This window comes from Mirounga leonina, unplaced genomic scaffold (assembly GCF_011800145.1).
Source record: "Mirounga leonina isolate KUSES-001 unplaced genomic scaffold, KU_Mleo_1.0 Mir_104, whole genome shotgun sequence".
NCBI classification, from domain to species: Eukaryota; Metazoa; Chordata; class Mammalia; order Carnivora; family Phocidae; genus Mirounga; species Mirounga leonina.
The window spans coordinates 22,493,395-22,637,573 of NW_023270231.1; the positions used below are offsets into that span (position 1 = coordinate 22,493,395).

Here is a 144,179-nt window from a genome sequence, read left to right on the forward strand (position 1 = left end):
AACAACCAAAATGTCTATAAACTGAGAAATAAACTATAGTAGATTCATATAAAGGAATATTAATTAGCAATAAAGAATTGTGTGATATACACAAAAACATGGATGAATCTCAAGACACTATGTTCAGTGAAAGAAACCAGACACAAAGTAAACACTGTATGATTCTACATATATATGAATTCCAAGAATAGGCAACACTACTCTATGGTTAAAGAATCAAAACAGTAGTTGTTTCTAAGATCTGTGTGTGGAAGAAAGGGGAACAGACTACAAAGGAACAAGAGGTAGCATTCTGGGTGACAGAAATGTTCTGTATCTTGTTTTAATAGTTTCATGAATATATACAATTGTCAAAATTGAACTGAGCATTTAATATCTGTGTATTTACATATATGTAAATTAAATTCCAAGAAGAAAACTTAGAAAAGGGCTATCAGACATTGCCAAAAGCCCTGGTAGCACTTTCCATAAATCAAGGACCCTGAAGTTTTAATTGCCTTCTTGAAAGCTGAGAAGATTGTAGCTAAACAATCAGTTTCTGACTGGCTACAGTTTTTCTCCTCTGGAAGTAGTGAGGTGCACCAGAAAAGTAGGTGAGTTAGGAAGTCAGTTTCCAAATAATTCCATACACCTAAGTGTGCTGGGCTCTGAAGGAAATCAAAACCAGTGATTAATGAGACGTACCCTCTATTAATTAGCTAGGTTGTTTTTCTGATATACTTCCAAAACAGGTCTAGAGGGCAGTTGGGTGGAACTTTTCACAGCTATTCCTATCAAGGTACCAGATCAGTGAGAAGATTCTCCAGTTGATAAGAAAAAATGAATAGGTCACCTTTTTTTAAATTTGTATAAGTACAGATCAATCCCCAAGATGGAGAAAAGGAGCTTTCCAGTAACTAATTAATCCCAGCCAGGACACCCCAGAATTTATGGGATGTACAAAAATACTCTTATTCAATATTAATGACACTGTACCAGTTTCCTTAAGTAGAATAAGCTTTGGAGACAAAAAGACTGTCTAACCACCAACTAGAGTGATCTTGGCCAAACTTCCTCAAATGACTTCACTTCTCAGAGGTAAAGGGAAAATTAAGTAAGACAATTTATTTGGGATAGTCAAGGGATGTCAACAGGTGTAAATCCTGAGATGAAATTCTCTCTCAAATTTTCTCTCAGCAATCTGCATGCCCAACACATAAGCGGAAAAACGATTTTGATTTCCTTTTGAAGAAAACACTTTCCCAGACACGTAACTGAGTCTTCAGTAAGCTATTCCACCATTCTATCAGGCTACTTGCTTCTATGGTATCATAATTACTACGGAAAATATCAAAATCTTTGTAAGCATTAGGGAAGAGAGGCAATCATTTGGATGATTCTTAATTACTTAGATTTTTTTTTTCCTTTTCCTTTAACTTTAGAACTCTATGACTCTTGATTGAAAGGCAGTGTTGATATATGGCCCTTTTGAAGCATGGAAGGGGACAAGTGTAGGGTTGGAGTGGAGAGGGGTGGGGTTGCTTACCTAGTGTGTCCTTGGTACTACAGCAAGGGCAGAGAAATATTAGGTGACTGTCAGAGAAGAAAATGGAACATGTTAGCAGACTTGAGACACCGTTAAAATGATAGATTCCTAGACTGAATTATCTACCAGCTCCTGTCTGGGCTTTTATCCATGTAAGAGCTTGAGGTCTCTGAATATGATCCTCCACTGATATCAAAGCCATGCACATTAGGTATGCATCACTCTGGATGAGTTAAATAGCTAAAGAAATGCTCATGGGCTACTGCATTTACACCCAGACAGAAACTCCCCTGGGCTTAATCTATTTTGGCTAATTAGTATGCTGGGCATTTTATCCAGACAACATATGTCAACTTTGATTAGTTTCACAACTCAAGAGCAATGATTCTCAGAATGGATAAAGATGGAAGTATCTACGTCACTAATCAAGGACTTGTGAGTATTACTAAAAAGCATCCAGGGCAGAGGAAGCTTTCAATAATCAAATGGACAAGAAGACACACTCTGTGGATGTCAGTCAACCTCCCTCCTCAGTCACACTGCTGCTTCTTTAAAAGTGCCTCATGTAGAAAAGGGTCATGGTAGGCTATCTGTCTACTGTTACTGCTGAGTGCTTTGCTTGTGCACAGCAGAGACTACTGCTGAGCCTCCATATACCAGCTAGACACCTGGTGACAGACTGATTACACTGGACCTCTTCTATCATAGGGGGGACAGCATTTTGTCCTCCGAAGGGCAGACTCATATTCTGGATATATATTTGTGTTCCTTGTCTTTAATACTTCTGCCAGCATCACCATGTATGAACTTACGGAGCACCTTACTCACCACCATGGTATTCTCATAATATTACTGTGGATCAAGAAACTCATGTCATGGCAAACAAAGTACATTAATGGGCTTATGCTTATGGAATTCACTGGTCTTACGTGACCCTGAAACTACAAACAAAAAAACAAAACAAAAACTACAGAAAAAAAAGGACCTTGAAACTAGACTTGATAGATTGGTAGAATAGCTTACTGAAGTCTCAATTGTGATGCTAATTGAGAAACAATATCCTGAAAGACTGGGTATTATCTTACAGAAGGCAGTATATGCTTTGATTCAACAACCAATACATGGTACTGTTTCTCCCATAACCAGAATGTCTGAATCTGAAAATTAAGTGGTAGAAGTGAGTGTGACTAATCTATCACATTTAATAACTCTTTCTCAGAGTTCCTGCTTCCCTTCCCCTCTAGTTTGAGCAGTTCTTGTTTGGAAGTCTTGGTTCCTAAAGGAGGAATAATACCTTCACCAGAGAACAAATAAAAGGTTCCATGGACTTGGAAGTTGAGACTCTACTTATTTTTTAGGCTCCTTGTGCCACTGAACAAATAGACAAAAGGAGAGAAAGAAGATGCTCTATTATCTGGGTCATTTCTCCTGATTATCACAGGGAAACTGTGTTGCTATTTCCCTGGGGGTGGGAAGACTGGGATTCTCTCCAGTGCCCTGTCAGACTTCACTGGTAAGAGGTTGCAAAAGGGAGACTGCAAAGCTAGTGTGGGAAGACATTCCTTTTCTTGTTTGCTTCCTGTTCTAGCCAGCAGCCCCCTAGCTGCACTTAATCTAGACCAGTAATTCATTCTATAAGCAATGTTTGGTTCTTATTTGCATATTTTCCAGACTAGGACCTCATAGCATTCAATCAGAGGCACCAGCAACAATTGGCCAATGCTGCCAAGCTGATGTGAGATGTGGTCCTACCTCAGTGTGGCACCTCCTCCAAGTTCCTGAGGCACAAGTACTAGCCAGGCAGCACCACTGTCCTCAGAGTTCTGAATTCCAGATCCATGGGGCAATGGCAGGTTGGGATACTGGACAGGATGCTTGCCTCTCTTCTCTGCTTCTTGGGATAGTGTGTTTTTTTCCTTTTACTTTCATAATTTCTTCTGGGCTTATATTCATTTAAATAAATATTGATGTCAAAGTTTAGTATGGAGGCCCATTTGGAGAAAGGAAGAAAATGAGGTGAAGGAGAAGGCACTGCTTCTGGAGTGAGCCTAACACCCTGGCAGGCCTAATGAAAGCTCCAGGATCCTTGCAGCTTTGCAATGAGGGGTCTGATTTGGTGATTCACTTTCCTCTCTCTTTCATTCAATTCAATTACCTGGAGTAGATAATCACTGAGGAGGTACTCAAGCCATCTTACCCATCAATACTGGGAATTCATAGATGAGTAACAGCCCAGCTCTGTCTGTCCCCACATGACCTGGCAGGGACATGCTTCTCACATGCAAGACTGCAGGAGACAGGATGTGTGCAAGGAACCAACTATGCAGTGTTTTTTAATGTCTGTCACACATTGGCAGACAGAAAGTGCTGATATATTCAGGACACTCATGTATAATGACAGGTCCACTTAAAGCTGGAGGCGACCTGCCTAGGAGCATTCCAGATCTCAACACATACCTGGAGACCATTTGCTGAATCACCAGTGGGTCCTGGCACACACCAACTGAAAAGCTATGCATTATTTTACATGAAAACAAACACATATATTATGAAGTGTAAAAAATGCAGTTTCCAAAAAGGTAGGCCAAATTATTTCAAACCTATGATCCCCAGGACACAGATTTATTCTTAACCATGAGGGTGTTTCAGCAGAACACCATCTAAGAATGGGAGTCAAACAAAACCCCTCAGACATATAGCACAGGGAGATGCCCAAGAGACATGCAATCCCACACGGATGATGAAAAAGGGCTTTGATGTGGATGTGGCATTTTCCAAGAGTGGACACTGCATTTTTTTAAACCCTCACTTCAAAGCTAAAAAGACTCCGGAGCTTCCATCAGGCTGCTGTCAGGTGAGGCTTATTCTAGAAGCAATGTTTTCTCCTTTTATACTGGAGACTGGCAGAGAGGGCATCAAGAACATGGGAATAGGAAAGCCACGGGCAGAGTTGGAAAATTTCAAGTAAGCAGTGTAGTGCCTAAAAATTAGCACATGTTCAGGAAAGGAATAGGTTGAGTATGGTTGTACTGTGGAATGCAAAGGAATAGGCCCAGTATTGTGTTGCATTCTGGACTTGCATGGCAGAATGGGGCAGTACTCAATCCACTGGCAACCAAGGGACTGGAATGTGGACGAGACAGAGCCAGGGATTACAGATATACTTAAACCCAAGCGGTGAGGAGGAGGACCTCTCAAACTGCTATCTTTTTCTCCAGTCTCTTCCTCTTCCTGCTTTCCTGATACCCCTTCACTTCCTCACTTTAGATACACCTTGCAAATGGTCAAAGAGGTTATAGTTAAGGAGATTAGGTATGAAATGGTTTAAAGCCACTACCACTCATTTCTGTATAATACAAACCCTTGACTCGGGAGATTAAAGCCTCAAATTTGAGAAAAGTCTGGAGTACAGACATTTTACAGGACTCTTACTGGCAATTCAGTTTTCCATAGCCAATAACTTTCTGGTCACTGATCAGGTGCCAAACGATACCGGTTTGGTTGCTATAATAAGTTTAATGAGAAAAAACACAAAGTACTCCACATTCTATGTTATTTACATTTGATTTCTTCAGGATTCACTTAAAAATGCAGCATTAATTGTTCCCAGAAAGTGATGTGACATGTTTTCTCTCCTTAAAATATGGTATTTCCTTTTCTGTCACTTCTTTAATGGAAAGTAAAATTTATAAATATGCCTTCACTTTTAAAAGTAAATGTTTTTTCTGAATGTAGATATTTTCATGTAGATGATATCTAGAGGTAGCTTTTAATTTAATACAAACCCTTGAAAATATTCTAAGCCTTCCCTAACACCTTTTTTCTAATATTGGGTCACTCAACATTTCTGGATGAGAGAGAGAGATATAACTAGCTGTGCTTGCCATCAGTTGATTGAAACATCCTTTGAATCCTTAACTTTCACAGGGTGTTGCTACTGACAGATGAGGTGTTGAAAAGGACTCATCAGCACTTTGCCCTCATCCTGAACTAGATCTTCCTCATGCTGAATGAACATGGACTCCAGGAATCAGCAGAGGGCACTCTGATCCAACCATGGTTGTGGCAATGCTATCATGGGTATTATGGCATGTGTCCAAACTCATCAAGATAGATATACTACATGTGTGCAATTACACCTTAATAAAGCTTTAAAAAACTCCAAATATCCAAGTAGCTACTATGCTCATACTGACTTAATCAGCTGAGTGAGGACCTGAGGGGAACAGGGCAGGTGAGAGCAATGAGACCATGTGGTACCAGCCCTTAAAATGGAGAAAGCATGCAATTTAGGAGGCTATTAAAAAGCAAGTTTATAGGGGCAGCTGGGTGGTTCAGCTGGTTAAGCATCTGACTTTTGATCTCAGCTCAGGTCTTGATCTCAGGGTCATGACTTCAAGCCTGCCGTTGGGCTCCATGCTGGGCATGGAGCCTACTTAAAAAAAAAAAGCAAATTTATGTAAGATAGCAGGGTAACATTCATAGTAGATTTTGTCACAAATGTCATCTATAACTTTAACCTTCTAGGTTATTTTCTAAGAGCCATACTGCAACCAATTCAAGAAGTATTGTATTCATCCATCATAGCTACTCAGCCAGGCTCATAAGGCAGAAAAAGTTGGACTATTTGGACAATTTTAATTCCTTAACATCCATGCACTTTCATGCTAAAATATTTGACCACTGTTAAATTACACACAAAAACAAATTTATTTTGTTTAAATCATATTTAACCCATAACTCAATAAAAATAATCTCTAGTAAACAATGAATAGTGTAAGAGGGTATTTTGATATTATGAACCAAAAGACAGTGTCCACTGCCAAGGTAACAGCAATGTCTGCCATTTCTTTCCTTCTAACAGCATTCCAGTTTTATGTTTAGATAGTGTCCACTGCTCTCTTTCCCTAGCCCTAGGGGATAAACCATGTCTGGTCTAAGTTAATCATTCCTCTTTATCAGTGACTAGCCAAATGGTAGCAATGTGAGCGAGGTACTTGGCTGGTAGTTGGGGGGTTTTCCAGTTAAAAAAACAAAGCTTCATATGGAGAAATAATTTTGCCTCTCTCCATTTTTTCCTGCTTCGGAAGGTCTGATGAGGTCTGATGTCTACAGTTGTTGGTAGCCATCTTGAGACCACAAACTAAGACATGAGGAACTTTCTTTCATTTCATATTTTTATAAAATTTCATAAAAATGAAATAGAGAAAGCAGGGAAAAACCCTATGTCCTTTACAATATTACTTAATAATTCTTGATGTATAAAAAAGATAAGGCCCCCCATCTGTTAAAATCATGGTTAATTGGGATTTTCTGTTACTTAATCCTGAAATCGTTTTTAACTGATAGAGAATTGTTTCTCCTTTTAGGGGAGAGGGTAAGTGTGCTTTTATGTGGATGAAGGTTAATAGTGTATTATTGTTGCTACTGTTATTGTTGCTGGGAATTTAATGTATGGAATAAGGGTATGTGTTGGACAGCCAAGCAGAAGACTATGGGAAGACCTACTTTTGACACCAAATACACTGTAAACACTCTTTCTATGTTTGGAGAATTTCCCACTTAAAATCCCTGCATCCCCAACATAGAACCCAGAACCTTGCTCTCTTGGCTTCCTTTGTGACTTGGGTACAGGCATGAGCCTTAGATAGTTCCCAACTGGATGTACCCTCGTGATAATATGAATTATAAGTCGTTGCTATGGAGGAGGTGCTGTGTGTAATTGGTCCCAGTGAAAGACCCCCAGCCTTCAGAGGCACCAGGAACACCCAGCATCCAGGGCCAGTGTTGGCCACACAAGTGATTTGGGATGATCTGGACATCATTCTCAAGCACAAAGGCCACAAAAAATTTGGAAAGATTCTTAATGTTCTTCAATATATCTTCTGCTGAAAATAGCTAAAAATAGCTGAAACTGATTCTAAACACCCAGAGTGATACATTTCATTATATTAACAATTTAAACATTCTTGATTTATCATTTCATTGTCTTAGCCCAAAGTTGGCCATCTGTTTAGTACTAACTGAAATCAACAGACCACTGATCCCAACTAACCTGCAGTTGAATCTGATCCCAAAACCTGAGAGCTGCCCTGGCCCCACTGGCCCTCTCAGAGGATCTGACAGTAACACTGATTCATATTCCATATCTTGGAACATCAGGTTTTAAGGCATTCTCAGAGATGGGCATTGGGTATTGCATATCTTATACTATATATAGGCACCTCTTGGTGAAGTTATGTGTTTTGTTTACCTATCAATTAAGGCAGTAATTCTCAATATTTTTGGTCTTGGCACTCCACTCTTAAAAATTACTAAGGACTTCACCAAGCTTTGGTTATACAGATTATATCTATTGATATTTCCTGTATTTGAAATACCGAGATCAAAGAGTCAAATAATTTCTTAGTCTTACTATGAAATGATTTTTCATAATACTTTGCTAATCCTCTGAAAGGATTTTGGGAACCCCCAGAGAACACTGGCTCACTCTATGAAAATCATGGAATTAGGTATTTATTGAACACCTGCTGTTTGCCCAACATTGAAACGGACTCTGTAGCAAATCTGGAAGTTCATCCGAGGGCACAAGCAAAGGAAGAGCCATCAGAATGTGACTGCCATATCGGCAGAAGAGGAGGAAACTAGCCACTTTGAAGATGAGGAAAAAATAGTGAGAGATACTTTGCTATATGATCTAAATTTATCCTAAGTGCCACCAGGCAGTGCTATTTGTCTAGAGGTTTTGCTATATAAGAACTATTTAAAAAAAAAAAGACTTTTGTTTCAAAAAAAAGAGTAACTTTTCTTACAAATTAGTATTTTTTTAAAGATGAAATTGGTTTCAAGTGATACAAGGTGTGGTATATTTGTTGAGTGATTGTCATTTCCCAGCAGGAAGGGGAATGGTAATTTCCTTCTTTGAGCTCTGGTAAAGGGTAAAGAGATAAGCTAATGTCTCTCTTTGACATTTAGTTCATCTGGAATCAAGTGGATTATTTGTTTATTGCTGAAGGAGAGTGAAGCTCTCCACCCCAATATTCCTCATGCTTTCTGGGAAACCCCATGCCATTTAGGTAAGGATCTCTTCTGCCAAGAGCTGCCCTTCCCACCACTTCCTGGAGGAGCTCCAGGCTCAGCCAAGCACCAGATGAGTCAGTGCCACTTCCTTGGGTCTCCTAACTCCAGCTAACGTCAGCCACGTGAGAGAAGACAGGACCTGGAGACCATCAAAAAGCCAATGCCAGGGACTCAAGTAAGTGTGATCAGGTCAAGTGGTACCTGGAGGTTTGTGAGAAGGTGAAACTTTGTTTAGGCAGCCAAACATAATTGTAGTTTCCAGAGGTCACTTTCCGGAAGGAAGTGAAATTCTGGCCAGCTACATAGGATATATGTACATAATAGTATGTATGCATGTATGGATGGAAGGGTAGTAAGATCTATGTAAATTTTATTTGAAAAATTAAATGAAGAGTAAAAAAAGAGTAAAAAAAAAAACTACTAAAGAGCACTGAAATGTATACATAACAAAACCCAGAATCAACAGTTGTTAACATTTTATCCTGTTTTGCTTAATTTTAAATAAAACACACAATACAATGAAAAAAGTACAAGGGCCAATGGCTTCCACACATCCCCAAAGGTAATAGCTAGCATGCATTTAGCCACCCTGATTTTCCTCTACCTTTTTCATTTCCCCGTGGTCTCTGAATTTTGTCTCTCTCTGTGCACCTGCCACTCACCTTTCTTTCAAGATCCATGGCAGTTGTCCTCTCCTCCATGCAACCTTCCCTGGCTCCAGAAAGGCAGATGTTGGGCAGCCTTTCCTCCTGTATGGCTCATCTCCTGGAGTTGGGGGTCAGGCACCTTGTCTGATTTGCATTGGTATCTCCAACATCTTGTTGATCTCCACACAGAATTACTGAATGAACCAGTGAGGAGACGGAATGAGATGGTTTGAGAGAGAGACACATACGTCTATTTCCTCACCCCTTACAGTCCCGGCTTGTCCCAGTGCCCTTTACCTTACTTACCCCATCTCCTTGTCACTGTAGCAATAGGCATGAACAACTCATTCTGTCCCCTGCCCCCACATTCCCATCGGGTCAGACTGTGTCCAGTTTGCCAAGGGAAAATACTGGCATTCAGCCCCTTGGCGAACTGCCCTCGGATCCATGAGCTGTGGCTAACAAGCAGCACAAGCCTGATTTCTCGCCTTCGTTTCCCTGAATCTGGCCAACTAGTACCAACCAGTTTCCTCCACAATAAATTGGTGATGTCTTCCAAGAAAAAAGGTAAGCTTTTTTTCTTCCTATTTTATCTCTTCATATGCATTGTTATAAATCCTTTAAAACGAGAACGACGGCAAAAAGCATGCAGGCGTTCTCTCATACCGTCCTTCCCCCACCGCCACGCACGTAAGCGTACGTGGACATTCAGAAGCTACTCGGGAGCTTCTGTCCGCATGCGCCCTCACGCACGGGCGCACGCACGCACGCGCACGCACGCGCACGCACGCGCACGCACGCGCACGCACGTTCCTTATTTGAAACAGAAACTCATGGCAGCGCGTTTTACTGTGTGATGGTTTGGAAACAGTTTCTCTTTCATCTTTGTTCTAAAAGAGAGCGAAGGCAAAAGGGGCAGGCGAAATCATGTAAACAAATGATGAGCTAAAATAAAGGACCAGAGTCCTTGTATGTTTTCTTTTTAAGCATTTCAAGAGCATAATACAGCACCTGAGCTGGAGTATGGGCTAAGTAGCTGATGAGACAGAACGAATGAATGAAGGAAGGAAGGAGCGCAGCACCGTTCTTGATGGGGAAGCCGTCACCTTTTGGTATAATATACCTTTTAAGGCGAATCCAGGCTGGGCAACCACTGATTTGCCACTCATTCGCCCACTGGGCTTGCACAATATTTGCGCTGGAGAGCAGGGTGTGACCAGGAGTGAGGAATCATGCGCCAAAGTTCTAAGGCAAGATGTGAGACTTGGGAAGTTCACATGGGGACGAAGAGCCAAAATAAATGAGTTGTAAAGACTGGAACTGAGTCAGAGATAGTGGGAAAAACTTAAATGGTAGCAAAAAAAACTAGCCAACCAAAAGCAACCCTGATTTGAAATACCCTTTCCTGGCCGTAATGGCAAATAAATGATATTCCTAAAAATTATTTGTCTAGTATTTATACTACTTATTTTTTTCCCCAGTGAACATTAAGTCATTGTTATCTACATATCTTGTGGTCCAAATAAATCACTTTTTAAAAAATGGAGGTGAAAACTAAATATTGAATATTTTATGTACCACTTCACGGCATTTAGTAGAATTCAGTTGGATAATTGGAATTGGGAAATTGAGCATACAGTACAGACACTGAAAAAAATCCCCATAATTTTTTACATAATATTAAATATCATCCATAAACTCTCATACCCTGGACTTGGAGTGGCGGGAGGGGTACAAAATCAGCAAGTAAGTCTCTGTCCCACATTAACTTAGGCTTTTCTGAACAGTGGTATTTTATGTTCAAATATTATTTGTTTCCTCTTAGTGCTCCAACCCACTCCCTTCTCCTTTCCAAGGTGGCATGTGGGTAAAGGGAAAGCCATCTGTGTTGCCAGATCCTCCCCTCCCCTTCTCTCCTCCCACCATCTTCACCCTACTTAGCCTGTGCCCTCAATCTCAGCCAGTCTTCCAACTGGGCCCTGAACTAGGATGGTGCTGCTACACTCTGCTATGGGGTCACAGCTCACTCTGTCACAGTGGCTCTACAGTGAGCCATTTGGCACCATACTCTCAACTCTGTGCCTCATTTCCCCTCAGGAAGCAGATGGAAACTTCCAGACCCTCCAGATGTCACCCAGTCATGGAAACCTGTGTGAGCTTTCACAGGTCTCTCCCTCTGCCTATGTCACTATACAGTCACCCCTTGACTATGGTTCAAAGTTTAAGTAGGCTATTTCAGGGTTCATATAATCACTTTTTAATTAGTTTAAGGGGAAAACATGTTTCAGAGCTGTATTACCTCTAAGTTTTGATCACTTACATTCCTAGCACAAATAAAATTCTAGCACATAGTAGATCCTCAATAAGTATCTGATGAGTTCGGAATGAGTAGAGATCTTGACTATACAGTTGGCCAATAATGACAGCAAAATAGAGATCTAGAGAGACTGACCAATTCTTGAGAAATCTGTGGATATAGGAGTAGGTAAAGCCAATATTATCCCTGGACTTTGTAGACACTCATGTAGGAGTTGGATTTCTGTCATTTGCAACCAAACGATTAATAAAAAAGCATAACCCTAACATAACTTACACTAATAAATCTTAAAATATAGATTGAAGTCATGATTTGTAAGGAAAATATAATTTACCAATATTGGCTTGAGACAGAAAATCTAATTCAGTAACCATAGGAAAAAACTAAATAGGAAAAAATCTCAATAAAGACTTTGTGCAAGACTTTTTTCTCCCTTCGATTAAGAAAGTTTTTAAAAAAATATCAAGGATAGAGGCACCTGGCTGGCTCAGTCAGTAGAGCATGCGACTCAATCTCGGGGTCATGAGTTTGAGCCTGATGGGTATAAAGACTAAAAAAATATATATATATATCAAGGATAGATAACTCTATGAAACAGAAAAAAATGCAGTTTCATCTTACTTATAAACAGTTCTATCCCAAGAATAAAAATGACTTAATATTACAAATCTTTGAATAAAATTCACTAAATTATACCAATTAAAGCAGATACTGATCCTCTAATATATGCTGAAAAATAACCTAATAAAATTTCATACTTACTAGTTTAATTTTTTTAAGTATCTTTTTTTTTAAGATTTTATTTTTCAGAGAAAGAGAGAGCACAGCAGGGGAAGCAGTAGGCAGAGAAAGAAGCAGGCTTCCTGCTTAGCAAGGAGCCCAATGTGGGACCCAACCCCAGGACCCTGGGATCATGACCTGAGGTGAAGGCAAACGCTTAACTGACTGAGCCACCCAGGTGCCCCTCTAGTTTAATTTTTTTAAGTAGAAAATTAGTAAGATAGAATTTAACAAAGGATATCTACCAGAAATTCAGAGCATATGTTATCCTTAAAGGTGGAACATTAAAAGCATTTTCACTGAAGTCTGTAGCAAAGCAAATACTTGTTACACATTGCTAGTATTCAACATTCTGTGCCAGACCATAGCTAAAGCAATCCTAAACAATTAAATAAAACATGAATATTGTATAGGAAATAAAGTCTCACCAACTGCCAAAGATGGGCTTCTTTTGGATTTTTTAAGTAATATGTTAACAAACTTTTAAGTGTTCTACAGCATAACACATTAGCATATAAAAACCAAATTGCTTTTACCATGACAGCAATGACCAATTATAAAATACATTAGAAAAAAGGTGTATTTCACTGTATCAACAAAAATTAAATGCCCAGAAATAAGTGTCAAAAAATGTATGATGATATAAAGAAATCTTATGAAACCAAGCCCACAAAAGCTCTGGTTTAATGAAGACATATATTGTTCTTGAAGAGAAATACCATTGTAAATCTCTCCAAATCCTATGAATTTAGCACAACCAAAAACATAACTTCAAGATATGTTCACCAATAGTCAAGAAATTTGGGGGGAAAACAGGAAGGCGTTACTTCCACCAAATCTGACAACACACCAGAAAACTAGAGTCAAAGCAATATATTGTTTATTTGGGATATCAAATACCTCAATTAAAGAATTTATCACATAATAAAACAGCATTTCAAATCAGTGAGAAAAGAGTGGACTTCAATAAATGGTTTTTGAACTTTTCAATAAAAGTAGCTCTAGGGGCGCCTGGGTGGCTCAATTGGTTAAGCGACTGCCTTCGACTCAGATCATGATCCTGGAGTCCCGGGATCGAGTCCCACATCGGGCTCCCTGCTCAGCGGGGAGCCTGCTTCTCCCTCTGACCCTCCTCCCTCTCATGCTCTCTGTCTCATTCTCTCTCTCGCAAATAAATAAAATCTTAAAAAAAAAAAAAGTAGCTCTATACCTTACTCTTCACAAAAATCAATTCTCAATGAAGATCTGGCTGGATGCATACATGATAAATGTCTTAGAATAAGGAATATACTTCATATTTTGAAATGAGTCATAAAAATTTACCAACTTGAATACAGAAATATAAAATATTAAAAAAAAGACACCGTATGTCAAATTAAATACAAGTGACTGAGTAAACATTGGTAACAGACATAGAAGATTAATATCTATATGAAAAACTCCTAACAAAAATGAAATAGACAAATCATTCAACAGAAAAATGAGCCATTGGGAAAAGGCAATTCACACAAATATAAAAACGGTCTAAAATAAACATATGAAAAGATGCCCATTGTTACTAGTGCCAGAGTTTTTAATTAAAACAAAATAACATTTTTTCATTCATTAAAAAATCTAGTATCAAATGTCCTTAATGTTATGGGGAATGGGTACTCATTCATCACTGAGAAACTGTAAGTTGATAATAGCCATTTTGGAAGCCAACTGAACTATCTTTTTAAAACTGCCTAACTCTGGTCCAACAATTCAAAACCTAAGTATATACAACAGAGAAGTCCTTATATGCACATAAAGAGTCATACAGGATGATATTTTTTCAGCATTGTTTGTAATTGGGGGAAAAAAGGAAACTCCCTTAAGAGTCCATTTTACAGTAAATGTTTAGATTATGGAATGATTTGTTTTGTTTTTTACAAAAGTAAAGAGATTAGGTGTAATTATACTGAAATAAGCCAAGTAGAAAAGTTGAGGAATGATATGCATACATTTATGTAAAAATTAGAACTATACATTTTATTTCCTGTGCTTATATATAATATGTATATATAGGGCGCCTGGGTGGCTCAGTTGGTTAAGCGACTGCCTTCGGCTCAGGTCATGATCTCAGGGTCCTGGGATCGAGTCCCGCATCGGGCTTCCTGCTCCTTGGGAGCCTGCTTCTCCCTCTGCCTCTCTCTCTCTGTCTCTGTCTCTCATGAATAAATAAATAAAATCTTTAAAAAAAAAAATAATAGTATGTATACATATTCATGGACAAAGGTCTAGGTAGAAAGTTAACAATTGGTACTTATAGGGAGGGTATTAGGATTGAAGGTGATTGCCAAAAATAGGTTTATCTCTGATGTTTTTACAAGTAAAATGTAGTCATATACTAAATTTGTAATTTCAAATGTAAAGAAAAAGCAGTATGCAGAAAATGATACATTTTAAGAAAAACATACACACAAAATTATTCTTTGTATTTCTTTTTTTCTTCCTTCTGTGATGTAAACATACAGGAGAGGCTCTGGAAAATTACCTGCCAAAATGATGCGAATACTATACAGGTATCTCCAATAGAAACAGTACATTCAACTCCTATATTCTCATTTGAGAGAGGAAAATTCAAGATTTATAAAAACAATACAGCATCAGTTTAGAGCTCTTATTATTTTGTTTAGTTATTTATTAACATTCACATGGTACATGATTAGATACTGAAATTTTGCCATATCTTTAGAATGTAGTATTTGGGGCAGAGGGGAATACAATTTTTAAAGTTAGACTTAAAGTCATTAGCATTTCAGTCAATAGTTAAATTTATACACACTTCTAAAAGAAGACAAAACCAGATTGGCTATTTCTTTAGTAGTTTACTAATTCTACCTTACACCACTAAACAAAAATGCTTATTTAAAGTTATCTGACAACTGTTCTTTCTGGAGATTATTCTGTAAAACCTTAATTCTAATGAGAATGATATTGGCATTCATACACAACCAGCTACATTTTATGAATAACACTACTTTTGAATGTATAAACTAAAAATTGTTTTTAGAGGACTGTGCTCTTAGAATTTTTTTTAACGTAGATTAAACTCTACAAATATTACCACACCCATTATCAATATGGCTTCCAATTATTAAATAAATTGCCTGTACCAATACGGTTTTTCACACCTCTACAGAGTAAAGAGAACACCAAAGCAGTCATATCACATTGTATCCTAAAGACCTATCACGTAAGTGACAATTATCCCCTTTTTTCTGCTCCTACTTAGGAAGGTATTTGCATCTGAGATAGCAGTAATCCCACCATAAAGTCCTCTATCGACCTCTCATATTGAGGGTTCTTCAGTTAACGGATACAAAGACTGGAAGTTCATTCACTCATTTGTGACCTTAGCTACACCCTTGAAAGACTTTTTTTAGTAGCAAGGAAAGAGGACACAAACAGGAGGCAAAGTAGCTTCCATGATGACCTCCCAGCACTTTTCCAGGTAGCGGAATTGCTTACTTTTAATTCATGTATTGCTGAAGTCCCAAATCATGAAAACAATAAGAGAAACTGCCAGAGCTATCTGGTTTCACAGTGGTTAGGAGAGAAAAGTTTATAGGCAGTAGTTTCTTCCAAATAAAAAGGTCATCAGTAAGGAAGAAACACTTTGAAGGATATCTTCAGTGGAATTTGGAATTTCCCTCCCCTATCCTAGGTACCTACTCAACTGTCTTCTATAGCAATTTGGCTTGTGAAAGTGCCTCTCACCTTCCTTATAAAAGAACAAGTTCCTTTAGAAAGGCTCCAATGGAGAGAACACTAGGGTGGTGTTATAAACCTAATCTGTCACTGAGATCCCAAAATGACCTTAGCAACTTCCTCTTCTGCATTACAAGAGGGCTGCACTAATGTCTGAGTCAATGATCTAAGCTCTAAGAGTCAATGATCCATGTTTTCATCAGAGGCCACCAAGGAAGGAAACATACCTTTTTACTTCATATCATGAAGGCACTTTTATAACTCTATCACACATCAGTTTTGTCTTCAATTCAGCAATATTTTACATGAAACACCTAACATCTCTTACGTTTACAGGTATTCAAAAAATAGGAGCTGATGACAACAGTTCAATCATATACAAGTAACTGATGTGAAGAGACTCAGAAAATAAGTCATTTGAGTAGATTCTATAAATCTTTAAAACAAAAAGCAGGTATAATTTTATTTCAAGAAAATATTTAGCATTTAAAGTGAAGTATGACTACTAATTAGTAGCGCTGGCATTTATTTTCTTTTCACAGTGAAACTTGGAAAACAAGGTATGAGTTAAACTGAACCCATTTAATATAAAAGTCTTTAGTCACTTAAATTTATTTTTATAACAAAGCACTTTTTATATAATTTAAAATACATATGCTTTGATTGAAGAGTGACTGTAAATGGATCCAGTTTTCTTCCACCTGTGATGACAACTTCGTCATTTCTTCTAGAAGTACTGGCTCTGAAGGAAGCATTTTAAGGTGTAACTGAAAAGAAAAAATTATAATATTTAAGAAAATTAAAATTTTGTTTATTCTAGATTCAACCTTACCAAGGAACATCATAAGATACTATTCTGAATATTTTTTCCTTAGATGCTGGTTTATTACCAGTTCCCATTTCCCTCTTCTCTATCAAACTTTCTTATGAGTTCCTTTATGGTACTGTCTGTCTCTCCCTTAGTAGAACTGAAGTTGTCATCACTCTCCTCCACCTCAGGATATCCCTGATACAAGTCTCGAAACAAGGTCCTAGTTCTAACACTAACTCCATATTTCTGTGCTTTAGGTTTCTCCTTTCACTGGAACCCACTGGTAATGAATGACTGATGGCTCTCTGCTTTAACTCCTAGGATTAAAGTAAATTTATATTCAGGAACTATAGTTGGTAAATTTGGGAAAGGATACAGAAAAAATTTGTAGCATTTCTATTTTTTTCATCCTACATGCTACCATCTAAATATCTACTTATAAAATAATTTTAAATAATTAGATCAAGTAAAAACTCATTGTATATATTAATGGGCTAGAGGAAGTATCCTATCTGTTAACACTAAAGTCAGCATCATCTACTTCCTTCAATATAATATAATACTGAAATAAACATGAATTCTCCATTATGTTAGTCATAAAAAGAACTGTTCTTGCTAAATCACTAGAAACACCTTCAGCCAGAATAGAAGTATTTTGATTCCAGCAGCAGAAAAAAACAAAAGCAAAAAATAAACATGAAACCTAAGTTTCTCTTCATGATCACTGCCAAAATATAATGACTTAAAAAAGTTAATAGTTTAGTATACTGAATCAAATGGATGATGCAGAAAAGTCAGGGGGATGAGTCAAAATTGTGCTGAGTAAAGGAAAAGACTACAAAGCTGTAGTGTTCAACTGTCCAATACAATAATCACTAGGTAAAGAAGGCTATTTAAATTTAAATTAATTAAATTTCTGTAAAATAAGAAATCCAGTTTCTCAATCACATTAGCCACATTTCTCAGTGCTCAGTAGCCAAATGTGTCAAGTGGCTGCCACATTAGACCGTGCAGATAGAACACTGCCATCTTTGCAAAAATTCTATCAGACAACACTACCCTAGGGGAAGGCAAGCTGAGAAGTATCATCTTACATTAGACTTACCTTTAGAAACAATGCAAGATATGCCTGGGCTAACTCAAAATCACGCTTCCTGTCCAACATCATCTCGATCATTTTTAAGAAGCTCTGCATAACTTCTACAGATCCACCACAATCAGGAGACAGGCTTTGCAGCTCTGTTTCAATTCCTGATGGGCCTAATTCTTTCAGAAGGTTAAGAGCAGCTTCATCTGCATTAAGTTTTAAGAAGAACCCAGTCATTACCTACAATCACTTCACTTAGGAAACTATAGTTTCATTTCATACCCAAGCAACATACATTTAAATTACACAGGAAATTCTTCCTGTGGCTTTATTTTTTCCTGTTAAGTAGTAAAATGAACCCCAAATTAAGTAACAATCAGTACAAATTATGACAGCAATACAATAAAAAGTACTAAGAGCACTAAAATTTTTGCATTTAAGTTTTTTTTTCCCTGCTGCTCAAGCTGTTAAAATCTAATGCCTAGTGACAGACACTTCAAGATGGTCTTACATCAATCAGAACAAATCCAAATATAAGAAGGCTGTAAGGTACATAAATTATTAAGAGTAGTTGCATTGAGAACAGGATGAGGTGGAGGAATTTATTTTCCTTTCCTTTTTATTATAAAAATTTTTAAACTACCATATGATTATTAAGAAACACTAACAATACAGAAACATATAAGAAGGGGAAAGATTCCACCTTATTCTTACCCATCCCAAATTTACTCCTTTTCTCTAGAAATAAGCATTTTTGTTTTATATGCATCCTACGAATACATATTCTATACAATTACAGCTATTCTATAACAAGTATTTGATATTACAGTGGTAATGACTATGCTTTTAGCTTTTAGAAAAGAAATAACACCAATGACAAAACTCTAATAAATTTTATTCTTTGTCCTTTAGTCTATACCAAATAAGAGTGCTTTTCTTCTTTGTCCCTCCAGAAATATAACAAGTTACTCCTTTATGATCTTGCTATTCTTTAGTCATCTACAATGGCCCGTCAGTACCATTATTTGACTTTTGCCAAGGTGGACTCAAGTGATGGCAGTATAAAAACAAAAGCATTTGGATCCAAAAAACAAGAGGATAAATCAAACAGGAGAGTGACTGTGATTTTATTAATTGCTTTTAGCTCTTATTGTTTATCATTATTAGCTGTAGACTGTAGCTTTCAAAATTTTAATCTATTAACAATAAATACATTTTAAAATTGCTTAATGGGTAACTTGGGAATATCTAAAAATCACCAAAGACAAAAGTCTCTGCTCTATTATAAACTGTATATGTAAATAAAAACAAAAGAAAGGGATGGGGGGGGCAGGACACACACTAATTTTCCATATAGAAAATGTGAAATGTTCTCAAAAGGTTATTATAATATTAATACTCATCCAAGTTTAGTGTCACTCGTTTAACATAATACAAAAGCTAAAATTATTTCACATTAAAATCAAAATTTAATCCTAAAAGTTTTCTATCTTCTTTCAGCTACTGAAAAATCTGCTAATATTTCGTTCAATTTATCTTCATATAAAGTACAATATATTGATGATACTTGGTAAAAGATTTTATAATTTAACTTACACTTATTATTTACCAGTCCTTCTTCAAGTTTCAAGCAGAAATCTGATTTTTGAGCCAAAATTCCAAGATTTACCACTTTAGACTTAAACAAAAACAAATATACATTATTCTAAGAATACAAGTGTAACAAAAAAATCATAGCTTATAATTAAGAGCTGTCATTAATTTACTCTGTATCTGTAAAACTAGGTCTTGACAAAGAACTACAAATGCAGAACACAAAACACACCCTATATACTTAGAATGCTCCAATTTGATTTTTACCTGATGGGGATCATTATTTTGCTCAGGTGCAGCATATCTGGGTACAAGGCCAGGAACCGTTGGAATAAAAAATGGTGCTGATTTGGGTACTTTGGGTGGTTCCTTTGGTTTATTCTTTTTCTGATTAAGAGAAAATGAGAAAGGGAAAAAGACTAATGAGTAATTACCTTGCCAATAGTTTCTAATATTTAATTCCAAATCAATTTTAAAACAAAGTGCAAAAAGTAAAAAGGAACAAAACTCTCAAATTTGAATGCCAAAATAAAATGCCAACTGACGAATATTACAGGTATCTTTAAACTGGGCTTCTCAAGGCAAACCTCCAGTACGCTTGCTAATAAGGTAGAATAAAAATGACAAGGGTTCAGGAGAAGCTCTAAGAGCTGTCATTTTCCTCAAACATGATTTACATAATATTTAGGTAAAGAAGTAGCAAGTAATTTTGAACTTTACAACCTTTTTCGCAAAATGGGCTAGAAAACAAAACTTATATAAATGCTCAACAGTTTCTTACATTTTTTTTTCCTCCAAAAAAATTTGGAGCCAGAGGTAGACTTTGCCATTAGAAATAATTTGGTGAAATTTTCTTGTGAAGAATAGCCCTGATTCTTCTATTTCGTTGGAATTTCTATTGATTTTTCCTTAGTACTTTTTGTCTTTAAAGAGCAAGAGAACACTATTGCTCATTTATAAAATATTTCAAGGGTTAGTAAAATTCTATCAGGAAAACCTCCATTGGAATTCCTACTGACAGAATTTAGTTTTGGTGACCACACGCTACACATCACTACCTCAGGAGCATCTGATGAAAGAGCCTTTCTATGGTAAACTGCCTAATAAAGGAGTCTTACAATTTTACCTTACACTATTCCTCTTCCATTCTTTAGGAGCTATCCTACAAGAGAGATTCGTTTTTTGAAAGAAAACCAAGGATACTTGTGGCCTTGTGGAGGCACAGCAAAAAAGAAAGTTAGTACATGAAAGCAGGACAAGGTACTGCCAACTGCAGCGTAAGCACTGCCCTTCTTGGGGAAGGGTGGACTGCAGTAAGAGTCACAGTTACCCTTCTAACTCACTGTTCTTGAGTTAGAAGGGAGAGAGTCACTGAGTTGTAGATAAGAACAAAAGGCTTTTTGCAGGTGCTCCACAGGGCTCTGGAAATGGTCTAATCTATTACACAAGGAAAACCAAAAGGAGAAAAGTTATCCACAGGACAAATATAGAAATTCTAACTTCTTTAAGTAAGAAATAAAAATATTGGAGATGTTGGCATATTTCTTCCATAAAGATCATTCACTCAGGTTTCTAAATAAGTTTTCATGCAGGAGAAAACTGTAACTAAGCAAGGAATAGAGCAGTCCAAAACCTTAGCTCAATTAATTGGGCATTATTCTGACTGCTCCCTTCACACTGATCTATTTGGCCTTTTTAATGCATTGCTTTTAAAGCTATCCCATAAAGTATTGCCTTTATAGCTGACATACTGGACAACGTGATAGAGAGATTTCACAACTGTGTTCCTACACAACATACATTAAAGCTAACGTCTAATCTCTCAAAAAATGAGCAAGTAAAAAGAAGCATATTTAACTTTTGAGAAGAAAATTAACATGTGAAAACTCTTTCCTTACCCAAGACACACATATCTTTTCTGGTGCTAAGGAATCAGTTACAAAAACACCACATCTTGTCATAGTTATTTATGTCAATTCTTACACATTTTATGCCTGGCCTAGAATGTGACTTAGTACGCAAATAACCTTTAGTGAATGTGAATATACATATATCTAACCAATCAAGTTTCATAAAACAACACTTACCCTTATTATCAGAGGATAATCTTTGAAGTTTTCTACTCTATTCCTTTCAATTACTTTTGTACTCACAAATGGGGGTCATAAAATATGCTTTGAAAAACACTAATTTATGCCATAATTATCCATTTTTCATGTAAAATTGTAAATTCCTCAAGGACAAAGGAGCTAGTTTTTTTTTTCCGCTGCTGTTGTCCTTGGGACATTACCTAGTACTTAGTTCATATTAATTTATGTGCCTGGACTCAGCACAGCAAGCGATAAAAATCTTCTTGGAGTTGACAAGAGTAAGGTATGGAATGGTAAAGGGTAGCTGAAGCTTAATTAAAAGACCAGAGAAAAGTCTTCTGGTCCCCAAATGCCTACCAATAGAAATATCAAACATCATGGCAGCAATTTTTTTTCCCTCATTTTGTAAGTTAAAAAAAGTTTATTAGGTTAGATTTAAAACATCCAATTTTTAATGGTTCTGTAGTTGCAGGCTGTACTGCTCAGTGCTCTCAAAGTCAATTTCTATAAAGAATATTGTGATAATCACACTGGATCAAACAGCCTTCAACTAATTGGTATTTTCTCCTCCCTTGGCATCAACTGTTCCTTCTGAAACCCTCCAAGTAGAGGAAGCTACCTCTACTAAAGAAAATTCTTCTGGAATGTGTCTTTAGGGACTAATATTAAGTGACTACAGCATTACCTTAATAACATCAAGATTAAGAAGGTTTTTCCACCGTGATTCAGGGAGGAGTGATAGAGTCACCAATTGCTCATTCAACTGTTCTGGGGAATCATACTCTATCATTTCATCACTTGGTTCTATGGTTTCTTCTGATAATTCCACATCTTAAAACAAAAAATTTTCAGGTAAAACATATTAATGCAGAATGATATTTTTATCATATAAAAAGGAACTTACTTTATTCCAAATCCATTAGTATTTTATAACATGTCCACTGAGTATTATAAATTCTATTGACTTTATTTCCTCATCTTCTCATATTGTCTACAACTCCCATCACCAGACCCAAAACATTTCTCCACTGGTATACTATTTAATTCCTTATCAATACAATATCAATTATATTTTTGCATTAATTCATGAAGTCATTCAAAATATTTCCTATCAGTTAGAAAAATACTTTGATTGAATGCATTAAACTTTGCTTTCAGTAGTAATATCCCTCATGTTAGCTTTATGATATTATACTTCAAAACTACTATTTTATGCTTACCTTGGGTTTGACAAGTACCAGGAAGCATCACTACTGAAGGAATATAATCTGTGGGAAGTGGCCGTAGTGAAACAACTGAATACAGGGAAATATTGGACCTGAGAAGTAAACATACAAACAATATTTTAAAACTTATAAAAACAGATTTTTTTCAGAGAAACAATTACTGGTAATAATCACTACTATCTTGCACTTGGCTTCAGATTTCAGTCACTTATAAAAGTTAAAAAAAAATCTCAAAGACAGTATTAATTTGAAAATGCCTTGATTCATGTCAGGTGTCATCACAAGGAAGTTGTGCATAAACATTATAAATGGAGTCTTTATTTTTAATGTAATACAAAAAAGTATTCATTTGAGAGATCAGTAGTGGATAATACTTTTTTTTTTTTTTTAAAGATTTTATTTATTTATTTGAGAGAGAGAGAATGAGAGACAGAGAGCATGAGAGGGAGGAGGGTCAGAGGGAGAAGCAGGCTCCCCGCTGAGCAGGGAGCCCGATGCGGGACTCGATCCCGGGACTCCAGGATCATGACCTGAGCCGAAGGCAGTCGCTTAACCAACTGAGCCACCCAGGCGCCCCATGGATAATACTTTTATAAGATAACATAACCTCCATATATTTATATCATTTTGACAAATGGTAACCTCCATTTAGGGAAATCATAACTGAAGGGAAGATGGACTCAGAGAGTTAAGTCAGAGAGAGAATATGCTGATTAGATCCTTTGGGTTGCTGAGGTTATGGACTTTCCCTTCTCTAGAAGGGTCCTCTAAAGTAGTTATGTTTCTGCTACTTGATCCTGTACCATGGCCTTGGATGACTCAACAAGATGTAGATACCTCTCCCAAAGTGGGTTAATCAGATTCTCTTTCACATATATTATAAATCAGGAATGTAAAATAATAATTGGGAATATCTGGTTCTGAGTTATAGTAATAGTGGCACTATATGATACTCCTTCTGAGGTTCCACAGGTACTCTACTATTCTTCTCTCGTCTGGATTGTTCAAGCTTCTTAAATTCCACGAGATACTCCATTTTGCATATTAAGGTGGCCAGAGTCTATTTCTATTATATATTTAATTTGTTTTCCTATCCTAAAAATCTAATTATAAAATTTTAAAGGAATCAATTTTTTTCTCCTTAATAATAAGAGTTAAAGGAATTACACATGTGAACTCAGAAAATAGGTAAAATTTTTCTAGACCAAGATGATGGACCATTTATTTCGAACTCTTACATGTTCATCACCATCACCATTAAGATCTTTACGTGGTTATGAAGAGTTATGTAACTAGAATGAATCTTAGAAAGCATTTTGCCCATACTTATAGCTTATTTTGTAGATAGAGTAGGCTGAGTTGAAAAGTTGGCCAAAAGCATAAAGTGGTCCTGGAGCTGTGGCAGGAAGGCCAGGGCCTAGGTGGGGACTCCTCTTCCCTAACATTTCACAATTCAGTTAACCTTTCTGCAAATAAAAGCCAAATATGATAGGGGCGCCTGGGTAGCTCAGGTGGTTAAGCGTCCAGCTTTTGACTTTGACTCAAGTCATGATCTTGGGGTTCCTGGGATTAAGCTCTGCATCCAGATCTGTGCTCATCAGGCAGTCGGCATGAGAATTCTCTCACTACTCCTCCCCCTGCTTGCATTCTCTCTAAAATAAATAAATTAATTAAAAAAAAAGCCAAATATGATAAATAAAAATCAGTCATGTGGTTTAGAATTTCACACTTGAGCAAAGATACCTAAATTATTAAGCAGATGCTGAATCAGTCATAAACTTATGGTGAATTAACTAACTATGGGAAATTGCTATTTTATAAATTTAAAAACAAAACAAAACAAAAACAACTAAATGGCAATGTTAGCAACTATAATTTTCTGACAATATCATTGTCCTCCTCCTTACCCAGAACAGAAATGTATGCAATAACTTACCAAAGATAAATTCCAAGGTGGTCCACATGGGAAGTGGCTAGAAAGTCTCCAGTAGGGGACATAGTAACATTGAGAGGAGCAGAGTCCAACAAAAAGCTGTCTATAAGGCTATAAAATGAATTATAATGTTAAAGTATTTAAACTCGACCAAAAAAGGACATAACTCACAAATATATTTTTGCTAAAAGAACAAGGGATGAAAGATGAAGAAAATACTCATTTTTGATTTTCACAAATCAACACGAGAAAGCCATCACTAACAAAGAGCTTTGTCAAGTAAGTTAATGTGTAAAAATAAGCTCTCTTAATGAGAAAGACCGAGAACACTAAATACTCCAATTAACTGAAGAAAGAGTTTCAACAGTAGGGAAAATACTAGAGGAAATGCTCTATTTTTCTGGAATGCCATTTTGGTAGACTGACTTGGGGACAAATTCTGAAGATGTAATACAGTTAAAATAAATTTGATTACCAGTACTCTCCTGTATTTTTGTTATTCCAGTGAAATTTTAAATAAGGCTTAGGCGACAGAAGTAATAAAATACAATGACTGTAAATAAGAGTAAGAAAATAATGGAAAACAATTTTGAGCACTTGTACCTATTTTTCAAGTAGGTAACCATGCTATATGTGAAACATGAAAATTCAGTCTGTAGAGCATACCACAAAAAGCTTCTGGAAACCAGTCTCACAACTTTAAAATGCTGGAGGAGTTGAAAAGTTGGGGAGGAAGGGGGAGGGATCACACCCAGGTAGGAGACACAAAAGAGAATTCTCAGAGAACAAAGTGATTGAGATAAGCCTTACAAAAGAACAGAATCTCAATGGATGTTGTTGGTAGAGAAAGTACTTCCTGGCTAAGGGAAATGTGGAGGGTAAAGTGAGGGGAAATGCGACTCCGTACAAGTGAGAAGTGGTTTGGTACATAAACAGGTGCATACGCAAGGTTGCATACAGCACCTTGAATACCAAACATTTGAGTTTGTTTTTATCTTTCAATCAGTAGAAAAGTCACTAAAGACTTCTGAGCAGATAGTAGTGTAATCTTCACTTTCATAAGGAAATCTGCCATCAGAATGTAGAATATATGTGAACAGTAGGTATAGTGAGATTATGGTAGTAGTCATCTAACCCAGCAATAAAGATCTGAACTAGAATGGTGGCGGCAGGAAGTGAAACAAGGTGGATTTAAAGAGCAAAAGAAAGGTCTAACCCATTGGCATCTTGCAGAGGAGGCTTCTGACACTGGCTGAGTGAGGATACTTTGTATACTTTAAGAGAGGCATACTGGTTTTAATCACAGCAAACTAGGTTATTCGCCGAAGCCAATACATTATCCATAGGAAAGCACGGGAAAATGACTGAAGTTTAAAATCCACATTAAGGGGCACCTGGGTGGTTAAGCATCTGACTCTTGATTTGGCTCAGGTCATGATCTCAGGGTCGTGAGATGGAGTTCCGTGACAGGCTCCATGCTGATTCTCTCTCTCTCTCTCTCCCTCTGCCCCTCCCTCTGCTCTCCTTCTCTCAAATCTCTCTTAAAAAAAAAAAAAATCCACATTAAATAAATTATTTCAAGAAAATAAAATAATAGCAGTTAACACTTTTTAGTGCTCCATGCTAGGAAGTACCCTGAGTACTTGAGTCTACTTAATTTAATCCTCGCAACCCTCTGAGGCAGATCTGTCCTTACTACACAGATCAGAAAAATGAGGTCCAGAAGATTTAAAAACTTGCTCAAGGTAAAAAGCAACATTGTCACCCAATCAGTCTGAACTCTTAATCACTATACTTTTAGCAAAACCACTGCTGAAACTAAAGATACAATAAACAGCTCAATAGCGTATACAGACCCAGAAGATGCCTACACTGGTGATTCATGGAATACACTCTAAGCAGCTCAAATGTAAATGAAGACTGTCCAGTGGCAACATTAAGTGACTTGTTCATGATAAATCTCTTTCTCAATTTGTTCAGAGTGATTAAAAATGTAACCTTTAAATAATGAATGCAAGATAAGAAAACAAGACTAAAATTAGAAGCACTGAAGAGACACAGTAAAGTGTGCTCGGAACAGTGACTGCTGTTTAATTCTTAGTTACAGGGAAACAAAGATGAATAATAACCTGTATGATTTCTGCTCAACTTTGGAAGCTCACAAAAATGGCTTCTCTTAGGGATCAAGGGGATTTGAGAGGAAAGGAAACACTTGCCAAACACTTACTATATATCAAAGACAGTTAAATTATGTTAATTCACTTAATCCCATCAACCCAGAGCAGAAACATTATCTCAGCGTATACAGATGAAGATTAAACCTAAACACAACAATTTTAGATTTTACCATTTCTTGTGTCTTGATCAATATTCATTAAAAGTTATGTGAGGGTTGAAACTTCCTAACACATTTAGAATCTGTTAAAAAGAGAATCTAATGCCTGAGCAAATTTTTTTTACTTGATACTACAATTATTTTGTCAAATTCATTGTGCAACTTTATTTCCACAGCTGTTGTGTGTGGGCGGATTGGCTGTCCATTATGTAAAAGCATCAGAGAAAGGTGGTTTCCACATTCACACTGTATTTTACACTGCCACATTAGTTCATAAAGTGTAAGTGTACAGGCTTACTTCCAGACCTATAACTACCACATAGTCTTCTGCTAATCCCACAAAATGAAAAGTCCTAGGTAAATTATATATTTTTTGAGAGAACATTAATAAAATTCCCATTCTACGGGATCAGATTTTCAAGCACAGAGAACTGCATATACAGGTAACATTAAGTAATTCCTTTTTCTTTTTTTTAAAAAGATTTTTATTTATTTATTTGTCAGAGAAGAGAGAGCACAAAGCAGGGGTAGCAGCAGGCAGAGAGGGAGAAGCAGACTCCCCGCTGAGCAGGGAGCCCAACGCAGGACTCGATCCCAGGACACTGGGATTGTGACCTGAGCCGAAGGCAGCCGCTTAACTGACTGAGCCACCCAGGCATCCCTCTTTTTCTTTTTAAAGATTTATTTTTAGAGAGAGAAAGAGAGCATGCACCCACGAGTACAGTGGGGGAGAGACAGAAGGTGAGAGATTCTTTTTTTTCTTTTTTTTTAAAAGATTTATTTATTTATTTATCTGAGAGAGAGAGAATGAGAGAGAGAGAGAGCACATGAGAGAGGGGAGGGTCAGAGGGAGAAGCAGGCTCCTTGCCGAGCAGGGAGCCCGATGCGGGACTCGATCCTGGGACTCCAGGATCATGACCTGAGCCGAAGGCAGTTGCTTAACCAACTGAGCCATCCAGGCGCCCCATGGTGAGAGATTCTTAAGCAGACTCTGCACTGCTCAATCTCATGACCCTGAGATTACAACCTGAGCCAAAACCAAGAGTCAGACGCTTAACTGAATGCACCACCCAGGTACCCCTTAGTAATTTCTGACTATATTCTCAACAAATGCAGTGTCTAGATGTTCAATTTCGAAAGTGATAGAATTACCTTACATAGGTATCTTTAATGAATAGAACAAAAGAGATGGCTTTGCCTCAGTGAGAAAGTCCAAAACAAAGTCCAATTCCAACTATTTTCATGTAATGCTCCACAGAAAGCAGGGGTCAGAGGGTGAGAAAGAACAAAATGCAAAGTTCTACTAAACTATTTACTTTTCTATTTTTCTCACCCCAAAGGGGTTTAATTTGAACTTCTAATAGATTAAAAACAACCAGAAATAAGAGGTGGTAGTGGTAGGGGATGCCAGATAATTTCAGAGATAAAAATTTCAACTCTTGCTTCTCAGAGAATCCCACAAACACAAGAATATTTTCAGCACTTCAAAACACTTTACAGAAAACAGTTCAGAATCTACGCGATTTGTTTTAGATAAGTACTACAATAGATAGATACACCTGTATGTTGCCACACTCAAAGGTTTGCTCAAAGATAGTTTCACTTTTCAGACTATGTAATAAGTAAATTCACTCTAAATATTTAACATGTTATGTAAATGATGAAACTGCTTACTGAAGAAAGAACTAGTAGTATCCAAAGATTGCCCCAGTAATTATGTTTTTAAAAAGAGAGGGAATCAAAAAACCCAACAGTTACCTATGGTCATATGATGAAATACTGATCCTCACGTCCTTATTATCCTCTACATCAACAAAATCAATTCATCTTTAGAACGTGACGTAACCAAGCAAAGTTGATTATTGCAACTATTGGGAAATCTGTTTCTTTCTCCTATGCTTATTACAGCAAAATTTCACTTACAAACTAAGCCACCTTGGGTAAATCGCTTCTCTCTGAGCCTCCATTTCCTCATTTGTAAAATAGGACTAGTAATAGTTCTAGTAACTACAGCTATTAGGATATGAAGGAAGATGAAAATAAAAGCATGTAAAGTGCCTAGCACTCATGGTAAATGTAAGCTTAGTTGCAATTAGGCAGCAGCAGTTGTGTGATACTGCTTCTCAAGCTTTCTCATTCGCTCTGCCTCATGGCTGAACCAAATAAGCACTTATTTTCTTTATTAAAATATATTTTGGTTCAATCAATTGGTGTGGAAATTATTAATTTTCTTTTAACAATCCCTACATGTCTCCCAGCATCCTTCTGTATTCACTTAATACTGTCTCAGTGCTCATCTAAAAATAAGATATTGGAGTAGAAAACCTGTCAGATTTAAATCTGTTCAACTTTTTATTGAAGTAAAAAATTTAGCAAAAAAGCTAAGGTTGAGTCAAAGACTGGTGGGCTTTGAATGCTACTTTCAGATCCTAATTCTTCCGTTCCAAAGATAAGCTTACCACTTTTAAAAAATATTTTACCAATTTAGTACTACTGAACATTAACTCCTCTCTCCTATCTAATGTGAACTGAAACTAAAAAGGTAAGTGAAAAAGGCATTATGCCAACTGTTACTTGTACAACTTCCCTACTGTAAAGAAATTCAATTATAATATTCATTTTTAGAATATAGTGAAAGTTCAAGAAGCAACAGACTACCAATATTTTCATGTAGCCTTCAAAAAAGGTTTTTTTTTTTTAATTAAGGAAATACAAACTTTATGTGAACTTTTTAAAGCCAGAAGACACAGCCAACTAATTAGATTTTGTTTTACTATATTTTAAGTGAAAAAGAGATACACCTGTGGACAAAGGTCCCTAGTTATTAGAGCTGGACCCATTAGAAACTGTTGCTGCACATATTCCAAATCTTGCATGTATGCTGGATAGATAGCTGTGCCTCATTCCTATATGAAACTTAAAGGGAAATGAGTACATCAGGGTTTTTCCTTTCTAAAGGTCAAATTGCTTTCAGGTATGAACTTATCAATTCCTGAGAAAAGAGGAAGTACAATTGGACAGAGCTTAATTTAGGAATATTTCAGAGGCTTAAAAAGTGCCATCTTCCTTCTCATTTTCCCCACCTTTCTTTACAGTATGTACCTGTTAAAATGGACACTTCACTGTTCCCATTACTACTTTCATACCCATCTAAGAAATTCCGTTAAGTGATATGATTTTAAACTGTGTCTATTCCTACATAATTTTTAACAACACAGCTAGCTCCCTTGCTCTCTCTCTGTAGGTCTCCACTGTTCAAATTATTTAACAGAAGTAGATAATTTTTCTCTCTAAGTGCTGTTTTTATAACAAGTTCCACTATGAAACAGATTACTGAACACTGCTGAGTTTTACCCAAATCTTAAGAAACACATTTTCATTACTTTAAGGTATCTAAAACATCTTCTTTCAAGAATTATGTTAGAGACAGAAAATACATAATATACACAAATGAAAGTTAGAGTTTTCAGCCTTTTAACTAAATTCATATGAACAACAAAAAGACACTCAACAGAAGTCTGCAGTTCTAAAGTCTGAACTATTTTGTAGTATCAAAAACGTCAAATGAGCTTTCTTAAAGTTTATGCAACTCACTTCTTTATCTCAATTTTGCAGGAACAGAAAACCTAAGAGAGACTGCATTTTCCTTACTACTACCTTTTATAGCATGACTCCCTGCTGTTTAAGAGATCAGAAACACTCCAAGGACAAAATATAGTAAGGTCAGAAAAATCCCCAAATACATGCATATTCACAAGGCACACAACCATTAACTAACTGTAGATATAAGTTACAAGTAAAAACAATGACTGACAAATCTTCTGACAGAGGTTAGGGATTTAAAAATAAACTCACCACCCAGATGGAAGGTCCCAAGTTCTAACAGAACAATCCATTGAAGCAGTTATTAACCAACGACCATCAGGACTAAAAGCCTTCAAATTAAAAAGAAAAAAAAAAAAAAGAATACATATATCATGTGTGTGTGCTTATTTACCTATATATGCTTGTGTCTGTATATTTAACAGCTTAAAGAATTTAAGAAATGAAAATAAGATGCAAGCTTCATGAAAAATAAGTCTGAGTAAAATTTAGACTACCTTATGTTATAAAAAAGAAGGTATCACTTCTTACATACCACTGCTTGGATATAGATAAGAATTAAGTTTTTATACGAATTATAAAAAGCTCGAAAAGTTAACAGTATCATCCAATTTTCCATAGGAAAAGATTACTCCACAATCTTCTACACTTAAAGAGATAGTTAACAAACTGTTTGACCATAAAACATTTTTAGCATAAAACTGCTACTCTGAGAACATTCCATTAGAAATATTTTGTTAGTCTAATTTCATTTATAAAGTTCTGTGAAAGAAACAAGTTATGTTTCACTGAAGAGTCTATATATTAAACTGACTTTCTAAGAATCCAAAATGATGTAAAGAAGAATGTAAATTCTCTTAAAATATTAAAGTTACTAAAGAATAACTTCTACTTTTACTTGTAGCTTCAGTTAAAAAAACTTTTATAATGATGTTTTATTTCCAAAGTATAACTTAAAACTACAATAATCAGAATTTCAAAATAAATTTAAATAATAAACTACTATGCCACCTTAAAGAAGCTATATTTGTTGTCTTGATACAAATAGCTCTCACTTTCCTGTAGCACGTAAGTATTAGAGGCTTAGATCAGATCATATGTGAAAGAAGACCCAAAACAAAAAAATTTTAATTTTTATAATGGTAGATTATTTAGCCAGGAGTCTAAACACACCACAGGGATTATGACCATCCATATTAACAGACGATAATGGGATAAGTAGATTCCAATCTGTTCAATGGGTTGCAGTGATACAGGGGAAACTCAAATCTTATAGAGTGAATTCAATTTACAGAATAGTGCACAACTTTAACAAAGGATGGGGAAAAATGACTCTGATAGGTAAAGTCATGTTATAAATGCTCTAACTTTACTAAATAGGAGATATTCCAGACACACAAGGTCAAAGTCAGGTTTGAAAAGGAAAGAAATACAAAGAGCAAGCTCACATTGCTTTCAAGAATGCATCAAAAATTTCACCAAAACTACTCCACTCCTGCCCTCATTTCTATAGATGCTATCACAACAAATTCTGTTAATGGGTAGTTTTGTTAATCTCCTATCTGCAGAACAACACAATTTCCTGATCTTTTCCCATTTTTAAGGAAATGGGTAACCACTGCAAATTCTGATTTTTGGTATAAGAACAGATAAATAAATGTAGCTGTTGGAATTGCCAGTGAATAGCCCAGATTTTAATTTTTTCCTGTTTTCAAGTAAATCAAGGTTCTGTAATTGATGAAAAATAACAATATATACTTAATATAGTCCTCAATATACACTTTCCAAATGATCATATCCCACTATATCATATCACATATCCCATTATAATAACACAATATTGTATTACACATCATATCACATATCCCACTATAAGAACATAATAGTAAGCTAAAATACATTTTTATTGATTAAACTCATTTAGAATTAAGAAATACAAACTACAAATAACACTAAACTAGAATAAACCAGATACCAGATATACATGCAGAAAATCAGAAATGAGTTCTCTCAGCCTAGTTTAATATTAAGTTAAAAATGATACACTTATGTTTCAATAGGTCATTCATTCTCCAAAGTATACTTTAGACTTATTTGGAGTTTAAGAGAAAAAGATGAACTCTGGGATTTATACTTTAACCTGATGGCAATAACTTCCTGAGAAATATGAAACTTCTTTAACTTCTAAATTTTCTTTAAAAATCTATTCTTTGAAAATTAGTTTCCAAATTATTTGAGTATCTCATATGATAAATTTAATGCTACTAAAAGATAACAGTTTTTTTAACCTAAAATAGAAACAGAAATTAGTCAAGTATTATTTACACATCAAAAGTTCATTTTACCAGGTCATTTATTTGGCCTTGGTGTCCAGAAAACTCTCTGACAATCTTCCTAGTTTCAATGTCCAGAACACTAATGGTGAAGTCATCCAAGGCAAGTCCCAGAATGCCACTAGTAAGATAAATACACCAGTTTTAATAAACCAACAAACCTTTAACTAAAATCTGAGTCATTTTAATTTTGCTAATAATCAAGTATATCTGTGGGGAATTAAGCAAATTTCTGTTCTTTTACATTAAATATCTGATTTTCTCACTTGGTAAATTATGTACTCACATTAAGACTTTTACCAAAATCATCAAGAAGAAAATCCATAATCATTAAAGGAAAAACTTTACCTGTCTCTATGTAGCAGCATCATATTTGGAGGTGAATCAAGGCTCATAGAATGGATTAAAATTTTGTTTTTAAAGTTCCAAAACTTGAGTAATCCTTCACTACCAGTTGTAATCGTCAACTGGTTTAATCCATCCACTGCAACACCTCTAACAGATCCTTTATGAGCTTTGAAGCATATGTTAAAAGAAAAAAGAAATAAGAATTGGCACTGCCTCTTTGAACGCTACACAGAGTGATTCCTTTATTTAAGTATCTAAGTTCCCACTCTTTAGTTCCCCTAAAATCTTGAAATTAAGCTGGATTCCTATATTGCTCTAGTTAAAAAAAACCCATCAGGTTGATGCCACAAAGGTTAAAATTTTGTTTAATGCAAGGGGAAGAAAACAAAAATTTTATTTGTATAATATCTACTTTTGCCTAATCTATCAGTAATTTCATTCTCTTTAAGTATTTCAACATGGTGTTTATAGTAGTTGTAATGGCAGTAACTGCCAGATAGGGTTGACAATAACCCACCTACAACCTTAGCAAAAGGCCTGGCACTCAAGAATTTAATAAATGCCAGAGACAGTTATTAGCCTTGTATCTTTCTATATTATTATTTTTTAAGAAAAAGGAAAAAAAATTCAATACCTTGATCCTCGCCAAAACTTCCTCGATGTATCCCAGACTGCATGTTATATACATCTACAGTTCCTGATGAGAGACCAATTACAGCAAAGTTTCCACAAGAAGTTATATCTACTGCCTTAGAAAAAAAAAATTAAAACACAATGATACAGAAAATAACAAGATTTTTACTGTACTTTAATGGTTTCCAAATACCTTTTATCTACTAATTATCTCATTAAAAATAAGAAGCATGCTAAATGAATTGCCTCGTTAATTTTCTTAAACACAATGTAATTATACTTGGGCGTATAAGAACTATCTGCTTGATTCTATTTCCATTCTCTAAGAAGTATAAAGAAATATTATCCAAGAAAATAAAACATAACCAAAGTTAACTCAGTTGAAATGCACAAAGTGAGAAGAACTGTATCTCATCTGGCCTTCAATTTTTTAATTTATTCATAACAGTGCTGAAGTCAAAGTATTCCACTGCCTAATTTCTTTACCTTACCTTATATAATTGCTTCTACAGCTGGTATAAAACCAAAAACATATGCATGTCCAAAGAAAAAGCCCAAAATATCTTGATTATACGTACTAGGAAGGGAATACATAAGATATTGCATAGAAAACATTTAGTCTGAAGGAGTTTCTGTAAAATAAACTCATATTTTAATATTAAAGTGTCAGTATTTTATTTTTTATTTATTTTTTTATTTATTTGAGAGAGAGAGAATGAGAGACAGAGAGCATGAGAGGGAGGAGAGTCAGAGGGAGAAGCAGACTCCCCGCCGAGCAGGGAGCCTGATGCGGGACTCGATCCCGGGACTCCAGGATCATGACCCAAGCCGAAGGCAGTCGCCCAACCAACTGAGCCACCCAGGTGCCCCAAGTGTCAGTATTTTATTAAGATGTCTTTTTTCCTATGTTAAAAAGATGAGACTGGCTATGTACTGGGTGATGGCCAGAGAAATCCCTCACTGCAACTGTGTGTCAATCAGATGTCATTCCCTCAGATAATAGAAAAGCCAGGTGAATTTATGCCTAAAGAAACAGATAACTTCTAACACTTGTAAGAAAATATTTAATAGAAGCTATTCAACTGTGCAAAGCAGCATACAACTGATACACCAAGTCAAGAGATATTAACATAGCATTCTCAGAAGTATGTTCCATCACATATATATTTTTCTTTTTTCAATTTTTTTTTTAATTTTTATTTTTTAAAGATTTTATTTCTTTGAGAGAGAGAGAATGAGAGACAGAGAGCATGAGAGAAAGGAGGGTCAGAGGGAGAAGCAGACTCCCTGCTCAGCAGGAAGCCCGATGTGGGACTCGATCCCGGGACTCCAGGATCATGACCTGAGCCGAAGGCAGTCGCTTAACCAACTGAGCCACCCAGGCGCCCCCACATATATTTTTTTCTAAGTAATTATAGCATATTCCTTAAAAAATAAAATATTTTAGGTAGGAAATTATGGACTAATCTTAAAAAGCATCTTATCTTCCTAAGTAGAACACATACACAATCTTACCTATTTTGAATAACTTATAAATATTTATGCTATGTTATGTAGCTATGCTCTCAGGAACTAATGGAGATACTTGGCTGTACCCTTCAAAAAATAAAGGCCCCAAGAATTTGCATTTAATGGGCCTGCTTCTGGCTCCTTTTCTAATTTACTCATTATCTATTATCAAAGATAGCTATTACCAAAAATGAATAAGCTGAGATAATTACCTTGGAGTAACAAACTGTACTTTAATGCACAGATCTCCGATAAATACTTTTGTTTATTACTTATTGGTTACTGGCTTTGTTCCTAGTAGCTTCTGTTTGCCAAACGATTCGGCACCAGTTAAGTATCACTGTATATGCATACACTAGATGTTACATGAGTGATCACTATAAGCTGTGAGTTGTGTCCTAGAATGAGTGGTCGCAGGTTCAATTCCAGCTCTTCCATTTACTAGCGTTACTGACCTTAGGCATGTTCTCATTATTACATTAAGCCTCAATTTTATTGTCGATAAAAAGAGGCTAACAGACAATATCATAGGATTGTTGCAAGGATAATATAAAATAATACATGTTAGGCACAGAGCCTGGGAGAGAGTAAGCACACAAAATATGTTAGTTGTAATTATCATTACCACTAATATAACAGCTACTTAAAACTGTGCAGGTAAACTTAAGAAGCTTAAGATAAAATCTCTTACAGTTTTGAAAATAGTATAAATGCTTAAAACTGGATTTTTGTACTGTGGAGAATAGAGCATACATACTTACAAAAAACTGTGTAAAAAACAGGATCAAATGTGGAATTATACTTTTAATAATGAGTTAACAGAGGTATTCACTAAGTAAGTATTAAAACTAGTAAGTTCAGCAAAGTTACATGATACAAGATAGGTCTACAAAAATCAATTCTATTTCAATACGCTAGCAACGAACAATCCAAAACAAAACTAAGGAAAGAACTCCATTTATAATAGCATTAAAAAGAGTAAGATACCAGGAAAAACTTAACCAAAGAAGTATGAGACTTGTACACTGACAACTATAAAGTATTGCTGACAGAAATTAAAGCTCTAAATAAATGGAAAAACATCACATGTTCACTGACCAGAAGTAACATAAAGATGGTATCACTCCTCAAATTGATCTACAGAATCAACAAAATCTGTATCAAAATCCTAGCTGCTTTCATTTCAGAAATTGACAAGCAGATCCTAAAATTCTCATGGAAATGCAAGAGACCAGAATACTTAAAACAAGCTTGAAAAAAGAACAAACTTGGGAGGATTCAATCTTTGATTTCAAAATTTAATACAAAGGTTCCATAGTCAAGAATCAATGAACATGTGATGTTTTTCCAATTTTGCACATTGTAGTCACCTAGGTTAAGGAAATGGGAGAGGGGAATTGAGAGGATGGGGTTTCTTTTTGAGGTGGTAAGAATGTTTTAAAATTAGACTGATTGGATTTTAGTGTTGACTGCACAATCGTACGAATATATTAAAAATCACTCTACATTTTAAATGAGAGAATTTTATAGTATGTGAATTATATCAATAAAACTGTGTTTAAAACAGGAGGAACAATTCTGCAAGCCAATTTTGACATTGCTACTTTACATCTTAAATCTGAACCCAACAGAAGTAGACTTACATATTTACAAAAGCAAACAAAAACAAAATTTCTTAACAAGTAAACTTTTAAGTAAATACTGGCATTTAAAAGCTGTATTTAAGAAAGGCTTAGAATTCAATCAGAATTTCTCTATAAGGCACTTCTCAAGAGACAAACATAAGAAAAGAAATAAAGGCTTTAAATAACTTCTAGAACATCTATAACTCATTAAAGAGTTAGCTAAATCTTATTCTGTAACAAAAGAAATCAAGAAAGAAAAAAAAAAAGAAACCTTAAGATTCACATTCATTGAGTATAGTACTGTATACTCAACATAATTAAGGTAAGAAAGTTCATTGATACATGCTGAACTCATCTTCAAAGGGTATTATTCTGAGTAATCCTATATTAATTTGAAAACTAAAATAATATATACTACATCTGATTAAGCAAAGCTTAACTTATGCCTAAATTAATTCTCTACAGTTGCAAAACTTAACACTATTAGGGAATAATTTCAAAATGTTAAGTTATTTTCTTTCAACCAATATTATCATTAATAAACCTGAGTATAACAAGATTACCATAGGACAGTTTTACAGAAGAAAATGCTCTTATCAACAAACTCAAGCTCACTTACTGTTGCAGTTATGTCATCCTTCTTCAGCTCTTTTGGCTTGAGAAAGTAAGAACCTATTGTAGATCTCTGATAGTTCCAGGTCGAACAAGATAATTTACCTTGATGGCAAGCAATGATACCATCCCAGTCACTTTCACGAGCTTCCTCTAAAATGTAATAAAAATCATGTATCAAATTATTTTTCATTCCTTCCTTCCTTCATTCATTCACCTATTATTTATTAAGCATATAATATTCATGTTTTCATTAAGCACTAGAGACATGACGGTTTACAAGTAATTCTGGATAGCACTGAGCTTCCAATCTAACAAGAGATTTTAATTAGAAAAAACTAAATAAAGAATACAGTGTCTTATAAAAGCAGTCAGGAAGAGTTTACTAAGAGATTTGAGGACAGAAATAACTGGCTCCCTGAAAGAAGCAGTAAAACAAATAGCAATTAATGGGGGGAGTAGGGAACAGGGGCATAAACAGGTCCAAGAGTAACTTGAACAAAATGAAGCACAGCAAGTATTTTCCCAAGAAAGTTGGGAAGCAGGCAAGGCATCTGGGGCCATATAGCATAAAGGATCTTGAAAGCTATGTTAAGGAGAGGAGATTGCATCCTGTAAGTAATAAGGAGCCTCTGAAAGATTTTTAAGCAGGTGAGTGACATGATTCAGATGTTTTAGGAAGATCACTCAGCTCTAAGACAAAAAATAGACAGGAGGGTAGTCAAAATTAAAGTTAAAAAAAAGGGGAAAAAAACATCATCTGGTTGATATAATAACCTTGAAATGGAAATGGTGCCTTATTTCTATGATAGCTTTCACTCAACAATCCCATCTACATTTTTCTTAAAATCACTTCTTTGAATCAAATACCACTCAAATGATGTAGCATACTAAGACCTCAGTGCATTTTGATTTTGATTAAATCCATTCTTACCCTTTTAACATTAGTGACTTTCATCATACCAGACATATACTAGAATAAGAAGGGTTACAAAATGAAATACCAAATACTGTTTATTAATAGGTCTTATAAAGACCAAACCCTGAAATTAAAAGGTAACAATTTCAAATTATAAGTAACTCTTTTTTAGTCTTCAATGAGATTTGCATGCACTTGGAGTTACTTCCAAATGCTTATTAATATTTGCAAAAACATTTTTTAAAATGAAAAAAAAATTTAAAAATAGATATAGGAAAAATAAAAAACAAAGCAGAACTTCTCAAAACATGTATTAAGTTACTTACCAGCTGCAAACTTTGTGATGGGTGGAAGTCTTACTGACATGGCATTCTGAAGTCCTTTACGTTTGACTCTTTTTTTATTTATTAATCCTGGGGATGAGGGAGAGGGGAATACAGCTATGAACCTTTCTTAATAAAAAATGGACATAACAGAAAAGCTACTCCTCGTCACGTAACTATAAAGTTCAAGATATTCCTATTTAAGTCAGGAGCCAAATAAAGATGTTATTATCACTATTATTTGATCATTTATGAAACTTAATCTATATAATTACATAAAAAAACAAATAACTGAAAAATGAAGGTAAAAATAATCATTTTTTACAGATGATATGATGGTCATACAGTCATTTCAATCAAGAAAAACAATCAAATCATTATTCAAATAATCATTTATTGAACCAAATACAGAAACAAAAAAAAACCCGTGAGTTCCGATGATGCAGTAATATCTAATATTATAATTATTTTGTAATTACAATATATTATGTATTCTTATATACTAATTATTAAATATTAAATATTGCAGAGTGGATATATAATGAACAAAGATCACATCCATAATACTAACAAAAAAATATTAGCAAATTATATTAAAATACATAAAATTCCACTGAATAATCTCAAATATGTAGGACCAACAGGAGGAAAGCTAAAAAAAACTTCACTAAGGAACATAAAACACAACTTGAATGAGGAATATAGTACCCCTAGATGTGAAGATAATCTTGAAGATACCAAATCTCTCCAACGAATTTCAAGTATCACTTTGGATGGTGATTAAAAAATGATCCAAAAAGGGGAACCTGGATGGCTCAGTCGAAGCCTTTGGCTGGGGTCATGATCCCACAGTCCTGGGATCAAGCCCCATGTCGGGCTCCCTGCTCAGTGGGGAGCCTGCTTCTCCCTCTCCATCATGCTCTCTCTCTCTCTCAAATAAATAAAAATTAAAAAGATCCTAAAACTCATCTGGAAGTGTGTATATATATATATATATATATATATATATATATATATATATGCATGATTAGCCAGGAGAGTAGCTAAAAAGAAGGGTAATTATAAATAAAACTGAAAAACATTTTTGCTTAATATACAAAATCTTTCAAATGCTGGAAATGCTGGGCAAGGATAGAGAATAAAGCAAGCCCTTTTTCCAAAAAGATGGGACACTGCTAACTTTGATGCTTTCTCTAAGGTCCCTTCCATGTTTAAAATCCTGCACTCTATACATGGCTCAAGTGAAATCATCAGTGTCTCCTGGGTGACAGCAGTATGTTTTTACCACCCAAGATATCTAATTCTTTTCAATAACCTTATAGCAACACCTTATTCACTTCCATAGCAACACTGATCTTAAGAATCTTACTACACTCTACCATACAAGGGTTTTTTAATTTCATCCAAGAGGAAATTTATCAACAAAACTTCCTCTGGTTGTCTCACACTATCTTGAAATGTTTCTTTTGTGACCAGCAGCTTTATTTTCACCTTGCAAGTGACCTACCGTGTCCCAAACTCTTGTTAAATTTTTCATGTATTGTGGAAAATGATTGAAGAGTTCCATCTTGACCTGTTGATATAGATAGAAAATACTCAAACTTCATCACAACAGTGGAACATATGAATGACAGATCTTACAAAATTAAATTCTTAAAACCTGAAGTTACAATTTGGGACACTTTCAAAGGAGAGCTGAGGGGCACCTGGGTGGCTCAGTTGGTTAAGCAGCTGCCTTCGGTTCTGGTCATCATTGAGCCCCACATCGGGCTCCTTGCTCAGCGGGGAGCCTGCTTCTCCCTCTGCCTGCCGCTCCCCCTGCTTGTGCTGGCTCTCTCCCCCCACCCTCTATGTCAAATAAATAAATAAAATCTTTTAAAAAAAATTTAAAAAATAAAAAATAAATAAAAGGAGAGCTGGATTACAACTACTTCATTACCATATTCACCTGCGCATAGATTGTCATTTAGTAAGAGCAAAGGATAAAATGAGGTACTAATAATCTTCAGCAGATTATTAGACTAGCCAAGGGCCACAATTTCAGAATCTGACCATCTGTCTCTGAGAATTAGTAAATAAAATAACACTCTAAATGAAAATAATATCATCTACAATGCTTCCTAAAGTATTCAAAAAGAATCCCCTCATTTCCCCAGATTTCCAAATCACTCTAAGGGGTGTCTGAATTCGAAAATTCATAAATACCAAACCTAATAAATATTAAACACCCTGCTCTCAATACTTGCTTGAATAAACAAAAAGTACAAAGCAGAAACTCACTTGCACTAATAATTTGCTGTCCATTTTGTCCATAATATCTGATTTTGGTAAGAGGAGCGCTATGTCCCATTCTGAATCTCAAAAGCCGACCTTCACCTGTGGGACCATCAAATATCCATATCTGCCAAGAAATAAAAAGATAAGGTTCTTTTGCAATGTGTTAAGTGATCTGCAAGCAGTCAGACCATCTTCTACATATATCAGGTGGCACCAGGTCGTGCTTGCCAGGCTGCGGACCCTAGAGAGGGGGCCGGGGGAGAGAGGAACTGTAACTTTCTCACTTCACTGCAATCATGTAACTTGCTGTGTTCTTTGCGTCATCTATACATTTACCTTATCCCATTTTTCCTTTCATCTTCTAGGTTCCAGGCTCATACATTAAAACAGGCTTGTAATAAACCCAAAGACAGAAGCCAGGAAAATGGTAACAACAATAATCATAATACCCTCAGAGCATTGTCAGCACCATTTGTGACAAGAAGTGGCTCTCTATGGAGAAACGTCAGCCCGGCAATTGCTGTAGAATGTGCATTTCTCATTTGATTGATTAATTTTTTGTCTTCTAGATCCCAGAGTCCAATATGGCCACATGGGCTTCCAGCTGCCATTATTGGATGACCATCTGTTATCAAAAATAAAATACACTTAAGAAAAACATGCACCATAAAACAACCAAACTTAACAATTCTTCTCTCTACCCTTTTAACCCATAAACATAAAGGTAGAAAAGACTATCCACCAATAATCTATTCATAATCCTTTGGCTATTTGCAATGCAGTATTTCACTCATTTTATTAACTACATTAAATTGTAAGAAAATATCCATTTGGAAAATTTCTGAGCTTCAGAGTAATGCATTTTAAATGTTCTTAACACTTTTCAATAAGTAAGTTAAAAGTTACCTGTGCGAAATGAAATCGAAGTAATAGGTCCCCAGTCTTGATGAAATTTCATTAATGTTTCATCAAATTTAATGTTGTGAATGATAACCTGACCTGACATAAGACCAACAGCAACAACATCCACAGCTGGTGCCTGAAAATTAAATTATTCAGCTTTTTATTTTCTTAATCAAAATAGCTTTAATAATCCTGATGTTATGCATCATTAGTTATGTGTTATCAAAAAAATGGACTATCTTCCTGAGGATGGAAAAAAAACAGTAAGTATTTCCATTCTAGCATACTTTAATTGCTATTTCACGTGTAAGTATTTAGGAATGATGTTTTCATGTTACTTCCCAGCTTCAAATGTGGTAGCCACCATCAACCTCCTCATCCCTAAAACATAGCTGACACGGTAAGAAAACAGCCATAAAAGGAAAGGAATCTGATATGTGAAGTCACTACAGATCACTGACTGGAAGGAAACAGAAAAGAGAGACAACTCTCAGAAAACGTAACATATGGGGGTGCCTGGGTGGCTCAGTCGTTAAGCGTCTGGCTTCCGCTCAGGTCATGATCCCAGGGTCCTGGGATCGAGCCCCGCATCGGGCTCCCTGCTCCACGGGAAGCCTGCTTCTCCCTCTCCCACTCCCCCTGCTTGTGCTCCCTCTCTCGCTGGGTCTCTCTCTGTCAAAATAAAATAAAATAAAATCTTAAAAAAAAAAAAAGAAAACATAACATATGAAGGCTTGCCATATGCATGGCAACATAAAAGGCCAACTACAAAGGAAGTGAAGAATTACTTAAACACGGAAAACAGGAAAAGCCTATAAAACATATTAAAAGGCGAAAAAGTTTTACAATTAGTCTGTTCCAGCTCTAATAATCTATGAATATAATCTTCATTTTATACAATGGTCTTACATATAGGCTCCATAATAAGTTTCTCTATTTTAGAACAGATCAATGTCCTATACCATTACAGAATGGAATCAGGCTAAACATTTTATTAATTTATCAAGTGACTATTATGCATCAGACCCTGGGGAAACTAAAACAAGTATGATTCCTTGTCCTCAAGGGACCTAATCAGATACTAAGCATAGCAAAGTTAATGGTAGTGAGAGAGAATTAAAGACCGAATATAAATTGGGCAGGTATAAGCAATATTTAGAAGGACAAGGGTACACTGGAAGTATATGTGTCCAATATATGCATAAGATTCTCCGCAGACATACATTCATTCATTCATACCTGTTCTGCAGACTCATAAAAACAAAAGCAGGTATTTATGGAAGAGGCTAGTTAATGAAATATTAGGATTTGGGTCCCAATTATTCCAAGCTACAACTCTCAACATTCTGACAAATTTCTCTGTATGACCTGCAATCTCCTTTACTAACAACTAACTCATTTCCATCATCCCCACTCTGTACAAAGCACTGGGCTACATGCTTGCAAATGATTGGTAAACATAATCCCATATTAACTAGATGTTTAGAGCCTACTTCCAGACAAAAAGATTTCCACAAATGTTTATAGGCAAAGGCATTATTATTTGTTTTCAGTTACATTTCCAAAACACTATTTTTTAGGGTAATATTTATAAAAATAAATTAGTTCTATATATTATTGTCTTCAGGCCTAAAAATATGGGTGACCCCTGAAACTGAAAGGTCACACTAACTTCATTTCTTCTTTGACTTAATAGAAAAATACTAACCTGCTGAAGAGCTGTTACTCCCATTTTCCATCCCTGAAATGTATATAGTAGTTTACTAGAAGAAGAAAAATAGTTGAAAGGTTTTATTTTTTAGGAAAACAAAATCAACTACATATTAAAAAGTGAAATAGTAACAGAAGACATTTAGGTTATAACTCTGCCCCACACTATTCTAAGTACATCTATTAACTTATTTAATACTCAAAACAATCCCATGAGGTAGATATTATCACCATTTTTCAGAACCCAAAACTAAGAAACTTAATTACGTGAAATAATTAAGCTAAGGTTATATGGCTAATAATTCAGAGCCCAGACAGACCAATTCTAGATCCTATGCCCGATGCTGCTGGTAATTATTCTACTATGCCAACTCTTTAAGAAATTTAAAAAAAAAAAATACATGACTAAAAACCATTTTATATTACAGACTATAACAAAAAACCATCATAGAATGTAGGCAGATCTCTAGAAAAATATTACAGAAGGGAATATAACTATGATACTAATGTTATAGAACTATTGCATGACAATAGTGATGCTGCTCTAAATTTCAGAATCAAGCCCCAAATGATAAATAAAAAGTCCTTGAAGAAACAGAGATTCTGAAATTGTTACAACGATATTCAATAAAATATTAAATCACATAGTAAATTCAGTAAGTGGGCACACTTATCATTTACTCAATGATTATCCAAGGGATACTTAATGTACAATAGTGTAAACATCACATAAAGAGCCTCAATAGATAACCTTAGGGGCAGAGAAAATAGCTCTCAGTCATTATGCCTGAGCTGAGCACAGAGTGGAGAGTCAATGATATTTAAATTTATATTCTAAATAAAATGCTTACTTGGATTTTACATTCCACAACTGTAGGCTTCCTTGTTCACTGCCGAGAAGTATTTTATTCAAGTAGGTACTTGGGTGCAAAATTGCAGAAATTTTAAATACTGATTTATCAAAAGTCAATTGCAGGTATTCCTCTACAAAAGTCAAAGTTATAAATAACATGTATTTATTTTTCATATACCCATATATTTATCCCTTTAAGGAAGTCTACCATATCAAAAATTTATGTCCTAATATAAACCAAAGACTTATATACTAACCTATACACATTCCTTGAAAAATTAAACAAAAGTGATGAGGGGCAACTTGTAAATAAAATTTAGACTGCCAAAATTTTCTAAAAGTTCTAATATCAATACTATTAAAAATTTCACTCATTGCTGAGCTGGTTTACAGGAATAAAAAATAAGGATTAAAAAAAAAGTGTCTCTAGGGATCAGCCTTAGTATTTTTATAATTTGACCAAGAGGCAGAGTGAATATTCCAAGTGAAGTGCTTGTACTGAGCTCTCAAATACCTACAGAGATTGATAGACCACTCAAAGATGTAAAAAGTTAAGAGGCAAACCTTGGTGAAACTACGAATGGTGCTTCTCACACATTTCCACAGAACCTCTACTAGAGGAGAGAAAAAGAACTTACAGCCTTGTGGAGTAGAGAATAGCAAATCCAGCCATTTTTTTGAAATCTTTCCTATATTTAAAATTCTTGTGTGTAAATTTTCTTTCTACTTCACGGTTCATGCATGATGAAAACAATTTTTCACTAAATTTTCCCCAAAATTTGAGTATCAAAGAAGGTAAACTTCACTTAATTTTTAGTCTCACATACTATGTGATACACTGCTACACATTCCCAGAGATATGTGTACCCACTTTAAAAAGCTAGAAAAAGGTGAAGATCATAAAAATCTTAAATCCTACTTTAAAATATCCTTGCCTCTATTTGTACCTAGAAATTTTTTTTTTTTAAAGATTTTATTTATTTATTTGAGAGAGAGAGAATGAGAGCACATGAGAGGGGGGAGGGTCAGAGGGAGAAGCAGACCCCCTGCTGAGCAGGGAGCCCGATGCAGGACTCGATCCAGGGACTCCAGGATCATAACCTGAGCCGAAGGCAGCCGCTCAACCAACTGAGCCACCCAGGTGCCCTGTACCTAGAAATCTTAATTATGAGCAACCTAAACAGCTCCCTGAAGACACTGGTTCAATGTGCTACTATAACAATAATAAAAAGCTGGCACCAGCAACAAGAGAAAGCCTGCTGAATTGTAAGAATCAGATTCTCTAACTTTATTAAAGCCTTTTAACACCCATCTGCACGAGGACTACTTGAGGAATTCTGTTCCCTTTACTTGGGCAAAGACAGAACAAAGAAGGTCTAACTTGAACAAGAATATGGATTAACTCCCAGGAGGGCAATTTTTACTAAAAACAAACATACTCATAGAACAATGAGTTAATCAAGAGGTAATATAAGCTAAAAAATGTAAACAGATTTAAAAAACATAAATGCTAGGGCGCCTGGGTGGCTCAGTTGGTTAAGCGACTGCCTTCGGCTCAGGTCACGATCCTGGAGTCCCGGGATTTGAGTCCCACATCGGGCTCCCTGCTCAGCGGGGGGTCTGCTTCCCCCTCTGCCCTCTTCCCTCTCATGCTCTCTGTCTCTCATTCTCTCTCTCTCAAATAAATAAATAAAATCTTTAAAAATATATATATATAAAAAACATAAATGCTTGAATTCATGGGAGATCCACAGTCTTTTATTGAGGAAAGCTGGGGATATTCTGGGGATAAATTCCCAACCTTTGGATAACATAGTCATGGAGACATAGTTCAGTGCTACTGTATAAAAGTACCACAGTTAAAGGACACTGACTCATATTCTTAGAAACAGGATGGATACTTTCCTTCACATTATAGGATCTTAGTTTACTACTATAATCTCCTTTACTGAAAGTTGAAAATACAAACCAAGAACATATACCAAAATTCACTCCACAAAGAAAATAATTAACATGTCACTAAACTTAGAGAACTGCAATGGAAAATATCATTAGCTAATAGAAACACATTAAATAGGTTATAAATAGATCAGCTAGCTGATTAAAATTGCTTATCCATATCTTACTTAAAACCTTTTGCCTCATGCATGTTAAATGGTCTAAAATTTTTTCTGATTACATGTGAAACCTCTGATATGAAAGTTGTGTTTATATAGATTTTTAATTTTAGCTACATATATACTACCCCCCAAGATAATGCAATAAATTGGTTCTTACCTTCCAAATATATGTGCCAAATAATAAGAACGCTGTCAGTATCAACAGAAATAATGTGATCCCCAAAGGGTTGCAAAAGATGGATTTCTGCCTTATGACCCTTAAAGGTGTGTACTACCTACAATGTCAAAGTTCAAAAGAATTTCGTATCATTACTCATTCACCATATAATATTCATATTAACCAATAACATGCTAATCATAAAGATGCTCATGTTGAGAAATGAGGTCCAGCTTTTGATTATACAAGGTTAGATTAACAATTATCAAGGAACCAGGCATTTTCACTTGCTCCCTCAGCCAGTCCAATAAGGAAACATGGACTAGAAACACAGAAATAAGACCTCTGGGACTCAGCCCCACAACTGAGCTCAGGGAGGACACATACACACAGCTGGGTCCTTCATCCAATCCAACCAGCACAACTCCATGCATCCAAAAAAAAGTGGTTATGTTCTAGAAGGCTGACCTCTACAGACTCCATCACCAGCTAGCTTCCAGATGAGATGGGGGAGATAGAGCACTTCTTCCTCATAGTTTTCTGTTTTGACAGACACCCTTATCCTTACAGTACTACATCCCTCAAGAACTACAGCCCCTTCCCCATGGTTTCAGTTCTCACCAGGCTCCAGAAACACTATTTCTTTTCTTTGGCCTTTTGACCCTAGATTCCTACAGTTAAGTCTCTGATGCCTTGCCACCCTTACTTTCTCTATATATGTATCTTCCAGGGAAAACTATAAACTCAAGTATTTTGCAAAAAAAAAAAAAAAAGGACATTTTTCCTGACTCTAAAAATCCAAACAAGTCCCATTAAAGAACTCCAGAGGTAAACTGCCTTCCTCTGCCACAGAGAGTAATGACAGAGGACTCTGGGAACAAATGTCAGTCGAAGGCAGGCCTTCACAAGTACAGTGATTCAATTACTTGGCTATCCAGGCAGCCCCACTGCCACTTTCTTTTTCATTCTGGACCACTAGAGCCAGGTCATCTCCCAAATTAGTTGTTCCACAACAAATTTAGAAACCAAATGATAGATTAAGAAAAGACCCTTCCTTAGCAGTGTAGAAAAGAAAGAATCTAGTTTTCTCTATATAGAAAACATGCACTTGGTTCTTAAAAAAAGGAGTCACGGGCTGAGTTGTTCATAGTGAAAAAGGGATCCACATAAAGGAGTGGTATAAATATGAATCTCCCAGGAAAGCATTTTCAAAGGCATTTTCTAAATCCTGCCCCAACCCAATATACAAAGTAGAGAGCTTAGGAGATGGGGCCCAACTGAGCAAGAAAATTTTGACCAGCTGCCCAAATAATTCTGATGTTAATCCATGACAAAGAAAACTGAAGTACCAGTTTTAACTAATTTTGAGAATTTGATGAAATCAATTTTTCCTCCTCCAGAAAACCACATGTTTACAATAAAAAAGGTACATATCCAGAGCGTCCCAGATGAAGAATGGCAACAATAAAGTTCCCTCCACTTTTGTGACAATCAACTACTGACTATGAAAGACAAATTAAAATAGTTCAGTGATACAAACCTCCTTATTACGGGCAAATGCAGAGAAAACATTCCCATAAGCAGCAAAGACTAGCCTCCCATCAGCTGCCATACAGCAGATATCCTGTGGAAGAGAGTTACCTAGGTAAAAGGAAATATAAAATTTTAAGATCTTGGCACAGATAGAAACCTCAACATACATGTAACATTTTCATGGCTATAATTTAAAAATATGTAGATATGTGTGTATATACATAAATAAAAGCTGAAAATCAGTATAAATTTAACTTCAATGTTATTTTATACATCTAATACTATCAGACTGAAACTATGAAATCACTTTGACCTTCCCTAAGAGAATTGATGTCTAGTATTTACAGCCATAAAAACATAATCCTAAAGAAATGAAACGCTTTTTGAGGTTATCTGGAAAAAATCCTCACTTAATATAAAAAACTGGCAGATAGTCATCCACCCTTCATGTAAATGCCTTCAGGAATATCAAGGTCACTAACAACTCTAGCACAATTTTTAAAGTTAATCAAAACCTAGAACCCTTTTTAACTCTATCCTTTGGAAAAACCTCAGAAAAACTCCACATGATACTCTACATTCTGACCGCTACAATGAAAAATATGGTATCTATTCAGTCTCTGAGGTAAATGTGCCTATCATCTCTAGCCATTTCTCATGTGATATGATTTCTTCACTCCTCTCTATCATGGTCACACTGGCATTTTCTTTTTATTCCATCTTGGGGGCAGGAAATTTAGAAGATAGAGGATTGTTTTAAGTATTTTTCATGCTACATATTCCATTTTAAGATTTCACTTTCCAAATACTATTTTTATAGGTTTATCATTCACTTTGTATTCAACTTACATTATAGTGCCCTTCTCTTGCCTTCTATAATCTTTAAAAAATTTTTTTATCAGACTAATGAAGTCCTCTGTTTCTGTTGCAATGATCATATCTGATGGTAAAATTAGAATCTCTCAGCCCTGGCAAGCCCTTTATTCTGTTAAACAGTTCCCCCCAAAAATAAATATTCCTTCCATTGGAAAAAAAATATCAAAATGGAGGAAAGGGAAAACTCTTCCTTATAGTAGAAGGAATGATGGAATCAGAAAATCACTATTTGGTAATCATTCTAATAAATGGTTCAGGCAAGAATCATCACTAAATGATAAAAACAACAGGTAAAACTTTGAAGAGTAATAGAATATTGACATAGTCTCAATGGATCTTACCACAAGATCTTACTAATTATAACAGGTAAAACTTTAAAATGGAGCCTCCTGACAAATGTCGCCTTAATAAAATGATCAAAGTTATCACTGCCAGGAACAGAACTAACCAACGGCATGTGCCTGCTAATATGATTCACTGAGAATTCTGCATTATTTCTTTGTTATTCTTGCCACAGGGCATAACCTGAATTTAATCATGAGGAAACATCAGAAAAAGTCCAATTGAAGGACATTCTATAAAAGAACTAGCCTATACTCTTCAAAAGTGTCAATGCTGTGAAACACAAATTTAAAAAGACTCAAGAGACAGGACAACTAAATGTAACATAGGATCCTAACCTAGACTCTTTTTTTAACTATGTAAGTTTATCAGAACTACACACTGGATTTCTTATATACTCTGTAGGTCTTAAATTAATGTTAGAATTTTTAAGATTTTTAAAAGACACTAAACATGCATAGATACAGAATAAAGTTTACACTTACTTACTGCAACCAGACTAAGTTTCTGAACCTGTTTTAAAAAAGAAAAAAAAAATGGTTAGATTGTAATTGCTTTTGTTAATGAAAATTTAACACCTGAAAATTAAAATGTAGTCTCATACGTAAGTTTGCTATGCCATCTTTCCTTAAGAAGACACTTACTGATACTAATTTTTCATTATTAGGAAAGCTTATATTTTCAACTATTTCATCAGGAGTAGTGATGGAAGGGGTAGACAAACGTTTTCTATAATGAGTCATATAGTAAATATTTTAGGGCTTTATAGGCTATGTGGTCTTTGCTGAACTGCTAATAAAACATGAAAACAACCACATATAATACCTAAACAAATGTGTATGGCTCTATTCCAATAAATACGATTTATGGATACAGAAATTTGATTTTCATGTAATTTTCATATGCCATGACCTATTATCATTCTTTTGATTTTTTTTCCTCAACCATTTAAAAATGTCAAAACCACCCACCTCTAAAGCACAGAGCTCAGAAGTATAAGTGGAAATTCAAATCCCAGAGATGCTAGAATCCTAAGATTGAAGGGCCCTTGGAGATCAAATTAAATATCCTATTTCTTTTTTTTTTTTTAAGATTTTATTTATTTATTTGACAGAGAGAGACACAGCGAGAGAGGGAACACAAGCAGGGGGAGTGGCAGAGGGAGAAGCCCCCCCCCCCCAGAACCCTGGGATCATGACCTGAGCCAAAGGCAGACGCTTAACGATTGAGCCACCCAGGCGCCCCTAAATATCCTATTTCTTAAATAGAAGTAGACACAGGTCTCCATCACATGCCAAAATTTAATTATATTGCATCCTACCACTGTGCAAAATTTACTTGGGAGGCTGTTATATTAGAATAAACACACACATAGCTGTAAAATAAATAAATAAAAATGTTACGAGTATACAAAAACAAATGGTGAGCAGGATTGGCTTGCAGGCTGTAGTTAGTTGACCCCAATCCATGGTTACTGATCCAGTCCCCGGATCGAGTCCCGCATCGGGCTCCCTGCTCAGCGGGGAGTCTGCTTCTCCCTCTGACCCTCCCCTCTCTCATGCTCTCTCGCTCTCATTCTCTCTCTCAAATAAATAAATAAAATCTTCGAAAAAAATAAAATAAAATAGGTCCTGCTTAATGGGATCATTATGAGTATTCAATATGTAAAATTTGTGTGTAAAACAGAACAGAACCAGTCACAGTTAATGCTCAATAAATGTTAGCTGCCATCACCACCACCATCTCCACCTTGAGAATGGCCCTCACTTTCCCAGTCCCACTAACTCAACCAGCTACCAACAACTACCTCTTCTTGTTAATAACCCGTTTGATTTCCACAATCCCTCAAAGAATACAACTTTACAGCTCGGTTTCCAGAAAAAGTAATTAACAGTGGCTATTATAATCCTCCTCATCAAGAAAAGGTCCCTGCTTTCACAGAGCATACATTAATTTTGGAGATAAAGGAAAAAAGTAAACAGCAACGAAAGACTATTAACAATGATTGATGAGGAATTAAAGGAGAAAAACCATCAACTAACAGGCAGGAAGACCTGGGGCAAATAACTTAACTTCTGGAATTGTTTTCTAGTTCACATAAGGGTGCTCCGGAAAAACCATACATATCTCGTAGAGAAAGAAATTGCTGCAAGGCTTAGACTAAGGCACGGTGCCAGACCCTCAATGTTGGTAGAAATAGATGCTCTGGGGAAGTTTTAAGGAAATTAGTTTACTACCAAATGTGGACAGTCCCCCAAATCATAATTAATCTCACCCCCTCCAGTTCTTCCCAATGTATTTTAGTCTAAATTTCTAATCCAGCGTGGGTCAGAAACTGCACAATAAAATGTCTTACAAGCCTTTCTCGTTAAGAATTCAGGGGGCTAGGACTTGTCTTAATCACATTTGCATCTTCAAGGGAACGTCAATAGATATTTAGTGAATACGTTGCCACGGAACTTAGACGTACTCTGGTCCTTTCCCCTAGCGAGACTGCCTCCGAAAGTCGCCCCAAGCGTACTGCAAGGGCTAAATTAAGCAGCACGTGGATGTGAAGCGGCGGTGAAATAGGACAGGTTGGGGTTAAGGAAGAGACCCGCAGAAAGGGCAGCCCTGGATCGGCGGGGGAGGAGAGCTGGACTGCCCCCTGGAAAGTGCGGGGGCTCGGGAGAGGGATTCCTGGGAAGCGGGCGAAGGAAAAAGTCACTCACGTCATAGGTGTGGAAGCTCTTGCCCACGCAGGTCGTCACGTAGAATCGGCGCTTCAGCGCACTGAACCGCACCACGTGTGGAATGTCGGTGCTAAAAAGCCCCAAGGCCCGGAACCCAGCGAAGAGCGCACTGCCCGTGCGCTCCCCCGCGCCCCGCTCCATCGCTACTGCGGTCCGGGTTCCTCTGCGCTCCAGTCCCGATGGAAACGGCGGACCTTGCCCTTCACGGCCTCTCGTGGCACAGTACTCTGCCGGCTCTACACACTTATAAGCGCTTCCGGTGCCCGCTGCCAATGGCTTTAGGGAAGATTGCTCTAGTGCAATTGAAAAAGAATTCCCTCCGGAGCTCGCAGGGGAGGCGCGACTTCGGTTCCGCGGGCCACAGTCTCCAGTGCTCCAGCTATACTCTCCAGTTCCGGTGGAGCTGGAAGAAACTGGATACTTTTCAGCGGGACCTCGTAGGAGGGGAGCGACCGGGGAAGCGCTACGCCCAGAACGGTGAAGGGAGACCAGATGTAACCAGATCTTAACACAGATGGAGTCAAGTTAAACGTGTAATTATAAAAATGTATAAAACATGAGACTATGGAGAAAATTTGAACCCTGGATATTTGATGATATTAAACTTAATAATTTATATAAATATAATATAAATTTTTATTTATATATATTTATATATATAAATAATAAATTTAATAATTAAATTAAAACCCTGGGTATTTGATGAGATTACCTAACTTGTGAAGGGTCACTTAATTAATGGTAGTATAGCGATTTGAATTTAGGCCTGACAATCAGGTTTATGTTCTTTAACCTACAACTGGACAGCGAGGCAAAAGTTTTAAAAAATTAGAACCATCATGGGAAATCCAGTATAGTAGCAGTAGATGCGCATGCTAGCTATTGTGCTGTGATTTTTTAAAGGGCGGATGTTATGGGCTGATTGTGAGTTTTCCAGTTTAACAGTTGGCCAAATTTAATTCTTTCCACCAGTTGCCTCCCTGAGTTGCTTGCTATTCAGCCGCCAGCCAAGTGTGTGAATGTGTGATGGGAGAAAAAACTAGCTCTTACTCTTTTTGCCCCCAAGGATACTAGTCACAAGTTAGAACAAAAGAAAATGTGGATATAGTAGATAATTGACAAATGATCATTTTCAATTTAATTCAACATACTAGGGCTTCACAATATTCAGGTAAATTAAATATACAGCTGTGCCATGTTGTCATTTCTAACTTCTTGTAAAAAAGATTTTATTTATTTATTTGAGAGAGTGAGAGAGAGAGAGCACGAGCAGGGCAAAGGGCAGAGGGAGAAGCAGACTACCACCCCCACCCCCACTTTCACCTGCCCCCACTGAGCAGGGAGTCCGGGATATTGACCTGAGCCCCAAGGCAGACGCTTAACCAACTGAGCTACCCAGGTGCCCCTGTCATTTCTAACTTTTTAAAAGTGTTAAATATGACTGTTTCTGAGTAGTTGGTGACTTCATGTATTGTGATCACCAGCCTCCAAGATGGCCCTCAGTGATTCTTACCTCCTGGTATTCAACACCCTTGTGTAGTTCCCTCTCACATTAAATAGGGTTGATTTGTATAACCGGGCTAGGTCATAAAAGACTTTGAAGATTTTGACTTGCTCCCTTTTGGGTCATTTGCTCTGCAGGAAGTCAACAGCCATGTTGAGAGGATACTCAAGGAGTCCTATAGAGCCTTTCATATGGCAAGGAATTGAGAGCCTCCTGCCACCCACCAGAATTACCTTGCTAGGTATGTGAGTAAAAGCACCTTGAATCCAGACCCTTCAGCCCTAGTCAAGCCTGCAGCCTTCAGATGACAGCAGCCTTGCTGACATCTTGACAGCAACCTCATGATACAGGAGAGGTATATCCAAATTTCAAAACTAAGAAACTGATTTTCCTAAGAAAACTCTCTTGTTTTACTCCTGTATATCCTCCTCACTCTCCTAATATACTTTATATCTGTCTTGGTTAGAAATGTTTGGGTCAGAAGCACAGAGAAACAAACTTTAAAACAAAATGATTCTGCCTAGTCAAGGAGGCGGGGGAGGGGCTGAGAATGTTTATAGAACAAAAGGAGCACTGGGTGTCATATGCAACTAATGAATCGTTGAACACTACATCAAAAACTAATGTACTGTATGTTGGCTAACTTAACATTAAAAAAAAAAAAAAAGACCTAAAGGAAAAATTAGAGAACCATGCTTCAGAAAGGACAAGAACTGGACCTACTCCTACTAACCTTTTCTTTTACTCTCCTTACCCCTGCCACTTTGAGTCTGCTCCTTTTGGATCAGGGAAAGGAAAATACAAGGTAAACATCATATTTAGAAGGTACTTCTGGTAATACTCGCTTGAGTATCAGATGTCCTCGGTCTCATGCATCCTGACCAACTCTTGATCTCTCTCAAGATCCTAGTCATTGCAGTCTATTATGACCAGTTTCCCTCCCTAGAGTCCTCCCAATGAGAACTTTTTATATTTTTATGCACTCTGACTCATCTTCAAAGACACATATGAGGATCTTCCAAGTAGTATCTTGCATTTCATTTAGATGGGCTTGGGGTGAGCCTACAAAATTCTGCAACTCAATAGAGTCACTTGCTTGTACATACTTCTAATCTCTATAATTTTTTGGAGGGGGCACAACATTTAGCTTAAGAATTACAGGTATTGAGCAACTCAGGTCTCCCCTTCTTAGTAAGGATTGGTGGGGAAACCACAGCTCTCTCTACATCTACAAATTCTCTTTAAAGAATCTTCTAATTACAACTGTCTTTCTCAGATTGTGATCTGGTTATAGTCACTGGATCAGTCTGGCCATCTCTTAAGCAAGTCCTAAATGAATTTGCAAGGTTTCTTTAGATGTGGGGAGAGAATGGTTACTTGTTCTGAACTTTGAGACTTTAGAAGAAGTTTCATTCTGTAGCCGATTGTGTTTCCAAAAATTATTGCAACAATATCACCCATCCTCATGCTCTTAATAAGATGTGATCTTGACACTACTACTACTACTATCCAGTCTTGGGATCTTTATCTCCTCCCCTTTGAACCTGGGTGAATCTTTTTGACTGCTTCAGATAATAAAGTATGGTGAGCATGTGACTTTCAAGACTAGATCATAAAAACCCCTTGCATTCCCACTTTGCTCTCTTGCAATGCCCACTTTTGGAGTCAGCCTCCACGCAGAGAGAAAGCCCAAACTGGCTCATGTGGAGAAACCACATAGAGAGGCCATGTATAGGTATTACAACCTGTCACCCAGCTGTGGTCTCAGCTCACAACCAGCATTAACCACTAGGCATGACAGTATATAGATGCCTCTAGAATATTTCAGCCTATAGATATTGAGTTGCTCCCAGATTTCAGTTCTCTCAATTGACATACCATCTCTGCTGTGCTTTTTCTAAATTTCTGAACCACAGAATCCATAACACAATACAATATTTGTTTTGGAGTGGCTTATTATGCAGCAACAGTAACCTGAACACATTAAATATCTTCTTACAATATTTGTGCCATTGCTTAAGCTCCTTTTTCTGCACAGTGTCCTCATACCTTCCATCTGGATAATATTCTCCCTTTTATTCCAAACCCAGCTCAAGTTCTACCTCCTCTACAAAGTCTTCTCTGACTTTTTCAGCGCACAAGGAGCTCTCCTTTCCCTGAAGTTCTGAGTATCGCTTCACTTAGTGCTTGTCTTCTGTGACGTACCCATTTTCTTCTCATTCTTAACTAACAATCTCAGTTATGTTCACGTAACAGATGGTGTCGTAAGTTCAGTAGAGGCTAACCCCCTCCCCAGCTCCAGCCAGTGAACATTAATTAGTCTAAGCTAATTGTGGTAATTAACATTTTTCTTGCCTGCGACTGGGTTAGGCAAAGGCTGGAGACCTAATTCTGGCCAATGAGATTTTAGAAGCTGTCTTTTGCGAGGCTTCTGGGAAAGGTCTGTCTAGTTTTTTTTGTTTGGTTTGGTTTGGTTTGAACAGCTGACTGCAGCTATTCCAAACATAATATGGAGAAACAAAATATCAAGTTAAGAATAAGAAAAGAAAGCATTTTCCAGAATTTCTGCAGCAGACTTACTTCAAGTCCTATTGGCCAAGGCTACACTGTGAGTTCATGTTTTAGTCACGAAAGAAACTGGGAAAACAACTTTTCAGCATTTTTAACATCTCTAGAGGGAGGTGGTCTCTGTCACCAGCCACAGCAATAGCCTTAAAGCATAAATACAATTTTTTTCTTTGTATTCTGGGATAGCCCCAACTGGAGAGCCTAAAAATAATACCCAATTAGAGATGCCATTCATAATAGGTAAAAATGGAAGTAGGGCTCTTTATTTTTTTACAGAAGAAGATCATAGGAGCAGAATTCTTTGTTCTATCTTTTCATACTACCTCATCTCAGGAAATTAAAACTCTTAATAGTTTTGAACTAAAATGACAAACCATAATGCTTTAATAACAATATTAACTAAAAATACCCCTAAAGTTTCAATATCTTGTTCTATGAAAACTGTAATGTACATTTTTTTTATTTTCCTTCCTGATATCTCCCCTCCTACCCCCCCAGCGCCCACCCTTACCTCCCACCCCCACTATTTTTTGAAAATGGCGCCAATCAGAATTACAGGTTATAGAATTGACAACAATTTCTAAAATTTTCAGTCTTATAAGAGCTTTCCAACCAAAAGCTACTTCCCCCCAAACCAGATTTATAGTAATAGAGGAAAAAAGAAGCTTACAAAATTTGTGATTATTTACCTGAGTCCAAATATGTCATAGGAAAGCCAGATTATTCTTGTAAAAATTTACAATACGATGTTTTATCAAATCAGATTCTTCGGAATAGTTAATGACAAAGAATGATCTCTCCTTCTCTGTGGGTGCGGGGGTGAGAGAGCTCCTTCATCTTTGTCTAGGCTTTCTTTTGATAATATAAAAAATATTCTGTATTATTGCATTTTAAGGCTAGATTCTGAGGTTTCATTAGTTAGCATTAGCAACACAGAGATGATCTATAGAGCTCAATTTAACTTGCAGAAATAGAGTAAGAGTTGAATATGATTTCTCTTTTCTCTTTCTAGTAAAAAATGTCATATATTTTTTAAAGATTTTATGTATGTATGTATTTATTTATTTGAGAGAGAGAGAGACAGAAAGAGAAGGGAGCATGAGTGGGGGGAGGGACAGAGGGAGAGAGAATTTTAAGCAGTCTCTCCACTGAGCTTGGAGCCTGACACAGGGCTTGACCTCACGACCCTGAGATCATGACCTGAGGCAAAATCAAAAGTTGGACACCTAACTGACTGAGCCACCCAGGTGTCCCTAAAAGAATGTTAAGATTAATACTACTTAATGAAAAACTGGAAAATGCTTTTGCAGTAGGCGTTCTTTTTCATACCAACCGGTTAAGAACAGTATACTACTTTATTTTGACAATGTGGTGTTGAGTTCTGACCCACAGTACCAGCAAGCATCATTACCTACTAAAGCAAAATTATTCCATTTCACTTGCAATGTAAGTTTTCATTCTCCGGCACTAATAATCAATTTAATGTAGATGTGCTTGATATAGATCTGTGTTGCACCAGCATAGCAGTGTGGCCTAAGTGTGTGCTAATGGTGTTGATATGGTAGTGATTCTTTACAAGGGAAGCCAGGGAGGACTCTACAGACTGACTTTGCCTTGTTCCAAGCTGTATAGGAGATCTTTAGGGGCGCCTGGGTGGCTCAGTTGGTTGAGCGACTGCCTTCGGCTCGGGTCATGATCCTGGAGTCCCGGGATCGAGTCCCGCATCGGGCTCCCTGCTCAGGGGGGAGTCTGCTTCTCCCTCTGACCCTCCCCCCCTCATGCTCTCTCTCTCTCTCATTCTCTCTCTCTCAAATAAATAAATAAAATCTTTAAAAAAAAAACACAGACGTAGCTATAAGAAGATGGACATCTGAATCAAAGGAGAAAGACAGAGTAATGTAATAGAATACTGAAGTAGGTGTTGTCCTTTTCTACCATTTGACCCACATCACTTAACTTCTCTAGGCCCGAGTTTCCTGTTTAACTGGTGCTCATGGTTTGGCTTCCTACAGAAGACAACAATGAGTATCCTTGGAGCAGTTTTTCATCATTGTGATAACAAATAAGCTGAATGGACTTGATCAAGCATAGAGCAGAGAGATCAGTATGTTTGATTGCCCTGGGTGAAAGCTGCAATGGGACATTCAAACTCAAGGGGAGCCCTTATAGACTCTGGTGAGTACAGCTATGACTTGAGTGAGGGAACTGATTACTTGGGCAACTTGGATGGGTGCAGATGCCCCCTGGGTGAAAAAAGATACAATTTAAATGTTATCAGGAGACCTGGCTTGAAACAGTACTCTGAGGTCTGCTGTCAAAACCAGAGTGAGGGCTCTAACGAGGAACTAATCATAATGGGAAGGGGAGTCTGGGCAGATGATTATAACTTAGAAGTACCTTGAAATGCTGGAGATGGCTGATAGTGTAGCTCCATGTCTCTGGAGCCTGCTGCCCATCCAAGATGTAGGTTTGGGGAATAGACTCTGAGCATGTAAAAATGAACTAAGACAGTGGTGACCTAAGAACCAAGGACCAAAGTTCAACATACATAATAACCTCTTATCCTTATTGTTTTATTTCTTATGGTTTTCATTTATAAAAAAAAATCTTGGCATCCTAATAAGATTTGGATCAAGTGACATATAAAAATAAAAATGCACCTGACCATATTTGTAGACAATGATGAAGAGGTCTTACCAATTATATCTAATGAGCAGAGGCCTAAGAAGATAATCTCTTAAATTTCTTTAGTTCTACAATGTTACATTTTATTTCAAAGATGAGAATAACATGTCAGCTAACTTAAACATCTGACTAGTACATTCTTGAACAAGAAAATCTTGATTTATAATATCTGGCACAAAAGGGTCTTGAACACTTGGGATGTTTGGGTAATTAAAGAGCAGATACTAACAGAATGATAGCTTGTTATCTGGTTCCTGACATGTTGTACTTACTTGAACTTTCATTTTTACCCTGGATTTCTCAATAGCAGTGCACATTTCTCGCCATGTTTGGGGTGTGCTTTGACAGTGATCAAGATGCTAATTACCACACAAACGTCATGCAGCCAAAGAATAAGTTGGGATCATAGTACTGGTCTAGTGTTGTCTCTTTGGACATATCTACCACTGGCCAGCCTCCAAATTCCCATACACAGAAAAAAAAAAAAAAGATGCTAATTACCTGCAAGTATTTATTCAAATTCAAAAAGAGAGAAGAGCTGCTTACTATACCATTAGCTTATCTAATAGGTTTATTTTATTTTATTTTATTTTTTTAATATTTTAGTGGATAAGTTCAATGAAAGTAGAGATTTATTTTCTTTGTTTTATTCATTGATACATAACAAGCACCCAGAACAGTGCCTGGAACAAAAGAGGTACTTAATAAACATTTGCTTCTGGGAAAAAAAAACCTATATATAAAATGCTAAAAATGTGAAATGTTTTTTTCTTTCCTGTATCAGTCATATCCCCTCCCCGAGTAATGAGCTGTGTCTATTATTTTAGGATTCCCAATATTTATACTCCCTCCCTATAGGAAGATTTATATCCCTGTCCGTTGCCCCAGCCTTATAGCAAATCCTTTGTAGACAGGGTAGGGAACATTTGACTTGCTTTGGTCATTGCACAGGAGCATATATGATGTACACCATGTCCCAGCATAAGCTTGAAGAGTTATTGCATGTTTCTGCCAAGTCACTTGCTCTTTTCCTCTGCGACAAGAGGAAGACATATTCCAGATAAGGCTGCTTTTTCAGCCTGGGTCCTGGAATGAGAATGTATGTGGACAAAACCTGGAGCTGATTTGCAGTTGCCAGTTGTAACATGAGTGACAACTAACTGTTGTTGTCACAAGCCAATGGGAATTAATGGTTATTATCTCAGTATAACCTGGTGAGAGCCTATATGAATTCTGGAGAAAGGTGTGAAAATTAGCATATAAAAATGATTTTTTAAAAGAAAAGTGTAGTATGTTTTTCTTTAAAGAAGTATTAAGGCTGTGTTACAGGAGGTAAGGGACACAAGGTTCATAAATGATAAATATCCTTTGGTAGGATTTTAAGATTTTCAAGTTATCCATGTTCTCAGCTATGTGCCCAGGGATGGCATAAAATAAAGGCTTAGTGGATGTTTAATGCATAAATGCTTTATTTTGCATTTTGGGGGGAAGGGGTTAGGTAGAAGAGGGTTGTTAAGAAGCCTATGGAGGGGGCACCTGGGTGGCTCAGTCATTGAACGTCTGCCTTCGGCTCGGGTCGTGATCTCAGGGTCCTGGGATCGAGCCCCGCATCGGGCTCCCAGCTCGGCGGGAAGCCTGCTTCTCCCTCTCCCACTCCCCCTGCTTGTGTTCCCTCTCTCGCTGTGTCTCTCTCTGTCAAATAAATAAAATATTAAAAAAAAAAGAAGCCTATGGAGAAGAGTGGCAGACTGCAACAACATTGATTCATTTTGGAATATGATAATTTCTTGCCTTTTAGATACCTAGAGAAGTAACGTTGGGGAGAAAGCAGGTGGCAGACACCAAATAGCTCATCTGATAGCTGCTGCTGCCAATTCCACTACTGACTAATGAAAGCCTAAGGAACAGTTTATTCTTGGGAAACAGGTATTTAACTTTTAATTTCAGTTTAATTCATTTATTCATTTACTCAGCATATTTACTGAGAATCCACTATGTGTTAGACATTGTACCAGGATAAAGTAGGAGCCATTCTCATAAGATTTCACCAGGTTTTCCTCAAATTCCACATCCATTGATCTATTTACCCCAAATTATTCCACAAATTTTCATATCCAAGGTATCTGCTCCAAACACAGTCTAAATTCATCCTCAACACAATTTGAAATCCATTACCATCTCTTTCCCCATAAGAAGCATAAATAGTGGACAGGAGAGTAGAAGGGAAGGGAACAGGGTCATAAAAGCAGGGCATCCGTGAGCACATTCTAGAAAAGTAGCAGCTTAGCTATAATCTCCAAGGCAAGAAGAGACTTGTTTAGAAGAAGCAATATGAAATATGCTAAAGAGTGGTATTCCTTTTATATGCTAACTTCTCCAGTACTGCCCCTTCCATCCCAGGTCACGACTTAGGCTTTGTTCCCCCATTATATTAAGGCCTGGCTTCATCTTGCTCACCACCCCCCAACACCGAACCCCACTTCAAATTATTCCTTAAATAAGAGCCTAACTTCTATCTCTTGTTGGCTTTCTAAATTGCACCTTTCAACAGTAAGTGACAATAATCACACAGACTCAAAACCAAAACCAAACCTTTACTCATCTCACTCACACAGTGGGGAAATTAGGAGGGACTTCAAGTTTGGTGCGATCCACCCATTCTCTTGTGCACTTAAAACCTCAGGTTCTTTCCATCTTATTTCTCTGCCATTCACAGCTTCATCTGAAAGATGATCCTATGGTAACTGCCAACTGCAATTGCTGCTGCATGCTTCTTTGTTTCCATCTCATGAGATGAGACTATAGATGATGTAAATAGCCTAATTAACAAAGGAGCCCCAGTAAGTAAGCTTAAACCAGAATTTGCAACTTTCTTTCCATTGACCATGGAACATTTATAAAATGGACTATAAATGAATCCACCCTGAAAACCTCAGTGCATTTCAAAAAGTAGACATATATAATCCACATTTTGTTTACATTTGGAAAAGTTCTTACTAGATTAATATGTGCATCTTCTTGCACATTACTTTTATTGATAGTAAGTAATTCAAATGATTACTTTTATATTAAAACACCTATGGGGTATGTAGAAAAATAAAATATATAACTTACACAAAATTTTAAAGATAAAGCAGAAAACTCAAAGAAACTGCTTTCAGTCAGATGACTTTGAGCTGCCTCTTCTATCTTCAGTTCTTCATTCCTCTCTGCTTACAGGGAAATTGGCAAACACCTTGAGAAAAATTGTGAAAATATTTCTTTGCACAGTTTAGTGTAATCTCGTCAGTTAACCTCTAGTAAAATGGAGTTAATGGGCTTAAACTGCCATCTCTTTCCCCACCTTTTGCATAGGAGATTAATGAATACTAGCCTGTGCTAGACCCAACGGAGTTTCTCTTATGATGGTATTTTAGGGCCCTGGGCTGGGTCTTTCTTTAGAGGACTTTATTTTGGAAAGAGGGCAAAGGAAATTCCCTTAGGGCAAAGGAAACTGCCTATTCGGCAACATTCTGAGCTTCTCTGGGTAAATGCTGTGTTTTATTTACTTTTGTATCCCTGGTACTTGGCTGAAGGCATGGCACACACTAGATGCTCCATAAATGCTTTTTGGATACATAATGTAAGCTTCTTCTTACCTGTTGGCAGGTAAGATGGATTTAGGGACCTTGAACCTCTCTTCTCCTATGAGAACCAGCCCTCAGAGCAGCGGTCAGGGGAAAGTTTCCACTCAAGGAAATCTGCTCTATTTTGGCCTGGGCTCTATAGCTAAGGTGGCCCCTCCCACTGAAAGGAGAGCGAGCCGGTACCTGCTGCTCTAAGCTGGCAGCACGCATTCCGGGATAAGAGAATGGATTTGGCATTGTTTACCTTAGTCTCCATTATCTCTTCCAGATGTGGGGGAAGTTAAACAGGGGAAGGGAGGACTAGAGGTATAACTTAAGAAAAATATGATTGGATCCAGCATCCTGAAGCTACCCATTCCCAAATATTCTCTCCATGGGCAAGGTCAAGGCACAGAGCAAGAGGGGAGTAGCCAGTGGGCTTCAAGGATGAGGGGAGGGAATGAACTGAAGAAAAGCAGATCTTAAAAGTCTTCATCACAAGAAAATTAGTTTCATCACAGATACTAACCAGGCTTACTGGGTGTGACAATCGTTTTCCAATATATACAAATATTGAATCACTATTGTACACCTGAAACTAATATAATGTTATATGTCAATTATACCTCAGTAAAAACATTTTTAATTAAAATAAATAAAAATTAAGGCTAGACCGCAAAAGAAGAGCTGAAGAAAGGTGATGTCCCTCAGAAAGTTGTGTGTGAAACTACTACATCAAAAAGACCAGTCATAAGAAGCTAATTTGAGAATTGTTTTATTAAGAAATATATAGCGTCAATTACAAAGCAATATGTACATTTTTACAAGTGCTTACAAATAAATTAAAAATATATTCCATAAATTTAAAAATATATATATTTTAGCTTTAACAAAGGCACCTCTTCAGAATCTACTTGCATATATATCACTCTTGTCAGATAATTCTTTTTTTTTTTTAAGATTTTATTTATTTATTTGACAGAGAGAGACACAGCGAGAGAGGGAACACAAGCAGGGGGAGTGGGAGAGGGAGAAGCAGGCCTCCCGCGGAGCAGGGAGCTCGATGTGGGGCTCGATGTGGGGCTCGATCCCAGGACCCTGGAGCCGAAGGCAGACACTTAATGACTGAGCCACCCAGGGGCCCCGTCAGATAATTCTTAAAACTTGATTTATAATACTTCCACAGTATTTTGCTTGGAAATTCTTTCAAACTGCTTCATTAGATGTACAACTTTCTGTGCACCCCCTTTTGCTTTTATTTTCTTCTTTTGTATGTTTTTGGTATGAGAACATAAGAAGTATCAGTCAGTACATGTAGAAGAAATGCTTGCCTTTTCAGCAGATGTTTCCATGTTATTGGGTTCAAGCTTTTCCTGCCTTAACCTTCTACTTTCCCCTTCTACGTCGTGTTTAGATTCTTCGCCTGAAGTAAGGCTTATGTAGGTGCAGCCAAAAATTACCTGGGCCGGTGGCTCAGGCATCACCACTACATCCCCCTCCATTTGAGGGATAGTATTTCCCCTGTCGTATAAGTCCATATCAAACAATAGAAGCTTCCAAAAATAAGTTAAGAAACCCTACAATTAAAAAATAACCATCGGCAGTCTTTTACATGTCACAGCTAGAGTTAACATTACATCTACCTTATAAAGATGATTTATTTGGTTGCTATGAAATACAGCCTTAAGGGAGGTATATTTTGTCTCTACAAAATGCGACTGAAACGACGCCACAGTTCTATTAAGTATGCAACTTGTTCCCGGCATTTATTTGTTGTAACTTCTCTTTTCTTTCTTTTCTTCTTTGCCTGGGTATTATTTATCTGTGGAATAGGAGAGTCAATCATCAAGACTGTCACTATCTTTAACAACCATTGAATGGCAGGGTTTTCTTTATGCAAATCCGTCTCTCAAGTGTGTCCCCAAAACACCTGCTCACTGGCTGCTCCTGTACACTTTCTCCAGAGGAATGCCCTTCCATCTCTCCACCCACCCACTCTGGGTTCAAGGCCAAGTGCCACCTCCATTACAAGGCCTCTGCTAATTGCTCAGACATTTCTTTTGGAAACTCTTCTAGTGCTTCAGAGTGTGTTTCATTTAACTTGGCTCTCACTTACGTGCTGTTTTTATTATTGCATCATGGGTATTCCCTGTAGTGCTGAGCACAATGTCTTTTATGTAGGAAACATCGAATATTTATTGAATGACTAAATAAATGACTCAGTTGATGGTTTCATGATCTGACAAGACCATAAGTTCCTCAAGAAGATGGTGTATGCCTCTTTATGGATATAATCCAGTAGACCTATTATTTGGACCCAAAGTGCTCCTCCTTTCTGTCCCCCCCACCACCTACCACCTACGTGTGCCACACACTAAAGGGGAGTTTAAACTTAAAAAAAAAAAAAAAAGATAATCTTCCCATGTATTCTTTCACCTGAATTACTCTTGGGTAGTGACAGACTGGGGCCTTCTAGACACATAGTAGTCAGATAAAGCAAATTCATCATGTTACTAAGCAAAAATCTTATAATCTAAAATCTGGCGAATCATAAATATTATTGGTCTTAGGCTCTCCCTTTGGGCTTGGGAGTGGGCTGAAATAAATTACTCAGACTTTCCCTTTTTCAAAAGCTGTCCAGAATTTGATCTAGACTGTCTTTGATGCTCTTTATATGGATGAATGTCACTATGGCCATTTGTAGATTTGCCAATTTCTTTGATAGAATGTATAGAGCCAAACAGGTTTTTCACATGGCTGTCTGGTATTGAGTGTTTAACTCAAGCCCAATCCAGATGGACCATATAGCTCAATCTTCAATCCCTAAAATAGTGACAGCCTTGGCCACACACTTAGTGTGCAGGTCACCAGTTAAAAGGCAGGCAGTAGTCATACATACCCACACTTGTCTCTCTTTTGTCTTTTTAAAATTTGTCATCAGGGAGATAAATGCCCTATTTTACTTGCCTGTTGAAATAAATATTTATTGAAGACTTGTTATGTGCCAGGCATTACTCTAAGTACTTTAACATCTGTTGACTCATTTAATCCTCATAAACACTCTATATGGGACTTGCTAATACGAGCCTCATTTTGCATATGAAACTGAGCACACAGAGCCTAGAAGTTATGTCAATTTAGAAGTTTTGGGGCTAGGATTCAAAGTCAGGCAAGACCATCTCCACATTTCCTGCTCCTCACTCTGCACTACTGTTTCTATTTAGAGTTACACATCCATTCAAATGCATGTAACTGCATATACAAATATCCATTATGTAATGAGACAGCCATACAAGCAATTAAGCAAACGTGGGTAGAGATTTAATGTATAATTTAACATTTAAGAAAGAAGCACACATTAAGTGGTAAGCCCAAACAATGCTGCTCAAAGTTTGGAATGGGTAAGAATCTCATTAGGAGCCCATGCATGGGGATTGTGATTTTGAAGGTCTAGGTTGGGTCCTTGGGAATTACCATTTTGGATAATCACCCTCCCATGCTCGGGCAGCCAGGACGAAGGAGACTCACTGATCATACCTTGAAACACTGCCTAAGGTTCAGAACTACAGTTCTGCCAAAACAATCAGAACCCTAGAAATAGGTGGGTTGAGGTCTCTGCGTGAACGTGGGACTGAATCTATAGCTTTTACCTGGCTCATTTGCTCTTGGAAAGATAGGTCCTGAATAAAAATCATAAAGACTTCTGCAACAAAGTCCCACTTTAAGCTTAATTCCAAGGCTGTAGAAAGCGAGAGTCCAATGTATTGGCTTACCTGCATTCCGGAGTAGCCTGGGCACTGGAAAGTGAGCGCAGCATTAGTTCCTATTGCAAAGATTTCCTTGGCGAGAGACGTGCAGCCGTGGGTGGGATAGAAGGTAACGCGTTCGATTTTAGTGAGGCAATCTGGCTGCTCACGGGAGGCAAGGTTTACGAGATAAGAGAAAAACGCCAGGAAAAACAAAAAACAGTAAACAAAACAAAACAAAACAAAAACCGGTAAGAAATGAAAGATGCGGCGGGGGAGGTGCGGGACGGGGAGCGGGAGCCACCACTCGCTTCGAGCGGGAGGAAGAAGTCTCGGTTGAGGAGAAGGAGAAAGAACCCACGGAAGGAGGAGGAAGGAGGACGTTTTGAGAGTGGCAGCGGCGCTGGAGGAGAAAGGACGCGCGCCGGTTCTCGCTCCGCCCCAGTCTCAGGGCACAGGCGATTGCGAAGAGGCGGCGCCCAAAGCCGAGGCTCTGCACCCAGGAGAGGTTCCCCTGACGTCGTTGCCTGGTCCCGGTTCCCGATTTGCCTTTCCTCCCCCGGGCGGGGAGCGCGGGAGGGAGGACTCTCCCGGAATCCCGCTCCCTCCCGGGAGAGAGACTGCCTTGCCCTAAATTGGAACCTTAGTAGGATTCCAAGCTGGGCACCGGCCCAGAGGTTTGCCGCAGCCCGGCGTCCCTACGTAGTCTGCGTCGCCTGGGAGCCCAGCCACCGCCTGCGGCTCTACGCACAGCGGGATACCCTCTCCCGGGCACGCCTGGCGTCTCTCTGGAGAAAGCCAGCAGCACTGACCACCCACTCACTCACCGGGTCTTCACAGTAGATGGGGTTGTTGAAGTCGGTGCTTTTGATCTGGAAGGAAGAAAAAAATATATGACAAGAAGGGTAAAAATTTAGTTCACAGGAGAAAACCAGGGAGCCGCCCGCTCCCAGGTTTTAAGGATGCTCTGAAAGCAGTTTCCACTTAGGCACTTGTTTCCTATGCATCTGTTCCTGTCATTGACAAGGTAGTGAAACACTTTGAGTTCAGATAGTGCCTGCTAGTGTTTGAAACTGGGTATCAAAGGATCCTGGTCCTAGAGAGAGACCCTCCCACCACCACCAAACTGGGCACACTTGTACACTGTACTACACAAGTGAGCAATAATACCATCTTTCAAGGGCACCTGGGTGGCTCAGATGGTTGAGCGTCTGCCTTCAGCTCGGGTCATGGTCCCGGGGTCCTGGGATCGAGCCCCGCTTCGGGCTCCTGGCTCGGGACGGGGGCGGGGAGCCTGCTTCTCACTCTGCCCCTCCTCCTGCTCATGCTCTCTCTCTCAAATGAATAAATAAAATAAAAAAAAAAACCCATCTTTCAAATGCCCACAATCTGCCTTGTGGCCATTCATGCATTTCACACATGCATGCTCTATCCAGAAATTAGAATAATCAAGAAGGGGCGCCTGGGCGGCTCAGTAGGTTGAGCATCTGCCTTCGGCTCAGGTCATGATCCCAGAGTTCTGGGATCGAGCCCCACATCGGGCTCCTGGCTCAGCTGGGAGCCTGCTTCTCCCTCTCCCTCTGCCTCTCTCCCTGCTCATTCTCTCTCTCTCTGTGTGTCTCAAGTGAATAAATAAAATCTTAAAAAAAAAAAAGAATAATCAAGAAAATGATTACTACTATATATTAAAACTCTGAAGTGCACCTTATCCCATAATGGCATTCTAAGGCTTCTGGAACACTAGAAAGACCTGAAGTGCACCTTTCCCAGGGCTATTATCTCTAGTTAGGACTCAGCTCACAAGAATTCCCTCTTTTTTACTCTCTTTTCTCTCTCAAGCCCTTTCCCACGGTCTTTCTACTGCACTTTCTAGCAGCGCTTTGGTAGAGAATAGACACCTTGATAGATATGTGTTATCTATCAATATCTGCTCCTCATCAGTATCTGCACACTTAATGTGTGCCTATTTCTAGGTAGTTGTTTAAGAGGCCAATATATTTAAATATCACTTGTAAAAATTTTTGACAAAACGCTGGGCCATGATTTTTTCCAAGTTATTTTTCTTTCCTTAAAAATTAAATTGTAGTTTGTATGTGGGTATGCCTATCTTTTGATGAAAACACATTTGTTTTTTAAAAGTGTTTCTTCACTTACCCCATTCATATATTTCTCCAGGGCTTGATAAATGACTTCCTGATACTTCTTTCTAATCTTCTCAAAGTCACAGTCAGTGAAATTGTAGGTTAGCACCAGCCCTACCAGTTGCAAGATGAAGATCTTCCTGAAAGAAACTGACAGAAGAAATAATAAGGCACCAGGCAATGTACCTGGAAGCCCAATTCTACCCCAGTTTCTCACTAAACTCTTTCCATCCACACTGAATTGTCTCTAGATCTTCCAGGCCTGCCTTAGGGGCATTGTGCCCAGACACCACTCTTTGCCTCTCATTCCCAGTGCACATGAAGCCCATATTCACCCATGCTATTGCCTTAAGTTGGAGTCTCCCTGATGCTCCAGAGCTTTCTGGCTCCACATATATAACCCCTAAACGCCTACGGGCTCTTTTCTTCTAGGCCAATGATTTTCCTTGATGTCATTCTCTTCCTTTATAGAATTCTGAATTGATCACATGAAAGAAAAACTAGAACTAGCCGAATCTGTGGAATTTTCACATTGGTAAAATCATCAGGAATTTCCCTCACCTTCCTCCTTTTATCTTTGCCCTAAACCCTTGATATGTACCTGAAAGTGCTTTAAGAAACACATACCTGTATCTTTCTCCCACAGAGCCATTTCCATGGCTAAGCCCCTTTCTTGTTGGAAAAAACACTCCAAAACGGCAGCCACTCAAAGGACTATTTACCGATGCCCATGCATGCTGTACACCCTGAGTATTTCTTTTGGCCACTTTCAACTAGTTCTTTCCCTCTGTGGCAACTGAGAAAACACACATGCTTACTTAATGGGATGCTTTGGCAGGGGGGTTGGGCTGCACTTCTGCGTGAAGGCATTAAAATGCAATAGTGCCAGGGGCTGATACGAAGTTGAAATGAATGGGAAAAGATCTGATGGGGCTCGCCCACAAAACACTCACTTCTCCAAAGCACCCTTACCAATTTCAGGAAAGAAGCGCCTACTCTTGGGTGATTGGGGGCACCTCAGGGGCTGCGGTTTCTCTAGCATGTTCTATAGGTGTTCTATAGGTGTCAGGAAACCCTTAAAACCACAAAGCCCAACGCCCATCCACCTTCACAGCCCCACTCTAAAGGCCAGACGAGAAGCGGGGCCCCACTGCGCCGAGTGGTGCGAGGAGGTGTGCGCCCAGGGAGGATGCTGTCCAGCGCGCGGCTCTCCCGGAGGCGCGCAGGATTCGTGCGCCCGTGCGTGCCAGGCACTTAGCCCACCGCTGCGCAGCCTAGACTACTTCGCTCGCCTCGGACCCGAGCACCCGCGCGGGTTGCAGGGACAGGAGAAATAACGAGATGGCGGGCGCGGATTTGTACTTGCAAACCCTTGTTCATCCAGAAAAAGGCGTTGAAGCGCAGCGAAGTGAGTCAGGGAGGGAGCCAGAGAGGGTGTTTAGCCGCCTTCTGCGCTGTGGCAACGCCAACAGGGGGTTGAAGGGACGGAAGGCCGACACTGACTGGGCTTCTGGGGGATGAACCCCGTTCCGCCCGGGCTTGGCCCGCGCCGCTCGGGGCTCTCCAGACAACCAGCTCCCCTCTTCCTCCCCTCACCCCCACCCCTTGCATGTCAGAGCCTGCAGAGCCCTGGTCCTTGGGAAGTTCCTAGGAATCATCACCGAAGCCGCTGAGGCAGGGAGCCCCACGTGAGTGCTAGCTAAGGTCACAGGCCACGCGGGGCCTGGGAACAACTGCACGGGGTGGCGAGGGAAGCGGGAAAAGCACAGACTCAGGGGTGGGGGTTGGGGGGACTCGGGCCAGAAGTGAACTTTTTTTCATAGAAGGCGCTCAACAGCTGTACCAGTACAGCTGGACCCAGTTCGCTAGTTAAGGCCTGGGGATAAAGACTGTGGCGCTAACCCGAGTCATGGAAAGGCGCTGATTCACCGATGACTTCCAAATGGGCTTTTCTGGAATCCTCCAAGTTTAGGGGTTTTTTTTGTCATGGCAGCATCATTTGGGAAAGAAATCTCGCTGCCCCTCTCCCCCATCACCAGCTTTTCAGGGTGTTGTGGGATGATGCCAAAGCTTGATTCATCTGTTGTGACATCAGAGGTGTTTCTGGTCAGCAAGCAGGAGCTAGAGACAGATTTCTTCACTGGGTTGGGATATGCTGATGGGAATAGGGACAGAAGAAAGCAGCCCTCCGTGAGGTTCAACTTGCATTTTTCTAGGGTGTGACTGAGTTGCCTCCCTTCCCTTGCTTGTCTTTTAAAACTGCCTCTATGTGGGTCTTTGTAGAGATTATGCAGACAAGGTGCCTCCTCCTCAGGCATCCAGGAAGTCATCTCTTTGCCTGTTAAACATACTGCTAAACACTTATCCCCAGCGCCCCTAATTTCCTTATCTGTAACTATGTGACCTCTGAGATCACTTTGATCATACCACTTTTCTGTTTGATAGACTCGCAGTTGCCTTGACATATATAATCACTTGGCTCCCAGCTGTCTTTCCAGCCTTATCTCCTTCATTCTCTTAGGCTTCTGCCAAATAGTATCTGACTTTAATATGCTCTAAATGTGCATATTTTCTTCTTTGCAAGAAGAAAGCTTATTTCCTCTTCCCAGCCTCACACCCTCAGGTGTTGATATTCTCTTGTAATTCAACGCTCATTTCACCGGACATACCCAAAAGTGGTCTTCTACCTGGATGTGGTGTCACTCCTCTTTAAGACATATTTATTTTGGGCTTCTCTTTTATGATCTCCATTCATGATGTAATATTTCAATAATATTTTTCAACTTTATCTTTTTATTAGACTGTGATGTCTTTAGAAGCAAGAAATGTTTTGTAATATTGATTTGTTCAACATCAATTTACTTTTTCCAAAAACATTTGAAGTGACTTGCAGTAAATGTATTGGTACCAGAAGGTAAGAAACCGTCAAAAAGGCGGTTAGGCAAAAGAAAGAAACCAAGGAATTAAAGGAAGTGTGAATCAGGTATGAGAAGCCATAGAATAACATTATTAAGAACTAGAGAACTAAGGGTGAAGGGGAGTGGGAGATACAGGTGCCCGGTTATGGATATATACATCACGAGAATAAAACGTACAACACAGGGAATATAGTCAATGGTACTGAATTAGCATTGTATAGTGACAGATGGTAGCTACACTTGTGGTGAGCATAGCATAAGGGATAGATTGTCAAATCACTATGTCATATACCTGAAACTAATGCAACATTGTGTGTTGGCTATACTTTAATTTAAAAAGAAAACTGGGGAATTAAGACAAGCTCAAAAGTGGTTCTGATTTTCCAAGCAACCATTGCAAAGGAGAGAACTGGAAGGGTTCTGTTTGTTAGGGGAAGCCAATTTGTCTTATGCCTGTGATCATCATCATAACCACCACAGTTCGGTCTTTTTTTTTTTTTTTTTTTAAAGATTTTATTTATTTATCTGACAGAGAGACAGTGAGAGAGAGAATACAAGCCGGGGGAGTGGGAGAGGGAGAAGCAGGCTTCCCGCAGAGCAGGGAGCCCGATGCGGGGCTCGATGCGGGGCTTGATGCGGGGCTTGATGTGGGGCTTGATCCCAGGACCCTGGGATCATGACCTGAGCCGAAGGCAGACATTTAACGACTGAGCCACCCAGGCGCCCCGACACAGTTCGGTCTTATGTGTTGCATGTAATAGATATTCAGTAAACCCTCAATAGATTAAAATACATTAACCTTCTTTGAAGATCATTGTTAGGAAGCAAATTACTTAATATGAGGGAATCTCTCTAGACAGATTCTTTTTTTCCTAGCTTTTCGCTGCCTTCCTGCTAGAATCCACTTATGGCTTGCCTGGGGCTACCACTCAGATAAGGGAATCTCTGAAAATTCCTGGTGGGCTGAATAACTTTCTGGTTTTTTTTGTTGTTTTTTTTTTTTCTCTTTCTCTTTGTTCAAATGCTGAAGGTGTGAGCAGTATCTATATGTGTAGTTAGGGAAATACTAGGTTAGGTCAAGAATTGTGTCTTTCTTGTGGTAGGAAACAGAAGCGAGATCATTTGCTGCACTCTGATTACTCAGAGAGCTTAGGGAATACTCTCACCCATGAACTGGGCCAGAAAATGACCCATAATACAGCTGTTGTCTCTTACCTTCACTAGAAAGATCTGCCATTCTTTTCTTTTCTCAGTATTTTTGTTACTGTTTTTAATAACAGTTCTCTTTCTTTTTCATTCTCTTACTCTTATTCTTTCCCTGACTCCTTTTAAATTTACTTTATCTTCTTCTTTTAACTAACCTGAATATTTAAGGTAGCCTAGTCCTCATGCAAAATTCAGTCTGTGTTTGAAGACATAGATCCAAGTTGTCAGGAAAAAGAGGTGCTATTTTTTCAATTAAAAATTTTTACTTTTTTAAAGCATATTGTCATTGGACTTAAAAAATGGAAAGGATGTCACATGGGTTACTGATGAAAGGGGAGAGGTTTTCTACTATGGAGTAAGAAAAGTGGATGACACACACCTTTGCTTGGTAATATTTTAGGAAGTATGAAAATACACTTTCCCCAGTAGTTAGGCCTGGAAGTAAAGATATAATCACTCCACCTTTTGGTTCTCACTTATGAAGAAAGGATGGGCCACACTTTGCAGAAGTGAACATTCTTTCTTTATATTCTCCCTTCATTGGTCATAGTCAGGTGTAGTGTTTATGTAATGTGAAGTGGTCAGTGATGGTTTGTGATGACTGTGGTATGTGTCCATTTTGCCCACTAATTTTGCATTATGCATTTGTACTCAAGCAGCCTTGTTGTTGGTTTGAACCATTGATTGGTTTTACCAAACTCCATACTTCCTCTAAGATCCTTTGGGGACATTTCTAGACCAGAAAGTGGAGTGAGGGAGTTCCTTATGACAAATGCAAAAAAAATTTCTTTTATTTTATTTTATTCCAAGGCTAATGATACCTACATAATCAGCCTAAGGCTGAGAAATGTTCCCAGATATTTTTGAATTAGGGAGTGAAAGAGGCCAAATAGATGCATGAAAACCTAGGGCCTGCACTCATTCCTGTGTAAAGAAACAGTCTTACCCTCAACCAACTGGAGGTAAAAGATCTTGCTTACTTTATTCTTCTACAATCTAATAAGCAATGAACAGGGAGAAGATTGTTCAGGAAAAAGGTAGCCATTGAGCTTTCTTAGAATGCTTCAAAAGAGTTGGAGAAGAGGTCAGAGCTGAAGGATAGCTCCAATTTTAATACCTTTGCAAGGATATTTACTACACCAAATACCTCCAGATATACTGTCCACCCTTTCCCTGCCCTGCTTTATACTCTAGGGAAGCTGGCTCATAAGAACTGCAGCAATAGGCTCTCTGGAGCTCCTTGACCTCCAGCTTCTGGTTGGGTTCAGCCAATGGGAGATTTTGGTAAGCAATCAGTGAGTAGAAGAACAGTGAATTTGGGATTTTAATTCACCCACTCCCTCCAGGTTGGCTCCTCCCAACTGGATGCTTTCCTCTCCTGAGGGCCCTAGCTCCTGTTGGTTGATTTTTTCATCTTGCTACCTTTCAGGTTTTGGTAACCATTCCCTTTCTTCATGTTTTTAGGTCTTAGGGTGATAATGGCCCCTTATTCTTGCTAGCCTAAGGGTACAGCTCTATTCTGAGTGTTACAATTTGGCTGGGCCAGACCCAGTTCTATACCCATTGTCCTGGCATAATTTATTAATAAAGCTTCTTTTTATCCTTAAAAGTGGCACAATTTAAAGAATAAATTATATGGTTATTGTTGATTTCCCTACTTATACCCTTTGTAAATAGTTCTTTTGTTAAATTCTTCTACAGTTACCCAGTTTGAGTGTGCCATTGGTTTCCCGTGGGGCCCCTGACTGATACAGTTACCTACAGGGGTCACCAGCATGTTATCACTTGAAATCATCAGCTTCGGGCGCCTGGGTGGCTCAGTTGGTTAAGCGACTGCCTTCGGCTCAGGTCATGATCCTGAAGTCCCAGGATCGAGTCCCATGTTGGGCTCCCTGCTCGGTGGGGAGTCTGCTTCTCCCTCTGACCCTTTCCCCTCTCATGTTCTCTCTCACTCTCTCTCTCTCCAATAAATAAATAAAATCTTTAAAAAAAAAAAAAGAAATCATCAGCTTCATCGCCTTTTGTGTCTGCCTTGTGGCATCGTACTAGTTCTATAACTTTTACATGGGAAATGTGGTTCTTGTATAATTAAATTTTAATTTTTAGAAAAAAGTTTCCCTACTCTTAGTTTAAGTGTGAAAGATGAGTTATAAGAAATTCTGCAATTTTCCTTTTTTTTTTTTCAAATGACATCTCTTCCTAGTAATATCGTCAGCCGAGATTTGTAAGTAAGCTACATACACTCACACCTACTTGACTCTGTTGTGTAACTTGCTTCTTGGTTGAGCCCTCATTGTTTACATATAAAATGCTTTCAAGAAAAGTGACCATTATGTGAGTCAGGTGGTGGCCCCTAGCTTGTTTCTTGTCTGATATGTCTGAGGGCCTCCAAGTATTTCCCCTATCCTGAATCCCACTCTTATCAATAATGTATCTGGGTTAAACAATCACCCTAAGTATTTCCTCTCCAAAACGTAGTAAGTCTTTAATAACCATTTTATGGCAGTGCCTCAAGGCCTATTTTCTTCCCATAGAGCCAGTCAGAGTTTCTGAGAAAGGGTTGCCTGAGAATTCCAGATTCAGGGTGGGGGTGGAGAGGGGAAGAAATAGGAAGAAGAAGGAGACTATGGAGGGTTGAGGAGTATAAGTGGACAGCAAAGAAATATGGGGTCTAAGAGTTTGACCTGGGGCCTGTCCTCAGGTGGGACTATCATCTAGAACAGATGTTGGGAATTTGGAGCAGGAGGTCAGCAAACTCCAGCCTGTAGGCTGAATCATGTTCACCTGCTTGTTTTTGTAAATAAAACTTATTGGAATACAGACATGCCCATTTTTTCCACAGCATTCTCTGGCCCCTCTTGTGCTGCGAAGACAGAGTTGTGTAGTTGAGACAGAAACCATCTGGCCTGCAAAGCTTAAAATATTTGGTATCTGGCCATTTACAGAAAAGGTTTACAGACCTCATTTCAAAAATGCATTTGAAAAGAAGAGATGGAATTTAAAAACAAAGATCTACCGTAAGTACTTCATACTTCGTTATTGTACAAAGCCAGGAATGAACCTCAATAACTCTGTATCTCAGAGAATATAGGCTTCTCTCACCTGTTTGTAAGAAGAGATTTATAGAATTACAATGTCAGTGCTATTCCTATTAGAAGAGTGTGCCAATGTATAACTTCATTGTAATTTAATTAAATGAGGATACTTGCATTCCCTGTAAACCCCCAAACTTCTCTGATACAATGAGCTGAATTACTTTTCCCATGTATACTTGAATTTTTGCAAAGTCAGAGGCTTTCTATTGGTGACTTAATTTTTTGAGGGATTTCTTCTAGAGGACAATAGTTTTTGAATAATTTTGATAATTTCAGACTTATGGATTTGAATTCAGATATGGTGCTTTTTTTTTTTTTAAATTTTATTTATTTGACAGAAAGAGACACAGCGAGAGAGGGAACACAAGCAGGGGGAGTGGGAGAGGGAGAAGCAGGCTTCCCCCTGAGCAGGGAGCCTGATGCAGGGCTCCATCCCAGGACCCTGAGATCATGACCTGAGCTGAAGGCAGACGCTTAAGGACTGAGCCACCCAGGTGCCCCTCAGATATGGTGCTTATATCTGCATTCTGTTTAGGGCCTAGAACGTGGCCTCATTATATCTTAATGTAATTCTGTTCTAGTTAATGTTTATTAACTAGAGCAGACTATTTATTAGTTGCACAAAAGTAAATTCAAAGATTCAGTTAATGGCTTGTGGAATTTTATTTTGTAAATAAATGATTAAAAAACACAGAGTTAATTAAAATTATTATTAAAAACTATTTAATTATTAATAATTAAAATTTAAATGTAGTGGGTTAATGAGTAGTCAACTAGTATAGGAACCAGGAGATGAGGGCATATGGTCCTGTCTTTGCTCACACATTCTATTTTCTCGCTCTCTTTTTTTTTAAGATTTTATTTATTCATTAGAGAGAGAGAGGGAGAGAGCACGAGGCAGGGGGGGAGGTTGGTGGAAGGGGAAGTGAGAGGGAGGTAAGGGGAGGGGCGGAGGGAGAGGGAGAAGCAGACTCCCCACTGAGCAGGGAGCCCGATGCGGGGCTCGATCCCAGGACCCTGAGATCATGACCTGAGCCCAAGGCAGACGCTTAACCATTTGAGCCACCCAGGCGCCCCTCTGTTTTCTCTTTATGCCTCACTGGGGTGATGTAAAGAGAAGTTAATAGATCAAAAGCCCTTTGGGGAGAGGCCCAACTGTGCATTTTATGAGTTAAAATGTAAAACACTGAGAGTACAGGTCTCCTTTCATCTTCAGATAAACTGCCCACCACTAGGTGTCTCAGTGAGCTGTGCAGCCTCACACGCACCTGAGAAACAGTGTTGCGGAGCAATTACGTAATGAACAGCCGTGGACGTTTTTATCTCCTTTTGCAAAGGGCTTGGAGTAACTATCTTCGTGAGTTATTATTTTTCAGTTGCAGAGTGAGGCTAAGTGTGTTTTCCTCTCCTTGGGCTGCTATAACAGAATACCATAAACCAGATGACTTAAACGGTTGTTAACATTTATTTCTCACAGTTCTAAAGGCTGGGGAGCCAATGACTAAGATGCTGGCTGCTTCGGTTTTTGGTTAGAGCTCTCTTCCTGGCTTGCACACAACTCTATTCACATGTGATGGAGAGAGAGATCATCCCTCTGGTGTCTCTTCTTATGACACTTATTAGGACACTAATTAGGAGTAGGCCACTAATACCATCGTGAGAGTTCCACACTCATGACCTGCTTATCTCCCACATGCTCCATCTCCAAATACCTTCACGTCGTGGATTAGGGCTTCAACATTTGAATTTTGGGGGACACAACCATTCATTACATAGCCTACATATCTATCTGACAAGTTGCAGGAAAAAAAAATTCTTGTAGTGAAAATTATATGTATATAATTATATTATTATTTAAAATTTTTCTGTTTTCATTTTCTCTGCCTTCTTTTGAATTAATTCAGTACTTTTTATTCCATTTTATTGCCTTACTTGCTTATCGGCCTTAGTTCTTTTGTGTGTGTGGCTGCTTTAGAATTTATAGTACCTATCTTTAGATTATCACAGTGTAGCTTCAAGTAATATATCATTTTATGTGTAGTATAGTTGTGTTATTGAAGTATATTTCTATTTCCCCCCTCTTGACTTCTATCCAGTTGCTCATATTTTTATTTCTACATATTTTTTAAAATTGCACATTAACCGTATGTTTAAAAAGTAATTATCTTTCAAAGAGTTTTTAAAATAAGAAAGATTTACCTTATATATTTACCCATGTAGTTATTATTTCCTGTGTCCTTCTTTATGTTGTATATTCATATTTCCCTCTTTAGTAAGGAACTTGCTTTAGCATTTTTTTGTAGTTCAGATATGCAGGTAATAACTATTTCAGACTTTGTATGTCTGAATCTCTTTGCTTTTTTTGCCTTCAATTTGATAAGGTATTTTGCTGAAAATAGGAAGTTTTCCCTTTCGTTATTTTAAAGATTTCCTCTAATGTCTAATGGTTTGCATTATCTCCAAAAAGAAATCCACTGTCATCTTTCTGATACAAGGATGAACATAAGATGTCTTTTTCATCTGGCTGCTTTTAAGATTTTCTCTTCCTCACTGGTTCTTCTTTTTTCCCCCTAGGCTTATCTATATGTGTACACACACACACACACACACACAATAATGGACATGTAACATTGTATAAGTTTAAGGTGTACAAAGGGTTGATTTGATACCCTAGCGTATTGCAAAATGATTACCATCATATTGTTAGCTAACACCTGAATCACCATTTCTTTTTTGTGATGAGAAGATTTAAGATTTAATCTTAGTAACTTTCAAGTATATAATAAAATGTTATTAACTATAATAACTATGCTGTACCTTAAATCTCCAAAATAAAGCTGGAGGAGCTTTACTTAGACAAAGACTGTAAAATAAATAAGACAAAGACTAATATAGATAAATAATGTCATTATAAAATGATAAAGAGGTCAATTCATCAAGAGGATACAACAGCTGTAAATATTTATGCACCCAAGGTAGGAGCACCTTATTATATAAAGCAAATATTAACGAACTTGAAGGGAGAAATAGCAAGGTAATAATAGTAGGGGACTTCAGTACCCACTTTCAATAATGGTTAGATCATCCAAACAGACAATCAGTAAGGAAACATTGTATGTATGTATGTATGTCTGTATGTATGCATGTATGTATGTATGTATGTATGTATGTATTTATTTGAGATAGAGCAAGAGCCTGAGTGAGCAGGGCCGGGAGGGGCAGAGGGAGAGGGAGAGAGAATCTTAAGCAGGCTCCATGCCCAGTGTGGAGCCCAGTGAGGCTCCATCTCATGACCCTGAGGTCATGACCTGAGTTGAAGTCCAGAGTTGGAGGCTTAACCAACTGAGGCATCCAGGTGCCCCAGGAAACATTATACTTAAATGACATATTAGACCAGATGGACTTAGATATTTTAAGAACATTCCATCCAATAGCAGCAGAATACACATTCTTCTCAAGCACATATGAAACATTCTTCAGTTGGATGATGAAGATCAAGAAGATTGAAATCATGTTGAGAATCCTTTTCGACCACAATTTCTAGTATGAAACTAGAAATCAATTACAAGAAGTAAACTAGAAAATTCATAAGTATATGCACATTAAGCAACATGCTCTTGAATAACCAGAGGGTCAAAGACAAAATCAAAACGAGAAGTCAAAAGCTCTTGGGGAGAAAAAAAAAGTCTTGAGAAAAATGAAAAAGGAAACACGACATACCAAAACTTGTGGGGTGCAGCAAAAGTAGTCTAAGAGGGAAGTTTATAGTGATAAATGCCTACACTAATATAAAAGATCTCAAATAAAAAATTTTACTATGCACATTAAGGAATGAGAGAATGAACAAACTAAGTGCAAAGTTAGCAGGAGGAAGGATATAACAAAGATCAAAGTGGAAATGATTAAGTAGATATTAAAAAGACAATAGATAAGATCAATAAAACTAAGAGCTAGTTTATAGAAAATAAAAACAAAATAGATCTTTAGCCAGACTGACCAAAAAAAAAAAAAAAAGAAGACCCAAATAAATAAAATTCTAAATGAGACAGTAGGCATTACAATTGATTCCACACAAATACAAAGGATAATAAGAGACTACCATGAACAATTATACACTGGCAAATTGGACAACCTAAAAGAAATAGATAAATTCCTAGAAACATACAACCTACCAAGACTGAGTCATGAAGAAATAGAAAATCTGAACAGACCAATTACTAGTAAGGAGATTGAATCAGTAATTAACAACCTTCTAACAAAGACCAGATGGCTTCACTGTGAATTCTACTAAACATTTAAAGAATAAATAATACCAATCCTTCTCCAAGTCTTCCAAACAATAGAAAAGAAGGGAGTACTTTCCAAGCTCATTTTACAAGGCCAGCGTTACCTGATAACAACACCAGACAAAGGGACAACAAAAAAGGATAATTATAGGCCAATATCCCTGATGAACATGGATGTAAAAATCTTCAATAAAATATTAACAAACTGAGTTCATCAGTTACATTAAAAAGATTGTACACCATAATCAAGTGGAATTTATTCCAGGGATGCAAGGTTGTTTCATCATCTCAAATCAATCAATGTGATACACCACATTAACAAAATGAAGAGTAAAAATCATATGATCATCTCAATAGATGTAGAAAAAGCATTTGACAAAATTTAATATTCTTTCATGATAAAAACACTAAAAAAAATGGGCATAGAGAGAATGTAACTCAACATAATAAAGGCCATATATGAGAAGTCCACAGCTAACATATTCAGTGTTGAAAGCTGAAAGTTTTTCCTCTGAGATCAGGAATGAGACAAGGATGCCCACTCTCACCACATATATTCAGCTTAGTACTAGAATTCCTATCAGCTCAGTTAGGCAAGAAAAAGAAATAAAAGGCATCCAAATCAGAAAGGAAGAAGTAAAATTGTCATATTTGCAGATGACATGATATTATATATAAAAAATCCAAAAGACTCCACCAAAAAAGAAAAAAAACCTGTTAGAACTAATAAATTCAGCAAAGCTGCAGGATATAAAATTAATATGCAAAAATCTGGTGCAGTTACGTACACTAACAATGAAAGAGAAATTAAGAAAGCAAATCCGATTTATAATAGCATCAGAAAGAATAAAATCTTCATCATTGGTTGTAAGCTATTTGATTATGATGTGCCATAATGTAGTTTTCATCATGTTTCTTATACTTAGGCTTTGTTGAATTTGCATCTGTGGGTTTATAGTTTTCATCAAATTTGGAAAATGGTCATTATTTCTTCAAATATTTTTTCTGTCCCCCACTCTTTGCGAACACCAATTACATATACATTGGGCCACTTAAAGTTGTCCTGGGGCACACTGATTCCTTAAACATTTTTTCCAACATTTTATTTGTGTTTCATTTTGGATTCTTTCTATTGTTATATCCTCAAGTTAACCATTTTTTTCTCCTGCTGAGTTCAGTATGTTGTTAATGTCATCCAGTGTATTTTTAATTTCAGATTTGCATTTGTCATTTTTAGAAATTTTATTTGGGATTTCTAAAATATCTTTCATGTTTGTATTTAACAAGCTCAATCTTTTCTCTATCTTATTAAATATATGGAATATAGTTTTATTAACTATTTAGTGTTCTCTCTACTAATTCTTTTATCTGTTATTTCTGGATGTCCTTCTATTGATTGATTTCTTCTACTCATTATGAGTAGCATTTTTCTTCTTTCTTGCGCTCCTAGTAACTTTTGATTGGATGAGTGATAGTGTAGATTTGTACATTTTACCTTGTTAGGAGTTGAATATTTTGTACTTTATTCTGGGACATAGCTAATAGGAAAGTTTAATTCAGGGCACCTGGGTGGCTCAGTTGGTTAAGCAACTGCCTTCGGCTCAGGTCATGATCCTGGAGTCCCAGGATAGAGTCCCGTATTGGGCTCCCTGCTCAGCAGGGAGTCTGCTTCTCCCTCTGACCCTCCCCCCTCTCATGTGCTCTCTCTCATTCTCTCTCTCTCAAATAAATAAATAAAATCTTTAAAAAAAAAAAGAAAGTTTAATTCATTTGATTCCTGTGTTTAAGTTTTGCTAGGTGGAATCAGAGTCTATGGTTAATATTTCTCCAGAACAATGGCTATAACTTTATGAGTAGTCTACCTGATGACCTATGAATTATGAGCTTTTCCACTTTGGTCACATATTATTCCTAGCCTTGTGTGAGCAAGGGATTATTCTCACTGCCCTTCTACATGATTCTTTTCCTGGCATCTGGTATTATCTTTATGTGCCAGTGCCAATCAGTATTCAGTTAAAGGCTCCAAGGGGACCCACACAGTACCATATAAAGAAAACATGCTTTGGAGTTACACACAACTTCACATTCTAATTCCAGTGCTGCCTGTTACTAGCTGTGTAATTTAGGTCAACACAAATTTCCTTGGCCTCAAGAAATCTCATTTCTCACTTGTAAAGTGGAAATAATAATAATTTGTGTGAAAAAATGGGAATAATCACAGTAATAATGACTATGAAGAATGGCTGCAAGGATAAATATTGCTTGGATCTAGCACAGTTCCTGGCATAGGGCAAGTTTTAAATGCCACTGTAAAATAAATGGAGGTAGTAAACAACACTAATAGAATGTAATTAAAATGAGCCACACAGTTCAAAATCTGGAAAGAAAATTAATCAGAAATGGATAATCTGTAGTTGATTATATAAATAGATTATAAACTTCCAATTCAACTTCCTGCTAAAGATGTACCAAAGAGATAGAAGCAAAAAGACAATCATTCTTTTACTTTGCAGATTCACTGAATCTTAATGCAATCTCTCATTTTACCTTGAGTAAATGTAATTTTTTCTAATTTTTTTTCAAAAAAATTCAGTATTTTTAATATATATAAGGAAAGTTAAATTACTGTTGGCTATAAATTGTCAACGGCAGAACTAAAACTAGAACTCAGGTATCTTTCTGCATCTCCAGGCAGCCTGACTAAAGGAAGTGGAAATACTTTTTTGCTTAAAACTGTCTGAATAGGGGCACCTGGGTGGCTCAGTCAGTTAAACCTCTGCCTTTGGCTCAGGTCATGATCCCAGGGGCCTGGAATCAAGCCCCCGCGATGGACTTCCTGCTCAGCGGAGAGCCTGTTTCTCCCTCTCTCTCTGCCCTTCCTCCTGCTCATGCGCTCTCTCTCTCTCTCGCTCTGTCTCTCTCTCTCAAATAAATAAATAAAATCTTAAAAAAAAACTGTCTGAATAATTTTTTCTTATTCATCTTAATTTTCCAAAAGCATTGGATTGGGTTTTTTTTTTTTAGATTTATTTATTATTTATTTATTTATTTATTTATTTATTTATTTATTTATTGTTTATTTTAAGAGAGAGCATGAGTGGGAGGGGAAGAGGGAGAGGGAAAGAGAATCCCAAGCAAACTCCTCACTGAGCACGGAGCCCCATGCAGGGCTTGATTCACTACCCCCAGATCCCAACCCCGAGATCTCTACCCCAGCCAAATCCAGGAGTCAGCCACTTAACCTACTGCATCACCCAGGTGCCCCTGGATTGGTTTTATGTTGCCTTGGTCATTGCAACTTTGCTTGGCATTTAAAATCAGAAATTTGATCTTGTTGCTGCTTTATTATCTTGTTTTATTTGGTTATAAAAGTTTCTTCTCCCAGTTCAGTTTGTTTTTCATTCCAACGTTGACTGGTTGAGCCATTATTTTGTTTTGTTCCCATGTTTCTGTTCTCTTGCTTTGCTTTATTTCACTTCACTTCAGTTCAAGTGTTAGCTGATGTTTGTTTTCCCTGCATGCAAGCACTGCTTCAGTGTTGTGTAGACAGTGATAGGACAGCCTTGTGTTTGAAGAGTATCTGTTGGGTTTGGTTTTCACTCTTTCACTTGCACTTATATCCGTTTATCACTTACCTCTTCCCTTTTGCCTTATCTCCCCATGTATGGTCACTTCATTATAGTCATCTTATTCCCTGTCTCCATCTACTGCTGTAAGATTCCAATGGCTATCTGCTGCCAAAAAATCAACGTTGGTTGGAAGGGAGTATGGCAAATTTCTGTTAAAATTGATGATCTATCCAAAATATGCTATTCTTTTCTTGAAGTGCTTTGTCTTTTTGCAATTTGGTTTACTTTAATACTGATATGACCATTATTAATTTTGTATTATACAAAGTTCACACTGGGCTGAGCCATTTTGCTTTATCATTTGCTTTTTACTCTTTCAATTCCACATCTGCTTTCTTCTCTGCTTTTGCTTCTTTCTTTCTTTCTTCTTTCTTTCTTCTTTCTTTCTTTCTTTCTTCCTTTCTTTCATTCATTCATTCATTCATTCATTCATTCATTCATTCATTCATTCATTCATAGTGAATCCTGGGTTTGGCTGGAGTGGAGATCTCGGGGTTGGGATCTGGGCTGGTGAGATCAAGCCCTGCATGGGGCTCTGTGCTTGTGAGGAGTTTGCTTGGGATTCTCTCTCCCTCTGCCCCTCCCACTCATGCTCTCTTTCTTAAAATAAACAATAAATAAATAAATAACCCAACCCAATGCTTTTGCTGTAATCAATTTATAAGATTAGCTCATTTAATATCACAACAATACTAATGAAGTAGATACTATTATTTCTCCATTTTACAGGTGAGAACACTGAGGCATAGGAAGGTAAAGTAAATTTCTAAAAGTCACACAGCTAATACCTGGTGGATTGGAATTCAGTAAGTTAGGCTCCAGAATTAGTGATCTTAAGCACAGTATTATATTCATAGGAAAAAAAAAATTCAAGAAGACTCCAGATGATAAAGGAGAAAAAACAAAAATATTTCTTCCCATCCTCATGCTTTAAAGTGTATGTGTGCACACTAAGGTAATATATACTAGTATCTATTGTGCTCTTATTCAATGGTTTCTTAGAACTGTGTTATGATCATCACATATACTATCCCTTTTAATATTCACAACTGCTCTAGGAAGTGATGCTATTAGGTTGAATCATATAAAATTATCCACATTTGGCCATTTCTGACTTATAAAAAATGACAATATCATAAGGGTCCACCTATTATTGTTACCCTTAACTACCAGAGTACAGAAGCTTAGCATGGTTAAATTCCTTTTCCAAGATTGTGAGTGATGGCACTTTTATATAGGTGTGAATAATGACACTGGTAGCTTGAAATAAAGCTTGTCAGACTCCAATCTCATGCTTTTAATCAAAATGCTATTCTGCTGGGGCGCCTGGGTAGCTCAGTCATTAAGCATCTGCCTACAGCTCAGGTTGTGATCCCAGGGTCCTGGGATGGAGCCCCGCATCAGTCTCCCTGCTCTGCAGGAAGCCTGCTTCTTCTCCCTCTCCCACTCCCCCCTGCTTGTGTTCCCTCTCTCGCTGTGTCTCTCTCTGTCAAATAAATTAAAAAAACTTTTTTAAAAATGCTATTCTGCTTCTGCATATGCTGTTCCATAGAACCTTTCATAATATGGCTATGTATCCCACTTTTCTATTCCTTATGGCCACATACACATATGCACGTACTCAGAATGGTACTGCTTGCTCTGGCTTCTTCTTTAGCATTAAGGTCTCTCTGGGGCCTTCCTACTTGAAGCGTGTTCTCTGGATCAGCAGCATTGGCACTACCCAATAGAAATGTGGAATCTCAGTCCCTGCTCCCGCCCCCCCGCCAAGCTACTGAATTAGAAACTGCATTTTTAACAGAATCTCCTTTAATGTACATAACAGTTTGATAAGCACTAATAGGGAATTCCAAAAGGCTGTCTAGAAACACAAAACACTGGCAGCTTTCACATGGTGAGGAAAGGCAGTATAATATTCCTTAAATGAAAAAAAAAGGGGAAGAAGTGTATCTTGTCAAATATAGGTGATTCTCATGCATCCAGAGAGGCGGGGGGCTGAGAAGTGGAATTCTGCAACATGTTCGGAAAGTTCGGATATTGGGATCCCTACTGAAAGAGAGAAGTGAGGTAATAAGGTCTTATCCATTGGACAACCTTATGAGGCTTCTTAATTTTTTTGGCCCTCACATTGACCTTCTATATGTTCTATCCTCACCTTATGAAAACTAAGTTCCATTCCTGAAAATGTCAAAAATTTCATTTCCTCTATTTTTGTGAGGTTTAAAAAATAATGTGTAAATAAATAATAAATTTAAAACAAATTTAAAATAAATATGTAAATAAAAATCTTACTCTAATCCGAGGGGTTTTGGGCAGCTCTGATTCACATCCTGTTAACTTCAGGGAAAGCCTTTAGCCATGCTGATAGAGAACTCACAGGAAGAAGTTTTTTGAATTAGGTAGAACATGAATCAGGCCTCGGGAAATCCCAGGAGCTAGAATTGAGAGTTTTGAGAGGATCCAGCGAGTATTTCGATCTGAGCTAGCAGGTACCAAGGATAACAAGATGGCCAAGGTGATAAGAAATATGCCTCTGTAATGTGCTTATGTAATCAGACCCCCACCTACACCCCTCCCCAGTTTAACACAATTAGTAGTGAACTGCTACTAGGTAATAGGAGGAAAGAGAAGGTAATAAACGAGTATCAGTTGATCCACTCTACTTCTAGCTGGATTAGGCAAATGAAGTTTATGAGTTAGAAAAGATTGTTTTTGCACATTAGTGAAAATTATTTTTGTTTCAAATGGCAATTGCTAATACCTATTTCAAAATTCCAGTGGCACAAAATGATGTTCACAGAAAGTTTCCCACCAGATTCTCAGTGTCTCTCTTAAGGGGCTATCAATATTACTCTTTCCTTGCGATTTTTTTTCCCCAAAATAAATTCATTTAAAAAATTTTTATACAATGATATCTTACTATATGCATTGTTTTCCACTGTAATCTTTTTTTTTTTTTTTTCTAAACAGTAGTAAATCCTGTAGATTGTTTCTCACCAGTGTATATAAAACTGCCTCATTATTTTTAATAGCTTTGTAGTGGTCTGTTGGATGTTTGGATGTTACCATAATTTACTTAATCATTCCCTTATTGATGGATGTTTAGGTTGTTTTTAATTTAATTTAATGTTGTTAGTCTTCTGCTTTGACATGTCTGTGTGCATGAGAGAGATAGTAGTTAAGGGTAGAGACTAGAGATGAACTGCTTGCGTTTAAACCCCAGCTCTGTCAGTTATTAGTGAGGACATGGTAAGCAGTATGCAAGGGTGAACTATTTTTACTTGAGGTAATATATCTCTAGGATAAATATCTAGAAGTGGAGCTGCTATGTCAATGGGTATGTGCCTGCAGAATTGTTATACATATTGTCAAGGTGCCCTTCATAGGTGTTTACAACTTACACAGAGGGTAATTGTACCTTTTTCTCCATATTCTTTCCAACGTTGAAATATGTTGAGTATGTTGGAAAACAAACCTTTAATTTTTTTTTTCTGTTTATTAACCAGTTAAAATGCTTGCTACTAGTAAAGTTAAGGGAAGATTGGAGGAGAACCCAAAGCTGAAGAATAGGGTTAAAATAAACTCTTCTCCATTTTTTCCTAGGGTACATTTTATTGTTGAAAGTATTAAATTAAATTTAATTTTCATCAATTGTGAGACCCCAGTAAAGCTTCAAAATCTCTGTCTTACGAGGCAACGACTTACTTGTTCCTCTCCAGTATTTCTATTCTGCCCTTACTTGGACAAGGCTAGACTATATTTCCCAGTTGTCTTGCATTTGATAGAGGCCATGTGACCAGTTTGTGGCAGTACAAAGTTGGTGAAAATTGTGCACCCACTGCCAAGCCTAGCCCCTAAAATGCCCTATTATTATCTTCTGCTTGCTCTTTCTTTGCTCATTGGGCAACCAAATGGAGAGGATTCTGGAAGATTCTCAAGGGTCCTAGGGAATGGTGGAGCTACTGGACGGAAGGAGACTGAGTTTCTGCATGATTATGATTATGTGGAGAGGAGCAGACTCCAGGGCCCGTACTATTCAGCGGTATGTGATATCAGTAAGAAAAAATTTGTTTTCTAAAGGCACTGAAATTTTGGTTTTTTTTTTATAGCAGTTTAGCCTACTCCAGTGTTTCTCAACATTATTTTTATCACTTCTCAAGGTAGACTTCCTAGACCTTTTTTCATAACTGCCCCTTCATGAAATTTTAATACCACTGGCGTAGCACTTTTTCTGTTTAGGAACTATATGTATATCTGTGCTTTTTAAATAAAAAGGTTAAGATATTTTTGGCTCCCCACCTCCTTGCCAAGAACAGTTTTTTCTCCCCAGGGATGCTCTTGATTCCATTGGTAATGGATGGCCTATCCTGGCTAATACACTTTGAAGAACACAATTAAATTTTTCTTTGGGTAGTTCAAGGCAGTACTGCTGGGAAGTAAAGGAGGAAAAAGATTGGCTGAGCTTGCAGGAGTTCTTTTCATGCTGTGTTTCTGTATAGCATTTGTAATCTTCATAAATGCCATGATTTGCATGATAGTCACTGTCAGGAATTCTAACAGAGCACATGCCTTTATTTATTTTTTTTAAAGATTTATTTATTTGAGAGAGAGAGAGAGAGCATGTGTACACACGCACGTGCGCATGAGCGGGGGTGGGGTGTGAGGGGGGCAGAGGGATAGAAAGAGAATCTCAAGCAGACAGCACTGAGCAAAGGGCCTGTCTCAAGGCTCAGTCCCATGACCCTGATATCACGACCTGAGCTGAAACCAGGAGTCAGATGCTTAACTGACAGTGCCACCCAGGTGCCCTGAGTACATGCCTTTAAACTCACTGATTGCAACACATTTATTCCTCTGTTTGTATGTGGGTGAGAGGGGTGGGAGGTGGAGAGGGAGGGAAGAGTGGCCTAGCCTCTTAAGCATTACAGTCATTTTAATATAACCAGATTGAATAAGCATCATCACATACCCCACCCAGTGCCTTATGGGAGTGAGCTGAGGCGGGATGAGAAGGCTCCAGACCACTGAGTGATTAACACAAGGCTGCTTGGATAACTGGCTTATAGGATTTTATATTTGAAAGGACACTGCCATCTTTACTTTCTCAATAGATAAGTGTCTCAGAAACTTCCTAAGGGAGTAGGAAGGAATAGAGACAGACACAAGAGCTCTTTTTCTGTGCAGCAAGCATTCTATGTGATACACACAAATACATGTTCTTGCCACCACTTGTTATTTTCTGTTTATCTTTTTTGATAGTAGTCATCCTAATGGGCACCGGTGTTATCTCATTGTGGTTTTGGTTTGCATTTCCTTAACGATTTATGAGTTGGAACATCTTTTCATATGCTTGTTGATTATTTGTTTATTTTCCTTGGAGAAATGTCTATTCAAGTCCTTGGCCCATTTTTTTTATATACCCCCAAATCTGGTTCTTTTTATTATTTTTTTATTTTTATTGAAGTCATAAAAAGTTGTAGAATATTTAAAGTTTGCATCATGGTGACTTGACATATGTACACATTATGAAAGAATTCCTAGAATCCAGTTAATTAACACATCCATCACCTCACATATTTACCTTTTACTTTGTTGGGTGAGAACATTTAAGTTTTGTTCTCTTAGCAAATTTCAGTTACACAATACAATGTTATCAACTATAGTCACCAGGTTTTACATTAAATCCTCAGATCTTATTCATCTTACAGTCAAGAGTTTGTCCTCTTTTAACAACTTCTTCCTATTTTCCTCATCCCCAACCCCTGGCATTTTGCCCATTTTTTAATGGGGTTAATTTGTTTTTTTGTTGTTGAGTTGTAGGAGTTCACTACATATTTTGGATAATAACGATAATAACCTCTTATCAGATATATGATTTGTAAATATTTTCACCAATTCCTTTAGTTGCATTTTCACTCTGTTGATTGTGACCTCTGATACACTGCTACTTCACTTTTAAATTCCAATTTGTCTAATTGTAAGTGAGGTTTTCATGTGTATGTTGGCTATATATATACATATATGTACATATATATGTATATATGTATATTTGTGAACTGCCTATTTATATTTTTCCCCTACTTTTTTATTTGGAAATTTGGACTTTCTTATTGAATTGAACTAGCCCTTTCTCCTGCTGATAGGTTGAAAATATTTTTTATTTGCCATATATCTTTTCAATTTGTTAATTGAATTTAACCTATAAAGATTGTTTTTAAAAAATCTTTATTGTCAAATTTAACGATCTTTTATTCCATGACTTAGAAAAGCTGGAAGGCTTACTTGGCTAAGAGTGTATGTATATGCCAAATATATGTACATACATATAACACATTATTTTCTAGCACTTTTATTGTTTCACTTTGAAATTTTTTAGGGTTGGTATTTGCTTATTTTCCTTTTTTGCTGTCTAACTTCATACTCTCTATTAAATGATCCAGTTTACTCCCACAACTTGAAATGCTACCTCTGTTATATATGAATCATATTATTTTCTACATTTTCTTATGCATAACATTAAGCAATTTTTTAATTATAAAATTTTCTGGATTCTAGCTGGCTAGCTACCTGCCTATGTATATCATTTTCGTTTACTAAAATACAGAGTATCTCTGAAGAGATACAGAACAAACTAATAATGGAGGTGACTCTTGCAAGGGGAACAGGAAATAGGGTTACTGGAGGAAATGGGAAAGGAAGAGTCTTATGGTCCACTGTATACGCCCATGTATATTTTGAGTCTATTACTATTTGCAGGTATAAACCTATTCAAAAATAAATATATACATTTAAATGGTACATAAACATCAAACACCATCCCTCCTCTCCCCTCATCACCCCTGCCTCCTCACAAGTATGTTCTGTTACCCTTTAGTGCCTGGCATTCCCCAGAATGTTCTGCCTCTCCTAGTCCTTGGGGCCTGAGGCAATATTTAGTTCTGTAAGATGAAAACTACAGGACCACCTTCCACCTCCACCTTCCTGACTCTCCATGTTAAGAAAATGTGGAGTTTGCCCTGGGGGGTGAATGGAGATCCAGAGAGGGGAGGACAGTGGAGGTCACGGACAGTTTCCACATATTCGCAGGATGTCAAATTGCAGGAATATAGGATTCTTGGGTGGGAGATCCAGCGAGAGCTTTTGAGACTCATGATTATTACCCTTGTCATCACCAATGATAAAACTCTCAACAGCATTTCATAAATGTATTCTGTGCAATGTTAGTTTCTCAAGATAACTCTTAAATTGTTTTTCCTTGTGGTCGATGAAGTTTGCAAAACGAGTAACATATCTCCACTTTGGAGAATGATGATACACACTAACATTTTAAATGTATGAGTAATTTTGTAAGACAAACAACCTCTTTAATTTGTGTTTGAACTAGATTTCCTAGCTTGTTTGACCAAAGAATCATTCTTACCCACACATGTCTTCAATGTTAGCTGTGACCTACCTACTGTGGCAGTGTAAAGTGGGAGCTGTATAAATTGTAAAAAACAAAAGAAAGAGACAAATGTTGGGACACCTGGGTGCTCAGTCGGTTAAGCATCTGCCTTCGGCTCAGGTCATGATCCCAGGGTCCTGGGATCGGGTCCCACATCTGGCTCCTTGCTTAGCAGGGAATCTGCTTCTTCCTCTCCCTCTGCCTGCCGCTCCCCCCTGTTTGCACATGCTCTCTCTCTCTCTGACAAATAAATAAATAAAATCTTAAAAAAAAAAAAGGAAAAGAAAGAGACAAATGTTGAAGCAATAGATAAGAAATGCCAATCTGATTTTGTGTAAAATTAAATTTTTAGAAGACTATTTGGATATTTTTAAAGAATAAATAGGGCAGAATTAGAAATAATTCAGCAAATGAAAATACTGCTAATAAATGGGTGCTTTTGAAACCTGAAAACAATCCTCTCCTGCAGGCTGACCAATCCTAATAATCATGATTTTACTCTTCACGTGTTTGGCAAATCCTATCATGGTCAGAGTGGTCATGAGTTTAGATCCTTCCTGAATTAGTTCAAATCTGAAATAGACAAGTCTAAATCCTGACATCTGCCTAAGTGTGTAAGTTCTGGAATAGGGATAACAAGCTTTGTTTTCTGATAAGGTCTAAAGCAATGGTTGAATATGATAGAGCTAAAAGGTAGGCTGGGAGGGTGTGAAAACCAGGGAGGAAAAAAGAAGGAATGGAGACATGACTAGAAAATAGAAAATAAAAAGAGGGGAAAATACTTGCCTGTGGCAGAGGTTGCCACTGACTATGCCTTAAGTGGCACTCAGTGGCCTCAAATTTAAGGGTCCTCTCTCCTGAGAACATAAGCCTTTAATGTTCTCAGACCTGGCACTTTTGGATCTAGGTAGCGGTAGTGTGTTTTTCAATCTTGATGAGGGCTCTGTATGTCTGCTCTGACATTAAGAACTGGTGAGAATGTTCACAATTCTCATCTTATGTAAATGTAAAGGAATACTGTAAGATGTGGTTCGCAATTCAGACAATACATTAGAATCACTCAGGGAACCTTAAAAACACACCAGTGCCCAAGCCCCACCCCCCCCCAGGCCAATTAAATTGGAATCTCAAACGTTTGGCTTTAGATGTGGGTATTTTTTTTTTTTTAAGATTTTATTTATTTATTTGAGAGGGAGAGAGAGCATGAGCTGGGAGGAGGGACAGAGAGAGAGGGAGAAGCAGACTCCCCCCTGAGCAGGGAGCCCAACACGGCGCTCAGTCCCAGGACTCCGGGATCATGACCTGAGCCAAAGGCAGATGCTTAGCCGACTGAGCCACCCAGGTGCCCCTAGATGTGGGTATTTTTAGAAGGCATTCTAGATGAATTTAATATACCTTCCTGTTTGAGCCACAGCTGTAACAATATAGGAGGTACCTACTGAGAATCCACCAGCCCACCAACAAGGGCACAAAGGACAATACACCAATTTGGTATGTTTTAGGTCAATGACATTGAGGCTGCTTCTGGCTACTTTCAATTAAACCTGTAGTTCTGTAAGATCTCTAATTTCTGGGTCACAGAATTTTAATATAAAAAACTATTTGTTGAGTGGTCAGTATGATTACAAATTTGGCTCTAGAGTTGGACTGGCTCTGATGAAATTACTTAGGAATCAGAGGAGGCAGCATGATGTACTGAGACACCCAAGGGATGTCTTGTATTCTAGACATGTTCTTCCTTGCTTTCACTGTGGAGTAGCAATCCCAATTTTCCTTGGTAGTCAGGATCAGTCACCCCAGTCAGCACAATAACTCTCTTCCTTGCCTGTTGACTCGGAAGCATGAGTAGCCCGAAGAGGCCAGTTCAATGGAATCATTTTGACTCCTGGTGGAAGCATTCCTCCCTCTGTAATTAAGACCTCTAGGCCAGCAGAGCATAAGATTGCAGGAACAGGAAGAAAAGCATTTTCTAGTGGGTCTCTAGGGATAATAGTGAGGGATGCCACTACTCCCATTTCCATCCCTTGATTCCAGAACCCATGAATCCTGGATATGGGAGGAACAACATCACTGCTGGATGCTATCCCTGATGAACACAGATGCAAAAATCCTCAATAAAATACTAGCAACCGAATCCAACAATACATTAAACAAATCATTCACCATGATCAAGTGGGATTTATTCCTGGCTTGCAAGGGTGGTTCAATATTTGCAAATCAATCAATGTGATATACCACATTAGTAAAAAAAAAAAAAGGATAAGTACTATATCATTTCAGTACATGCAGAAAAAGCACTTGACAAAGTACAAAATCCATTCATGCTAAAAACCCTCAACAAGGGACACGTGGGTGGCTCAACTGGTTAAGCATCCGCTTTTGGCTCAGGTCATGATCCCAGGGTCCTGGGATTGAGTCCCATATTGGGCTCCTTGCTCACTGGGAAGCTTGCTTCTCCCTCTGCCTGCTCTGCCTGCCATTCTCCCTGCTTGTGCTCTCTCTTTCTCTCTCTGACAAATAAAAAGAATTAAAAAAAAATTTTTTAAAAATCCTCAACAAAGTAGGCTTAGAGGGAACATACCTCAACATAATAAAGGTCATATATGAAAAATTCACAGCTTATATCATCCTCAATGGAGAAAAACTGAGAGCTTTTCCTCTATGGTCAGGAACAAGACATGGATGTCCACTCTCACCACTGTTATTTAACATAGTACTCAAAGTCCTAGCCACAGCAGTCAGACAACAAAAAGAAAGAAAATGTGAATCAGCATGGAAGAAGTAAAATTTTCACTATTTGCAGATGACATGATACTACATACAGAAAACCCCCCAAAACTACCAAAAGCTACCAGAACTAATAAATGAATTCAGTAAAGTCACAGATTACAAAATCAATGTACAGAAATCTGTTGCATTTCTATACACCAATAATTAAACAGCAGAAAGACAAATCAAAGAATCAATCCCATTTACAATTGCACCAAAACAACAAGATTCCTAGTAATAAACCCAACCAAAGAGGTGAAAGATCTGTATTCCAAAAGCTATAAAACACTGCTAAAAGAAATTGAAGATGACACAAAGAAATAGACATTCCATACTCATGGATTGGAAGGACAAATATTGTTAAAATGTCTATGCTATCCAAAGTAATCCACACATTTAATGCAATCCCTATCAAAATACCACCAGAACTAGAACAAACAATCCTAAAATTTGTATGGAACCAAAAAAGACCCCAATTGCCAAACAATCTTTGAAAAGAAGAGCAAAGCTGGAGGCATCACAATTCCAGACTTCAAGTTATATTACAAAGCTGTAGTAATGTAGACAGTAAGGTACTGGCACAAAAATAGACACATAAATCATTGGAATAGAATAGAGTGCCCAGAAATAAACCCACAACCATATGGTCAATTAATCTTCAACAAAGCAAGAAAGAATATCCAATGGGAAAAAGACAGTCTCTTCAACAAAATGTGTTGGGAAAACTGCACAGCTACATGCAAAAGAATGAAACTGGACCACTTTCTTATACCATATGCAAAAATCAATTCAAAATGCATTAAAGACCTAAATATGCGACCTGAAACCACAAAAATCCTAGAAAAGAGCACAGGCAGTGATTTCTTTGACATTGGCAGTAGGAACATTTTTCTAGTTATGTTTCTTGAGGCAAGGGAAATGAAAGCAAGAAGAAACTATTGAGACTATATCAAAATAAAAAGCTTCTGTGCAGTAAAGGAAACAATCATCAAAACAAAAAGACAACCTAGTGAATGGGAGAAGACATTTGCAAATGATAGATCTGATAAAGGGTTAGTATCCAAAATATATAAAGAACTTATACAACTCAGCACCACAAAGTCAAATAATCCAATCAAAAAATGGGCAGAAGACCTGAATAGCCATTTCTTCAAAGAAGACATACAGATGGCCAATGCGCACATGAAAAGGTTCTCAACACCACTGATTATTAGGGAAACACAAACAAAACCACAGAGAGATCACCTCACACCTGTCAGAATGGCTAAACTCAAGAACACAAGAAACAAGTGTTGGCGAGGATGTAGAGAAAAAGGAACCCTCTTGCACTGTTGATGGGAATGCAAACTGGTATAGCCACTGTGGAAAAGGTATGGAGGTTCCTCAAAAAATTAAAAATAGAATTGCCTTATAATCCAGTAATTCCACTACTCGGTAGTTACCCAAAGAATATGAAAACACTATTTCAAAAAGATATATGCACCCCTATGTTTATTGTAGCATTAATTACAATAGCCAAATTATGGAAACAACCGAAGTGTCCATGGATAGATGAATGGATAGAGAAGATATGGTGTGTTTTTATACTATGGAATATTACTCAGCCATAAAAAGAATGAGATCTTGTCATTTACAACAACATGGTTAGATCTAGAGAATATAATGCTAAGTGAAATAAGTCAGAGGAAGAAAAATGTCATCTGATTTCACTCATATGTGGAATTTAAGAAACAAAACAAGTGAACAAAGAAGAAAAGAAACAAACAAACAAACAAACAAACAAAAACCAGGCTCTTAGCTGTAGAGAACAAACTGACACCAGAGGGATGGTGGGAGGGGGGATGGGTGAAATAGGTGAAGGAAATTAAGAGTACACTTACAGTGATGAGCAGTGAGTAGTATAGAATTGTTGAATCATTATATTGTACACCTGAAACCAATATAACACTATATATTAACTATGGTGGAATTTAAAAAAATGGATATTGTTCTTACTTGATCTAGAAAAGGAGACTTAGTATGAATTTGTCAATGTTTATCACTGGACAAAGGAGAGGACTGGGTCTGCCAGGAATAGGCAATTTGATCGATAAGAACCTATGAGGTAGAGCAGGCTTCATTGCAGCCTACATGAACTCTGAGTCAAGACTCTTGACTCTTTTCCATGTAATCTCTAGTTTGGCAGGATTTATGATTCACAGTAGAGAATAATTTATATAGAAACGAGAGTAGTCTGTCACTGATATTTTTCTCATTTTAAATTAATTAACTGACAAATATATGAGTAAATTTTAAAGACTAAGAACAGGTGTACAGGATCTGAGCAGTATTGGGACAAAATAAATTTGTTCAATTCATTCAGTATCATCTAAGCAAAATTAGAAGACACAATTCCACAAATATTCATTTCATTTCATTTTATATATAAAATTAAAGTACTATTACTAGAAATGACCACTGTTAACACTTTGGGTTCAAGTAGAATATCACTTAATTGATTTCTTAATGGAAGCTCCATTGAAAGAGATTATTGGCACTCCCTATTCCTTCTATACAATATAACATTGTTTGCCAGGATGTGTTAGACAAAGGCGGCTAGCAGAATGCTGACACTTCCTCTCTCTACCTGAGTTCTGTCCTCACTAAGAATCATCTGTTTTGTTTATACCTAATTCTTTTATGTAACTATGTAATTAAATGTTATGTGAATTATGAGCAGAAAGAATATTAATTCTATAAAAACTAGATTAAACACTTTGAGACAACTTGGTAAATAGTACTACACATAGGGGCGCCTGGGTGGCTTAGTTAAGCGTCTGACTCTTGATTTCGGCTCAGGTCACGATGTCAGGGTTGTGACATGGAGCCCCATGTCCCTACACCCCCTTCCTCTCTAAAAAAAAAAATAGTGCTACACAAAAATTGACTAATTTGGTATAAACAAGACAGCTATAAAAGATGAATAAAATAAAAATCTGAAAAGATTTTGCATTCAGACTTCTTTACATCTCTAGTTTATCTTTGACTTTTGTAAAAATGAAATTACATCATATATAGTCTTTGGATACCTTTTTCACTTGGTATTTTGTGAGATTCTGTAGTTATACTTGATTCTGTGGTTATAGCTCATTCATTTTCACTGCTACATAACATTCAATACTAAATTTATAAATGTAACAAAATCTATTTATCTGTTTTTCTATTGATAGACACTTTAGTTTGCTTTAATGCTTACTTCTATAAACAATGCTGCAGTAAACATTCTTGTAATGGTTTCTCTATGTTTCTTTCAGCAAATTCCTGTGGGTGATAAACTCCCTTAGGTGAGATACCCAAAGTGTATTTATTTTCTGTTATCTGAAAATAATAGTTTTCAGATTAAGAACTTTAGCTTGACATTTTAAACTCATCATTTTGACTATATATACCTAATTTCCTTCCATATTCTTTTGTTGCTGGTGACCTGTCTTCTCTGAGTATAAGTCATTTCTTTGTTGAGTAAGCTCTCTTTTTACTTTGATAGTTTTCATGGTTTTTTTAGTATGCATTTTCAGTGTGAATATTCACATCTTTATGGAACATTCTCAGCACTTTATTTTTGAATATTCTTACTTTGTCAATCTCTCTATTCTCTTCTTCTGGAATGCTTGTTAAAAATGTTCAAAAACGGGGGTGCCTGGGTGGCTCAGTCGGTTAAGTGGCTGCCTTCAGCTCAGGTCATGATCCTGGGGTTCTGGGATCAAGTCCCACGTCCGGCTCCCTGAACAGTGGAGAGCTAGCTTCTCCCTCTCCCTCTGCCTGCCACTCTGCCTACTTGTGCTCTCTCTCTGTCTGTCAAATAAAATAAATAAAATCTTTTTTTTTTAAGATTTTATTTATTTAGGGCGCCTGGGTGGCTCAGTTGGTTAAGCGACTGCCTTCGACTCAGGTCATGATCCTGGAGTCCCGGGATCGAGTCCCGCATCGGGCTCCCTGCTTGGCAGGGGGTCTGCTTCTCCCTCTGACCCTCCCCCCTCTCATGTTCTCTGTCTCTCATTCTCTCTCTCTCAAATAAATAAATAAAATCTTTAAGATTTAAATCTTTTTAAAAAATCTTCAAAAACTTTTTCATTCAAATATTTTACATGTTTTTTCATAACCTTTAATCTCTTTATCTCCCTGTGATGTTTCCTTGGTGATTTCAATATTACTATATTTTATTTTGGTGATTCGCTCTTTGATTTCCATTTAGAATTTGTCCCATACATTTTATTTTCAGTTGATAACTATATCTATAAAACTTCCAAATTTCATATAGTTCATTTTTATTTATTTATTTATTTTAAAGATTTTATTTATTTATTTGACAGAGAGAGAGAGAGCACAAGCAGGGGGAGCAGCAGGCAGAGGGAGAGGAAGAAGCAGACTCCCCACCAAGCAAGGAGCCCGATATGGGACTCGATTCCAGGACTCTGGGATCACAACCTGAGCCAAAGGCAGACGCTTAACACCTGAGCCACCCAGCTGCCCCTCATAGAGTTCATTTCTTATAATCTCCCTCCTTTCTATTTATTTTTTTCTCCCCAACACCAAAACACTTATTTTATTTTATTTTTTTATTTTTTAAGATTTTATTTATTTATTTGACAGAGAGATAGACAGCGAGAGAGGGAACACAAGCAGGGGGAGTGGGAGACGGAGAAGCAGGCTTCCCGCTGAGCAGGGAACCCGATGCGGGGCTCGATCCCAGGACCTGGGATCATGACCTGAGCCGAAGGCAGACGCTTAACGACTGAGCCACCCAGGCACCCCCAAAACACTTATTTTAAAGTTTTTTTTAGATTGCTCTATTTTCTTTTAACTGGGATACATTAATCTGCTAATTTATTTTCTTGTCTGTCTTTATAAATTTTCTTCATGTGCAGTGGGATTGTAATATGCAGGCTTATCTTGATTGGAAAGTTTTTCTTTCATTTTTCCTTCATATTTGAATATTTTTGTGAAGCTTTCATTCCCAAACTAGGGCATATTCAAGGTTTGAGGGTCCTGCCACCTTTTAGATTAAGACTAGTTTTATTTTGTTCTTGGCTGTAAGGTGTCTCTGCTTTCCTTTATTTCCCTCATTAAAAAGCATATTATATAAGCAATAGACTACATGGTGGCAATAGTTTCTTTTATGTTTTTTTTAAACTTCCTCTTTTTTTTTTTAAATTAACATGTAATGTATTATTTGTATCAGGGGCACAGGTGTGTGATTCATCAGTCTTAAACAATTCACGGCGCTCACCATTGCACATACCCTCCAGTTTCTTTTATGTTTTAATTTTTCTTAAAGTCTCTCTTTGCACGCAGGAGAGATCTAACCTTTTCCCAGTTACCAAGCAATGAGCCTAATGCTGGTCCCTTAGCTTAGCCTATGTGGGCCACTTTGCGTTTTCCTTTCCCACAGGATGTCATTTCAGCTGTCTCCTGCTTCCAGGCCCAGAGGCCAGTAGACCTCAGCCCAGCTAACTGCTTATTCGGTTCTGTTTCTGGACTACAGTGAAATTTTACCTTTTAAAAAAATTATTAAGGCTATGTCTTTTTTTATTATATTTAAGAATATTTTATCAGTTATTGCTGTATGTTCGGAGCAGGAAGAGAGAAAGAGTGTGTGTGTGTGTGTGTGTGTGTAAAAGTGCCCCACAGCTTCATCTTACTGGGAGTTGCTTCTTAATAATTTCATAGATTTCCTTATGTGTAAGGATAGCAGCCCTTTGCTACCAATTTGCTACAAACATTTTACTGTTTTTCATTTTCTTTTGTATATTGTGTTTTTTATTACAGATGTTTTAAACTTTATAATTTCTTTTTTTGGTATAATACTTAGAAAATAGCAATTTATATTTTATTCTAGTGCTTTTATAGTTTTTAATATCCTAAAGTATTTGTATGCTCAATTTTCTAATACGTATTTTGATTTTAGATAGTAATAGTAGCATTTTTTCCTAAATAATTAGTATATTGTTTACTTATATATGTAAGTATAAGCATGTGTATCTATTTTATATATATCATACCTATGTTAAATAGCTCATCATATCAACTGACTTGAAGTGTCTGATAATTTTACACATCTAGTTTATACTTGATTCTTTTTTTAAAAAATATTTTATTTATTTATTTGAGAGAGAGACACAGAGAGAGAGGGAACACAAGCAGGGGGAGTGGGAGAGGGAGAAGCAGGCTTCCCGCTGAGCAGGACCCTGGGATCATGACCTGAGCTGAAGGCAGATGCTTAACGACCGAGCCACCCAGGTGCCCCAATGATTCTTTATACTACGTTCTATTTAACTCTGCTGATATCAGTAGCATTCATTACTTTGTAATGAATTTTTATGGAGGAGCTTCTTTACTAAGTTGCAGATACATGGATAGGAGACAAACTATGGACCCTGGCAGATCTTCCCCAGGTGTCACCTTCTGAAACCCAGCTTGAATAGTCAACTGTGCCTACCTTTTACTACATACACTTCCCAAAATATCTACTTTATACTGATGAATGAATTATGAGATCTAGTTTATGCACAACAGTAAATTATAGCAGAAAGACTGATAGGCAGATCTCACTCTACCACTAACTAGCCACTGTGACATCTGTGATCCTCTTTCCTCATCTGTAAAATAGGGATTATGTGCTCATTGTACAAAGATTTTGTGAAAATTCTACATAATGGATGGAAGCATCAATGGCATTTCCCACCCTATGAAATAAATAATTAATAGATGATAATTATTATATACTGAAAATCAGTGATAAAAAGGAGCATTCGGACCTCTTGGTGAATATTCCTCTGGGTTGATTGCCCATGCCAAAAACACCACCACCAACAGTAACAAAAACTAATTAGTAAGATTACAAGAGATTTACAGAGGATACGGCCCATTGAGGATTATTCCCAGCCATGGCTGTCATTTCAAATTAATTTATTTATTTTCCTTTAAATTTTAATTAATTTTTTAAAAGATTTTATTCATTTATTTGAGAGTTTGAGGGAGAGAGTGTGAGCAGGGGGAGGGGCAGAGGGAGAAGCAGACTCCCTGCTGAGCAGGGAGCCTGATTTGGGACTTGATCCCAGGACCCTGAGATCATAACCTGAGCCGAAGGCAGATGCTTAACTGACTGAGCCACCCAGGCACTCCTAATAATTTATTTTCTAAATGAATTCTACTTGTCATGTGATTACTAAGACGTGTCATTTGGGATGCCATCCAGGAAAAAAAGAATGACCCAATAGGGGAATTTTTATCCCAAATCTGAGCTTTTTCTGACTCTTAATTTCTGAAACATAAAGCTAAAAGAAAAAAAAAACCTCTTAAATCAATCGGTTGATGGGATATTCACATCAAACTAATAAGATAAATTGTAAGAGACATTTCATAAATTTATTTCCGTGAATTTCTTCCATAGCTTAAGCTGTAATTTCTTTTTTTTAAAGATTTATTTATTTACAATAAAAAAAATTTTAAAAAAGATTTATTTATTTACTTTAGAGAGAGACACGGAGAGAGAGAGCGTGAGAAGGGGGAGGGAGAGAATCTCAAGCAGATTCCCTGCCGAGTGCAGAGCCTGACTCAACTCAGGGCTTGACCACAGGGCTTGACCATGGGGCTGCACCATGGGGCTCAATCCCAGGACCCTGAGATCATGACCTGAGCTGAAATCAAGGGTCAGATGCTCAGCTACCTGAGCCACCCAGGTGCCCCTGTAATTTCTTTTTAAAAACAGGATTTTACCCTTTTTGACTGTATTGGGAAAGTAAAGATTTATTTGGGAAAATAGTAGAGAAAAGCATTAGGCACAAAGATACTACATGGGACTTTTCTTATTTATTTACAGTAACATTATCAGAGTTTTAAAAATCTAATTTCAAAGGTAATGTAAGTTAATTTCAAGAGAATTTAAAGATAACTAAAAGCATCAAGGAAAAAATCACTCATAAACTCACACTGTATATAATATTTTTAGCTATTTTTCTAAGGGTAAGAATGAGTAAAAATAGAGTTATACTAGCCAAACTATTTGGTAATAATATAGCAGTAATATTTTTCAATGTTATTTTATATTATTCTATAACATGATTTTATTGGTTACATAATAATCCATACAAAGGCTGTAGATTTTTAATTTTTATTTTTAATTTATTTTATTTTATTATTATTATTTTTTAAGATTTTATTTATTTATTTGAGACAGAGAGAATGAGAGAGAGAGCACATGAGAGGGGGGAGGGTCAGAGGCAGAAGCAGGCTCCCTGCCGAGCAGGGAGCCTGATGTGGGACTCGATCCAGGGACTCCAGGATCATGACCTGAGCCGAAGGCAGTTGCTTAACCAACTGAGCCACCCAGGCGCCCAGATTTTTAATTTTTAGATATTCCCCTATTGTGAAACATTTAGGTTGCTTTCAGTATCTCACTGTGATGCATAATACTGCATTAGAGTCACTTATTATATGGAACTTAGTTTCTAGTCAGCATGTAAGGTAAATATCTCATAGACAAAATTGTACCCGAAATTCTCTTAAAGCAGTTGCCACTTGAAATGTCACATCAAGTGACATTGATGTTATATTTCTCCATAGGTCCATCTTGGCTAGTTTTCCTCTAGATTATCAATATGTTTTGGGTGTAGGCAACAAAAACTGCCTCTGGCATTTTTAAGCAAAAGGGTTATTTATTAGAAGATTATGGGGGATTATTCTATATTGGCAAATGGGCAAAAACCAAGAGATCTTTAGAAAAGACTAAACTGCAGGGACAGTCTGGTCCGTGCTTCAGTGGTTTACTACAATTAATCAGGCCTTCAAATAGTTATTCCATCTCTGCATCCTTTTCTTATGATTAAAAGTTCTGATTGGTCAAGCTTAGGTTGTGTGCTCACTGTTTAGTTGTACCAAGAATCAGACAAAGAAAAAAAAATCCACCTCTCTTGGCTTTTGTAATGGGATGTACCATGAGAGACAGGAGTTAGAAATTGCCCTCCCAAGAGAACCTTAATCATGGGGATATTCCACCTGAAAAGGAAATCGAGGTACTAAAAATGTGTGGGAAAGCAGTTGGATACCAGGAAGTCAAGAAAAAAAATATACCAGTTCAGCAGAAAAAAAAAAATAATTTTTTTAAAAAAAGATTTTATTTATTTATTTGAGAGAGAGAGCACAGCCAAGGGGAAAGGGAGAGGGAGAAGCAGACTCCCCTCTGAGCAGGGAGCCCGATGTGAGGCTCCATCCCCGGGATCATGACCTGAGCCAAAGGCAGACACTTAACCAACTAAGTCACCCAGGTGCCCCCCAAATCAGTTTTTTTTTCCAGTTAAGTGCCAGATAGAGAAGTTGGCTAGGGTTTTAGGAGCTATATTATGTGAACTAGAATAATGCTTAGCAAAATAAGAGTTCTATGTTGTCAGAAACATCCTGGGACCCACTGAGGGGAACAGGTTCATCACTTTCATGTTTGCTCATTCTATAGCTTAAGTTTATAGAATGACTGGCAGAATCATCACCTGCCTTATTTAAATTATTATAATAATTATTATTTTTGCAGAGGATTTAATGGCTGAATTTATGTAAATTAACTATGCTATGTGCTGGAATTCCAATTTAAGAACAACTAAAATTCTTTCTGAGATAAGCAGTTTTAGAATATACATTTTGGGAGGATATCCAGTTTTGGATAGAAAGCTTTATTTATTGAATTTCTAGATAGTGGTTAGGGAATCCTTGGACCTCAAAGAAATTGAATTCATATTTTGTGTGCATTTTTCTTGGGAGGCATTCTAATGGTCTCATCAAATGTTCATTTAGCCTAAATAAGGTTAAGAACCATCTTTGCATCTCTCTCCTAATTACAAAACAAGAATTGAAACAATCAAATAGAAGTGAAGTTATAGGAGATAAGAGGCTTACAACATTTCTGATAAACTAGGGAATCCTAGAGAAAGAGTAGTCTGTAAGAAAAATTTGGATCTGGTGCCTAGGTGGCTCAGTCAGGTAAGTGCTTGCCTTCAGCTCAGGCATGATCCCAGGGTCCTGGGGTTGAACCCCAGATCCCAGATCGGGCTCCCTGCTCAGTGGGGAGCCTGCTTCTCCCTCTCCCTCTGTCTGCCGCTCTGCCTATTTGTGCTCTCTCTCTCTTTCTCAATCTCTGTCAAATAAATAAAATATATATAAAAAAAGAAAAATTCGGATCCTTTGCCAGCCTCCTTTCCCCTAGCCAATCCTAGAGACCGTCATTATGTAATTTCAGTGGGTCAGCTTAAAATAATGTAATGGGTATCTAGGGACATACAATCATTACTATGAGACTAAAGAAAGTTCATTCTTCTGGAAATCATGCCTCTTTTTCCTGTGATTCACACATCATGCGGAAGCCCCTGACTCCCTGGAGTTCCTATTAGATATTCCTGGTATAAAAATCTTATTTTCTATTCCCTTTCTTCTCCTCCTCCTCCTCCTCCCCCTCCTTTCCCCCTCCTCCTCCTCCTCCTCTTTCTTCTTCTTCCTCTTCTTCTTTTTAAAGATTTATTTTATTTAAGTGAGATATGCTTATCTTTTCCTCTAGATTTGGAGGAAGGATTCACTTTCTTTTTTTTTTTTTAAGATTTTATTTATTTATTTGACAGAGAGAGCAAGAGAGCACAAGCAGGAAGAGTGGCAGAGGGAGAGGGAGAAGTAAGCTCCCCCCCTGAGCAGGGAGCCCGATGCGGGGCTCCTTCCCAGGACCCTGGCATCATGACCTGAGTGGAAGGCAGATGTTTAACTGACTGAGCCACCCAGGTGCCCCAGGATTCACTTTCCTAAGATGAATTGCTCTGTGTCCCTGATTTTTTTTTTTTTACTCCAGTGAAAATCTTTTAGGCTCAGACTCATCTCATTCTCATCCTTGCTTCTTCCTCCTTGTCGATCCTTCTCCCCTGACTTCAAAATGTTGTGGTATATGTTTACTCTTTATAAAATTTTTCTGGGGTGCCTGGGTGGCTCAGTTGGTTAAGCAATCAACTCTTGATTTTGGCTCAGGTCATGATCTCAGGGTCATGAGACTGAGCCTCAGGTCAGGCTCTGCATTCAGTGGAGAGTCTGCTTGAAGATTCTCTCCCTCTGCCCCTCCCCTCACTCACACATGCATGCTCTCTCTAAAAAAAATAAATCTTTAAAAAAATAGTTTCTCTCACTTTCATTTTACTACTGAACTTTTTAATAAAAAGCTCACATCTTCCATGTTTTTACCACTTATTTTCTCTTTAAACTGTTGTGATCCCACTTCTATCTCAAAACTGTTTTCTTGATAGTCAGCCACGAACAAATAACTAAATTCGGGGGGCTTGTTCTTGGCTTGAACTTCTTGGAGGCTTGCGCTAGAGAGCACGCTGTTCTTGAAACTGTAGATTTGTATCATTCGTTAATCTAGTCCAACTATGTTTTAAGTGTTTTACATATATAACTCATCATCACCACACTCTATGAGGTGGTATCATGATTACCTCCATTCTAATGATGAGGAAACTGAGGACCAGAGAAGTTAAGGATGTGACTTAAACTCCAGTTCAAATGTCCTTTGTTCATTGCACTCTCATTTCTACTTATTTTTCTGTCTTCTCCCTTTTTGCTGGCTTCCCCTTCTACCACCTTCCTCTGTGGCTCACAACAGCTGTTTGTCCTCATTTTCTCTATTCACTTGCCTTCAATAAAGCAGCCTGTTCTTATTAATAAGATTATCATCTTTTTGGAGATCAATTTTTATTACTCTTGTGGTACATTTTGTTCATTCTGGATTCAAAGTTCTGGTTTATTTGGTTGCCCACATCTAAGCAGTCCTTTCCTTTCCCTTCTGCTATTGATACCCATCTTTTAAGACCTAGCCTGGGGCGCCTGGGTGGCTCAGTTGTTAAGCCTCTGCCTTCGGCTCAGGTCATGATCCCAGGGTCCTGGGATTGAGCCCCACATCGAGCTCCACATTGAGCCCCACATCGGGCTCCCTGCTCCGCGGGGAAGCCTGCTTCTCCCCCTCCCACTCCCCCTGCTTGTGTTCCCTCTGTCGCTGTGTCTCTCTGTCAAATAAATAAATAAAATCTTTAAAATAAAAAACAAAAAACCCTAGCCTTTTCTGATTTCCTTTTTCTTCTCTTGATTCCTACAACTCTTATTGTTTGGAACAATCAGTTCGATTATAAATGACCTATTGCATTATGCATTTGTTTCTTATATGCATGTCTTTCCTTTTTAGCTGTACAGGAAATTGCTGGAGGAATGGGGCTCCGCCTTTGAATTAATTTATATTCTCTATCAGTATTTAGCATCTAACATAGTGGTGGATACATGAGAGGTAGTTTGCACTCCTTTGGTTTCAAACAAGATAAAACAACTATGGCTAATGTCAGCAAAAGCAAAATTGTGGTAAGGATTCAGGAAGTTCTTAGAGCTGATGGGAGCTAGAGCACCAGGGGTCCTCCTGTCAATGATCAGAATGCTGCTGCTGGTCAGGATGGGACTCCAGCCACATTCAGTCTCTTAGATTCTCTGCTAAAGGTGCAAATGAGAGGAAAGAACATCTGAATGGCCTAGCTGAGATCTCATGCTCCTCCACTGAGGGAGGAAATTTTGCTAATTAAAATCTAACCGGGTTGTATTAAATAGGAAAGAGGTCATTCCTCCAAAAAATTTATGTTGCTGTTAAGAAAGGAAAAAGGATATTGGGAAACAAACTCTGAAAAAGTCGGAGGATAAACATTTATTGAATAAATGTGTTAACCTTGTGACATTGGTCACTACATTTAGGTTTTGTTTTCCAAGAGTGGGGGCAAAAATTTAGGAGCAGAGAGCCATGCAGGTCAAGCACATTGTAAGGACGTGCTTACACTCCAAAGAAAGCAGGCTTTCATTTGGATGTTTAGATTCTAGACTGCTTAGACATAAGTCAGAGCATTTGATCATATGTCATCTGAACTACACTTCAGCCTGCATCTAAAATTTAGGAAGAAGAGGCTGAATAGTATAAAAGTTGGTTTTAAGGTCAGCATGGTAAATTGAAGAGTTCTAAATGCTCCTCCACCAATTCTCTTTGCTGTTAGGTAAACCCTTTTACCCTTTGCTTCTCTGATTCCGTATAAGTAAAGGAAGGGATTGAAATAGATAAAATTTAAAACCCCACCATTAAAAATCCTACCTTTTCACAGAGAATCTCTCATTTATCTTTGATATGGTTTTTAAGGTGGTTCATGATTAATTATCACTTACAGGAACCATGATGGAATACCTTTATTGGTTGCTTATCCAGAAACACCAAATGACTCTTCAGTAAACTCCTCATAGGTTTATCTAGATTAGTCCTGAGATGTTCATATGAGATTATGCCCTTCTCTGCATTTGGCCAGACTATCATGTTGCTCCTTTTTGAACAGCGTTAAGTACAATTTTTTGGCATGTCTACTAGGATTATCAGCAGTGACAAAACTCAGAGCCATAACTGCCACTTTAGTTCTCTCCAGATTTGTGCTAAAGCCCTTGGCTTCATCTAGGAGAGATTTTTGCCCCTTCCCTGGCCTTCTTTTTATTAAAATGGCTATTTTCCATCTCATAAGATACATATCTTCAGTCTTGGTTTCTTGGTACCCTTCTTTTAATATAGAGAGAGGCGGCTGACAGTTGCATAATTTCGCCAGAATTACTGCCCACCTGTACACTGTTATATGAGACTTACTCTTATAGAATAATCTTAGGGAAGTTGGACCTAAGCAAGCATTCACATCAAGGGTTTTAAAGTTCAAAGATTCTCCCATAGTTTACAGCTTCACCCAGATTAGATGATGATATATAATCAACATAATGTGCTTATGTATGGAAACGATTCTTGTTCTATGAACAAAGCAGTGAAATGTAGGTAAAATTTCATTAAGGTGCATAATGTTGCAAAGAATGAACTGTTATAATGAAGTGATTTTAGTGTCCTTACAGTGAGTGACAAGGCTTTATGGATGTCATACTTCCTTCCATCCTCATCCCCAACCCCCTACCATCATATAAGTTTTCAAGTTTTGCTCTATGCCTCCCTGGGGCCACCATTCACATTGCAAATTAAGTAAGTGGTGTTACCTGGATTTATATGATGCACAACCTGTGCAGCTTCATGGTGCTCCTGCTCCCTGCACCTACACAAACACAAGAATTTCCAGCCATATAAAACCCTGAATATACCAAGTAATTGTTCAATACCATGTCTTTTTACCTGTGGTTACTTTTGCTTCAACTGTCCTTCTGTACTTCATCTTTCTGCCATGCTTCACCTCTTTAAGATACATTTTAAGTTTTATAATTCATCAAACTAAAACATGACAATTATAAAATATTTGGGTTATGTATTACTAGATACATGTCACTTTAAAAATTCTATTATTACTGTCACACTTAACTATGCTTTATTGAACTCATCTGCTTTTCCTACTGGAATTTGAGTTTCTTGGGTATTAAGGACCATAAGTTATAGATCTTGCAAGCTCAACAATGATCATGGCACCTAGCACACAGTAGGCATATCATGAAAGTTTCTGAATAAATGGTTGAACAAATATATGATAAATGCTTTTTTAGATCTCTGTTTTTGTAAGTCACTCTAGTGCAAGGTTAGAGAGGACAGTGGAGCAAGTGATGCAGTAGTTCAGCTGTTTGCTTGCATTTTGTCTTAGGGAGTGATTTATTTGGTTCGTTTTATATTATCCTTTTTTCCTAAAAGAATAAAGGTGGCTTTTACATTCTCATAAATTATAATAGGATAAGGGGGGCGGAGCAAGATGGCGGAGGAGTAGGAGACCTGGATTTCGTCTCCTCTCAGGAATTCAGCTGGATAGGGATCAAACCATTCTGAACACCTACAAACTCAACAGGAGATCGAAGAAAAGAAGAGCAACAACTCTCTCATCAGAAAAGCGACCACTTTCTGGAAGGTAGGACGTGGGGAGAAGTGAATCCGTGGCGATATTCGGGAGGATAGACGGCGGGGGAGGGGCCTCCGTCTGCCGCTTCTGGCAAGTGATAGAACCACGGAGCACAAAATCGGAACTTTTAAAAGTCTGCTCCGCTGAGGGACGTCACTCTGGTGGCTAAGCGAGGGGTGGAACCCTCCGGGACAGTGTGGTCTCAGGACCCTCGGGGTCACAGAAAGACCGGGGGTGCCTGAGTGCGGCAGAGCTCCCAGGTAACGGAGCAGGGAAGCCGGCTGCAGAGGCGCGGGCTCTCAGCTCGGGGTGGCCATAAACCGTGATCCGTGGCACAGTCGGGCCACTGCTCCTCCAGCAGGGACCCAACAAGCCGCAGATCCGGGGAGACTCACCTTCCTCCCCCGGGAGGAGCCGCACGGGAGTGCACCGCAGGGATCTGCTGGGTTTGGAGACTGCATGCGGGGTCGGGTGCCAGAGACAGAGGCGCGCGGTCACAGGCCGGGCAAGCACGGGGTGCGGCCGGAGAGCGGGGAAACGGGAGTGACTGACGGCTTTTCTCTGGGGGCTCACTGAGGAGCGGGGCCCTGAGTTCTCGGCTCCTCCGGGGCGGAGATTGGGAGGCTGCCATTTTCGCTCTCCACCTCCAAAGCTGTACGGAAAGCTCGCAGGGAACAAAAGCCCCGGAGAGCAAACCCGAGCAGATTACTTAGCCGGGAGGGGGCAAGGGCGGGGCAATTCCGCCTCCGGCAGAGACATTTGGAAACCACGGCAACAGGCCCCTCCCCAGAAGATCAGCGAGAACAGCCAGCCAAGACCAAGTTTACCGATCAATGAGAACGGCAGAACTCCAGCGCTAGGGGACTACTGCCCATAGAATTCACGGGTTTTTTTACCATGATTCTTTAGTCTTTTAAAGTTAATTTTTTTTTAACTGTCTTTTTTGTCTTTTTATTTCTTTTTGAATTATTCTTTTTCCCTTTTTCAACCAACATCTTATCAATCCCTTTTTTAAAAAAAACATTTTTATTTTTCATTTTTAGAGTCATATTCTATCCCTTCATAGTAGTTACCCATATTTTTAGCTTATATATATAAGTTGTTCTCTCTTTAAAATTTTGAGATAGTTTCTTCTAACAGATTAAAATATACCCTACATCTCTAGTATATGGTGTTTTCTATTCCCCTGCCTGATCACATCCTCTCCCTTTTTTTTCTCTTTCTCTTTTTTCTTTTTTTAAATCCTCTTCTTTCTTTTTTCAAACAACTTCTTATCAATTCCTTTTATAAAATTTTTTTATAATTTCCATCTTTACAGTCATATTCCATCCCTTCATCATATCAACCCTTATTTTTGTACATATATAAGTTTTTCTTTCTTTAAAATTTTGGGAGGCACTTTCTTCTAAAAGACCAAAATACACCCCAAATCTAGTGTGTGGCACTGATCTATATACCAGCCTGATCATATTTGATCACATTCTGTTTTTTGTTGTTGTTGTTGTTTTGTTTTGTTTGTTTTTGTTTTTATCTTTATCTTTTTCTTTTTTTTCTTTTTCTTTTTTCTCTCTTTCCCTTTCTTATCCCACTGCTTCAGGTCTTTTCTGATTTGTTTAAAGTATATTTTCTGGGGATGTGGTTACTCTGCTAGGATTTTGTTCTCTCATTAATCTATTCTCCTCTGCACAAAATGACGAGACGGAAAAAATCACCTCAACAAAAAGAACAAGAGGTAGTACCGACTGCCAGGGACCTACTCAATACGGACATTAGTACGATGTCAGATCTAGAGTTCAGAATCATCACTTTAAAGATACTAGCTGGGCTTGAAAAAAATATGGAAGTTATTAGAGAAACCCTTTCTGGAGAAGTAAAAGAGCTAAAATCCAACCAAGTAGAAATCAAAAAGGCTATTAATGAGGTGCAATCAAAAATGGGGGCGCTAAGTGCTAGAATAAATGAGGCAGAAGAGAGAATCAGTAATATAGAAGATGAAATGATGGAAAATAAAGAAGCTGAGAAAAAGAGAGATAAACAACTACTGGATCACGAGGGCAGAATTCGAGAGATAAGCGATACCATAAGACGAAACAACATTAGAATAATTGGGATCCCAGAAGAAGAGGAAAGAGAGAGAGGGCCAGAAGGTATAATGGAGCAAATTATAGCAGAGAACTTCCCTAATTTGGGGAAAGAAACAGGCATGAAAATCCAGGAAGCACAGAGAACCCCTCTCAAAATCAATAAAAATAGGTCAACTCCCCGACATCTAATAGTAAAACTTACGAGTCTCATAGACAAAGAGAAAATCCTGAAAGCAGCTCGGGAGAAGAGATATGTAACCTACAAGGGTAGAAACATTAGATTGGCAACAGACCTATCCACAGAGACCTGGCAGGCCAGAAAGGCCTGGCAGGATATATTCAGAGCACTAAATGAGAAAAATATGCAGCCAAGAATACTATATCCAGCTAGGCTGTCATTGAAAATTGAAGGAGAGATAAAAAGCTTCCAGGACAAACAAAAACTGAAGGAATTTGCAAACACAAAACCAGCCCTACAGGAAATCTTGAAAGGGGTCCTCTAAGCAAAGAGAGAGCCTAAAAGCAACATAGACCAGAAAGGAACACAGACAATATACAGTAACAGTCACCTTACAGGCAATACAATGGCACTAAATTCCTATCTTTCAATAGTTACCCTGAATGTAAATGGGCTCAATGCCCCAATCAAAAGACACAGGCTAACAGACTGGATTAAAAAACAAGACCCATCAATATGCTGTCTGTAAGAGACTCATTTTAGAACCAAAGACACCCCCAGATTGAAAGTGAGGGGGTGGAAAACCATTTACCATGCTAATGGACACCAAAAGAAAGCTGGGGTGGCAATCCTTATATCAAACAAATTAGATTTTAAACCAAAGACTGTAATAAGAGATGAGGAAGGACACTATATCATACTTAAAGGATCTACCCAACAAGAAGATTTAACAATTGTAAATATCTATGCCCCTAACATGGGAGCAGCCAGTTATATAAGGCAATTAATAACAAAAGCAAAGAAACACATCGACAACAATACAATAATAGTGGGGGACTTTAACACCCCCCTCACTGAAATGGACAGATCGTCTAAGCAAAAGATCAACAAGGAAATAAAGACTTTAAATGACACACTGGACCAAATGGACTTCACAGACATATTCAGAACATTCCACCCCAAAGCAACGGAATACACATTCTTCTCTAGTGCCCATGGAACATTCTCCAGAATAGATCACATCCTAGGTCATAAATCAGGTCTCAACCGGTACCAAAAGATTGGGATCATTCCCTGCCTATTTTCAGACCACAATGCTTTGAAACTAGAACTCAATCACAAGAGGAAAGTCGGAAAGAACTCAAATACATGGAGGCTAAAGAGCATCCTACTGAAGAATGAATGGGTCAACCAGGAAATTAAAGAAGAATTAAAAAAATACATGGAAACCAATGAAAATGAAAACACAACTATTCAAAATCTTTGGGATGCAGCAAAGGCTGTCCTAAGAGGAAAGTATATAGCAATACAAGCCTTTCTCAAGAAACAAGAAAGGTCTCAAGTACACAACCTAACCCTACACCTAAAGGAGCTGGAGAAAGAACAGCAAATAAAGCCTAAACCTAGCAGGAGAAGAGAAATAATAAAGATCAGAGGAGAAATCAATGAAATAGAAACTAAAAGAACAGTAGAACAGATCAACGAAACTAGGAGCTGGTTCTTTGAAAGAATTAACAAGATTGATAAACCCCTGGCCAGACTTATCAAAAAGAGAAGAGAAATGACCCAAATCAACGAAATCATGAATGCAAGAGGAGAGATCACAACCAACACCAAAGAAATACAAACAATTTTAAGAACATATTATGAGCAACTCTATGGCAGCAAATTAGATAACCTGGAAGAGATGGATGCATTCCTAGAGATGTATCAACTACCAAAACTGAACCAGGATGAAATAAAAAACCTGAACAGACCTATAACCACTAAGGAAATTGAAGCAGTCATCAAAAATCTCCCAAAAAACAAAAGCCCAGGGCCAGATGGCTTCCCAGGGGAATTCTACCAAACATTTCAAGAAGAATTAATACCTATTCTTCTGAAACTGTTCCAAAAAATAGAAACGGAAGGAAAACTTCCAAACTCATTTTATGAGGCCAGCATTACCTTGATCCCAAAACCAGACAAAGACCCCATCAAAAAGGAGAATTACAGACCAATATCCCTGATGAACCTGGATGCAAAAGTTCTCACCAAAATACTAGCCAATAGGATCCAACAGTACATTCAAAGGATTATTCACCATGACCAACTGGGATTTATCCCTGGGCTGCAAGGTTGGTTCAACATCCGCAAATCAATCAATGTGATACAATACATTAACAAAAGAAAGAACAAGATTCATATGATCCTCTCAATAGATGCAGAAAAAGGTTTTGACAAAGTACAGCATCCTTTCTTGATCAAAACTCTTCAGAGTATAGGGATAGAAGGTACATACCTCAATATCATAAAAGCCATCTATGAAAAACCTACAGCAAATATTATTCTCAATGGGGAAAAACTGAGAGCTTTCCCCCTAAGGCCAGGAACACGGCAGGGATGTCCACTATCACCACTGCTATTCAACATAGTATTGGAAGTCTTAGCCACAGCAATCAGACAACAAAAAGAAATCAAAGGCATCCAAATTGGCAAAGAAGAAGTCAAACTCTCACTCTTTGCAGATGATATGATACTTTATGTGGAAAACCCAAAAGACTCCACCCCAAAACTGCTAGAACTCATACAGGAATTCAGTAAAGTGGCAGGATATAAAATCAATGCACAGAAGTCAGTGGCATTCCTATACACCAACAACAAGACAGAAGAAAGAGAAATTAAGGAGTCAATCCCATTTACAATTGCACCCAAAACCATAAGATACCTAGGAATAAATCTAACCAAAGAGACAAAGGATCTATACTCAGAAAACTGTAAAATACTCATGAAAGAAATTGAGGAAGACACAAAAAAATGGAAAAACGTTCCATGCTCATGGATTGGAAGAACAAATATTGTGAAGATGTCAATGCTACCTAGAGCAATCTACACATTCAATGCAATCCCCATCAAAATACCATCCACTTTTTTCAAAGAAATGGAACAAATAATCCTAAAATTTGTATGGAACCAGAAAAGACCCCGCATAGCCAGAGGAATATTGAAAAAGAAAAGCAAAGCCGGCGGCATCACAATTCCGGACTTCAAGCTCTATTACAAAGCTGTCATCATCAAGACAGCATGGTACTGGCACAAAAACAGACACATAGATCAATGGAACAGAATAGAGAGCCCAGAAATGGACCCTAAACTGTATGGTCAACTAATCTTCGACAAAGCAGGAAAGAATGTCCAATGGAACAAAGACAGTCTCTTCAACAAATGGTGTTGGGAAAATTGGATAGCCACATGCAGAAGAATGAAACTGGACCATTTCCTTACACCACACACAAAAATAGACTCCAAATGGTTGAAAGACCTCAATGTGAGACAGGAGTCCATCAAAATCCTAAAGGAGAACACAGGCAGCAACCTCTTTGACCTCAGCTGAAGCAACTTCTTCCTAGAAACATCGCCAAAGGCAAGGGAAGCAAGGGTAAAAATGAACTATTGGAACTTCATCAAGATAAAAAGCTTTTGCAAAGCAAAGGAAACAGTCAACAAAACCAAAAGACAACCGACAGAATGGGAGAAGATATTTGCAAATGACATATCAGATAAAGGGCTAGTATCCAAAATCTATAAAGAACTCATCAAACTCAACACCCAAAGAACAAAGAATCCAATCAAGAAATGGGCAGAAGACATGAACAGACATTTTTCCAAAGAAGACATCCAAATGGCCAACAGACACATGAAAAAGTGCTCAATATCGCTCAGCATCAGGGAAATCCAAATCAAAACCTCAATGAGATACCACCTCACACCAGTCAGAATGGCTAAAATTAACAAGTCAGGAAACGACAGATGTTGGCGGGGATGCGGAGAAAGGGGAACCCTCCTCCACTGTTGGTGGGAATGCAAGCTGGTGCAGCCACTCTGGAAAGCTGTATGGAGGTTCCTCAAAAAGTTGAAAATAGAGCTACCATATGATCCAGCAATTGCACTACTGGGTATTTACCCCAAAGATACAAAAGTAGGGATCCGAAGGGCTACGTGCACCCCGATGTTTATAGCAGCAATGTCCACAATAGCCAAACTGTGGAAAGAGCCAAGATGTCCATCGACAGATGAATGGATAAAGAAGATGTGGTATATATATACAATGGAATATTATGCAGCCATCAAAAGGAATGAGATCTTGCCATTTGCAACCATGTGGATGGAACTGGAGGGTATTATGTTGAGTGAAATAAGTCAAACAGAGAAAGACATGTATCATATGATCTCACTGATATGAGGAATTCTTAATTGCAGGAAACAAACTGAGGGTTGTTGGAATGGGGGGTGGGGTGGGAGGGATGGGGTGACTGGGTGATGGACACTGGGGAGGGTGTGTGCTCTGGTAAGCACTGTGAATTGTGCAAGACTGTTGAATATCAGATCTGTACCTCTGAAACAAATAATGCAATATATGTTAAGAAAAAAAAAACAAGAAGAAGAAGAAGGTAGCGGGAGGGGAAGAATGGGGCGGGGGAAATTGGAGGGGTAGACGAACCATGGGAGACGATAGACTCTGAAAAACAAACTGAGGGTTCTAGAGGGGAGGGGGGTGGGAGGATGGGTTAGCCTGGTGGTGGGTATTGAGGAGGGCACATTCTGCATGGAGCACTGGGTGTTGTGCACAAACAATGAATCATGGAACACTTCATCTAAAACTAATGATGTAATGTATGGGGATTAACATAAGAATAAAATAAAAAAAATTATAATAGGATTAAAAAAAAAACAGTGAATAGGTATGAGTGAAAGTAAAATCAGGATAAGAAATTAAGATGTACCAGGGATACAGTTAATTTAAAAATCCATACTACAAAGATGCTGCATATTTGGTAAGAAGTGAGATACAAAAGTGGTTCTGAGATTCCTTCAAAAACAAAAACAAAAAAAACAGAGAAACAAGCCCAGTAGTGATGCTCATAGTAATCATGGGCTAAATACAAACCATATACCGAGGAGAAGGCCCTTTTTTATTTGATCCTCAATTAGGCTTTTGGACAATGTTATACTTGAAGGTGTTCCTATCATGAGTCATCTTCAGTAAGATGCTAAGTGATGTGGTGGGCCAACTCTTAACTAAACAGTATGACAAATAGAATGAATTTTGTTGCTTTTCATTATTCCACAAAATAACTGGATATCATAATATGAACCTACAAAACAGAAAATTATTTTTAAGCAGCCAAAGCAATGTGTTATAGGTATACCTGTTTGATGCTATGGCCAGATGCAAGACAAAATCTAGTATACCCAGAAGAGTGTATAAATTACACATTATTTTAGGCAACCATCCAAACATATTATGCCTCAAAACCAAGCAGATAGGAAATATTTCCATTAAGGTTTGACTTACAGATTATGTGATCAAGTGGAAAAGAATATAAGGTTGATAGGCTTTTGTCAAAAGCCAGGAATATATTAACTTATCCTAAGATACATATCTGAGTGGATGATCATCCCACAGCCACATGGAGACTGGCTAATGCTTAAACTAGGTTTTGGGTCTACTCTAGTATGTTGGAGAGTAGCTGCCAATAGTTTTCTGATTTTTATCACAGAAACAGTTAAAATAATTTTAGGTGTTAGATTTTCAAAAGAGAATTTAGAGAACACTTTACATGGTCATACATAATGGAAAACAAAGTAGCTAACTTTAGTTATTATAATTTCCTGGTGATCCCTTCAAGTTGATTTAGATTTAAAATATACCTTTTTTTTTTAAAAGAAATATTTTATTTATTTGACAGAGACATAGCGAGAGAGGGAACATAAGCAGGGGGATTGAGAGAGGGAGAAGCAGACTTCCCGCTGAGCAGGGAGCCTGATGTGGGGCTCGATCCCAGGACCCTGGGATCATGACCTGAGCCAAAGGCAGATGCTTAATGACTGAGCCACCCAGGCACCCCTAAAATATACCTTTTAATTCCTAAATTAAGTTAACCCGCCATATAAAGTTGTTGCACATATACCTATTATTTCTTGGAAGATATCCACCAAAAATACTGACCTGACTTTGTGGTAGCTTGTTTTAAAGCTATTTTTGCTGTTGTTGTTATTATGGTAGTGATAGGTCATAAAACCTGAATTGAATCATTCCTACTTAGTTCATATAATAAAATCTATGTCATCAATGTGTAGGATCATATTCTATTCTATATAGCAGGTAGTAAGGAGAGAATATAGACGAATCATCAGAAAGAAGTTTTAAACCACTAAGGTACCAGTTAAAAATAAAGAAGATTCCAGTATAATATTGTGGACTGAGCACAGACATTTCTCTCCCCTATCTGTTAGGATCTTTACAATAAGAATAAAAATGGGGGGCAGGGAAAGCCTCAGAACAATTTTTCCAGGAAAAATTTAGAATTATGACCAATTTTCTCTTCTTCCCTACCAAAAAGTTTGGGAATGAATACTGAAACCTTTGAAATGCATGGGGGCTGGTGGAAGACTTCCAGGGAAAAATTCCTTTTAAATTTCTAACTCAGAACTTCCCTAATCCAGGTAACTGAGATTTATAAGAGGTGTTAAAAAAAGAAAGTATTTCTTCTTCTTTACAAAAGCTACTTGTAAAGTTCAGCTTTGTCAACTAGCCAGCTAGATGAGTTTCCTTTATTTATTTAAGCAAAGAAGTTGATCAAGATTGAAGGACACTTTTAACTGCATGGGATTTGTAAATTCATGGGACATGAAACCTGAACTTACTTATCTGACTATCTAAAGGTAATCATTTCACATTCCAGAAGGCTTGGTTTAAGGTACAATCTGGTGAGTGATGTTCTCCAGTAGTATGCAGCAATTAAGTCATTGCTTATGAGGATTGACTGTCCTCTGCTCCAATATATAGTGAAAAATATGAGAGGAGAAGACATCAATGAATAAGAAATTTCAACAAATATAAAAGGAAGTGTTTGGAGACAAATTGATGGATGAAACATAGCAAAGAGCTCCACAACACAGCATCTATCCTGGAAGTTATACTGGGAAGATAAGAGCTGATGGTACTGATGGTAGTCACACAAAATCCATGCTGAGAGTTAGTGAATATTAAGGGTGCAATGGGCAGGAGGTAGAGCTGAAACTAAAGAAATTAATTCCACGTCTCTCAGTGAAATAAAGGAAAACCACATCAGCTACACGGAATAATACCTGTATTCTTCATTAAAAAATATTTTTAATTGTGGTGAAATAAACATAAAATTTATCATCTTATTCATTTTTAAGTGTATAGTTCAGTGGTATTAAGTACATTCACATTGTTTTGCAACCATCACCATCATTCACCTCCAGAACTCCTCAGACTGCAAAACTGAAACGCCCATTAAACAATATCTCTCCAGGGCGTGTGGGTGGCTCAGTTGGTTGAGCGACTGCCTTCAGCTCAGGTCATGATCCTGGAGTCCCTGGATCGAGTCCTTGGATGCAATCCCTCATCAGGCTCCCTGCTCGGCGGGGAGTCTGCTTCTCCCTCTGACCCTCCCCACTCTCATGCTCTCTCTATCTCATTCTCTCTCTCAAATAAATAAAATCTTTAAAAACAAACAAACAACAACAACAACAACAAAAAACAATATCTCTCCATTCTCCTGTCCTCCCTAACCCCAGGCAGCCACCATTCTACATTCTGAATCTATGAGTTTGACTACTCTAAGTACCTCATATGAGTAGAATCATGCAGTATTTGTCTTTTTGTGACTGGTTTATTTCACTTAGGCATGATGTCCTCAAAATTCACCCATATTGTGGCATGTGTCATAATTTCTCTCCTTTATAAGGCTGAAAAATATTCCATTTTATGTATATACCACATTTTGTTTTTCCATCCATCTGTCCATGGACACTTTGGTTGCTTTTACTTTTTGTTGATTGTGAATAATGCTACTTTGAAGATAGGTATACAAATATCTGTTTGAGATCCTGCTTTCAGTTCTTTGGATATATGCCCAGAAGTGGAATCGATGAATAATATGTAACTTTATTTTAATTTTTTTTAGGAGTCGCCATACTGTTTTCCGCAATAGCTACATCATTTCATATACCTACCAATAGTTCACAAGGGTTCCAGTTTCTCCGCATCCTTGCTAACAGTTTGTTGTTTTCTGATTTTTTGATGGTAGCCATCTCAATGGCTTTGAGGTAGTATCTCATTATGGTTTTGATTTGTATTCCCCTAATGATTAGGGATGTTGAAAATCTTTTAAAGTGTTAATTGGCCATTTATGTATTTTCTTTAGAGAAATATCCAAGTCCTTTTCTCATTTTTTATTGTTATTGTTGAGTTACAGCAGTTATTTCCATGTTCTGAATATTAAACCTTTATCAGATAAATGATTTGCAAATGTTTTCTCTTATTCATGGGTTTCCTTTTCACTCTCGTAATTGTGTCCTTTGAAGCAAAGAAGTTTTTTTTTTTTTTTTTAAAGATTTTATTTATTTATTTGAGACAGAGAGAATGAGAGAGACAGAGAGCACATGAGAGGGGGGAGGGCCAGAGGGAGAAGCAGGCTCCCCGCCGAGCAGGGAGACTGATGCGGGACTCGATCCCGGGACTCCAGGATCATGACCTGAGCCGAAGGCAGTCGCTTAACCAACTGAGCCACCCAGGCACCCGAAGCAAAGAAGTTTTTAATTTTGATGAAGTCCAGTTTATCTATTTTTCCTTTTGTTGCCTGTGCTTTTAGGATTATACCCAAGAAATCATCTCTAAATTGTGTTCTTCATTATTAATATGAATAAACAAGAACAGATGATTCTAATTTCATGTAAACTCTTCCAGAAAATAACAAAGAGAAACTACTTCCAAACTGCTTCTGTGAGGCTTACACAATCCTGATACCAAAATGAGATAAGGACATGATGAAAATGTCTTTTTTGTTTATTACTATAAATGAAGAAATTTAAAAAAAAAATTTGCAAATAAATACCAGTAGTGTTTAAAACAGATAATACACTATCACCAATTTGGTTTTATCCCAGAATATAAGGAAGTTTTAATATTAGAAATATCCATAAATATAACTAACCTCTTAATAGATTAAAAAAAAGAAAAGTTCATGTAACCAGCTCAAAAACAAAGATCCAAAGGAAACATTGGATAATATTACCTATTCATTATGTAAAAATCTTTGTAAGTTAGGAGAAGAACTTCTTTAACCTGATGAACAATGAATGCAAAGGCATATCCTATAACACTCGAGACAAATAAGTTATAGTGACATTTAAAAAGATGGATAAGTCATGGGCGCCTGGGTGGCTCAGTTGGTTAAGCAGCTGCCTTCGGCTCAGGTCATGATCCCGGCTCCTGGGATGGAGTCCCACATTGGGCTCCCGGCTCAGCAGGGAGCCTGCTTCTCCCTCTGACCCTCTCCCCTCTCATGCTGTTTCTCTGTCTCTCTCTCTTTCTCTCAAATAAATAAATAAATAAAAATCTTAAAAAAAAAAAGCTACAAGTTTAAAAAAAATAAAAAGATGGATAAATCTTAACATTATAATATTTAATGACATTCTTCTTATAAGGTTAAAATAACAACATATTTTAAAGAACATGTAGATGCAGTCAACAATATTAAAAGGAAAGCCCGTGAACAATTAACATAGGATTCAGGAGGATGGCACCTTGAAAAGGGGAAGGCAGAAAGAAAAAAAAAAAAAAGAAAAGAAAAGAGGAAGGCAGGAAGACGGGATGGGGGAGGCTGCATACTTGTCTGAAGGACCTACCTTTTGTTCAGGATGGCACTTCCATAGCAGCTTCCTATTGCATTAAAAGTAAGGAATTGAGAAAACAAAGTGGACCAGGCTTGGAGTGATGACCACCAGTCATCATGAGCCATGAATTATGATTAATCTAGTTATATGCACCTGAGGTCAAATGAAAGAAAAACATTTGACCATAATGTGGGGGAAGAAAACAGTAAGGCAGTAGTTGGAGAAGACATGCTGGAGAAATTTATTTTTTATTTATTTTTATTTTTTTAAGAATTGTGAGACTTGAGGGTGATTTTATGCCAATGGAAAAGAGGCAGTGATTAGAACGAGGCTGGGGACATAGTAGAGAAGGAAAATACCCAAAGGAGCAGGATGTGCTGACCAGGGGTACTGGAATAAGAGCACTAGGAGAGAGAAGTCTTTGAAGGGAACATTCTCTACCATGCTTTCAAGAGAGAGGGGGGTGGGGAAGGGATGTGTGATATGGAAATGTGCTGTCATGATGGCAGGAATTTGAGGGATTCCCCCTCTTAAGACTTATATGGTCTCTTTAAAGTGGAAATTAAGGTGATCTTCTGAGTGAGAAAGGTGATGGTTGGCAGTGTGGGAAGAGTTGTGAATGCTCACATGGCAGCTGATAGTGGTTAAGACCTTCCCACCCCACCCCCAATAGATATACATATGCATGTATACATCGCATCTTTTCACATCTTTTTTATCCACTCATCCATTGAGGAACGCTTCCCTATCTTGGCTATTGTAAACAATGCTGCAATAAACATAGGGGTTGCATATGCCTTCAAATTAGTGTTTTTGTGTTCTTTGGGTAAATATCCAGTCGTGTAATTGCTGGATCATAGGCTAGTTCTATTTTTAACTTTTTGAGGAAACTCCGTGCTGTTTTCCACAGTGGCTGCACCAGTTTGCATTCCTACCAACAGTGCAAGAGGGTTCCTTTTTCTCTATATCCTCACCAATACTTGTTACTTCTTGTATTTTTGATTCTATGCATTCTGATGGGTGTGAAGTGATACAGATTTGTTGAATCAGTATGTTGTATATCTGAAACTACTATAACATTGTATGTTGATTCTACTTCAGTGAGAAAAAAAGAACACTGGCTTAGCTCCAGACACATTGAGGTTTAGATCCTGACTCCCAGAGGAAGGGGACTCTGGGTGTTAACGTTTATTTGTTTTAATTGTAATTGTGGTTCTCCTTTTTCCTCTTCCCCTTTCCATCTTATCCTTCTCCTTCCCCAGTTCCAGTTCAAAAATATTTCCAGAAGGACTGTATTAATTTTTTTCTGAAGAATCAAGGATGGCTGGTGAGTGGTTAACTAAGTCTGCTTAGGCATGACCTTGGTGCCCACCCTGGTCCATCCACAGTACCCAGTGTGTGGGATCTGAGCAAGGGTGCCATCTCCCATTCAAAGGAGATTTTCTCAGATGAAGAGAAGATACTATTCTGAGGAGGCAAAATAATAGAAACACAGCACATTGTAATAAATTGCTGCTGTGGAGATTCAGAGGCAAAACTAAATAGAGAAACCGTGCCACTGTGGAGGGTCTGACTAAAGTCAAAGAACATGAATTTCAAGTTTTATAGAAATCTATAGTATAATTCTACATGATTTTCAACAGCAATGTTCAGGAACTCTGATGCAGATGAACTTTTGCAATTGTCCAGATTTTTTTTTCCCAGAGAGATGTGACAGAAAAAAAAAGGGTGAAGACAGCCAGTAATATTGGCAAGATAGAGGATGAAGAGATGGTATATACAAAAGGAGGTGAGGAGAGGAGGAAGGACTGGGAGAAAACAGAGAATTGAAAAATTTTCTTGGAGAATTGGAAGATTTAATGTTTTCAGAGTGGATAATTATGTGAGATAATAATTTTTCATATCTGGCTGTGGAAGTAGTTTACAAATGTATAATAAATACAATGGAAAATGAGAGGTTAAGAAATAGTTACTAAGCTTTAGATGGGTCATTCATGTAGACCCGGGTGTCTGCCAGGTTACTGGAAAGTCTGGGGTCAGAGGAAGACATTAAACCAGATGCTAAAGACATCAATGAATGAGAGGGCGTATACTTCTTTGTACTTGCTAAATTATTACAGTGATGATTAGGAACTGTTTTATCCCCAGAGTCTTCTGACTGGGTATGTATTTTCTTGCTACATATTTATCTTCACATCACGTCATTACACTTTGGATATGAAATCTATTAAAAAGGAATTTTATCAGAAGGAAGAATGGGTTATTGAACCATGAAGTATATTTAACATAATGCTTTTTGTGCAGGCAGTATTAGAGATTGTGTGAATTATCAAAGTTACATTCTCTGTCCTTAAAGAGTTTGTAACTTGTTGTGGAAGTTAGGTTTACATACACAAAACAATGAGAGAATAGCAGACTGGTTTGGGTATAAGTTGAAAATAGAGTAAATGTGTACAACAGGTGCATGGAGAAAGGATAGGTCACTTTTATTAGGCTCTTATATGAATTTTGAAGAAAAGCAATGGTGTAAACTGCTATAGGAACTCCTCTATTTGTATGGCTTGGGAATATACCTATATAATTTTTTCATCTAAGATAAAAATATGTTGTCCAAAAACAGAATACCCTTTTATTCTTTATTCTCTATTGAAGTGATCATTCACTTGTTTATAACGATTTAAGTTCTTTTGACTCGGGGAATTCCTAAAGTCATCATTTTCATCCTCTCCTTTCTCCAAAATATATAGCTTCTAGTTTGGGAATTTCAAAAAGGCATTACTCATTTTTAAAAATAATTTATAGAAAAAAGTTGAACTTAATGGAATGATTTTCCTTTGGTTTCTTCCTAAAATTTTCATAATTTCCATTGATACATGTACAGATGAAGGAATAATTTTTTCCACAATCTGATTGGAAAGTTAAAGTCTCTATTTGGCATGAAGAAAATCAAAAGTTTTGGGGCGCCTGGGTGGCTCAGATGGTTAAGCGTCTACCTTTGGCTCAGGTCATGATCCCAGAGTCCTGGGATGGAGTCCCACATCGGACTCCCTGCTCCTTGGGAGCCTGCTTCTCCCCCTCTGCCTCTCTCTCTCTCTCTCTCTCTCTGTGTCTCTCATGAATAAATAAATAAAATCTTAAAAAAAAAAAAGAAAATCAAAAGTTTTTTTGAAGGAGTTAATAAAATTTAAACTATGTTATTTATTGAAATCATGCCCTTTGGCTATTTGGGAGTGTCAATGGTGAACCTTAGCCAAAATGCCTTTTCAGCCATATTGTTATTCAGGTTGCATTGCTAGGAGACATGGCCTACCTCTTGCCTTGGCATATTCAGCAGGGCCACAGCCAATAGTACTCTTTGCCAATTAGAAAATTCCTTTCAACTCAGAAAAATAAGCAAGGGATCTTTCTTACTGCAATGAGGCCATAGTAGTAAAAAAAGGATATTTGTCATCACAATTACCTCATACACAGCAAGTCCTGTAAGGGGAAAGTTAAGAAAACTTGCAAACTAATCATTTCCTTAAATCTTCCAGTAAAGAAAGCCAAAGAAAAAATTATATTTTTACTATTCCTGTTATAGCTTTATCTCATTAGTGTGACCCAAAATCCTTGGCCTGAAATTGAGGTTGGATGAAAGATTAGAGAAAAAATTATAAGAAGAAATTGCCATCATAAGTGAAATAATAGTTTAAAAAATTAAGTGATTTGAGAACAGATAATAATGACTCTGCCAATAGTTTTACCTTTGAATATAAATTTTGTTTCCATATACGGCTCTCAGGAAAATCCCTGGAGTTTAGAATTGTGTTCCAATGTTCTTTCCTTATTTTCACTTTACCACTTACTTGGAAAACATTAAAAAGTATGCTTGATCTACAGCATCTATGAATTTTAGCACTTCCATAGAAAAGCAAACTGTTAAGTAAGTACTGCTTTGAAATAAAATATAATGGTGGGGGAAATATGGGAGAGGAGAGGAAAACCCTTTCTCCCTCAAGCTGGAGAAGTGTTAGGGTGAACAGGCATGTGCCTCCAGATGCCATCTCCTATAATCACAAGAGAAGAGAGCAAAGGTTAGACTCAGAGAAACTTGAAGACTGAGGATTTTTTCTCTGCTCTCCGTAGCCAGAAATACCCAACTAACAGCCATTATCCATTGCTGGCTCTTTCTTGGGTGCACCTGGGTTAGAGAGTTTGTTGAGTGGAGATGAGTGCACTTCTGCCAGTTAAGGATGGATTTTGTTGCTTCCCAGCAACAGGTATTCACAGAGAGCTGGAGGTAGTGGGCCAGCTATTCCTCCCAGAAGCAGGATGAGAGGTGATGAGGAAGAGGGTTGCAGGAATACCCACAACAGTTGTCTTTTCCTGTTTCTCTGGTTCAGAGCCCTGAACTGAGTTTGCTTCAGGCAAATGGTGTCTGTCCCTTGGCCAGAAGCATAGTTTCAGAGCTCTGATGCAGGGATAGATGATCAATGTTGTGAGTCTACCTTTAGTAAGTCACTGTGTCAACCAAGGGCTCAATTTCCATGCCAACCAGTGCCCAATGATGAGCTATAGCCATTGATGGAGGCTGGACTTAGCTGAAATATATAGTCTTCCCTAGTTATCTTGCACCCCACCAAACTGATAATGTTAAGCTATTCCTTCAGTATTAGTGAACTGAGGGCCAATTAAGGAAAAGGGTAAAAAGGAAGATTATGAAACTCCTAGCAATTCAACTGTCTTCCTGCAATCTAGCCTAAACATGCAAATCCCACTCACCAAAACAAAATTAACTGAAATTAACAGGAGTCATCCTTTTTGGAAAGCAAATTAACAATTACCTATATTATTCCTCAGTTAAAAGTCCTTAATGAGGATTGTGATAAAGGATTTTCCTGCCTACTTTCAGAGATATCATAAATGGGTGACCAGTAAACAATTTCAGTGCAGTCCCATAAAAATTATAGTATCTGGAAGTTCTTCTTTGGATCTGGAAATATCTTTACTGGTCCCAATTTTCAATATGATGAGTTGTGAGGCAATGTTGCTATATCATGGTCTTGGGACCAAACTATCTGGGATGGAATACTAGCTCAGCTACTTGCTAGCTGTGTGAACTTGGGCAACGTTCAAACAAGAACCTCTGTTCCTCAGTGTTTGATTCATAATGTGAGAGTAATAATAATAGTCCTATGAGGGTATAAATGATCTACATATAAAAATAAATGATATACATATAAACTATATGTATAGCTCTCTGAATCTTACCTACCACATAGTAAATACTAATAATTACTAGCTGTCATACTTTTCCTTTGATACTTTAGTGAGATTTTAGAATGGCTGTATCAGAGGAAGGTAGTATAATGACCCTTTAAATCTTTGTGGTACAATGTTAAAAGATCCTACCCTCAAATAATTCTCTCACCAGGCTTCCACAAATCTCATCTATAGATTTCCTCCTTAAAGTCCCTGACTGTGGAGACATGAACTTTACAAATACAAACTGCTGTCCTTCACATATTTCCATCTTTAAACTACTATCCTGTTCATTCTTCTCTAGGTAGAATAAGAAGTCTCTATTTATACTCCAATTTATACTTCAAACATATTTTCATCTTGGCACCAAATTGTATATTTATTTCTCCTACTGGACTATAAATCATTAGAGTGTCTCTGCTCTTTCCCCAGTGCTTAGCACAGAGCTCAGGATGTAGTAGGTGAATAATAAGTAAGTTTTACTCTTTATTTATTTATTTTTAAAATAAATAAGTTTTTACTCTTTTTTTGACCCTGAATAGGGTCATCTTCTGAACAAACCCCAAGGAAATGACATACATCCTTGACATTGGGAAAATCACTGTGTGTGGTATTTGCTGGAAGTGTGCCTAAATATTTATATATAATGCTTTGTCCCTCCTCCACCAGAAATGTTGGTGGTCCCTGGGGAATTAAATTTGGAAGAAATAAGAGCAGGGAATCCAGTTAATTTTATAGGAATAGCTGCTATTTCTCTCATTTTAAAATTTTTATATTTAAATTACTAAATTTTTATATTTTTAACTCGTTTCTTTTGTTACTTTTTTTCTCTATTTCTCTTGAAGTATATTGAAGATATGTCACCATTTAAAGTTTTCTGTGTACCTTGAAGCTCTTTTCCCTGTGGGGATTGAATACTATTTGTTGTTCAGATCATTAACTGAGAAGAGCTGGCTTATTTTTAAGGGGTTAAAGATTAAATAGAAGCTCCACAAGAAAAATGAAGAAGTAGAATTCTGAACCCACCTTTCAGAGACTTGCTAAGCAAGTTAATGGTTAGTGAAAACTTTACCTCCTTCATGTATAAAACCTCTTTTTCTGAGAAAGAATATCTCCCCAGTGCTCCACAAAAGTGATTATTTGTGTATTGCTTCCAAATCGTACAGTCGTGTATGTTTGCTAAAATTACTGAAAGACTACAGAACAACCAAAATAAATAGATTTGCCATTTGACTCATCTACCCCCATAAAAAAAAAAAAAAAAAACAACACTGCTGATACTTCAGTGCATAACCTTGAGGCTATATTTGGTTTATTAATTACTTTCATATATATATATATATAGGTTTTGTAACATTTGTATTTATATAAAAACTTTTAAAAAGTCAGTGAGTATACATCATGTAGATGTTTTAAAGCATGTTTTTGAATTTGTTGATATCCCTATCCCATCTTATCCAAAGTTGGAGTTTAATTATTCTCCCTCTTGAGTATGGCCATCTTAGTGACTTGATTGTAAGTAATGTAACATGGCAGAATGATACTATGTTTATTCTGAGAATAGATTATAAAAACTGACTACAGCTGGGACGCCTGGGTGGCTCAGTCGGTTAAGCGGCTGCCTTCGGCTCAGGTCATGATCCCAGGGTCCTGGGATTGAGTCCCACATCGGGCTCCTTGCTCAGTAGGGAGCCTGCTTCTCTCTCTCCCTCTCTCTTTCCCTCTGCTTGTGCTCTCTCTGTCAAATAAATAAAATCTTAAAAAAAAAACAAAACTGACTACAGCTTCTACTTGGCTCTTTCTCTCTTGGAAAATACACCTACCTTGGGAGCCCTAACATGTAAAAAGTCTGGCTATCCTGAAAAATTCATGCTGTAGAGACCATGTGGAAAAGCAGAAAGAGGGGCAGAGATTGAGACAGATAGATAATGAGAGAGGGAGGGAGGGACAGAGGGAAAGGGAGAGAGTGAGAGAGGGAGAGAGACAAGGAGAGAAGGAGAGAGAGAGAGAAAGAGAGGACAGAGAAAGAGAGAGATGCCCCAGCGTCAGTCACCAGATACTTGATAATTCAGTCCCCAACCTTAGAGCTACCCCAGCTGACTCTCAGTAGAGCCAACACAAGTAGTCTTTGCCAAACCCTGCATTAATTGCAGATTTATGAGGAAAATAAATGTTATTGTTCTCTTAAACCCTAAAGTTTGGGGATGTTTTATTACAAATCAGAAGATAACTGGAACACATCTACTAAATCTCTCTTAGTAACTATGTGGTGTTTTAATATAATGGGTATAATTATATTTAACCATTTTTCTATTGTTGGACATTAAGGTTTTTTTTATCAGTTTTTTGTTGTTATAAAATAGTTGAACAACTTGGAACATACATGTCTGTGCACTTGTCCAATAATTATTTTAAGTTGAATTCTTAGGAATTCTAGGTAGTACACAGAAGTGTGGCATGGTGGTTGTTTTGTCGTATTTCAAATTGTATGTGGTAAACGTCTATAATCCTTGCCGATCTAAGGCAGAAGATAGTAGTAAGTCATATATAAAATTGCAATGAGTTAGTTATTTAATCTGGCAAACAAAAATGATATAATGATACTATAATCATAAAATGGTGATGGCAGTTACTGCTATCACATTTCTAACTTCAGAGCATTCTTTTCTCTCAGTTTGAGGATAGAGTACATTTTAAATACCCTATGGGATTTTTCTCAAAGTACAAATAGTTATAATTTTCTGACCTCTCTACACAGCCTTCTTCTCCTCCTAGTCACTTAGTTGAGAACCATCTCTTCAGTGGGACTCCACCAACGTTTGCCTGAAGTTAAATGGAAGGAGTTTAGCCTTGCCTATATGGAATATGAAGAAAATAATCATTATATTTTCTTTATATTATAAGAAAAATAAAATATAACATATTGGGGAAGATATTAATCATTGAATTTGAATAAAACTTCCAACTTGCAAATAAATACTTTCTAAATTTTTAATGAGAAAGTTTATCTTGCTCCCATGGACATAGTTTTTTTTTTTTGTAAATATGTATTGTATACGGATGTATGCTTGAGATGGTTACACACAATTCCCTGATGAAGACTTGGCAATGTTCTCTTTAAATTCTTGTAAATTATATCAACAAGAAACTTTATTCATACAAGTAGATAATTAAATTCTAAAACACACTTTACATCCATTAAATTTTTAACTATTTCAATAGTTGAAATTACATTTCAATTTAAAAATTTATTTTTTATTTCACTGACAAATGTAATGGTAACATTTCTTTTGATAATTGTGAGTGGAGTTTGAAACCAATCCAACTTTTTAGCATTAAGTGTTTCAAAATAATGGTGAGGCTTTTATTTGGAGTATATGCATCCATTATAAGAATAGCCCCTCATCACTAGTTGGAAGCCCCCTGAAGGGAACACTGAGTCAGCAGCTCAGGGATGTGCCTCTCCAGGATACCTTTGTCTTGCCTTTATGAACCCATCACCTATCCCTGAGCAGGCATGTGACTGCTGAGGTTGATGTCCAGATGGTAGTATCTCCTTGGCAACATTCAGCAGGTTGTAGCAGAACAGCAAGTACCAGGCTAGCTCATCCTCATCTTGCTTTCTCTCTGGGGCAACAGCTTTGTCGCTATTCTTTCCTACTCTGCTTTCTAACTTACTTAATTTTAAAATTTAATTCTGTTATATGCAAATAATGAATCAACACTACATAAAAAACTAATGATGTATTCCATGGTGACTAACATAACATAATAAAAAAATTTAATTCTTGTTTAATTTCCTGCCAGGAGGGGCGGGTGCCTGGGTGGCTCAGTCCTTAAGCGTCTGCCTTCGGCTCAGGTCATGATCCCGGGGTCCTTGGATCGAGCCCCGCATCGGGCTCCCTGCTCAGCAGGAGGCCTGCTTCTCCCTCTCCCACTCCCCCTGCTTGTGTTCCCTCTCTCGCTGTCAAAAAAAAAAAAAAAAAAAATCTAATTTCCTGCCAGGAGGACCCCCTATGCTCTACTTTTCCCCAAGATTGTCACTGAGGCAAAAGGTGTTGGGCACAAGTTGGTGCTGCCTCATGGGTAGATGAACTGGTAAATTAAATTTCTAATGTTTTATTGGTAAATTTTGTGTAAACATTCATAAGTAAGTTTTAACTTTATTTTCCTTTACATGGTACTCATGTTTGGTCTATGACATCAGCTAATGATTTGGCTTTATACAAATGGAGTAGTTTTTCATCTTTTTCTCTGTTATGGAAAATAAGTAGGATAAGTATGATCTACCAGTTGAAGGTATTCTGGAACTTCTAAAAATACATGGAATCAGAGCTTTTGGGGTATAGGTTTTCAAATTGATTCAGATGAATTCTCCTCCTTACTGAATTTTTCATACATTTTGGTGATTTATGTTTTCTTAGAAATGTATTCTTTTCCTTAGAGCCTTTAATTTTTCACTAGAATGGCACATATTGTCTCTCATAATTAAAAAAAATTTTCTCTAGGTTGGTGTTTGTCTTCATAATGATTGAGATTGCAGGCTGCAGAGGCTGCAGGATTTCAGTGCTGGTATTATCATTTGCTTGTTTTTTGGCTTGAAGAAGTTTCTTAATGGTCTGTGACTTATTTACTCACCCGAAAAATAGAATACAAATGATATTTACCTGATAAGGTTGATATCATTGATTGTAAATCACTCAATAAAGTTTCTGGAGCATTGTCATAAGTAAATGATAGTTCCTATCATTATTTTATTTCTTATTCTAATTGTTAAATATTTGTGCCTTTTCCTCTGCTTTTTGAATTACTCTTGCCATTTCACATTGTATTTTTTTCAGAGACCAGTTCTTGAACTTACGTTTATCCTATGTTTTTAAATTTACTGTTAATTTTTAAATATAATTCTTACTTATTTTCTTACTTTTTGTAGGCACATATTGTTTTTATTTACCTAGCTTCTATTATTCTAAAAGCTTAATTCATTTTCTTTTTACTGTGTTTAAGAAATACTCGTAATGCTCTAAATTTTCTTTTGAGTACAGTTTTGGCATTTTCATTGTTTTTAACATCTAGTAATCTCTAATTCAATTTGCTGTAGGAATTATTGAGTAGAATAACCTAGTATTTTACTTTATTGTTTTAATTTCCTTTTACTTTTCTTCTGTATTCTTAGCAAGTTTCTCATGGTCAGCTATTCAGTTATCCGAGATTTTAATTACACTCTTAACTGCCTCCACTCTGGGTCAGTTGCTGTTTTAGAGTTTAAGATTTCCTGAAATCCTCTTCATCACACCCATCTCCTTTTCATCTCATTCTTTTGTTTTTCATTTCATTATTTTATTTTTATTTTTAATTTAATTTTTTCTTCTTAATTTTATTTTTCTGTTACCTTCTCATTTCAATATTTTCCCCTTTATATGTTGTTCTTCCAATTTATAGAGGCAGGTCTTTTACTCTTTCTAGGTTATCAGTGAAGTTCCTAAATTTCTTCTAGATTCTGCTATAACATATGTTGTGAAGCCTTCCAGGATATATGTCCTTTTATTTTGTACCACTCCTCTCACACCCCCAACCCAGGTCTCTTTTTAATTTTTTTTGTTTTCCTTTTTGCATCCTTCAAAAAAGGTGAAATATAGCCAGACTCTGTCTGATTTTACTACTCTGTCTTTTGGAATGGGAGTTGAATTCTTGGCCTAAATCTAAACTGGAAATTGTGTTGATTGGCATAGCTCCAATTATATTTCTAGTTGATAGAAGACTTTCATCTCTGGTACCTCTTTTCAAGTTTTTATTGGATGTTCTTTCTATTCCCTCTGCATGGTAATCTAAATTGACGTCTGTGTAATGCTTAATTCTAGAATTTGCTCTTATAAGAGTTTCTCTTTTCTGCTTTCCCCTTATAGTGCTTAAATTGTGGGTACCATAACCCTTAAAATTCACTGCTATACTATCAGTTTCAGTTTCCCCTTCCTTTCTACTTACATATTCTCTGAAATCAGATGGTAATACTCTGAAACTTGGGCAAGAGGCTGTATGCTGTAGAGTGCCCAACTTTGAGTCATTTCCAGCCATGCTTAAGCACACAGTGGTGGTGTCTATGGATCCAATGAGAAGCATATACCTGTAGCCCATGTATCCTCCTATAAAACACATTAAGGGCCTCTGAATCTCCAGACTTTCTCATCCAAATGGCCCCAAGCTCACTTTTTGGCTTGCACAGTTCTCTTCTCTGGTCCATCTTGTTGAGTGCTGGACTTTGCACTGGTGTGTCCATCTGTTGGCTCTAGGGATGGCTATTAGAGGTGTGGTAAGTAGAATGACCAGTCTTAGGTATGAAGACTGGGGTAACCACCTGCATGAGCAAATGGCCCCTTGTGGGCAAGCTGGGCCAGGGTGTGGGAAAAGAAGAGGGGGCGCTATGGGCTGAGGGCCAGAAGCTGACTTCTTGAGTAGACACATCTCAGTACAGAACCTTGAGGAAATCTGAATTTCCAAAACACAACCTAAACTTATACATTATTATGAAGAATATTTCCAAATATAGGAAAATATGACATTTTATTTGAGTTTTTTAAGCTTGACTTATAATTTTTAAATACTCAGACATATGACATATAGGCTTCCATTTTTTTCTTTCTTTGTGCTTCACAATTGTTACGAGTGCGTCTGCTTCCAGGTAGTAGGAAAGTGATGGGAGAAAAAGGGTAAAAGAAGATGGTGGAACGGGCTCTGCTCTACAGAGCTGGAGGTTCCAGGATGGTAGGAGGAAGTCAGTGCCCTAATTTTCTGTGTTGTAAGTCTGCTGTTCTCCCAGTTTGAGTACTGTTGATGGATTGGTATTACCAGTTCTCCTGTGGTCATAGGAGTAAGTGGAATGTAATATTGTATATTAGTTGTAATACTAATATTCAGAAACAATGGTTACCACAGTGTTAGTGCAGAAGGGCTGATTTTACGAGCCAGTCCTGTCAACCTTTATAATTGAAAGTAATATTTCTCAATGAATGATACCAGCTAAACCTTTATGCCAAAGCAGAGAATAAATTTTTTTATCTTCCAATTTGGTGTCCTTGAGGGAAGTAACATAGTAAAATAAATAAAATCCGCAGTATAATTTGGCATACTAAAAGGTAGTTCTTACTGATGTCACATAATTTCAATAGTCTTTTACTGGTTTCTAAGATTTTAAAATAATGCTATTTGAGTCAGTATGTAACAGTTGCATTTTATCTTAAGGAATAACTAAGGTTTTTATGTAATTTTTCATAGCTTTCATTTATTCATTTAAGACATATAAATTGCATTTCTACTATATGCCAGTCACTGCTTTGAATGCTAGAATATAGTGGGAAATAGTAATACTGAGGGTGGGTTAGGTTTCATCTTTATGGGATAACCTTATAAAGCTTGGGTTAGTGATGAGTATTAAGATGAGTTTTTTTGCAACAGTTTTCATCACAACCATCTTCATTGCTCTTTGCTGAATTACAATTGGCAGAAGATGTGCTCTTATTTTGGAGACTTATAAAATATAAACACTAGCTCCGGTCACAATGTTCTTTTCTCAAAATTTTCGATTTCACATTGCTGACTCACTTAATTATAAATTTCTCACTCTAGCATTCAAGATTTTCATAATATGTTACCTAATTCCTTAGCCTTATTGATTACTCCTATCCTGATGCATCCTGTGTTCTGAGAATCTTGGATTACTTCCTGTTTCCTGATTGTGTCCACACTTTCTTCATTTTGAGCTTTCCTTATGTAATTCCCTTTCACAATAAGCTGTCCCTCTAAATTCTGAAATGACTTGCTCAAGCATGACTTTCCATGAAACTTTTTCCTAATCCTCTCTACTGATTTTTCACTCTACTGACCCCTCATGGCACACTGTCTCTACTTTTCTTAAGGAAAATTAAAATTGTCTTTTATTATAGTTATTATTTCCTGTTCTGATCTCTCCTTGGTGGTAGAATCTAACGTACTCTCTTTTGTATTGTTTTTAATACCTAGTAAGTACTGACTGCAGGCCATAAGTAGATAAGTACGAAATGAACAAAGAGGAGAGACACTGATTTGGGGTCCTATTTGAAATACCTGAACATGCATGCCACTATGGACTGAATATTTGTGTCTTTCCTCCCCCCAACAGATTCGTATGTTGAAGCTCTAACTTGCACTGTGACTGTATTTGGAATAAGGAAGCAATTAAGGTTAAATGAGGTCATAAGGGTAGAGCCCTGGTTTGATGGGATTAGTATCCTTCTTAGAAGAGATGCCACAGCACCCTCTCTCTCTTGTTTCTTTTCACCAAGTGAGGACAAAGTGAAAAGGTGACTGTCTACAAGCTAGCAGGAGAGCTGTCATCAGGAATGGAATCAGCTGGCACCTTCATCTTGGACTTCAACCTCCAGAATTGTGAGAAAATAAATTTTTGTTGTTTAAGCTACCCAGACTATAGTATTTTGTTATGGCAGCCCTGGATGACTAAGACAAATTTTGGCAGTAGGTGTGGAGTGCTGCTGTAACAAATACCTGAAAATGTGGGGATGTGGCCTTGGAACTAGGTGATGTATTGTGGCTAGAAGAGTTTTGAGCCAAGTGTTAGAAAAATCTGAGATTGCTATAAAGGGACTGTTTATAGAAATACTGGATTTTATTTTATTTATTTTTTATTTATTTTTAAGACTTATTTATTTATTTTAGAAAGGGAGAGAGGAGTGTGTGGCGGGGAGAGGCAGAGGGAGAAGGAGAGAGAAACTCATGCTGAGCGTGGAGCTGAATGTGGGGCTTGATCTCACGACCCTGATATCATGACCTGCGCCGAAACCAAAAGTTGGATGCTTAACTGACTCTGCCACCCAGGCACCCCTGGAAATACTGATTTTAAAGGCCAATCTGGTAAGGTCTCATGAGGAAATGAGGACCAGGTTATTGGAAATTAGAGGAAAGGTGATCCTTGTTATGAAGTGGCAGATAAGTTGGCTGAATTATATTCTACTGTTTTGTAGAAGATAGAACTTGTGAGTAATGAAAGGGGTATTTAGCAGGGGAGATTTCTAAGCAAAGTCCTCCTTACTGCTTAATAGTAAAATTTGAAAGGAGAGATATGGATTGAAAAAGAAACCAGTACTTGGAGATTTGGAAAATTCTCATCCTATCCATATTATAAAAAAAATGAGAAAACATGTTTTGAAGAGAACACTAACCATTGGATAAAGAGATCTTGAGTACAACTCATGGACTTAACTGGACATCTCAACAGAAACCAGGAATAGAGATGGGATTATATCAGCAGGGATACTGTCAGTTTGAATTAAAAGGGGCAGAAAAAGTGGGACAGGGTGAAGGAAGGCTGTCAGATTTCTCGGATTTTATAGGATGTGACCATAGAACTCTTTGGCTGTGAATGTGCACTATTCTTCAAGCAAGGGAAGAATGACTTTTTAAAGCAATTCAGAGATCACAGGGCTGCCACTCCCATCACAAGGCCAGGGGCAAGGCTGCTTCCTTACTGGTTTCAGAAGGCTGGCTCATGCATGGTGGAGTCCCTCACAGAGAACCAGAGGGGTCAGATCACAACCCCTCCCCATGCTGAATGATTGTGGGTACCCCACAGAGCCAAAGGAGCAGGGCTGTCCCACTCCTACAATCTGTGGGAGTGATGTTGCTACTTCAGTGGGCCTGGATGGCAGGACAGTAAGCTAAGAAGGATTGTTCTTGAGCAGTGCTACTTTGGAGGAAGATCCTACAGGGTCTAGGTCTAAAAATATACACATGATAATTCATAGTCTTACCTCCTCATTTTAAAATTAAAGAATCAAGCTCAGAGTGGTAGAAAAAAAATTGCCCATTAGATTTTAAGCACTTTGACGTGCCACGTCTTATTTATCTTTGTATTCCTATCTCTATAACATAGTTCTTGGTGCATAAAAATCACTTGGGAAATAAATTTCACCGGTAAATATGATTGGTAAATGTTTGCTAATAAATGGTAGCTGGTAGACAAAGTGTAAACATTGGTTCTCTTCATTATGAAAAACATTGACATGACTCTAAAGAAGTGCTGAGAATTATAGTAAAGGCATCAGTTATTCAAAGAGTTTGGTACTTCTTAGGAGAATGAAAAGTGGATGCTTTTGTAGTGGTGGATAAACTACAGGGAGCTGAAGTCCAAGCCCATATAAGAAATGGCTGAAGCATAAATAAGAATCAGTTTTTTCTTCCAGAGCAAAACACCATAAACCAACACATATTGAGAACAGGGAAGACAGTTGTGGAAGAGATAAGAAATGAGAGAATTGATTAAATAATTCTTTCTGTGTTACTGATCCCCTAACCCTGACACCTGGGCAAATTGTTCTCAGGCTTAAATCAGGCAAAGAGTCTTATTGAAATTGAGTTAATCTTCCTAGAAGGCCAAGGCCTTCAGAGTGGGGGTTGAGTTCCAGAGTAAGACTCCGTATTTTGGCTTTTGACTCTTCCCTACCTATATACCTAGTGATGCTTACAGGTCAAAAGGTCCACCTAAGATCACAGAGCTTGTGGTTACATCACCTATTTAAAGGAAAGGTCAGTGATTTCAGAGAAAACCTACATATGCTAACTAAATCAAGGAGCTTGTCTATTATAAACAGTTTTAAACAGACTATCAAGTTTCTCTAGGCATTTAGGAAAAAATAGCTGTACAAAGAAGCCATATCAAGAAGAACAAACAGAACATGTAACTTGGAGGAAATAGGTAGTAAAAAAATATAAAAAAAAACTTTAAAAAGGATGCTAATACTTCCCAGTTTGCATGACAACCTATGTTTCTGTTTTCCTAGGTTTTGATTGATAACACACCTCTTTTTTTTTTTTTAAGATTTTATTTATTTATTTGACAGACAGAAAGAGACAGTGAGAGAGGGAACACAAGCAGGGGGAATGGGAGAGGGAGAAGCAGGCTTCCGCTGAGCAGGGAGCCCAGTGTGGGACTCGATCCCAGGATCATGACCTGAGCTGAAGGCAGACGCTTAATGACTGAGTCACCCAGGCGCCCCAATAACATACCTCTTTTACAGTCAAAAGTGCCAGGTTTAGACAACGTAAGATATGGTCTTCTTAAATTTTTAAGAATTTTATTTATTATCTTCAAAAAGATTTATGAAGATAGTATATCTATTATAAAGGAAGAATAATGAACCAAATCTTCAAACCCCAAACCAAACCAAGTGAAAGAAAACCTTCTAAGCCCAAGAAGAAGATCCTGAAAATTAAAAAATATTATTACTTAAGTAAATATTTAATAGGAAGGCCATAAGAAAAAGTTAAGCAAATCTCAAGAACATATAGCAAGAAGATAGAAAATAAGAGAAAATGTTGAGCTCTAGGAGATCAATCCAGAAGACACAAAGTCAAAACAATATTTTGGAATAACATGAAATTTTAGAACACAAGGATAAAGAGAAAATCCTAAAATCTTCCATAAGCAACAAACAGCAACAACAAAAACAAGTCCCCCTACAAAAGAAGTGCAGTCAACCACGATTAGACATCTTTTCAGGCTGTGGACACATCCTTTGGATACTTGAAGACTGTAGCATTCCATCAAAGTTATGACAAGGAATGATTTTGAATCCAAAAGTCTGTTTAATCAGTACAATTATCAATCAAGTGTGAAAGCAGAATAATTTTCAGACATTCATACATTCAAAATTTGTTCCCATGCTTCATATCTCAAAAAAATCCTTGTGAAAATACTTTAGCAAAACAAAGAAGGAATCAGAAACAAATGAATGTGGAATACAAAACTCAGTAAGATTGCAATGAAAAAAATCTCAGATTAACAGTTCTTGTATTCAAATTGTTTAATATTAAAGCCTTCCACAAATAACATGTATAACATTTTGGAATATCTTAGAGATTAGATGAGAAGTATTTTTTTTCAGCCAGGAAAAATGAAAGCCAAACAAAATTCATACAAAAAAATCAAGGACCAAATATAAGGAAAATTACAATAAGGCATGGTTAATGGGGTATAACTAGAGATAATCCTTTTGAGTTTGTTACGTGGAACATTCCTCTTCAAGGGGAACAGGTTCTGTAACATAAGATACATGCATTCTTCTCTTAGATCCAATTACATTATTTGGTGTTGCAGTGAATATGCAGAGTTACTAGCATAATATTCTTAATGATATTTGTTTGATTTTGATTTCCCAAATCAACCTATGATCAAAGAGTGGAATAAGTCATGACCATAGCACAGAATCCAAATATTAGAAAACCTAACAATATTAGAAAACATTATACTTGATAGAATTTGGGAAGTGTTAGGAGGGAGAAGATGTACATGGAAAGAGGTATAAATATATTATGTACTTTTCTCATCTTACATAACAGGAGTTACTCTTTGAAGTTAAAACAAAACAAAATTGAGGTTTTTATATATTATGTAAAGTCACGAAGATGATCAATAGAAAAAATAATACAATATAACTAAAACAAGGATGGCCAGAACAAGGATGTATTCTAAGAAATATCTAATCTTTTATAGCAGAGTCAATAAATAAGATTGTGTGTAGGTGTGTGTGTATGTGTGTGTGTGTGTGTGTGTGAAAACTGAAAAAGGGGTTCCTTTTCATATGTGAGTCAATATTATGATACCAGAACAATATGTGAGGACACAGGAGCCAAGAGACCTGTAAGAAAATAAAAGCCCAGAAATGAAAAAAGAAAGAAAGACCGTAATATAGTGCTGTTCAAGCTTACTTGACCCAGATTTTTAGGGGAGAGGTACAGCCAGCCCTAGAGTTATATTATGGAATTATAAGATCAGAAGAGGCATTCCATTCCAATTGCCCTTTTAGTTTTATTTGAACTAGAATGATAGGCTTCCTAAAAATGTCATAGCGAAACAAAACCAGAATATTTCACCAAATTTAGAAAGATGTCACGTCATCTATATATGTCTTTGCTAAAAGAAGAAAATATTCCTTGAACTCATAGAAACAGAGAACAGATTGGTGGTTTCCAGAGATGGGTGGTAAGGAACAGGGGAAATGAAAGAAGGTGATCAAAAGATACAAACTTCCAGTTACAAGATAAATAAATTCTGGGGATGTAATGTACTGCATGGTTGTGATAGTTAACAACACTATGTTGTATATTAGGAAGTTGTTGAGAGTAGATTTTGAGAGTTCTCATCACAAGAAAAAAGTTGTTGACTATATGAGGTGACAGATATTAACTAATTGTGATAATCATTTCATAATACATACATATCTCATATTATTATGTTGTACACCTTAAATCAATACAATGTTATATGTCAATTTTATCTCAATAAAATTGGAAGAAGAAAAAGGAGAAGTTTCTGACAGCACAGCCAAATGAACACCTGCTAATACTTGAAAAATTCCACCTCCTTGCCATGCCAACCTTAAGACATATGCCTGGCAAGGGCTTACTTTCTTTTCTCTTTAACAAATGAAGGCATGGCTAACAAAATTCCTGCTTCCAAGCATTTATTCCATTCTTTTGTCTTATCCTGCTACTTAGGATGTTTTGAAATACCTAACTATCTCTTTCCTGACATGAGAGCCACAACAACATAACAAAATAAGTTATATCATGTCTGGAAAAAAAATCCAAAACCAAAAGACACCACCACCAACAAGATTTTTGCCTTGATTTGGCAATGGCCACTTTTTACAAACTTTCTCTGAAGCCAGTAAGCATGCTGCCGACATCCAACAGAATTGGCCTCTGGTGTAATTTTGTTCCTCTTGGATTGCATCTCAAACTACTTGGACCCTCTACTTTCTTAACTCCTTGGCTTTTGACACTCTGCTTTCTTCTTTCATGGGAAGATGGCTTAGTGCCACACATCTCACATTTCTGTGGAAGGGAGAAAACTCCCACCCCACTGCCCAAGAGGAATCAGGATTGGTGAAGTGCTTCTGATCTCTCTCTCCGCTTTCTTTGCTATTTCCCTCTATCAAAAGGAGCACACAGTCTTGGTGAGAGCCTGATTCTCATTGGGTGGTATTAACATGTTGAAAACTGTGGCCCTACCTGATAGATTTCTCTCTTTGTTACTGGGTTAAGACAGGATAAGCTCTCTGTCTTCCTGGAGTCTCAATACCTGAATGTGCTCAAGATGCTCTGTAGTTTAAGTTCTTCACACATGTGGATCCCAAGATCTAGACTTGAGAGAAGTAGGAGGAGGACCACATGTTGACTACAGGTCCAAACTACTTTCCAACTAAACTTTGCAAGCAACAAAGGCGATAATAAATTTAAATTCAGAGTTTGCTCTTGTTTCATTTATTACTTGGTTCAGATTTTATATTGGAGAAACAGGCTCCTAGCAACCTAGGCAACCTTATACCCCTGCTTCAGCAAACCAAGGGGATTTTCTTGGCCAGCTGGCATGTTACAGTTCTTCCTTTAATTCTGAGTACAGGGGCCTAGTAAACTACTAAGAAATAGTTAGGAAAGATGGATTAGACCATTCTATTTTCTCCAGATAAGGATGATTTAAGATATAACTAGATGGGATAAATACATGCGATCATTTTTTGTCTTAACATTCTGTGCTTTATCATGATAATTTTTACATACTTATTATCTTTGTATATATCTGATAGAGAATAATGGATACCTACCTCTTGATGCCTTAATGAGAAAAGAAAAGTTGTCATTAGACACAATTACTATCAATCATCTAGAGTATAAATGAGATAAGCAAATCTCCTCAAAGGGAAAAAGCAGCAAGCAGGTCTACCCATGTAGATTTGTTTGCTTGGCTTAAACCAGAGACTCTGTGAACCATAACTATCAAGGACTAGTTTTAGTGGACAGCCAACTTCTGGAGATTTTGTTAGTAGGGTCCTAGGGAATCTTAGTAAAGACACTCTTAAATATGGCTCTGTAAGAGTTGGATGCACAGGAGGAAATTAGTACTTTATATATGTGGAGAGTAAGTAAATGGAGATGACCCATTGGGACACCTCAGCCAAGGACATCTGCAAAAGGAGTCAAGGGAGTCAAAAAAGAGGATCTCTACACTGCTATCCAGAAAAGCAGAACAGATTTCCTCAGTCACCCATGTAATTTGATTCTCATTGAAATGCAAAGAAAATTGGCTTCTTTACAATTCCCAAAGATTTCAATCATCCTCTTCATATAGCTTTTGATTGAGAGTTTTTATATTTTGATTGAGGTTATTATAGAGAATGATAATGAGAAAGACTTGAAGTCGTCAGTCTCTTGCTCTATTACCTAGTTTGAATAGAGAGAACATGATTGGATACAGCAAACTGGTTTTTTAACACCAGCATTTCAAATCCTCAGTAAGCCTAGTTTTGAGTGAGTAAGATTATAGATTATATTGATGCAGTACTGAAAAATGATACTCTCAGGAACCAGAGCAATTACTGATGTGCTGCAACCAGACCCAAAGTTCTGGGTTGGAGAAAAGACAGAGAACATCAGGATAAGGCCAAAAATCTTAAGGTGAAATTCTTCCCGTACTGAAACATTAGGCAGTGATATTTAAAATTTTTTATTTTTAAAATACCACTGTTTAAAGTTTAAATCTTACTTAGCATTTTTTATTTAAAAAATTTAAAATGTATTTTCATTTCTGAATTTGAAGAGCTTTGGCCTAATAATTCCATTATCTTTTACCTTCAGATGTACTAAAAAATCACAACTCTTTGGGGAGATCATAGATCCTAAATCTGAGTGTAAGTGTTTAAGAAAAACAATATATTCAAGAATATCAGGAATTTCAGGACTAATTATAATTTCAGGAAGCTTGGACCTGATGAGGACTAATTCTAACCTTGAAGGATTTGGAGGAAACATACTTGAATTGTATAGTTGTGCTAACATTTTGAGTTTGATGCAGAAGATCAAATAAATTTCTTAAGGTGGATTCCCCTCTTTCTGAGTGTATTACTGCAATTATTTTTTATCTCTTTGCAGAGGAAAGCCCTCTTGAGTTGATAGAACTCATAAAATGCAGAGTACTGGTAAACAGCTATGTCAGATGGGAAGGTCTGGAGCTGCACATACCACCAAAGTAAGAATATGAATCAGTGATAGATTTCAGGGGAAGTCGGGGGCTCTGATAGGGAAATTGGAGAAACAGATGGAGAAACAGGGATGAGTGGGTGGTGATCCATCCCAGTCCCTCTATTTATATTCCAATTTGGCCATCAATATTCCTGTGTGAGACCTAACTAGGGAATACAGGAAAGTAAAGGAAATTGTCAGTGGTGGCAAGTCCTGTGCTTAATGTGATTTTTATTCAGGAAGATCTCTACATCACCCTTAATTCATAAGTGAAGATATTCTTTCCAAGAACAATATATTCTACTTTTTTTTTTTAAAGATTCTATTTATTTATTTGGGAGAGATTGAGAAAGAGTGAGTGAGCACAAGCTGGGAGAGAGGGAGAAGGAGAAGCAGACTCCCCACTGAGCAGGGAGCCTGATGTGGGGCTGGATCCCAGGACCCTGAGATGGTGACCTGAGCCAAAGGCAGATGGGTTAACCTACTGAGCCACCCAGGCGCCCCAAGAATAATATATTTTAATTCCCAGCAGTAATTTGCCTTCACCTGGCAATATTAGAAGTTTCTTTTCTGCTGTGCTAACACAGGGATATTTAAATTCCTTTACACCACATCATAATCTGAAAAGTAGGATTTAAACAGTATTTTAGCCTAACTCAAATATTGAATTAACATCCTTACCAATGACATTTGGATCAGGGGTGATTTAAAAGGAATGGTGTAGGCTCTCTGACGTCCTTTATTTATTTTGTGACTGAAAGGGGATAGACCATTAAAAAGAAAACAAATTTGGGTGTTCACCCAGACATAACCCTTCTGGGAAAACTGGAATCTAGGGGCAACCCGAGAAAGCCTGCTGCAGACCTTCAGTTGATAACCCCATTTCCAGTTTGGTTCTTCTAATCCTATTTCTTCTAGTGATGGCTACTACTTCTCTAGGCAGGCACTGCAATTCTAAGACTTTTGATTTTCCCAAGATTCTGCATGAATGGGACCAGAAATGTGAAACTATTTCCTCTGATAGGAACAGTACAATTTACACCAACTCTTTTCTCTAGTATTTACAACTGATACCAGTATGGGCATTTGATGGAAAATAGCTATGGACTCTAGTCATCATTAATACCTAGCCCTGGCCAGGCTATGGGTGTCAACACTTCTCCGAGAAAGTGACCAAACTATTCCACCTTAGAAATTGAAGAGAAAAAAACCAACAACAAAAAAGCCCCACAACAAAACAGAATGGATTGAAATATATGATAATAAATGAACTAACCTCAAGTCAGATCTCCGTGAATTGGTTGACCTAAGAGCAGTTTTAAGCAAATGTGCTACCTACTATGAGCCATCTTTGCTTGCAAAACTTTACCCTACAGCAGAATCTTTGTGAGGTTTCTATGGCTTGTCATAGCACCAATCAGACCTAATGAGTGAAAACCTTGTGGTTGTGAAAAATAAGTGTCTCCTATTTAGTAATGGCAAAGAATTCTGCATTAGTTGGGGTTAAATTTAGTTGCACATAACAGAAAATCCTAAATACTCAGTTGTTTCTTTCTTTTTTTTTTTAAGATTTTATTTATTCATTTAAGACAGAGAGATACAGAGAGAGAATGAGCAGGGGGAGAGGGAGAGGGAGAAGCAGACTCCCCACTGAGCAGGGAGCCCGATGTGGGGCTTGATACCAGGACCCTGGGATCATGACCTGAGCCGAAGGCAGACACTTAACCATCTGAGCCACCCAGATGCCCCTCAGGTTTATTCTCTGGAAGTTGGGATGTAGGGAGTATAGGACTGGTAGAGTACCAGGGTCACC

General features: G+C 37.5%; 2 protein-coding genes and 1 non-coding gene across 3 annotated transcripts; 1 reads left to right on the top strand and 2 right to left on the bottom strand.

Annotated features, from left to right (window-relative positions):
- Positions 1 to 14,983: 14,983 nt before the first annotated feature.
- WDR36 (WD repeat domain 36) lies at positions 14,984 to 55,538 on the bottom strand. Its single transcript, XM_035012292.1, has 24 exons — positions 55,449 to 55,538; positions 52,547 to 53,071; positions 50,321 to 50,348; positions 48,625 to 48,725; positions 47,085 to 47,202; positions 44,806 to 44,938; positions 43,953 to 44,007; positions 42,248 to 42,380; positions 41,791 to 41,966; positions 41,345 to 41,465; positions 40,572 to 40,637; positions 39,068 to 39,154; positions 37,830 to 37,975; positions 34,078 to 34,192; positions 33,444 to 33,609; positions 33,108 to 33,216; positions 31,015 to 31,094; positions 24,828 to 24,935; positions 22,886 to 22,983; positions 22,351 to 22,496; positions 19,843 to 19,962; positions 19,579 to 19,660; positions 18,001 to 18,188; positions 14,984 to 16,851 (listed from the first exon to the last, which is right to left on the bottom strand). The coding sequence occupies exons 1-24, from the start codon at positions 55,536 to 55,538 to the stop codon at positions 16,702 to 16,704; spliced, it is 3,141 nt and encodes a 1,046-aa protein (XP_034868183.1). The 3' UTR covers positions 14,984 to 16,701.
- A 4,085-nt stretch (positions 55,539 to 59,623) lies between these two features.
- LOC118017707 lies at positions 59,624 to 59,799 on the top strand. The gene has a single exon (XR_004681218.1). It is a non-coding gene; the product is annotated as a small nucleolar RNA SNORA23 (small nucleolar RNA).
- A 4,787-nt stretch (positions 59,800 to 64,586) lies between these two features.
- Positions 64,587 to 69,474, bottom strand: TSLP (thymic stromal lymphopoietin). The gene is given in 5 exon segments (XM_035012294.1): positions 64,587 to 64,751; positions 66,703 to 66,837; positions 67,503 to 67,547; positions 68,830 to 69,002; positions 69,444 to 69,474. Coding segments are annotated over 5 exon segments (549 nt in total).
- Positions 69,475 to 144,179: the final 74,705 nt, after the last annotated feature.

What these genes read in the sequence shown, in the direction of transcription:
- WDR36 (XM_035012292.1), bottom strand. Translation starts at nt 55,538, where the DNA reads ATGAGGATGGGTGATATTGTTGCAATAATTTTTGGAAACACAATCGGC. An exon ending in AAGTTTTGGCGAGGATCAAG is followed by an intron (nt 33,610 to 34,077) that starts GTATTGAATTTT and finishes TATGCTTCAAAG; the next exon opens with CTCATAAAGGATCTGTTAGA. An exon ending in ATGCTGCTACATAGAGACAG is followed by an intron (nt 33,217 to 33,443) that starts GTAAAGTTTTTC and finishes TTATCTTACTAG; the next exon opens with TGGCATTCTGGGACTTGCCT.